Source organism: Salvelinus namaycush, unplaced genomic scaffold (assembly GCF_016432855.1).
Source record: "Salvelinus namaycush isolate Seneca unplaced genomic scaffold, SaNama_1.0 Scaffold241, whole genome shotgun sequence".
Lineage (NCBI taxonomy): Eukaryota > Metazoa > Chordata > Actinopteri > Salmoniformes > Salmonidae > Salvelinus > Salvelinus namaycush.
Window position 1 is genome coordinate 108,768 of NW_024059242.1, and position 144,179 is coordinate 252,946.

General features: G+C 43.6%; 4 protein-coding genes across 4 annotated transcripts in view; 1 reads left to right on the forward strand and 3 right to left on the reverse strand.

Annotated features, from left to right (window-relative positions):
• Nucleotides 1-17,754: 17,754 nt before the first annotated feature.
• On the reverse strand, nt 17,755-30,109 carry LOC120038863 (myosin heavy chain, fast skeletal muscle-like). Its single transcript, XM_038984445.1, has 7 exons — nt 30,023-30,109; nt 24,517-24,730; nt 23,409-23,473; nt 23,225-23,312; nt 21,363-21,396; nt 20,783-20,906; nt 17,755-17,892 (listed from the first exon to the last, which is right to left on the reverse strand). Exons 1-7 carry the CDS (start codon nt 30,107-30,109, stop codon nt 17,755-17,757), a joined length of 750 nt encoding a protein of 249 aa, XP_038840373.1.
• Nucleotides 30,110-42,104: 11,995 nt separating this feature from the next.
• Nucleotides 42,105-61,264, forward strand: LOC120038865 (sphingomyelin synthase-related protein 1-like). Its single transcript, XM_038984448.1, has 6 exons — nt 42,105-42,408; nt 42,514-42,811; nt 42,939-43,034; nt 60,190-60,307; nt 60,678-60,828; nt 60,960-61,264. Exons 1-6 carry the CDS (start codon nt 42,105-42,107, stop codon nt 61,262-61,264), a joined length of 1,272 nt encoding a protein of 423 aa, XP_038840376.1.
• A 40,228-nt stretch (nt 61,265-101,492) lies between these two features.
• Nucleotides 101,493-119,227, reverse strand: npas4l (neuronal PAS domain protein 4 like). The gene is made up of 9 exons (XM_038984449.1): nt 118,586-119,227; nt 118,192-118,324; nt 117,170-117,333; nt 113,970-114,127; nt 109,669-109,768; nt 109,156-109,554; nt 107,315-107,450; nt 105,723-107,151; nt 101,493-102,405 (listed from the first exon to the last, which is right to left on the reverse strand). Exons 2-8 carry the CDS (start codon nt 118,299-118,301, stop codon nt 105,789-105,791), a joined length of 2,430 nt encoding a protein of 809 aa, XP_038840377.1. The 5' UTR covers nt 118,302-118,324; nt 118,586-119,227; the 3' UTR covers nt 101,493-102,405; nt 105,723-105,788.
• A 23,548-nt stretch (nt 119,228-142,775) lies between these two features.
• The window catches only part of LOC120038868 (kelch domain-containing protein 3-like), a 10,578-nt gene continuing 9,174 nt past the window's right edge, over nt 142,776-144,179 (reverse strand). The window contains exon 3 of the mRNA XM_038984450.1: nt 142,776-142,894. Within this exon, the coding sequence (XP_038840378.1) occupies nt 142,828-142,894 (67 nt within the window). The 3' untranslated portion in view covers nt 142,776-142,827. The remainder of the gene's footprint in view (nt 142,895-144,179) is intronic.

Here is a 144,179-nt window from a genome sequence, read left to right on the forward strand (position 1 = left end):
ATGCAGACAGAACAACATAGAACAAGCAAGACATAGCATGCAGACAGAACAACATAGAACAAGCAAGACATAGCATGCAGACAGAACAACATAGAACAAGCAAGACATAGCATGCAGACAGAACAACATAGAACAAGCAAGACATAGCATACAGACAGAACAGCATAGAACAAGCAAGACATAGCATGCAGACTGAACAACATAGAACAAGCTAGACATAGCATGCAGACAGAGCAACATAGAACAAGCAAGACATAGCATGCAGACAGAACAACATAGAACAAGCAAGACATAGCATGCAGACAGAGAAACATAGAACAAGCAAGACATAGCATGCAGACAGAGCAACATAGAACAAGCAAGACATAGCATGCAGACTGAACAACATAGAACAAGCAAGACATAGCATGCAGACAGAGCAACATAGAACAAGCAAGACATAGCATGCAGACAGAGCAACATAGAACAAGCAAGACATAGCATGCAGACAGAGCAACATAGAACAAGCAAGACATAGCATGCAGACAGAGCAACATAGAACAAGCAAGACATAGCATGCAGACAGAGAAACATAGAACAAGCAAGACATAGCATGCAGACAGAACAACATAGAACAAACAAGACATAGCATGCAGACAGAGCAACATAGAACAAGCAAGACATAGCATGCAGACAGAGAAACATAGAACAAGCAAGACATAGCATGCAGACAGAGCAACATAGAACAAGAAAGACATAGCATGCAGACAGAGCAACATAGAACAAGCAAGACATAGCATGCAGACAGAGCAACATAGAACAAGCAAGACATAGCATGCAGACAGAACAACATAGAACAAGCAAGACATAGCATGCAGACTGAACAACATAGAACAAGCAAGACATAGCATGCAGACAGAGCAACATAGAACAAGCAAGACATAGCATGCAGACTGAACAACATAGAACAAGCAAGACATAGCATGCAGACAGAACAACATAGAACAAGCAAGACATAGCATGCAGACAGAACAACATAGAACAAGCAGGACATAGCATGCAGACAGAACAACATAGAACAAGCAGGACATAGCATGCAGACAGAACAACATAGAACAAGCAAGACATAGCATGCAGACAGAACAACATAGAACAAGCAAGACATAGCATGCAGACAGAACAACATAGAACAAGCAAGACATAGCATGCAGACAGAACAACATAGAACAAGCAAGACATAGCATGCAGACAGAACAACATAGAACAAGCAAGACATAGCATGCAGACAGAACAACATAGAACAAGCAAGACATAGCATGCAGACAGAACAACATAGAACAAGCAAGACATAGCATGCAGACAGAACAACATAGAACAAGCAAGACATAGCATGCAGACAGAACAACATAGAACAAGCAAGACATAGCATGTAGACAGAACAACATAGAACAAGCAAGACATAGCATGCAGACAGAACAACATAGAACAAGCAAGACATAGCATGCAGACAGAACAACATAGAACAAGCAAGACATAGCATGCAGACAGAACAACATAGAACAAGCAAGACATAGCATGCAGACAGAAGAACATAGAACAAGCAAGACATAGCATGCAGACAGAACAACATAGAACAAGCAAGACATAGCATGCAGACAGAACAACATAGAACAAGCAAGACATAGCATGCAGACAGAACAACATAGAACAAGCAAGACGTAGCATGCAGACAGAACAACATAGAACAAGCAAGACATAGCATACAGACAGAACAACATAGAACAAGCAAGACGTAGCATGCAGACAGAACAACATAGAACAAGCAAGACATAGCATGCAGACAGAACAACATAGAACAAGCAAGACATAGCATGCAGACAGAACAACATAGAACAAGCAAGACATAGCATGCAGACAGAGCAACATAGAACAAGCAAGACATAGCATGCAGACAGAACAACATAGAACAAGCAAGACATAGCATGCAGACAGAACAACATAGAACAAGCAAGACGTAGCATGCAGACAGAACAACATAGAACAAGCAAGACATAGCATGCAGACAGAGAAACATAGAACAAGCAAGACATAGCATGCAGACAGAGCAACATAGAACAAGCAAGACATAGCATGCAGACAGAGCAACATAGAACAAGCAAGACATAGCATGCAGACAGAACAACATAGAACAAGCAAGACATAGCATGCAGACAGAACAACATAGAACAAGCAAGACATAGCATGCAGACAGAACAACATAGAACAAGCAAGACATAGCATGCAGACAGAACAACATAGAACAAGCAAGACATAGCATGCAGACAGAACAACATAGAACAAGCAAGACATAGCATGCAGACAGAACAACATAGAACAAGCAAGACATAGCATGCAGACAGAACAACATAGAACAAGCAAGACATAGCATGCAGACAGAACAACATAGAACAAGCAAGACATAGCATGCAGACAGAACAACATAGAACAAGCAAGACATAGCATGCAGACAGAACAACATAGAACAAGCAAGACATAGCATGCAGACAGAAGAACATAGAACAAGCAAGACATAGCATGCAGACAGAACAACATAGAACAAGCAAGACATAGCATGCAGACAGAACAACATAGAACAAGCAAGACATAGCATGCAGACAGAACAACATAGAACAAGCAAGACGTAGCATGCAGACAGAACAACATAGAACAAGCAAGACATAGCATACAGACAGAACAACATAGAACAAGCAAGACGTAGCATGCAGACAGAACAACATAGAACAAGCAAGACATAGCATGCAGACAGAACAACATAGAACAAGCAAGACATAGCATGCAGACAGAACAACATAGAACAAGCAAGACATAGCATGCAGACAGAGCAACATAGAACAAGCAAGACATAGCATGCAGACAGAACAACATAGAACAAGCAAGACATAGCATGCAGACAGAACAACATAGAACAAGCAAGACGTAGCATGCAGACAGAACAACATAGAACAAGCAAGACATAGCATGCAGACAGAACAACATAGAACAAGCAAGACGTAGCATGCAGACAGAACAACATAGAACAAGCAAGACATAGCATGCAGACAGAACAACACAGCACAAAAAGCAACAAGACAAAATCCATAAAAGCAACAAAGTGTTTCCAAACCTCACAAGCTACAGACAACAGACAACATGGACAGAGGCAATACACAGCTAGGGATTATGTTCACAAATCTGATTGACCTTTAGCCATGTCTTCATGTTTTTTGTGAAAGTGTGGTGCAGTTATGTGTGTCTGATGGCAGTGTATTACAGACATGGGAAGCTCTCACAGAGAAAGCAGATTGACTAAAGGTGCTTTTCTTTAAGGGAACTATCCAGTCACTTCTCATGGCAGATATGATAATTCATATATGATAATTCTGTTAAACAATGTACTAATATACCATGAGACAAAGAATTTGATTATTTAATGACAAATGTATAATTTATTGCTCATTAATGTAGGTAACAAGAAACTTGAAAGACAATTCTTACTGGACACGTGTTGATTTCTAATATTTGATGAGACAACACTCTTGGTTGTTTCTTTAATTTATCAGAGAGATTTGGTTGTTTTATGGTTGTTTTATGGTTGTTTTATGGTTGAGGTATGTAATTGTGTGGATACGGTCAGTAGTTAAATGTGTGGTCAGAAGTTGTGCGGTTGAGGTCAGAAGTTGTGGTCAGTAGTTAAATGTGTGATCAGAAGTTGTGTAGTTGTGGTATGTAATTGAAAAACACGTGGTAATGCAGTTACAAAAACAGCTGTACCGTAAATTCCTTATTGAATATTTTGATTGCGGGAACAGCTATGAATAGCAGAGAAGTAGACGAATATTCCATACGCTCTAACTTTTTGTCTAACTTTTTGCGGTAGTGGTCAAAACAGACGTTGTTTGCCAAAATGTTACAGAAAATGATGTTGATGCGGTTACTTAAACTGCTGTAACTTTTGATACGAATGTTATTTTTTTGTCCAAACGCCAGATTTGAGTAGCAGAGAAGTAGACAAAGCTTTTTTGTCTAAGTGGTTGAAAGTGGAATCATTAGCTGATGATTATTATTAGCTGCATGATTTCACTTACAGAGAATGTCAGTTTGAAGTGATGATGTCCCAATGGGGCGCTTTAGAATCTTGTCAAATCCCATGTTAACGGATGGAGTGAGAAAAGTGAAATAACGTAAAAAGTTTAGCAGATTTCAAAACGTTGTGTACAAGCAACTCGATCCAGACCATTCCGCACGTTCTGAAGTTGGAACGGCGTTTCTAGCATGAACACTGTAGGAGGAGTAGGCAGTGGAATCAGAAGTATGTCGAATATCTAAGCTGCCCCTCCAAATATACATTTTCATAAAAAAAATTAGGTGTTTATTTTAACTTTTTGAAAATACTAATATTAATGGACCTTAATACAAAAACATCAACACAAAAACAAAAACAAGAGTAGATGCAACATTTTATTTTAGCTTTTGGTGCCTGGCCTTAAATATACTTATTTAGGAAAAATCTACGATGGAGGGGGTCATGATTAATATTTTTTATTTTATTCAAATTGAGTCAAAAATTGAGTCAACACTTCTAGTGTTAAATCAGTCGTCCAACTGTGTGACGGGATGTCAAGTGTTTCACATCTAGATATTGATCATTGGTGTCGGGCCATCTGGGGGATTGGACTGTCACTTGACTGTTCCTAAAGATTGCCTAAGACCAGTCCCCTGCTCCCACAGAGGCTTGTGTTCCAACAGCTGCAGCTGAAGGGAGGGTGTGGGATTCACCGTTTTATTGATGTTCTCTGTTATGGACTAACTTTTCTTGTCCTTGACTGTGTCTTCCTACAATTTGTGTTGTCTTTACATTTGTAATAATAAAGAAGCAGATCAGTTACTGGTCCATTTAATGACCACATCAGGTTTATGTCTGTTTATAGTCATCTGGTGTATGCCTCAAATGGCAGCAGACCTGCCAACAAAGCAAAGCTTGCTGAAATCTGTAAAGATATACAATATATTCTTTTGACCTTATTAGTTGACCACAAGGTTCTCAAAAAAAGATTTGCAAAGCTTGCTGAAAAACGCACCAGCTGCCTATTTGATGCAAGTGTTTCTCCTTGTAAATGTATGACATTAATAGTACATTTCGCCCTCCATTGACTTCACACTGCTGAAAAGATCTCATAATCAATACTGTGGACCACAGAGAGATCTTATGCAGGCCAGCACATTATTTTGACCTTATTAGTCAACCAGGATGTCCTGGCATTGCTGACATTGGCCCCTATAATAGATCTGCAGCCAGATATGTGATCTGGAAAATAAGCAGAGCTCGGCTGTTTAGTGGATCCATGCCAGAGCATGTGACATTAATTAACATTTTCACATTTAGTTTTAGATTTTAACTGGCTGTTAGCTATATTGGTATCGTGTAACAAATCCTGACGTGAGCCAAGGCATTGGGTGTCAGACAAACTCCTGTCTGTGGTGATAAAACTATTTGGCGAGCACAGACGGAGTCATTTAAAGCACTCTTAAATGTATTGGATCAAGTGTTACTGTCCAATCCTCCCAAGGCCCTCCGAAAATACTTCAAATATGTGCAATGACAGTTTTATAGTGACAGTTTACTCAACTGCTTAATGACATCTGGCAGTTATCAGAATATCACCTCCCCCCCAGAATAAGTTTGGAGCTTAGAGAAACATGTCCCTCAAATACAAAAATGCAGATCGTATATCATGCAAGATCTTTAAAATAACTTGTCATAAACTCTTAGTCTGCATGGTGTGAATGTCTCTCCACCCACAAACATGTACATATCTTCCGTATATGATAAATAACTACACATTGAACTGAAATGTAATGAGCTGTTAAACAGTTTAATGACCCTGTTTCACCAGGGTGACAAATCAAACTAAGCAAAGCATGAGGTGAGGGCCAACTCCTTCAGAAGTATGAGGTGGGGGCCAACTCCTTCAGAAGTATGAGGTGAGGGCCAACTCCTTCAGTAGTATGAGGTAAGGGCCAACTCCTTCAGAAGTATGAGGTAAGGGCCAACTTCTGCCCCACCCACTAAAACACCCAGTATACCCATGATGCCCCTCCCACTAAAACACCCAGTATACCCCCGATGCCCCTCCCACTAAAACACCCAGTATACCCCCGATGCCCCTCCCACTAAAACACCCAGTATACCCCCGATGCCCCTCCCACTAAAACACCCAGTATACCCCCGATGCCCCTCCCACTAAAACAATGAGTTTTTAGGTCCTCTGAAGGGAGGGTCCCTTCAATTGAAACTTCGATGTCTAGGAAGCAGCTGATTGCTGAACAGCGTAAAGATGTTTCCCTCTCCCCTCTCTTTGCTGAGATACATCCAGAGGAAGAGTTTGATGAAGTTTGTGTGGGTGACGTTGACATGGATGTTGTTCAAACGAGGATATGGTGTTCCGCGTCACTTCTGGTTCTGGTTTCGTCTTTAGCCAGTGTGTTGCTCACAATTTATTTTGACTGTACTTTTTGCCGTTTTGGAGATTGTTTTGTTTTGTTTGGGCTCGTTTCAAGGGGACGAGATTTATAGAAAAATAGAGTTTTAGTCAATTATATAAAACCAAATATAATTTAAAAAATGTTTTGAAAAGATGATACAATACAACAACATAAAGCATATATATACAGTACCAGTCAAAATCTCCACCGGTCTAATGTCCATTGCTCGTCTTTCTTGGCCCAAGCAAGTCTCTTCTTATTGGTGTCCTTTAGCAGTGGTTTCTTTGCAGCAATTCGACCATGAAGGCCTGATTCAGACGGTCTCCTCTGAACAGTTGATGTTGAGATGTGTCTATTAACTCTGTGAAGCATTTATTTGGGCTGCAATGTCTGAGGCTGGTAACTCTAATGAACTTATCCTCTGCAGCAGAGGTAACTCTGGGTCTTCCTTTCCTGTGGCGGCCCTCATGAGGGCCAGTTTCATCATATCGCTTGATGGTTGTTGCGACTGCACTTGAAGAAACATTTAAAGTTCTTGATATGTTCCGGATTGACTGACCTTAATGTCTTAAAGTAATGATGGACTGTCATTTCTCTTTGCTTATTTGAGCTGTTCTTTCCATAATATGGACTTGGTCTTTTACCAAATAGGGATATCTTCTGTAGGTCTATCTACCGTGTCACAACACAACTGATTGGCTCAAACGCATTAAGGAAAGAAATTCCACAAATTAACAAGGCACACCTGTTAATTGAAATGCTTCCAGGTGACTAACTCATGAAGCTGGTTGAGAGAATACCAAGAGTGTTTAAAGCTGTCATCAAGGCAAAGGGTGTCTATTTTGATTGGTTTAACACTTTTTTGGTTACTACATGATTCCATATGTGTTATTTCATAGTTGTGATGTCTTCACTATTATTCTACAATGTAGAAAATAGTAAAAATAAAGAAAAACCCTTGAATGAGTAGGTGTGTCCAAACGTTTGAATGGGACTGTATGCTGCTGCACTGTTTATTATCTAACTTTTTTCCACTTTATTATATGTATATATATACCTCAATTACCTCATATCTCTGCGCATTGACTCAGTATTGGTACGTCTTGTATGTAGCTATGATATTACCTCGTACCCCTGCGCATTGACTCAGTACTGGTACGTCTTGTATATAGCTATGATATTACCTCGTACCCCTGCGCATTGACTCAGTACTGGTACGTCTTGTATATAGCTATGATATTACCTCGTATCCCTGCACATTGACTCAGTACTGGTACGTCTTGTATATAGCTATGATATTACCTCATATCCCTGCACATTGACTCAGTACTGGTACATTGACTCAGTACTGGTACGTCTTGTATGTAGCTATGATATTACCTCGTACCCCTGCACATTGACTCAGTACTGGTACGTCTTGTATATAGCTATGATATTACCTCATATCCCTGCGCATTGACTCAGTACCGGTACGTCTTGTATATAGCATCTACATTACCTCATATTCCTGCACATTGACTCAGTACTGGTACATCTTGTATATAGCTATGATATTAGCTATTGACTCAGTACCGGTACATCTTGTATATAGCATTTACATTACCTCATATCCCTGCGCATTGACTCAGTACTGGTATGTCTTGTATGTATCTATGATATTACCTCGTACCCCTGCACATTGACTCTGTACTGGTACGTCTTGTATATACAGTGGGGAGAACAAGTATTTGAAACACTGCCGATTTTGCAGGTTTCCCTACTTACAAAGCATGTAGAGGTCTGTAATTTTTATCATAGGTACACTTCAACTGTGAAAGACGGAATCTAAAACAAAAATCTAGAAAATCACATTGTATGATTTTTAAGAAATTAATTTGCATTTTATTGCATGACATAAGTATTTGATACATCAGAAAAGCAGAACTTAATATTTGGTACAGAAACCTTTGTTTGCAATTACAGAGATCATACGTTTCCTGTAGTTCTTGACCAGGTTTGCACACACAGCAGCAGGGATTTTGGCCCACTCCTCCATACAGACCTTCTCCAGATCCTTCAGGTTTCGGGGCTGTCGCTGGGCAATACGGACTTTCAGCTCCCTCCAAAGATTTCTATTGGGTTCAGGTCTGGAGACTGGCTAGGCCACTCCAGGACCTTGAGATGCTTCTTACGGAGCCACTCCTTATTTGCCCTGGCTGTGTGTTTCGGGTCGTTGTCATGCTGGAAAACCCAGCCACGACCCATCTTCAATGCTCTTACTGAGGGAAGGTGGTTATTGTCCAAGATCTCGCGATACATGGCCCCATCCATCCTCCCCTCAATACGGTGCAGTCGTCCTGTCCCCTTCGCAGAAAAGCATCCCCAAAGAATGTTTCCACCTCCATGCTTCACGGTTTGGGATGGTGTTCTTGGGGTTGTACTCATCCTTCTTCTTCCTCCAAACACGGCGAGTGGAGTTTAGACCAAAAAGCTCTATCTTTGTCTCATCAGACCACATGACCTTCTCCCCTTCCTCCACTGGATCATCCAGATGGTCATTGGCAAACTTCAGACGGGCCTGGACATGCGCTGGCTTGAGCAGGGGGACCTTGCGTGCGCTGCAGGATTTTAATCCATGACGGCGTAGTGTGTTACTAATGGTTTTCTTTGAGACTGTGGTCCCAGCTCTCTTCCGGTCATTGACCATGTCCTGCCATGTAGTTCTGGGCTGATCCCTCACCTTCCTCATGATCATTGATGCCCCACGAGGTGAGATCTTGCATGGAGCCCCAGACCGAGGGTGATTGACCGTCATCTTGAACTTCTTCCATTTTCTAATAATTGCGCCAACAGTTGTTGCCTTCTCACCAAGCTGCTTGCCTATTGTCCTGTAGCCCATCCCAGCCTTGTGCAGGTCTACAATTTTAGTCTGTTTGATTAAGTGTGTGGACAGGTGACTTTTATACAGGTAACGAGTTCAAACAAGTGCAGTTAATACAGGTAATGAGTGGAGAACAGGAGGGCTTCTTAAAGAAAAACTAACAGGTCTGTGAGAGCCGGAATTCTTACTGGTTGGTAGGTGATCAAATACTATTGTCATGCAATAAAATGCTAATTAATTACTTAAAAATCATACAATGTGATTTTCTGGATTTTTGTTTTAGATTCCGTCTCTCACAGTTGAAGTGTACCTATGATAAAAAATTACAGACCTCAACATGCTTTGTAAGTAGGAAAACCTGCAAAATCGGCAGTGTATCAAATACTTGTTATCCCCACTGTAGCTATTACATTACCTCATATCTCTGCGCATTGACTCAGTACTGGTACGTCTTGTATGTAGCTATGATATTACCTCGTACCCCTGCGCATTGACTCAGTACTGGTACGTCTTGTATATAGCTATTATATTACCTCGTATCCCTGCACATTGACTCAGTACTGGTACGTCTTGAATATAGCTATGCTATTACCTTGTACCCCTGCACATTGACTCTGTACTGTTAACATGACTCGGTACTGATACCTCTTGTATATAGCTATGTTATTACCTGGTACCCCTGCACATTGACTCTGTACTGGTAACATGACTCGGTACTGATAACTCTTGTATATAGCTATGTTATTACCTGGTACCCCTGTACATTGACTCTGTACTGGTAACATGACTCGGTACTGATACCTCTTGTATATAGCTATGTTATTACCTGGTACCCCTGCACATTTCACGTCTTGCCTGGGTGAGGAAAAAAGGTGGGGGCTAGTGATAAAGCACCTTTTGAGAAATTTCACTGGAATTTCACTGGATTTTATAACTGGAAACCACATATCCTGAGGCTGCATTTGTTTTGTAGGGATTTTAACAGAGCAAATCTGAGGACTAGGATGCCGAAGTTCTATCAACATATTGACTGTACTACTCACGCTACTGTCACGCCCTGACCTTAGAGATCCTTTTGATGTCTCTATTTGGTTTGGTCAGGGTCACGCTACTAAGACTCTCGACCATTGCTAGTCAAACTCCTGGGATGCTTACAAGGCCCGCCCTCCTTTCGGTAAAATCTGACCACGACTCCATCTTGCTCCTCCCGTCCTATAGGCAGAAACTCAAGTTGGTAAAATGGCAGAATATTAACAGTGTAGTTACTCACTCTGCAAGGCAATCAAACAAGCTAAACGTTAGTATAGAGAGAAAGTGGAGTCGCAATTCAACTGCTCAGACATGAGATGTATGTGGCATGGACTATAGACAATCACGGACTTCAAAAGGAAAACCAGCCACGTCGCCGAGACCGTATTGCTTCCGGACTGGCTTAACACATTCTTCGCACAATTAACATTTAAACGTGTTAATCCTCGGTTGGCTGCCGGCCCAGACGGCATCCCTAGCAGCATCCTCAGAGCATGAACAGACTAGCTGGCTGATGTGTTTACGGACATATACAATCAGTCCCTATCCCAGTCTGCTGTCCCCACATGCTTCAAGAGGGCCACCATTGTTCTTGTTCCCAAGAAGGCAAAGGTAACTGAACGACTATCGCCCCGTAGCACTCACCTCTGTCATCATGAAGTGCTTTGAGAGACAAGTCAAGGATCATATCACCTCTACCTTACTTGCCACCCTAGACCCACTTCAATTTGCTTTCCGCCTCAATAGATCCACAGACGATGCAATCGCCATCACACTGCACACTGCCCTATCCCATCTGGACTAGAGGAATACCTATGTAAGAATGCTGTTCATTGACTATAGCTCAGCATTCAATACCATAGTACCCTCCAAGCTCATCATTAAGCTCGAGGCCCTGGGTATGAACCCCGCCCTGTGCAACTGGGTCCTGGACTTCCTGATGGGCCGCCCCCAGGTGGTCAAGATAGGAAACATCACCTCCACCCCACTGATCCTCAACACTGGGGCCCCACAAGGGTGCGTGCTCAGCCCCCTCCTGTACTTCCTGTTCACCCATGACTGCATGGCCAAGCACGCCTCCTACTCAATCATCAAGTTTGCAGACGACACAACACTAGTAGGCTTGATTACCAACGATGACGAGACAGCCTACTGGGAGGAGGTGAGGAGTGTGGTGCCTGGAAAACAACCTCTCACTCAACGTCAACAAAACAAAGGAGATGATCGTGGACTTCAGGAAACAGCAGAGGGTGCACCCCCCTATCTACATCGATGTGACCGCAGTGGAGAAGGTGGAAAGCTTCAAGTTTCTTGGCGTACACATCACTGACAAACTGAAATGGACCACCCACACAGATAGTGTGGTGAAGAAGGCGCAATAGAGCCTCTTCAACCTAAGGAGACTAAAGAAATTTGGCTTGTCACCTAAAACCCTCACAAACTTTTAGATGCACAATTGAAAGTATCCTGTCTGGCTGTATCACCGCCTGATACGGCAACTACACTGCCCGCAAACACAAGGCTCTCCAGACGGTGGTGCGGTCTGCCCAACGCATTACCTGTGCCAAACTATCCGCCCTCCAGGACACCTACAGCACCCAATGTCACAGGAATGCCAAAAAGATCATCAAGGACATCAACCACCTGAGCCACTGCCTGTTCACCCCGCTATCAACCAGAAGGCGAGGTCAGTACAGGTGCATTCCAGCTGGGACCGAGAGACTGAAAAACAGCTTCTATCTCAAGGCCATCAGACTGTTAAACAGCCACCACTAACATTGAGTGGCTGCTTCCAACATACTGACTCAACTCCAGCCACTATAATAATGGAAAAATTGATGTAAAAAATGTATCACTAGCCACTTTAAACAATGCCACTTAATATAATGTTTACATACCCTACATTACTCATCTCATATGTATATACTGTACTCTACACCATCTACTGCATCTTGCCATCTTTATGTAATACATGTATCACTAGCCACTTTAAACAATGCCACTTTTATATGTTTACATACCCTACATTACTCATCTCATATGTATACTATACTGTACTCGATACCATCTACTGCATCTTGCCTATGCCGTTGTGTACCATCACTCATTCATATATCTTTATGTTCATATTCTTCATCCCGTTTACATTTGTGTGTGTATAAGGTAGTTGTTGTGAAATTGTTAGGTTAGATTACTCGTTGGTTATTACTGCATTGTCGGAACTAGAAGCACAAGCATTTCGCTACACTCGCATTAACATCTGCTAACCATGTGTACGTGACAAATAACATTTGATTTGATTTGAAGCAGCTAATGTTAGTATTCACTCCGCCAACCCGGATGTCCTAGTCATGTCTGAATCCTGGCTTAGGAAGAACACCAAAAACCCTGAAATTTCCATCCCTAACTATAATATTTCCCGACAAGATAGAACTGCCAAAGGGGGCGGTGTTGCAACCTACTGCAGAGATAGCCTGCAGAGTTCTGTCTTACTATCCAGGTCTGTACCCAAACAACTTGAACTTCTACTTTTAAAAATCCACCTTTCTAGAAACAAGTCTCTCACCGTTGCAGCTTGCTATAGACCCCCCTCTGCCCCCAGCTGTGCCCTGGACACCATATGTGAACTGATTGCCCCCCATCTATCTTCAGAGCTCGTGCTGCTAGGTGACCTAAACTGGGACATGCTTAAAACCTGTCTAGCCCCAGCGTTCCGCTAGCGGAACTCCTCCCACATTCCACTGAAAAGGCAGAGCGCGAAATTCAAAAAATATTTTTTAGAAATATTTAACTTTCACACATTAACAAGTCCAATACAGCAAATGAAAGATACACATCTTGTGAATCCAGTCAACATGTCCGATTTTTTAAATGTTTTACAGCGAAAACACCACATATATTTATGTTAGCTCACCACCAAATACAAAAAAGGACAGACATTTTTCACAGCACAGGTAGCATGCACGGAACCAACCAAACTAACCAAGAACCAACCAAACTAACCAAGAAACAACTTCATCAGATGACAGTCCTATAACATGTTACACAATAAATCTATGTTTTGTTCGAAAAATGTGCATATTTGAGGTATAAATCAGTTTTACATTGCAGCTACCATCACAGCTACCATGAAAAATAGCACCGAAGCAGCCAGAGTAATTATAGAGACCAACGTGAAATACCTAAATACTCATCATAAAACATTTCTGAAAAATACATGGTGTACAGCAAATTAAAGACAAACATCTTGTGAATCCAGCCAATATTTCCGATTTTTTAAGTGTTTTACAGCGAAAACACAATATAGCATTATATTAGCTTACTACAATAGCCTACCACACAACCGCATTCATTCATCAAGGCACGTTAGCGATAGCAATAGGCACGTTAGCGTAAGCGAATAAACCAGCAAAAGATATTAATTTTCACTAACCTTCATAAACCTTCATCAGATGACAGTCCTATAACATCAGGTTATACATACACTTATGTTTTGTTCGAAAATGTGCATATTTAGAGCTGAAATCAGTGGTTATACATTGTGCTAACGTAGCATCTTTTTCCCAGAATGTGCGGATATTTCTATTAGACTCTCACCTATTCTGACCAAATAACTATTCATAAACATTACAAAAAAATACATGTTGTATAGGAAATGATAGATACACTAGTTCTTAATGCAATCGCAGTGTAAAAATAACTTCTTTACGACATAAGGCTTACGTTATGGCGAGATAGTGACCAAAACCTGGGCGCAAAACTAATAGTACACAGTTCGACAGATATATGAAATAGCATCATAAAATGGGTCCTACTTTTGATGAGCTTCCATCAGAATGTTGTACAAGAGGTCCTTTGTCGGGAACAATCGTTGTTTGGTTTTAGAACGTCCTTTGTCCCTCTTGAATTAGCAAGCACACTCGCCAAGTGGCGCGAAGCTCTCCTTCCTGAACAAAAGCACCCAACGCAACACGCCTAACGTCCCGAATAAATTTCAATAATCTAATAAAACTATATTGAAAAAACATACTTTACGATGATATTGTGACATGTATCAAATAAAATCAAAGCCGGAGATAGTAGTCGCCTATAACGACAGCTTTCCAGAAGGCAATTCCAGGTCCATCTTCGCGCTTTCCAGAAAACAGGAAATGGGTGACACGTCATTCCAAGAGGATTCATTCCACCTCAGACCAAGATAAACACCCCATTTCTTCTCTCACTGCCTCTTGACATCTAGTGGAAGGTGTATGACGTGCATGTATACTAATACGTATCATGCCCATTTATAGGCAGGCCCTAGAACAGAGCATTGTTTTCAGACTTTCCACTTCCTGGTCAGGAAGTTTGCTGCCAAACGAGTTCTGTTTTACTCACAGATATAATTCAAACGGTTTTAGAAACTAGAGAGTGTTTTCTATCCAATAGTAATAATAATATGCATATTGTACGAGCAAGAATTGAGTACGAGGCCGTTTAAATTGGGCACGATTTTCCCCCAAAGTGAAAACAGCGCCCTCTGTCCTCAACAGGTTTTAACACCCCGGCCATCCTACAATCTAAGCTTGATGCCCTCAATCTCACACAAATTATCAATGAACCTACCAGGTACAACCCCAAATCCGTAAACACGGGCACCCTCATAGGTCATCCTAACCAACTTGCCCTCCAAATACACCTCTGCTGTTTTCAACCAAGATCTCAGCGATCACTGCCTCATTACCTGCATCCGTAATGGGCCTGTGATCAAACTACCTCCTCTCATCACTGTCAAACGCTCCCTAAAACACTTCAGCGAGCAGGCCTTTCTAATCGACCTGGCCCGGGTATCCTGGAAGGATATTGACCTCATCCCGTCAGTAGAGGATGCCTGGTTATTCTTTAAAAGTGCCTTCCTCACCATCTTAAATAAGCATGCCCCATTCAAGAAATTTAGAACCAGGAACCGATATAGCCCTTGGTTCTATCCAGACCTGTCTGCCCTTGACCAGCACAAAAACATCATGTGGCGTTCTGCATTAGCATCGAACAGCCCCCGTGATATGCAACTTTTCGGGGAAGTTAGGAACCAATATATACAGGCAGTTAGGAAAGCCAAGGCTAGCTTTTTCAAGTAAAAATGAGCTTCCTGTAACACAAACTCAAAAAAGAGACACTGTAAAGTCCATGGAGAATAAGAGCACCTCCTCCCAGCTGCCCACTGCACTGAGGATAGGAAACTCTGTCACCACCGATAAATCCACTATAATTGAGAATTTCAATAAGCATTTTTCTACGGCTGGCCATGCTTTCCACCTGGCTACCCCTACCCCGGTCAACAGCCCTGCACCCCCCACAGCAACTCGCCCAAGCCTCCCCCATTTCTCCTTCTCCCAAATCCAGTTAGCTGATGTTTTGAAAAAGCTGCAAAATCTGGACCCCTACAAATCATCCGGGCTAGACAATCTGGAACCTTTCTTTCTAAAATGATCTGCAGAAATCTGCAACCCCTATTACTAGCCTGTTCAACAAGTCTTTTGTGTCGTCTGAGATTCCCAAAGACCGGAAAGCAGCTGCGGTCATCCCCCTCTTCAAAGGGGGAGACACTCTTGACCCAAACTGCTATAGACCTATATCTATCCTACCAAGCCTTTCTAAAGTCTTCAAAAAGCCTAGTTAACAAACAGATTACCGACCATTTCGAATCCCACCGTACCTTCTCCGCTATGCAATCTGGTTTCAGAGCTGGTCATGGGTGCACCTCAGCCACGCTCAAGGTTCTAAACGATATCATAACCGCCATCGTTAAGAGACAATACTGTGCAGCCGTATTCATTGACCTGAAAGCTAAGGCTTTCGACTCAATCACCACCTTATCGGCAGACTCAACAGCCTTGGTTTCTGAAATGATTGCCTCGCCTGGTTCACCAACTACTTCTCCCATAGAGTTCAGTGTGTCAATTCGGAGGGCTTGTTGTCCGGGCCTCTGGCAGTCTCTATGGGGGTGCTACAGGGTTCAATTCTTGGGCCGACTCTCTTCTCTGTATACATCAATGATGTTGCTCTTGCTGGTGATTCTCTGATCCACCTCTACGCAGACGGCACCATTCTGTATACTTCTGGCCCTTCTTTGGACACTGTGTTAACTAACCTCCAGATGAGCTTTAATGCCATTACAACTCTCCTTCTGTGGCCTCCAACTGCTCTTAAATGCAAGTAAAACTAAATGCATGCTCTTCAACCGATCGTTGCCCGCACCTGCCCGCCCGTCCAGCATCACTACTCTGGACGGTTCTGACTTAGAATATGTGGACAACTACAAGTACCTAGGTGTCTGGTTAGACTGCAAACTCTCCTTCCAGACTCACATCAAACATCTCCAATCCAAAATTAAATCTAGAATTGGCATCCTATTTTTGCAACAAAGCATCCTTCACTCATGCTGCCAAACATACCCTCGTAAAACTGACCATCCTACCGATCCTCGACTTCGGCAATGTCAATTACAAAATAGCCTCCAACACTCTACTCAACAAATTGGATGCAGTCTATCATATTGCCATCCGTTTTGTCACCAAAGCCCCATATACTACCCACCACTGCGACCTGTACGCTCTCGTTGGTTGGCCCTCGCTTCATACTCATCGCCAGAACCACTGGCTCCAGGTCATCTACAAGTCCCTGCTAGGTAAAGCCCCGCCTTATCTCAGCTCGCTGGTCACCATAGCAGCACCTACCCATAGCACGCTCCCCAGCAGGTATATCTCACTGGTCACCCCAGAGCCATTTCCTCCTTTGGTCGCCTTTCCTTCCAGTTCTCTGCTGCCAATGACTGGAACGAACTACAAAAATCACTGAAACTGGAGACACTTACCTCCCTCACTAGCTTTAAGCACCAGCTGTCAGAGCAGCTTACAGATCACTGCACCTGTACATAGCCCATCTGTAAATAGCCCATCCAACTACCTCATCCCCTACTGTATTTATTTATTTATCTTGCTCCTTTGCACACTAGTATTTCTAATTTGCACATTCATCTACTGCACATCTACCATTCCAGTGTTTAATTGCTATATTGTAATTACTTCGCCACCATGGTCTATTTATTGCCTTAACTCCCTTATCTTATCTCATTTGCACACATTGTATATAGACTTTTTCTACTGTATTATTGACTGTATGTTTGTTTACTCCATGTGTAACTTTGTGTTGTTGTATGTGTCGAACTGCTTTGCTTTATCTTGGCCAGGTCGCAATTGTAAATTAGAACTTGTTCTCAACTTGCCTAGCTGGTTAAATAAAGGTGAAATAAAGAAATAATAATAATAATAATTCCTTACATACAGGTGGTTCATAGGAAGTTGTGCCAAGATGCCTACTATTCCTCACCTCCTCTCCATCATCTTGGTGAACTCTCTCCTCATGAGGAATCCACGGCTGAGAGCCTGGACTATGCCGACCAGAGCCAGCTTCTCATCTCTCATCTCCTCCAGGACCCCCAGCAGACCGGCTTTGAAGAACACCTGAGACACAGGTAAACATGCTCAATGGAACCACAGTCAGATGGAAAGAGATATAAAGAGTTGGATCAACAGAGGGGGAAATCACCACAGACCATGGGATAGTGTGTTCATAAGTTGAAAGGTATTGTGCAGTTGTAGATGATTTAATGTTAACTGATACAGAACTGCAACCACTGTAACACATGTGGTAGGAGAATCAGAATTCGCTAAGTAACATAGATAATCTGCATAATATGCTTATATGATTGAACTCTTATTAGAATGTATCCCTTCAGACGGATGTTGGCAGCTGCACTTCCTCCCTCATATGGGTCTCAGTCACCAGGGGTCCAGACAGGGGAGAAGTCAGGCTTGTCTACCACATGTTGCTATGCAGAATATCAGAAAGAGAATAGGGCAAAGGAGGTCAAAAGGGAACATTGGTCCCATATGTGAATATGTGTCTTTACCTATTGCAAACCATGTGAAGGGATGGCATGAGTAGCGGGGAACCAATCAGTTGTCTCCACAGTGTCTGTGCGTCAGTCACCCTTTTTAAGTAACGAAAGGTGTTCTTAGTACTTTAGTCAATAAGATTTTTTGCAACGTAAGCTTAACTTTCTGAACATTCGAGACGTGTAGTCCACTTGTCATTCCAATCTCCTTTGCATTAGCGTAGCCTCTTCTGTAGCCTGTCAACTATGTGTCTGTCTATCCCTCTTCTCTCCTCTCTGCACAGACCATACAAACGCTTCACACCGCGTGGCCGCTGCCACTCTAACCTGGTGGTCCCAGCGCGCACGACCCACGTGGAGTTCCAGGTCTCCGGCAGCCTCTGGAACTGCCGATCTGCGGCCAACAAGGCAGAGTTCATCTCAGCCTATGCTTCCCTCCAGTCCCTCGACTTCTTGGCACTGACGGAAACATGGATTACCACAGATAACACTGCTACTCCTACTCTCTTCCCTCTGCTCAAACCTTCTCCAACCTATCTCCTGATTCTGCCTCCTCAACCCTCCTCTCCTCCCTTTCTGCATCCTTTGACTCTCTATGTCCCCTATCCTCCAGGCCGGCTCGGTCCTCCCCTCCTGCTCCGTGGCTCGACGACTCATTGCGAGCTCACAGAACAGAGCTCCGGGCAGCCGAGCGGAAATGGAGGAAAACTCGCCTCCCTGCGGACCTGGCATCCTTTCACTCCCTCCTCTCTACATTCTCCTATTCTGTCTCTGCTGCTAAAGCCACTTTCTACCACTCTAAATTCCAAGCATCTGCCTCTAACCCTAGGAAGCTCTTTGCCACCTTCTCCTCCCTCCTGAATCCTCCGCACCACGTGCTCTCACCACTGGTGTCCCCCAGGGCTCTGTTCTAGGCCCTCTCCTATTCTCGCTATACACCAAGTCACTTGGCTCTGTCATATCCTCACATGGTCTCTCCTATCATTGCTATGCAGACGACACACAATTAATCTTCTCCTTTCCCCCTTCTGATAACCAGGTGGCGAATCGCATCTCTGCATGTCTGGCAGACATATCAGTGTGGATGACGGATCACCACCTCAAGCTGAACCTCGGCAAGACGGAGCTGCTCTTCCTCCCGGGGAAGGACTGCCCGTTCCATGATCTCGCCATCACGGTTGACAACTCCATTGTGTCCTCCTCCCAGAGTGCTAAGAACCTTGGCGTGATCCTGGACAACACCCTGTCGTTCTCAACTAACATCAAGGCGGTGACCCGTTCCTGTAGGTTCATGCTCTACAACATTCGCAGAGTACGACCCTGCCTCACACAGGAAGCGGCGCAGGTCCGAATCCAGGCACTTGTCATCTCCCGTCTGGATTACTGCAACTCGCTGTTGGCTGGGCTCCCTGCCTGTGCCATTAAACCCCTACAACTCATCCAGAACGCCGCAGCCCGTCTGGTGTTCAACCTTCCCAAGTTCTCTCACGTCACCCCGCTCCTCCGCTCTCTCCACTGGCTTCCAGTTGAAGCTCGCATCCGCTACAAGACCATGGTGCTTGCCTACGGAGCTGTGAGGGGAACGGCACCTCCGTACCTTCAGGCTCTGATCAGGCCCTACACCCAAACAAGGGCACTGCGTTCATCCACCTCTGGCCTGCTCGCCTCCCTACCTCTGAGGAAGTACAGTTCCCGCTCAGCCCAGTCAAAACTGTTCGCTGCTCTGGCACCCCAATGGTGGAACAAACTCCCTCACGACGCCAGGTCAGCGGAGTCAATCACCACCTTCCGGAGACACCTGAAACCCCACCTCTTTAAGGAATACCTAGGATAGGATAAAGTAATCCTTCTAACCCCCCCCCCCCTTAAAAGAGTTAGATGCACTATTGTAAAGTGGTTGTTCCACTGGATATCATAAGGTGAATGCACCAATTTGTAAGTCGCTCTGGATAAGAGCGTCTGCTAAATGACTTAAATGTAAATGTAAATGTACTGAACAAACAAGTTCTTTGTACTAGAGGCCAAGTGCTGGCTGTGTTTGGAACCACGTCATCTCTGAGGTTGCACCTATCCTGAGATGGTATATAACCCAGAGGCTCACTCAGTGGACGCTCTCTATCCATTTTTGTGTGGGTATTGTGACCAGCTCCCTTATCGGTTAAATTATTTTAATAAAGTTAATATACTGATTGGTGAGTGACCTTGTCTCTCCTCATTATTGGTAATTTAAAATATCCACAATGCACAGGTTAATAAATGTAGTTTCTCTTTTTTACCTGTGGTGTATGACTTTGAAGAAAATAACAGTAGAATGTTTCTCTACCTTTTTATATTAGCTTAATGAAGAAGAAAGTATCACATGATGGGTGATTAACTGGAGAGATGTTGAATGGTAATGGGTTAAAATATAATTCAAGTTGTGTTTTGTCAGCTTTTGCTGGGGGTATTTGACTGACCTTGGTGTGTCCAAACTTGTAATCCTCGTGATTCACATCAATGGACCCCAGCAGCTTCTCAGAAGCCTTCTTGTTGTCCATGAACTGGCCTTCAGGGATGACACTGGCATTCAGTACTTTATACCTGAATGAGGAGACATGCTTAACATATGTCAAGTTGAAATAGGTTGGTTATATTACGTAGCATATTCTGATGCTGGGAAAAACACTTAGAATATATATTTTTTTCAGTTTTGTGTGTGCGTGCGGGAGACCAGCACGGAAAAGTACATTTTTTGGAGATGATTAGGTGGCCATGACAATATAAGTGCCAGATCAGACATTTAGCCAGTAGACGTAGTAGTAATTAGTAGTAATAACACCGTTACATTAATTATTATTATGACCTCAGAGGCAGGACACCTATTTGACTGCCCTGGCACATTGGGCTCACCTTAAAACAGAGGAAAGAGTGCCCCCTACTGGCCATCTAACACCACTTCCCTCAGCATCTGATCTCCCATCCAGGGACCAACCAGGCCTGACCCTGCTTGGTTTTGAGAGAGCAAGACTTCCTTCAGATCCTGATACTCTCCGTTACACCTGTTGAATAACCAGGAAGTTCCCCAGCAGACCTGGAAAAACAAACCAAGTCTCTTTTAATACTCAAAAACAGGTTCAAGATTTGGCTCGTTAATGTTTACTTTACTGAATACATACACTACCGGTCAAAAGAACGCCTCATTTAAGGGTTTTTCTTTATTTTTACTATTTTCTACATTGTAAAATAATAGTGACGATGTCAAAACTATGAAATAACACACATGTAGTAACCAAAAAAGTGTTAAACAAATCAAAATATATTTTATATTCTTCAAATAGCTCATGTTTGCCTTGAACACTCTTGGCATTTTCTCAATTAGTGTCTTATTTATTTACCTTTATTTAACTAGGCAAGTCAGTTAAGAACACATTCTTATTTACTATGACATCCTACCCCAACGACGCTGGGCCAATTGTGCACCGCCCTATGGGACTCGCAATCACAGCCAGATGTGATGCAGGCTGTATTCAAACCAGGTGTTAGACCACTGCGCCACTTGGGAGCTTCATGAGGTAGTTACCTGGAATGCATTTCAATTAACAGGTGTGCCTTCTTAAAAGTTCATTTATGGAATTTCTTTCCTTCGAAAAGCGTTTGAGCCAATCAGTTGTGTTGTGACAAGGTAGGGAGGTATACAGAAGATGGCCCTATTTGGTAAAAGACCAATTATGGCAAGAAAAGCTCAAATAAGCAAAGAGAACATTCTGCAGCGATACGGCATCCCATCTGGTTTGGGCTTAGTGGGAATATAATTTGCTTTTCAACAGGACAATGACTCAACACACCTCCAGGTGATGTAAGAGCTATTTTACCAATTAGGAGAGAGATGGAGTGCTGCTTCAGATGACCTGGCCTCCACAATCACCCAACCTCAACCAAATTGAGATAGTTTGGGATGAGTCGGACCGCAGAGTGAAGGAAAAGCAGCCAACAAGTGCTCAGCATAAGTGGGAACTCCTTCAAGACTGTTGGAAAAGCATTCCAGGTGAAGCTGGTTGAGAGAATACCAAGAGAGTGCAAAGCTGTCATCAAGGCAAAGGGTGGCTATTTGAAGACTCTCAAATATAAAATATATTTTAATTTGTTAAGGATCCGCCCCTTTTTTTTTTTCAATTTTCGCCTAAAATGATATACCTAAATCTAACTGCCTGTAGCTTGTACCATTTGAAAAGAAACCTTTTGAAGTTTGTGGAAATGTGAAAGGAATGTAGGAGAATATAACACATTAGATCTGGTAAAAGATAATACAAAGAAAAAACAATTTCTTTAGTATTTCTTTTTGTACCATCTTTGAAATACAAGAGAAAGGGCATAATTAATTATTCTAGCCCAGACGCAATTTAGACTTTGGCCACTAGATGGAAGCACCGTATGTGCAAAGTTTTAGAGTGATCTTATGAAATCTTGCATATCTATTCAAAATGTTGTATCAAGACTGCCCAAAGGTGCCTAATTGTTTTATTCATACATTTTCAAGTTCATAATTGTGCACTCTCCTCAAACAATAGGATGGTATACTTTCACTCTAATAGCTACTGTAAAATGGACAGTGCAGTTAGATTAACAAGAATTTAAGGTTTCTGCCCAATTTTTTTTGTTTCTTACAACCTCATGCTAATCACATTAGCCTACGTTAGCTCAACTGTCCTGCGGATGGGACACTCACCTTGAATAAGTTGTTAACACTTTTTTTGGTTACTACCTGATTCCATATATGTTATTTCATAGTTTTGATGTCTTCACTATTATTCTACAATGTAGAAAATAGTTTTAAAAAATAAACAAAAACCCTTGAATGAGTAGGTGTTCTAAAACTTTTGACCCGTAGTGTATAATATTTAACTCTATATTTCTTGTACCTGGAGTCTTTGACTCGTTGGGGATCAGGCAGCGCACAAAGTGAGGATGAGTGCTCCTCAAGTTGGTCATCAGCTTGCCCAAGTTCTCCTGTAAGAGGATTACAAACCATTTTTTAAATATAAATCATCGATGATAATCGATGCACCTTTTGAAGGACTGAATATACACATTTCAAAAGATCACCCTGAACTGCGAGGACACAGTCTGCATGGAACCACCCTTCTTCTTGCCTCCTTTCTTGCTTGTATCTGTTAAAAAGGGCAAAAATAAGAGATCATTATAAACAAGACAATCTTGGGTTAACTTCACATTAATCTTAAAGGTTCAATGCAGCTGTTTTTTTTTATTTATCTCAAAATCAAATCCTTTCTGGGTAACAATTAAGTACCTTACTGTAATTGTTTTCAATTAAAATGGAAAAAACTAGCTGTTATTGGCAGAGAAATTTGGAAAGATCTTTCTTATTGGTCTATTAACTTATTTACTGCCTGGTGATGTCACCACAAACTCCATCCCACCAAATCAGCCAATTTTCAAAAAAGCTTTTACACTAAAAGGGCATTGTCATAATTTTTTAGAATTTCACAGTATTATTCAAACCTCATAGTGTGGAAATATATATAAAACGTTTTTTTGACTGCACTAGGCATTGAATGCAAATGCTGCCAATATTAACCCAGTGAATAACCCTGAGAAACATTCCAAGACTTTAAATCATCAGCACTTGAAACAATAACAAAAGCAGCTCCTCACCCGGCTTCGGTAAAAAGCTGAAGGTCTGGAGAAATGGAACTAACCTCGAAATCAAAGATGGAGCTACGGATGGACTGACCATCCATTATATAACAAGTATAGTTTTAACCTGCTGACTGACCATCCATTATATAACAAGTATAGTTTTAACCTGCTGACTGACCATCCATTATATAACAAGTATAGTTTTAACCTGCTGACTGACCATCCATTATATAACAAGTATAGTTTTAACCTGCTGACTGACCATCCATTATATAACAAGTATAGTTTTAACCTGCTGACTGACCATCCATTATATAACAAGTATAGTTTTAACCTGCTGACTGACCATCCATTATATAACAAGTATAGTTTTAACCATCTTTTTAGGCTATATAGGGTCTGTTTATATTTTCCTTTAACACTGTATTAATTTAGCACATGGTTTCCCAATGGGTACAAAAATGTATGTAGCAACTTGGTATTGCCCCTTTAAAGAAATGTGGGTCTGAGTTTTGACTAGAACTTAAATCTGTTGATGTGATGCTAGTCTTACCCTCAGGTGGGGCAGCAACATACAGGGCAGACAACAGTTTGACTGAGGACTTCCCGTACAGCTGAAGAACAGAGTCGTTCAGGGGGTCCTTGTTTTTGTCCAGCCAGCCAGTGATGTTGTAGTCCACAGTGCCGGCGTAGTGAACCAGGGAGAAGTGGGCCTCTGCCTTGCCTTTGGCAGGCTTGGGCTTCTCAAATGCCTGGTTTTTGCCAATTGTTATGCAGATGAATGAGGACCCAAAGGCGACTTAACAAAAACAGAGTCTTTATTCCAAACTTAAACAAAACGGTACCCCTGGATATATCTTAGATGACACCTGCTCACACGCAGCATCTGATGAAGGCAAAAACACGACAGGGCGGAACCAGGACGCCTGCTCACACGCAGCATCTGAAGAAGGCAAAAACACGACAGGGCGGAACCAGGACACGGAACAGCAAACATCAAACAAAGATCCGACAAGGACAGAAGCGGAAAACAGAGGGAGAAATAGGAACTCTAATCAGAGGGCAAAATAGGGGACAGGTGTGAAAGATTAAATGAGGTAGTTAGGAGAATGAGGAACAGCTGGGAGCAGGAACGGAACGATAGAGAGAGAGCGAGAGAGGAAGAGAGGGAGGGGAAGAGAGAGGGAAAGAACCTACTAAGACCAGCAGAGGGAGACAAATGGAAGGGAAGCACAGGGACAAGACATGATAATCAAAAGACAAAACATGACAGTACCCCCCCACTCACCGAGCGCCTCCTGGCGCACTCGAGGAGGAACCCTGGCGGCAACGAAGGAAATCATTAATCAACGAACGGTCCAGCACGTCCCGAGATGGAACCCAACTCCTCTCCTCAGGACCGTAACCCTCCCAATCCACTAAGTACTGGTGACCACGTCCCCGAGAACGCATGTCCATGATCTTCCGTACCCTGTAAATAGGAGCGCCCTCGACAAGGACGGGGGGGGGGGAGGGAAGACGAATGGGGGCGCGAAGAAAAGGCTTGACACAAGAGACATGGAAGACAGGGTGGACGCGACGAAGATGTCGCGGAAGAAGCAGTCGCACAGCGACAGGATTGACGACCTGAGAGACACGGAACGGACCAATGAACCGCGGAGTCAACTTGCGAGAAGCTGTCGTAAGGGGAAGGTTACGAGTGGAAAGCCACACTCTCTGACCGCGACAATACCTAGGACTCTTAATCCTACGTTTATTGGCGGCTCTCACAGTCTGCGCCCTGTAACGGCAAAGTGCAGACCTGACCCTCCTCCAAGTGCGCTCACAACGTTGGACAAAAGCCTGAGCGGAGGGAACGCTGGACTCGGCGAGCTGGGACGAGAACAGAGGAGGCTGGTAACCAAGACTACTCTGAAACGGAGATAGCCCTGTAGCAGACGAAGGAAGCGAGTTGTGAGCGTACTCAGCCCAGGGGAGCTGTTCTGCCCAAGACGCAGGGTTTCGAAACGAAAGGCTGCGTAAAATGCGACCAATCGACTGATTGGCCCTTTCTGCTTGACCGTTAGACTGGGGATGAAACCCGGAAGAGAAACTGACGGAAGCACCGATCAAACGACAGAACTCCCTCCAAAACTGAGACGTGAATTGCGGACCTCTGTCTGAAACGGCGTCTAACGGGAGGCCATGAATTCTGAACACATTCTCAATGATGATTTGTGCCGTCTCCTTAGCGGAAGGAAGCTTAGCGAGGGGAATGAAATGTGCCGCCTTAGAGAACCTATCGATAACCGTAAGAATCACAGTCTTCCCCGCAGACGAAGGCAGACCGGTAATAAAGTCTAAGGCGATGTGAGACCATGGTCGAGAAGGAATGGGAAGCGGTCTGAGACGACCGGCAGGAGGAGAGTTACCTGACTTAGTCTGCGCGCAGTCCGAACAAGCAGCCACGAAACGGCGCGTGTCCCGCTCCTGAGTAGGCCACCAAAACCGCTGGCGAATAGAAGCAAGCGTACCCCGAACACCGGGGTGGCCAGCTAACTTGGCAGAATGAGCCCACTGAAGAACAGCCAGACGAGTAGGGACAGGAACAAACAGAAGGTTACTAGGACAAGCGCGCGGCGACGCAGTGTGAGTGAGCGCTTGCTTTACCTGTCTCTCAATTCCCCAGACAGTCAACCCGACAACACGCCCTTCAGGGAGAATCCCCTCGGGGTCGGTAGAAACCACTGAAGAACTAAAGAGACGGGATAAGGCATCAGGCTTGGTGTTCTTATTCCCCGGGCGATAGGAAATCACGAACTCGAAACGAGCGAAAAACAACGCCCAACGAGCTTGACGTGCATTAAGTCGTTTGGCAGAACGGATGTACTCAAGGTTCTTATGGTCAGTCCAAACGACAAAAGGAACGGTCGCCCCCTCCAACCACTGTCGCCATTCGCCTATGGCTAAGCGGATAGCGAGCAGTTCGCGGTTACCCACATCATAGTTGCGTTCCGATGGCGACAGGCGATGAGAAAAGTAAGCGCAAGGATGAACCTTATCGTCAGACTGGAAGCGCTGGGACAGAATGGCTCCCACGCCCACCTCTGAAGCGTCAACCTCGACAATAAATTGTTTAGTGACGTCAGGAGTAACAAGGATAGGAGCGGATGTAAAACGCTTCTTGAGGAGATCAAAAGCTCCCTGGGCGGAACCGGACCACTGAAAGCAAGTCTTGACAGAAGTCAGAGCTGTGAGAGGGGCAGCCACTTGACCGAAATTACGAATGAAACGCCGATAGAAATTAGCGAAACCGAGAAAGCGCTGCAACTCGACACGTGACTTAGGGACGGGCCAATCGCTGACAGCCTGGACCTTAGCGGGATCCATCTGAATGCCTTCAGCGGAAATAACAGAACCAAGAAAAGTGACAGAGGAGACATGAAAGACGCACTTCTCAGCCTTCACGTAGAGACAATTCTCTAAAAGGCGCTGGAGTACACGTCGAACGTGCTGAACATGAATCTCGAGTGACGGTGAAAAAATCAGGATATCGTCAAGGTAAACGAAAACAAAGATGTTCAGCATGTCTCTCAGTACATCATTGACTAATGCCTGAAAGACCGCTGGAGCATTAGAGAGACCGAACGGCAGAACCCGGTATTCAAAATGCCCTAACGGAGTGTTAAACGCCGTTTTCCACTCGTCCCCCTCTCTGATGCGTACGAGATGGTAAGCGTTACGAAGGTCCAACTTAGTAAAGAACCTGGCTCCCTGCAGCATCTCGAAGGCTGACGACATAAGGGGAAGCGGATAACGATTCTTAACCGTTATGTCATTCAGCCCTCGATAATCCACACAGGGGCGCAGAGTACCGTCCTTCTTCTTAACAAAGAAAAACCCCGCTCCGGCGGGAGAGGAAGAAGGCACCACGGTACCGGCGTTGAGAGAAACAGACAGATAATCCTCGAGAGCCTTACGTTCGGGAGCCGACAGAGAGTAAAGTCTACCCCGAGGGGGAGTGGTCCCCGGAAGGAGATCAATACAACAATCATACGACCGGTGAGGAGGAAGGGAGCTGGCTCTGGACCGACTGAAGACCGTGCGCAGATCATGATATTCCTCCGGCACTCCTGTCAAGTCACCAGGTTCCTCCTGAGTAGAGGGGACAGAAGACACAGGAGGGATAGCAGACATTAAACACTTCACATGACAAGAAACGTTCCAGGATAGGATAGAATTACTAGACCAATTAATAGAAGGATTATGACATACTAGCCAGGGATGACCCAAAACAACAGGTGTAAAAGGTGAACGAAAAATCAAAAAGGAAATGGTCTCACTGTGGTTACCAGATACTGTGAGGGTTAAAGGTAGTGTCTCACATCTGATACTGGGGAGAAGACTACCATCTAAGGCGAACATGGGCGTGGGCTCCCCTAACTGTCTGAGAGGAATGTCATGTTTCCGAGCCCATGCTTCGTCCATAAAACAACCCTCAGCCCCAGAGTCTATCAAGGCACTGCAGGAAGCAGCCGAACCGGTCCAGCGTAGATGGACCGACAAGGTAGTACAGGATCTTGATGGAGAGACCTGAGTAGTAGCGCTCACCAGTAGCCCTCCGCTTACTGATGAGCTCTGGCCTTTTACTGGACATGACATGACAAAATGTCCAGCAGAACCGCAATAGAGACAAAGGCGGTTGGTGATTCTCCGTTCCCTCTCCTTAGTCGAGATGCGAATACCTCCCAGCTGCATGGGCTCAGTCTCTGAGCTGATGGGAGAAGATGGTTGAGATGCGGAGAGGGGAAACACCGTTAACGCGAGCTCTCTTCCACGAGCTCGGTGACGAAGATCTACCCGTCGTTCTATGCGGATGGCGAGTGCAATCAAAGAGTCCACGCTGGAAGGAACCTCCCGGGAGAGAATCTCATCCTTAACCTCAGCGTGAAGTCCCTCCAGAAAACGAGCGAGCAACGCCGGCTCGTTCCAGTCACTGGATGCAGCAAGAGTGCGAAACTCTATAGAGTAATCCGTTATGGATCGATCACCTTGACATAGGGAAGCCAGGACCCTGGAAGCCTCCTTCCCAAAAACTGAACGATCAAAAACCCGTATCATCTCCTCTTTAAAGCTCTGATAATCGTTAGTACAGCTATCTGGGAGCCCTTGCCTCCCAGATAGCTGTGCCCCACTCCCGAGCCCGACCAGTAAGGAGTGATATGACGTAGGCGATCCGAGCTCTCTCTCGTGAGTATGTGTTGGGCTGGAGAGAAAACACAATATCACACTGGGTCAGAAAGGAGCGGCACTCAGTGGGTTGCCCAGAGTAACATGGTGGGTTATTAACCCTAGGTTCCGAAGACTCGGAAGACCAGGAAGTAACAGGTGGCACGAGACGAAGACTCTGAAACTGTCCTGAGAGGTTGGAAACCTGAGCGGCCAGGGTCTCAACGGCATGACGAGCAGCAGACAATTCCTGCTCGTGTCTGCCGAGCATTGCTCCCTGGATCTCGATGGCAGTGTTGCGAGAATCCGTAGTCGCTGGGTCCATACTGGTCGGATCTTTCTGTTATGCAGATGAATGAGGACCCAAAGGCGACTTAACAAAAACAGAGTCTTTATTCCAAACTTAAACAAAACGGTACCCCTGGATATATCTTAGATGACACCTGCTCACACGCAGCATCTGATGAAGGCAAAAACACGACAGGGCGGAACCAGGACGCCTGCTCACACGCAGCATCTGAAGAAGGCAAAAACACGACAGGGCGGAACCAGGACACGGAACAGCAAACATCAAACAAAGATCCGACAAGGACAGAAGCGGAAAACAGAGGGAGAAATAGGAACTCTAATCAGAGGGCAAAATAGGGGACAGGTGTGAAAGATTAAATGAGGTAGTTAGGAGAATGAGGAACAGCTGGGAGCAGGAACGGAACGATAGAGAGAGAGCGAGAGAGGAAGAGAGGGAGGGGAAGAGAGAGGGAAAGAACCTACTAAGACCAGCAGAGGGAGACAAATGGAAGGGAAGCACAGGGACAAGACATGATAATCAAAAGACAAAACATGACACCAATATGCTGGTCATAAAGCTTGTTCTTGAAGGTAGTGTCTGAAGACTTGGGGAACATGCACTCCTCTTCAAGGATGGAGAAGATGCCCATTGGCTTTGGAGCACCTTAAATGAAATTTTGGGCAAAAAGGTGAACTCGACTCCATCATTCCTTGAATCAGATAGCTTATTTGTCACAAAACTCACTGATAATGCCAACTACTTTAATAATTTTTTTTATTGGGAAGATTAGCAAACTTAGGCATGACAACGACAAATTCTGAACCTACACATTCATACGTAATTGACCAAATTATGAAAGGCAACCGTTGCAATTTTGAATTCGGTAAAGTGAGTGTGGAAGAGGTGGAAGTCAAGAATGGAATGGGTGGACAGTAATAAACTGGTCCTGAACATCTCTACAACTAAGAGCATTGTATTTGGTATAAATCTTTCCCTAAATTCTAGATCTCAGCTGAATCTGGTAATGAATTGTGTGGCTGTTGAACAAGTTGAGGAGACTAAATTACTTGGGGTCACCTTAGATTGTAAACTGTCATGGTCAAAACATATAGATTGAATGGTTGTAACGATGGGGGAGGTATGTCTGTATTAAAGAGATGCTCTGCATTTTTTGACACCACACTTCAAAAAGCAAGTTCTGCAGGTTTCTAGTTTTGTCTAATCTTGATTATTGTCCAGTCGTGTGGTCCAGTGCTGCAAGGAAAGTGTCACGTCTCTCCGTTCTACATGAAATGTTTGACTCCCCGTACCTGCGTCGCCTCTTCAGCGTCTATACTGTGACAGAAAGACCTAGTTAAGCTGGCCCAGAACTGCTTTTCATTGTAATCACAGGGCTGATATTAATACTATGCATGCCAGTCTCTTTTGGCTAAGAGTTGAGGAAAGACTGATTACATCACTTATTTTTATAAGAAACATGAATGTGTTGAAAATCCCAAATTGTTTGCATAGTCAACTTACACATGGCTCTGACACACACACTTATCCCACCAGACATGCCACCATGTCCAGAACAAATTCCAGAAAGCGTACAGTATTATATAGAGCCCTTATTGCATGGAACTTCCTTCCATCTCATATTGCTCAAATTAACAGCAAACCTGGTTTCAAAAAACAGATAAAGCAACACCTCACGGCACAACGCCTCTCCTCTATTTGACCTGGATAGTTTGTGTGTATGTGATGATATGTTGGCTACGTGTTCCTTTATTAATGTATGTAGTTCTGTCCTCGAGCTGTTCTTGTCTATTGATGTTCTGTATTATGTCATTCTGTATTATGTTTCATGTTCTGTGTGGACCACAGGAAGAGTAGCTGCTGCTTTTGCAACAGATAATGGGGATCCTAATAAAATACAAGAGGTGACCACCTGTGCTAATTAGCTATCTAGCATGCTCTGAATACGTGTGTAAACATAAACAGTTGACTGTCATACTCAGTAGACACTAGCTAGCTAAGTTAGCTGTTGACAATCAGACCGACTAAGTTACTAGCTAGCTAGCTGAGACTCGGCTAATTAGCTAGCAAACTGAAACGACATTCTGTGCAGTAGCCAGGGCATAAAATTAACATTCGCCACCCGTCAAATGCGGATCAATGTAGGTATTGGCTGGTAAGAATGTCTATTTCACCAGCCACATTGGCGGGTGGTCAATTTGCACGGCTCTATAGTATGAGCATTACATTTGCATACTCAAATAGCCAAAAGTCAAGTATGAGCGTGGGTTAGGGTTAGGGTTAGGGTTAGGGTTAGGGTTAGGGTTAGGGTTAGGGTTAGGGGTAGGGGTAGGGTTAGGGGTAGGGTTAGGGGTAGGGTTAGGGGTAGGGTTAGGGTTAGAGGGTTAGGGTTAGGGGTAGGGTTAGGGTTAGGGGTAGGGTTAGGGGTAGGGTTAGGGTTAGGGTTAGGGTTAGGGTTAGGGTTAGGGTTAGGGTTAGGGTTAGGGTTAGGGTTAGGGTTAGGGGTAGGGTTAGGGGTAGGGTTAGGGTTAGGGGTAGGGGTAGGGTTAGGGGTAGGGGTAGGGGTAGGGGTAGGGTTAGGGTTAGGGTTAGGGGTAGGGGTAGGGTTAGGGTTAGGGTTAGGGGGAAATGCTGCAGTAGCTGTTTTCAAACTATTTCTGCTATATGGTTTCATAGCTGCTAATTGCTCAAAGAAATATAATCTTATATCAAACCGCTGATAGATTCATTTCTGGAGGCGCAGTCATAAAAGTTGGTCTAATTTACTCAAGTCAAAGGTTTTTTTGCTATTTATACTGAACAAAAATATAAACGCAACATGTAAAGTGTTGGTTTCATGAGCTGAAATAAAAGATCCCAGAAATTTTCCATTCGCACAAAAAGCTTATTTCTCTCAAATTTTGTGCAGAACTTAGTTTTTTATTTGTGTTTTTTATTTAACCTCTATTTAACCAGGAAGGGCTCATTGAGATTTGAAATCTCTTTTTCAAGAGCTTCCTGGCCAAGATACGCAGTACCAAGTCATTACACAATTACAGACAGACAACATCAACAACTACAGGTAATCTAGTAAAAAAACATAGAATTCACAGGAGTATAACAAAATCATAAACAGCTAATTAAAAACATTGACAGGTCAATGAATCCTTCATCAATGATTTAAAACCACCAATAGGGACAAGTTCTCCCAGTTTAGTGAACATTTCTCCTTTGCCAAGATAATCCATTCAGCCGACAGGTGTGGCATATCAAGAAGCTCATTAAACACCTTGCTTGTGCTGCGGACAATAAAAGCCCACTCTAAAACATTTTTTTTTATTTTACTAGGAAAGTCAGTTAATAAGAACAAATTCATATTTTACAATGATGTTCGACCCCGGCCAAACCCTCGCCTAACCTGGACGATGCTGGGCCAATTGTGCGCCGCCCTATGGGACTCACTATCACAGCCGGTTGTGATACAGCCCGGGATCAAACCAAGGTTTGTAGTAACGTCGCTAGTGCTGAGATGCAGTGCTTTAGACCGCTGCCCCACTCTGGAGCACCAAAATTTGCACAACTGAAGAATTTCTGCACAAACTGTCAGAAAGCGTCTCAGGGAAGCTCATCTGCGTGCTCGTTGTCCTCACCAGGGTCTTGACCTGACTACAGTTCAGCAACGTAACCAACTTCAGTGAGTAAATGCTCACCTTCCATGGCCACTGGCACGCTGAAGAAGTGTGCTCTTCACGGATTAATCCCGGTTTCAACTGTACCGGGCAGTATGGCGTCATGTGGGGGCAGGCATAAGCTACAGACAATGAACACAATTGCATTTTATCGATGGCAAATTGAATGCACAGAGAAACTGTGAGATCCTGTGGCTCACTGAAGATGAAAATGTTTCAGTTCTTCCATGGCCTGCATACTCACCCGACATGTCACCCATTGAGCATGTTTGGGATGCTCTGGATCGACGTGTACGACAGCGTGTTCCTGGTGCCGCCAATATCCATCCACTTCATACTACCATTGAAGAGGAGTGGGATAAGGCCCCTACCTTTTTTAAGGTATCTGTGACCAACATTCCCAGTCATGTGAAATCCATAGATTAGGGCCTAATGAATTAATTTAAATGGACTGATTTCCTTATATGAACTGTAACTTAGTAAAATCTTTGAAATTATTGCATGTTGCGTTTTATGTTTGTTCAGTGTATATTGTTTTGTTCACAAGCTCTGTCGTTTTTCAATGTTAGTTTGAGTCTGCTGCCTCAATTGAAAGAGAAGAGACGCCCTAGTCAGATCCCACATTTCTTTCACACACACACACACACACACACACACGACAGGACTCGAGTGGCCTCGTTACCACGGTAGCTTCACGCTTTTAAAGGGGCAGCTGAACATTTTGTTTCTGATATTTTGATTAAAAGACCTAGGGTAACCAAAAACGTATTGAAATGTAGCAGTATACCACATTACTTCTTATTGATACATTTCCTGTTTTAGAAACATTACAAAGATCATCTGTTTCAGAAACATTACAAAGGGCATCTGTTTCAGAAACATTACAAAGCAAGGTCATCTGTTTTAGAAACATTACAAAGATCATCTGTTTCAGAAACATTACAAAGGGAGGTCATCTGTTTTAGAAACATTACAAAGGGAGCTCATCTGTTTTAGAAACATTACAAAGGGAGCTCATCTGTTTTTTGACTTGTAAGAAATCTGAGTGGCTGGTAGACTTTTTTTATTTGAATCTTCCTGCCAGTGCCTGGTGGACCAAACAGTTCCATTTAGGCCCTGGCAGTAACCTACAGTATACAATCGTTTGTTTATGAGGGTTTAATATGTATCTAGATATGTCTAGCTACTTTGATAAGTTATCATTGCTAATAATGGACCAAATGGTCTGTCTGCTTGTGATAACATTACCTACCTAGCTAACGTTAGCTAGCTAACTAGCTACTGTGTGCATCTCATAGCTAACAATGTTACGACACTGGCCAGAAAAAGCACCACATAACCCGTAGCGTCTCTGGAACTACAGTATTCATTGCTGAAAGTCATGAGCCACCTGAAGTTATTTCATCCCACAACTCCACTCGATTCTGCTTGCCCTTCAGCTAACACACTAGGTTGCACTATATTGACGTCAGAAGCTTCTTCTTCTGTGGTGTTCATTGAGTGTGTCAACCAACTTTAATGGCTCATTCCCGCCACCTACTTGGCTAGTGTACTCACCAGAGTCAAGGGAGGTCAAAGGCTGAGTTTCTTTTCTAAACACGGATGATAATTTACTGTGTATTTACTCACACACGTTTTTTACTAAACTAATGCTGTTGATCATGTAGTGGTTCTACTGAGTTCTGTTGATCAGTGATCAGGGTAGATCAGTGTGGACAACATTGTTATCAGAGCACATCTCCATGATAGAAAGGTCCTGATATGGAGACAGCAGCCTATCTATCAGTCGGAGAAAGGTCCTGATATGGAGACAGCAGCCTATCTATCAGTAGGAGAAAGGTCCTGATATGGAGAGAGCAGCTTACTCAGCTGTTTAGGTCCAACAGTCCTTTGGATTAGGAGGAAGGGTGTGCTGGAGAGCAAAGGAGTATTGGAGTCACAGAAGACAGAGAGGGACCGATTGGTAATGTACTCTCTAGTTTAACTGACTGGTAATATACTATAGTTTAACTGACTGGTAATGTACTCTCTAGTTTAACTGACTGGTAATGTACTCTCTAGTTTAACTGACTGGTAATATACTATAGTTTAACTGACTGGTAATGTACTCTCTAGTTTAACTGACTGGTAATGTACTCTCTAGTTTAACTGGCTGGTAATGTACTGGTAATGTATTCTCTAGTTTAACTGACTGGTAATATACTGGTAATGTACTCTCTAGTTTAACTGACTGGTAATGTACTGGTAATGTACTCTCTAGTTTAACTGACTGGTAATGTACTCTCTAGTTTAACTGACTGGTAATGTACTCTCTAGTTTAACTGACTGGTAATGTACTGGTAATGTACTCTCTAGTTTAACTGACTGGTAATGTACTCTCTAGTTTAACTGACTGGTAATGTACTCTCTAGTTTAACTGACTGGTAATGTACTCTCCAGTTTAACTGACTGGTAATGTACTGGTGATGTACTATAGTTTAACTGGCTGGTAATGTACTCTCTGGTTTAACTGACTGGTAATGTACTATAGTTTAACTGGCTGGTAATGTACTCTCTGGTTTAACTGACTGGTAATATACTATAGTTTAACTGGCTGGTAATGTACTCTCTGGTTTAACTGACTGGTAATGTACTGGTAATGTACTATAGTTTAACTGGCTGGTAATGTACTCTCTGGTTTAACTGACTGGTAATGTACTATAGTTTAACAGACTGGTAATGTACTGGTAATATACTATAGTTTAACTGACTGGTAATGTACTCTCTGGTTTAACTGACTGGTAATGTACTGGTAATGTACTATAGTTTAACTGGCTGGTAATGTACTCTCTGGTTTAACTGACTGGTAATGTACTGGTAATGTACTATAGTTTAACAGACTGGTAATGTACTCTCTGGTTTAACTGACTGGTAATATACTATAGTTTAACTGACTGGTAATGTACTCTCTGGTTTAACTGACTGGTAATGTACTGGTAATGTACTATAGTTTAACTGACTGGTAATGTACTCTCTGGTTTAACTGACTGGTAATGTACTGGTAATGTACTATAGTTTAACTGACTGGTAATTTACAGGTAATATTAACTGACTGGTAATTTACAGGTAATATTAACTGACTGGTAATGTACTCTCTGGTTTAACTGACTGGTAATGTACTGGTAATGTACTATAGTTTAACTGACTGGTAATGTACTGGTGATGTACTATAGTTTAACTGACTGGTAATGTACTGGTAATGTACTATAGTTTAACTGGCTGGTAATGTACTCTCTGGTTTAACTGACTGGTAATGTACTATAGTTTAACTGACTGGTAATGTACTGGTAATATACTATAGTTTAACTGACTGGTAATGTACTGGTAATATACTATAGTTTAACTGACTGGTAATGTACTCTCTGGTTTAACTGACTGGTAATGTACTATAGTTTAACTGACTGGTAATGTACTGGTAATATACTATAGTTTAACTGGCTGGTAATGTACTCTCTGCTTTAACTGACTGGTAATATACTATAGTTTAACTCACTGGTAATGTACTGGTAATATACTATAGTTTAACTGACTGGTAATGTACTATAGTTTAACTGACTGGTAATGTACTGGTAATATACTATAGTTTAACTGACTGGTAATGTACTCTCTGGTTTAACTGACTGGTAATGTACTATAGTTTAACTGACTGGTAATTTACAGGTAATATTAACTGACTGGTAATTTACAGGTAATATTAACTGACTGGTAATGTACTGGTAATGTACTATAGTTTAACTGGCTGGTAATGTACTCTCTGGTTTAACTGACTGGTAATGTACTATAGTTTAACTGACTGGTAATGTACTGGTAATATACTATAGTTTAACTGGCTGGTAATGTACTCTCTGCTTTAACTGACTGGTAATGTACTATAGTTTAACTGGTAATGTACTGGTAATATACTATAGTTTAACTGACTGGTAATGTACTCTCTGGTTTAACTGACTGGTAATGTACTGGTAATATACTATAGTTTAACTGACTGGTAATGTACTCTCTGGTTTAACTGACTGGTAATGTACTATAGTTTAACTGACTGGTAATGTACTGGTAATATACTATAGTTTAACTGACTGGTAATGTACTGGTAATGTACTATAGTTTAACAGACTGGTAATGTACTGGTAATATACTATAGTTTAACTGACTGGTAATGTACTATGGTTTAACTGACTGGTAATGTACTGGTAATATACTATAGTTTAACTCACTGGTAATGTACTGGTAATATACTCTCTAGTTTAACTGACTGGTAATGTACTCTCTGGTTTAACTGACTGGTAATGTACTGGTAATATACTATAGTTTAACTGACTGGTAATGTACTCTCTGCTTTAACTGACTGGTAATGTACTGGTAATGTACTATAGTTTAACTGGCTGGTAATGTACTCTCTGCTTTAACTGACTGGTAATGTACTGGTAATATACTATAGATTAACTGACTGGTAATATACTATAGATTAACTGACTGGTAATGTACTGGTAATGTACTATAGTTTAACTGGCTGGTAATGTACTCTCTGCTTTAACTGACTGGTAATGTACTGGTAATATACTATAGATTAACTGACTGGTAATATACTATAGATTAACTGACTGGTAATGTACTGGTAATATACTCTCTAGTTTAACTGGCTGGTAATGTACTCTCTAGTTTAACTGGCTGGTAATGTACTCTCTGGTTTAACTGACTGGTAATGTACTCTCTGGTTTAACTGGCTGGTAATGTACTCTCTAGTTTAACTGACTGGTAATGTATTCTCTAGTTTAACTGACTGGTAATATACTGGTAATGTACTTTCTAGTTTAACTGACTGGTAATATATTCTCTAGTTTAACTGACTGGTAATATACTGGTAATGTACTCTCTAGTTTAACTGACTGGTAATGTATTCTCTAGTTTAACTGACTGGTAATATACTGGTAATGTACTTTCTAGTTTAACTGACTGGTAATATACTGGTAATGTGCTCTCTAGTTTACCTGACTGATAATGTACTCTCTAGTTAAACCAGAGAGTACAATTACCAGTACATTACAATGTCTACACTGTATTTCCAGAGAGTACATTACCAGTACATTACCAGTCAGTTAAACTAGAGATTACATTACCAGTATATTACCAGTCAGTTAAACTAGAGATTACATTGCCAGTCAGTTAAACTAGAGAGTACATTACCAGTCAGTTAAACTAGAGATTACATTACCAGTATATTACCAGTCAGTTAAACTAGAGATTACATTACCAGTCAGTTAGACTAGAGAGTACATTACCAGTCAGTTAAACTAGAGAGTACATTACCAGTCAGTTAAACTAGAGAATACATTACCAGTATAATACCAGTCAGTTAAACTAGAGAGTACATTTCCAGTATATTAATAGCCAGTTAAACTAGAGATTACATTGTTTAACTGACTAGTAATGTACTCTCTGTTTTAACTGACTGTTAATATACTGGTAATGTAATCTCTAGTTTAACTGTCTGGTAATGTACTCTCTAGTTTAACTGGCTGGTAATGTACTGGTAATATACTCTCTAGTTTACTCTCTGTACTCTCTGGTTTAACTGACTGGTAATGTACTCTCTGGTTTAACTGACTGGTAATGTACTGGTAATATACTATAGTTTAACTGACTGGTAATGTACTCTCTGGTTTAACTGACTGGTAATGTACTATAGTTTAACTGACTGGTAATGTACTGGTAATATACTATAGTTTAACTGACTGGTAATGTACTCTCTGGTTTAACTGACTGGTAATGTACTGGTAATGTACTATAGTTTAACTGGCTGGTAATGTACTCTCTGGTTTAACTGACTGGTAATGTACTATAGTTTAACTGACTGGTAATGTACTGGTAATATACTATAGTTTAACTGACTGGTAATGTACTCTCTGGTTTAACTGACTGGTAATGTACTGGTAATGTACTATAGTTTAACTGGCTGGTAATGTACTCTCTGGTTTAACTGACTGGTAATGTACTATAGTTTAACTGACTGGTAATGTACTGGTAATATACTATAGATTAACTGACTGGTAATGTACATGGCCAATGTTGAATGTTTATCCGTTTAAGCTTGGAAAAGAGACCCTTAAACCCAGACTTGGGACCAAAGACCCACTCCACTGAATAGCAGGCTAGTGATTACTTTGAAATGCTTGCAGTTGGCCACTGATTCCTTCCAAACCACTCATTGTTGCGATTTCCAACTTGTTGTGTAATGTTTATGTCCAATGGCCGATGAGCACCGATATGTTTTATCTATAATTTCTCTTCATATGACAATGATTGAAAAGGATTTGCTAGTAGATTGTCAACTTGATTCATGATGATGACTGCTAGCTAAGATTTTGAAAGTATGATGTTGACATGATCAGTCCAATCAAAGCTGCTGTAGATATAATGTGATTTGACGTCATTTTATCTGTGGCCAATGATCTTGAGCCTTCTTGGATGGGCACTTCTAATGTAACTCTATGGCAGCACCCAAGGGGGCTTGAATGTTCAAGCTCTACCCTTTCGAATTTGGAGGTGACGTAGTGTCCCCATGAGTGACAGAACACTGAGCCAATCACGGCGCAACTAGAGAACATTACCAACCCCTTTGTTCTGTATTTTCCGCTGGCTGCTCCACCACCACAGAAAGCACTGAGCTAGGCTGAAACACCTGCATTTTGGAGCTTAACCCAACGTCAACAGTGAAGAGGCGACTCCGGGATGCTGGCCTTCTAGGCAGAGTTCCTCTGTCCAGTCTCAACATCAACAGTGAAGAGGCGACTCCGGGATGCTGGCCTTCTAGGCAGAGTTCCTCTGTCCAGTCTCAACATCAACAGTGAAGAGGCGACTCCGGGATGCTGGCCTTCTAGGCAGAGTTCCTCTGTCCAGTCTCAACATCAACAGTGAAGAGGCGACTCCGGGATGCTGGCCTTCTAGGCAGAGTTCCTCTGTCCAGTCTCAACATCAACAGTGAAGAGGCGACTCCGGGATGCTGGCCTTCTAGGCAGAGTTCCTCTGTCCAGTCTCAACATCAACAGTGAAGAGGCGACTCCGGGATGCTGGCCTTCTAGGCAGAGTTCCTCTGTCCAGTCTCAACATCAACAGTGAAGAGGCGACTCCGGGATGCTGGCCTTCTAGGCAGAGTTCCTCTGTCCAGTCTCAACATCAACAGTGAAGAGGCGACTCCGGGATGCTGGCCTTCTAGGCAGAGTTCCTCTGTCCAGTCTCAACATCAACAGTGAAGAGGCGACTCCGGGATGCTGGCCTTCTAGGCAGAGTTCCTCTGTCCAGTCTCAACATCAACAGTGAAGAGGCGACTCCGGGATGCTGGCCTTCTAGGCAGAGTTCCTCTGTCCAGTCTCAACATCAACAGTGAAGAGGCGACTCCGGGATGCTGGCCTTCTAGGCAGAGTTCCTCTGTCCAGTCTCAACATCAACAGTGAAGAGGCGACTCCGGGATGCTGGCCTTCTAGGCAGAGTTCCTCTGTCCAGTGTATGTGTTCTTTTGTTCATCTTCATCTTTTATTTTTATTGTCCAGTCTGATATATGGCTTTTTCTTTGCAACTCTGCCTAGAAGGCCAGCATCCCGGAGTCGCCTCTTCACTGTTGATGTTGAGACTGGTGTTTTGCGGGTACTATTTAATAAAGCTGCCAGCTGAGGACTTATGAGGCGTCTGTTTCTCAAACTAGACACTCTAATGTACTTGTCCTCCTGCACAGTTGTGCACCGGGGCCTCCCACTCCTCTTTCTATTCATTCTGGTTAGAGCCAGTTTGCGCTGCTCTGTGAAGGGAGTAGTACACAGCGTTGTACGATATTTTTAGTTTCTTGGCAATTTCTCGCATGGAATAGCCTTAATTTCTTAGAACAAAAATAGACTGACAAGTTTCAGAAGAAAGTTATTTGTTTCTGGCCATTTTGAGCCTGCAATTGAACCCACAAATACTGATGCTCCAGATACTCAACTAGTCTAAAGAAGGCCAGTTTTATTGCTTCTTTAATCAGGACAAAAGTTTTCAGCTGTGCTAATATAATTGCAAAAGGGTTTTCTAATGATCAATTAGCCTTTTAAAATGATAAACTTGGATTAGCTAACACAACGTGCTGTTGGAACGCAGGAGTGATGGTTGCTGATAATGGGCCTCTGTACGCCTATGTAGATATTCCATAAAACAATCAACCGTTTCCAGCTACAATAGTCATTTACAACATTAACAATGTCTACACTGTATTTCTGATCAATTTGATGCTAATTTTTTTTTTAAACAAGGACATTTCTAAGTGACCCCAAACTATTGAACGGTAGTATATACTGTATATATATATATATATATGTGATGGGATGTATAGACATTATAGACAGTATGTGGATAGAATATGTTGTATATCTGATATAATAGTATATGTACAGCAATAGTTCAATAGAATGGCCTTGACTAGAATACAGTGTATACATATGAAATGAGTACAACAGTATGTAAACATTCTTAAAGTATCTAGTGTTCCATGACTATGTATATAGGGCAGCAGCCTCTAAAGGTGCAGGGTAGAGTAACCAGGTGGTAGCCGGCTAGTGACAGTGACTAAGTTCAGGGCGGAGTACTGGGCAGAGGCTGGCTAGTGGTGACTATTTAACAGTCTGATGGCCTTGAGATAGCAGCTGTTTTTCAGTCTCTCAGTATCATTATTCATGCTTACTGTCTACTTGTACTGTCTAGTTTGAATGGAGCTGGTGGTCTAAGCCAATAATGAGTTTATACTGTATGTGGTCTATCTGTGTTGTGATTGGCCTCTGTGACTTAATGCTGTCTTCCCAGAACAAACTATTCGGTCTGTTATTACATTGCCGTTGTGTTACCACTGTATTAACACTGTCTGTCTCTCTCTCCCTCTCTCTCAGAGGGAGGTATGCTATGGCGGTGTCTCAGAGTAGAGTTAGTACTTGGAGCAGTAAACAGGTGTCTGGCTGGCTGAAGCAGGAGGGGTTTGGGCAGTATGTGGAGCTGCTGTGTTCTAAACACCGTGTGGATGGCCCCAGCCTGCTGACTCTAGGGGAGGCTGACCTGCGTGAACCCCCTCTGGGCCTCACTGTGCTGGGGGACATCAAGAGGCTGGCCCTGGCCCTGCGGAGGCTCCAAAGACAGAACCAGGAGCAACTGGAGGAGCTGGGGATAGGGTTAGGGGGATTAGGGGCTGCTGCTGGGGGACACAGGGCCTGTCACGGGGATGACTGGGGGGATCACAGGGCTGCTGCTGGGGGGGACAGGGCCTGTCACGGGGATGACTGGGGGGATCACCGGGCTGACAGGCGATGTAACGGAGGGGAGCGTGTGTGTAACGGGGCAGGGCGCCGTCAGGTGGACTGTGGGGTCTCAGGGTCATGGTCAGGGTCGCGACCCCGGTCAGGGACGGAGTTAGAAGAAGACCAGTGCCACATTCACTCCACTGGGGACAGGAAGTGCCTTCTAGGGCGTCTGGACCCAGAGCTGTGGAAGACAGTAGTCAGCTCTGTTTACGTCATGCTCGTCTTCGGATTCACCTCCTTCGTCATGGTGATCGTCCACGACCGCGTTCCCGATATGACAACTTACCCGCCACTGCCCGACATCTTCCTGGATAGGTGAGTCTGACCTTTAACCTCTAACCCCTGACCTCTAATCCCACTGCCAAACATAGGTGAGCTTGACCTAGGTGAGCTTGACCTCTAACCCTTGGCCTCACATTATTATTCCCTTTTTCTCTGACAGTGTACCCAGAATCCCTTGGGCTTTTGCGATGGCGGAGGCTTGTGGTCTAATCCTAGTTTACATCTTCCTGTTGGTGCTACTACTACACAAACACAGGTACTACTACTACTACTACTACTACTACTACTACTACTACTACTACACAAACACAGGTACTACTACTACTACTACTACTACTACTACTACTACTACTACTACTACTACTACTACTACTACACAAACACAGGTACTACTACTACTACTACTACTACCACTACTACTACTACTACTACTACTACTACTACTACTACTACTACTACTACTACACAAACACAGGTACTACTACTACTACTACTACTACTACTACTACTACTACTACTACTACACAAACACAGGTACTACTACTATTACTACTACTACTACTACTACTACTACTACTACTACTACTACTACTACTACTACTACTACTACTACTACTACACAAACACAGGTACTACTACTACTACTACTACTACTACTACTACTACTACTACTACTACTACTACTACTACTACTACACAAACACAGGTACTACTACTACTACTACTACTACTACCACTACTACTACTACTACTACTACTACTACTACTACTACTACTACTACTACTACTACTACACAAACACAGGTACTACTACTACTACTACTACTACTACTACTACTACTACTACACAAACACAGGTACTACTACTATTACTACTACTACTACTACTACTACTACTACTACTACTACTACTACTACTACTACTACTACTACACAAACGCAGGTACTACTACTACTACTACTACTACTACTACTACTACTACTACTACTACTACTACACAAACACAGGTACTACTACTACTACTACTACTACTACCACTACTACTACTACTACTACTACTACTACTACTACTACTACTACTACTACTACTACACAAACACAGGTACTACTACTACTACTACTACTACTACTACTACTACTACACAAACACAGGTACTACTACTATTACTACTACTACTACTACTACTACTACTACTACTACTACTACTACTACACAAACACAGGTACTACTACTACTACTACTACTACTACTACTACTACTACTACTACTACTACTACTACTACTACTACTACTACTACACAAACACAGGTACTACTACTACTACTACTACTACTACTACTACTACTACTACTACTACTACTACTACTACTACTACACAAACACAGGTACTACTACTACTACTACTACTACTACTACTACTACTACTACTACTACTACTACTACTACTACTACTACTACTACTACTACGACTAGACAAACACATGTACTACTACTACTACTACTAGACAAACACATGTACTACTGCAATACTACTACTACTACTACTACGACTAGACAACACATGTACTACTGCAATACTACTACTACTACTACTACTACTACTACTACTACTACAACTAGACAAACACATGTACTACTGCAATACTACTACTACTACTACTACTACGACTAGACAAACACATGTACTACTGCAATACTACTACTACTACTATTACTACTACTACTACGACTAGACAAACACGTGTACTACTGCGATACTACCGCAATACTGTTACTACTACTACTGCTACTCCTACTACGACTAGACAAACACATGTACTTCTGCAATATTACTGCAATAATATTACTACTACTACTACTACTATTACACAAACACGTGTACTACTACTACTACTACTACTACAACTACTACTACTAGACAAACACTGGTACACCTGCAATACTACTACGACATTTTTGTACTACTGCACTACTACTGCACTACTACTACTGTAATACTACTGTTAGGAATGTTCAGGAACCTCGTAAGACATCATAATAAAATGAAGGGATATTATTGCAAAAGGAAATAGCAAAATGTCTGTGGACATTGGAGGGATGGAGTTAAAATAAAAATGAATGGTGGATTGGACGCTGTGGGTGAAAATCCAACAAAATCCAAGAAAGAGAAAATTAGGAATATATGAATAATTATTGAACTACAGATACCGTAGATGTGAGCAAAATAGCTTTAATTAAGTAGCAGTAAAAGTATTGTTGCCTGTTAGTTTACTGTAATTAGGGTAGGGATGAAAAAAGAACGAGGATTAGAAATGATGCAAACAATTAATACTACTACTAATAATGCTACTGCTGCTACTATGACTAAAACCACTGCTACCACTACAACCACTACTACTACTACCACTACTACTACTACTACTACTACTACTACTACTCCTACCACTACCACTACGACTACTACGACTACTACTACTACTACTACTACTACTACTACTACTACTACTACTACTACTACTACTACTACTACCACCACTACAACCACTACTACTACTACCACTACTACTACTACTACTACTACTACTACTACTCCTACCACTACCACTACTACCACTACGACTACTACTACTACTACTACTACTACTACTACTACTACTACTACTACTACTACTACTACCACTACTACTACTACTACCACCACTACAACCACTACTACCACTACTACTACTACTACTACTACTACTACTACTACTACTACAACCACTACTACCACTATTACTACTACTACTACTACTACTACTACTACTACTACTACGACTACTACTACTACTACTACTACTACTACTACTACTACTACTACTACTACCACCACTACAACCACTACTACCACTACTACTACTACTACTACTACTACTACTACTCCTACCACTACTACTACTACTACTACTACTACTCCTACCACTACTACTACTACTACTACTACTACGGCTACTACTCCTACCACAACCACTACAACCACTACTACTACCACCACTACAACCACTACTACCACTACTACTACTCCTACCACTACTAATATGACTACAACTACTACTACGACTACAACTACTACTCCTACCACTACTACTACTCCTACTACTACTACTACTCCTCCTACTATTACTACTACTACGTCTACTACTACTACTCCTACCACTACTACTACTACTACTACTACTACTACTACTCCTACTACTACTACTACTACGTCTACTACTACTACTACTACCACTACTACTACTACTACTACTACTACTACTACTACTACCACTACTACCACTACTAATATGACTACAACTACTACTACGTCTACTACTACTACTACTACAACCACTACTACCACTACTACTACTCCTACCACTACTACTACTCCTACCACTACTACTACCACTACAACCACTACTACTACTACTACTACTCCTACCACTACTACTACTCCTACCACTACTACTACTACGGCTACTACTCCTACCACTACTACTACCTCTACTACTACTACCACCACTACAACCACTACTACCACTACTACTACTCCTACCACTACTACTACTACTACTACTACTCCTACCACTACTACTACTACTACTACTACGGCTACTACTCCTACCACTACCACTACTACTACTCCTACCACTACTACTACTACGGCTACTACTCCTACCACTACCACTACCACTACTACTACTACTCCTACCACTACCACTACTACCACTACTACTAGTCCTACCACTACTACTACTACTACTACTACTACAACCACTACTACTACTACTACTACTAATACTACTACTACTACTACTACTACTACTACTACTACTACTACTACTACTACTACTACTACCACTACTACTACTACGACTACTACTACTACTACTACTACTACTACTACTACTACTCCTACCACTACTACTACTACTACTACTACGGCTACTACTCCTACCACTACCACTACTACTACTCCTACCACTACTACTACTACGGCTACTACTCCTACCACTACCACTACCACTACTACTACTACTCCTACCACTACCACTACTACTACTACTACTACTACAACCACTACTACCACTACTACTACTACTACTACTACTACTACTACTACCACTACTACTACTACTACTACTACTACTACTACTACTACTACTACTACGACTACTACTACTACTACTACTACTACTACTACTACTACTACTACCACCACTACAACCACTACTACCACTACTACTACTACTACTACTACTACTACTACTCCTACCACTACTACTACTACTACTACTACTACTACTACTACTACTACTACGGCTACTACTCCTACCACTACCACTACAACCACTACTACTACCACCACTACAACCACTACTACCACTACTACTACTCCTACCACTACTAATATGACTACAACTACTACTACGACTACAACTACTACTCCTACCACTACCACTACAACCACTACTACTACCACCACTACAACCACTACTACCACTACTACTACTCCTACCACTACTAATATGACTACAACTACTACTACGACTACAACTACTACTCCTACCACTACCACTACAACCACTACTACTACCACCACTACAACCACTACTACCACTACTACTACTACTACTACTACTACTACTACTACTCCTCCTACTACTACTACTACTACTATGTCTACTACTACTACTCCTACCACTACTACTACTACTACTACTACTACTACTACTACTCCTACTACTACTACTACTACGTCTACTACTACTACTACTACCACTACTACTACTACTACTACTACTACTACTACTACTACCACTACTACCACTACTAATATGACTACAACTACTACTACGTCTACTACTACTACTACTACAACCACTACTACCACTACTACTACTCCTACCACTACTACTACTCCTACCACTACTACTACCACTACAACCACTACTACTACTACTACTACTCCTACCACTACTACTACTCCTACCACTACTACTACTACGGCTATTACTCCTACCACTACTACTACCTCTACTACTACTACCACCACTACAGGCCCCGTGTGGCTCAGTTGGTAGAGCATGGCGCTTGCAACGCCAGGGTTGTGGGTTCGTTTCCCACGGGGGGCCAGTACAAAAAAAGTATGAATGTATGTACTTGTAAGTCGCTCTGGATAAGAGCGTCTGCTAAATGACTTAAATGTAAAATGTAAATGTACAACCACTACTACTACTACTACTACTACTACTACTACTACTACTACTACTACTACTCCTACCACTACTATTACTACTACTACTACTCCTACCACTACTACTACTACTACTACGGCTACTACTCCTACCACTACTACTACTCCTACCACTACTACTACTACGGCTACTACTCCTACCACTACCACTACCACTACTACTACTACTCCTACCACTACTACTACTACTACTACTACCACTACTACTACTACTACGGCTACTACTCCTACCACTACCACTACTACTACTCTTACTACTACTACTACTACTACTACCACCACTACAACCACTACTACCACTACTACCACTACTACTACTACTCCTACCACTACTACTACTACTACTCCTACCACTACTACTACTACTACCACTACTACTACTACTACTACTACTACTACTACTACCACCACTACAACCACTACTACCACTACTACTACTACTACTACTACTACTCCTACCACTACTACTACTACCACTACTACTACTACTACAACTACTACTACTACTACCACTACTACTACTACTACTACTACTACTACTACTACTACTACCACCACTACAACCACTACTACCACTACTACTACTACTACTACTACTACTACTACTACCACCACTACAACCACTACTACCACTACTCCTACTACTACTACTACTACTACTACTACTACTACTACTACAAACACTACTACCACTACTCCTACTACTACTACTACTACTACTACTACTACTACTACCACCACTACAACCACTACTACCACTACTACTACTACTACTACTCCTACCACTACTACTACTACTACTACTGCCACCACAACTACTACTACCATTACTACCACTACTACTACTACTACTACTACTACTACTACTACTACTACTACTACTACTACTACTACCACTACTACTACTACTACTACTACTACTACTACTACTACTACTACTACTACTACTACTACCACTACTACAACCACTACTACCACTACCACTACTACTACTACTACTACTACTACCACTACTACTACTACTACTACTGCCACCACAACTACTACTACCATTACTACCACTACTACTACTACCTCCACTACTACTACTGTACTTCTCTCTCTCTCTCTAGGTCTATCATACTGAGGGCTCTCTCTCTCTCTCTCTTGGTCTATCACATTAAGGTCTCTCTCTCTCTCTCTCTCTTGGTCTATCACATTAAGGTCTCTCTCTCTCTCTCTCTCTTGGTCTATCACATTAAGGTCTCTCTCTCTCTCTCTCTCTCTCTCTCTTGGTCTAGCACATTAAGGTCTCTCTCTCTCTTGGTCTATCACATTAAGGTCTCTCTCTCTCTCTCTTGGTCTAGCACATTAAGGTCTCTCTCTCTCTTGGTCTATCACATTAAGGTCTCTCTCTCTCTTGGTCTATCACATTAAGGTCTCTCTCTCTCTTGGTCTATCACATTAAGGTCTCTCTCTCTCTTGGTCTATCACATTAAGGTCTCTCTCTCTCTTGGTCTATCACATTAAGGTCTCTCTCTCTCTTGGTCTATCACATTAAGGTCTCTCTCTCTCTTGGTCTATCACATTAAGGTCTCTCTCTCTCTCTCTCTCTTGGTCTATCATATTGAGGTCTCTCTCTCTCTTGGTCTATCATATTGAGGTCTCTCTCTCTCTTGGTCTATCACATTGTGTTGTCTCTCTCTCTCTCTCTCTCTTGGTCTATCATATTGAGGTCTCTCTCTCTCTCTCTTGGTCTATCATATTGAGGTCTCTCTCTCTCTCTTGGTCTATCACATTGTGTTGTCTCTCTCTCTCTCTCTCTCTTGGTCTATCATATTGAGGTCTCTCTCTCTCTCTTTGTCTATCATATTGAGGTCTCTCTCTCTCTCTTGGTCTATCATATTGAGGTCTCTCTCTCTCTCTTGGTCTATCATATTGAGGTCTCTCTCTCTCTCTTGGTCTATCATATTGAGGTCTCTCTCTCTCTCTTGGTCTATCATATTGAGGTCTCTCTCTCTCTTGGTCTATCATATTGAGGTCTCTCTCTCTCTCTTGGTCTATCATATTGTGTTGTCTCTCTCTCTCTCTCTCTCTTGGTCTATCACATTAAGGTCTCTCTCTCTCTTGGTCTATCACATTAAGGTCTCTCTCTCTCTTGGTCTATCACATTGTGTTGTCTCTCTCTCTCTCTCTCTCTTGGTCTATCATATTGAGGTCTCTCTCTCTCTTGGTCTATCACATTGTGTTGTCTCTCTCTCTCTCTCTCTCTCTCTCTCTTGGTCTATCATATTGAGGTCTCTCTCTCTCTCTCTTGGTCTATCATATTGAGGTCTCTCTCTCTCTTGGTCTATCATATTGAGGTCTCTCTCTCTCTCTTGGTCTATCACATTGTGTTGTCTCTCTCTCTCTCTCTCTAGGTCTAGCACATTAAGGTCTCTCTCTCTCTCTTGGTCTTTCACATTGTGTTGTCGCTCTCTCCCTCTCTAGGTCTATCATATTGTGGTCTCTCTCTCTCTCTCTTGGTCTATCACATTAAGGTCTCTCTCTCTAGGTCTATCACATTGTGTTGTCGCTCTCTCTCTCTCTCTTGGTCTATCACATTGTGTTGTCTCTCTCTCTCTCTCTCTCTCTCTTGGTCTATCACATTGTGTTGTCTCTCTCTCTCTCTCTCTCTCTCTCTCTCGGTCTATCACATTAAGGTCTCTCTCTCTAGGTCTATCCCATTGTGTTGTCGCTCTCTCTCTCTCTCTTGGTCTATCATATTGAGGTCTCTCTCTCTCTTGGTCTATCACATTGTGTTGTCTCTCTCTCTCTCTCTCTCTCTCTTGGTCTATCATATTGAGGTCTCTCTCTCTCTTGGTCTATCATATTGAGGTCTCTCTCTCTCTCTTGGTCTATCACATTGTGTTGTCTCTCTCTCTCTCTCTCTCTCTCTCTTGGTCTATCATATTGAGGTCTCTCTCTCTCTTGGTCTATCATATTGAGGTCTCTCTCTCTCTCTTGGTCTATCACATTGATTTGTCTCACTCTCTCTCTCTTAGTCTATCATATTGAGGTCTCTCTCTCTCTCTAGGTCTATCACATTGTGTTGTCGCTCTCTCTCTCTCTTGGTCTATCACATTGTGTTGTCTCTCTCTCTCTCTCTCTCTCTCTTGGTCTATCACATTAAGGTCTCTCTCTCTCTAGGTCTATCACATTGTGTTGTCGCTCTCTCTCTCTCTTGGTCTATCACATTGTGTTGTCTCTCTCTCTCTCTCTCTCTTAGTCTATCACATTAAGGTCTCTCTCTCTAGGTCCATCTCAATGTGTTGTCGCTCTCTCTCTCTCTCTTGGTCTATCATATTGAGGTCTCTCTCTCTCTTGGTCTATCATATTGAGGTCTCTCTCTCTCTCTTGGTCTATCACATTGTGTTGTCTCTCTCTCTCTCTCTCTAGGTCTAGCACATTAAGGTCTCTCTCTCTCTTGGTCTATCACATTGTGTTGTCTCTCTCTCTCTCTCTCTCTCTTGGTCTATCATATTGAGGTCTCTCTCTCTCTCTCTCTCTCTTGGTCTATCATATTGAGGTCTCTCTCTCTCTCTTGGTCTATCATATTGAGGTCTCTCTCTCTCTCTTGGTCTATCATATTGAGGTCTCTCTCTCTCTTGGTCTATCATATTGAGGTCTCTCTCTCTCTCTTGGTCTATTACATTGTGTTGTCACTCTCTCTCTCTTGGTCTAACACATTGTGTTGTCTCTCTCTCTCTCTCTCTCTCTCTCTCTTGGTCTATCATATTGAGGTCTCTCTCTCTCTCTTGGTCTATCATATTGAGGTCTCTCTCTCTCTCTTGGTCTATCACATTGTGTTGTCTCTCTCTCAATTCAATTCAATTCAATTCAAGGGGCTTTATTGGCATGGGAAACATGTGTTAACATTGCCAAAGCAAGTGAGGTAGATATTATACAAAAGTGAAATAAACAATACAAATTAACAGTAAACATTACACATACAGAAGTTTCAAAACAATAAAGACATTACAAATGTTATATTATATATATACAGTGTTGTAACAATGTACAAATGGTTAAAGCACACAAGTTAAAATAAATAAGCATAAATATGGGTTGTATTTACAATGGTGTTTGTTCTTCACTGGTTGCCCTTTTCTTGTGGCAACAGGTCACAAATCTTGCTGCTGTGATGGCACACTGTGGAATTTCTCCCAGTAGATATGGGAGTTTATCAAAATTGGATTTGTTTTCAAATTCTTTGTGGATCTGTGTAATCTGAGGGAAATATGTCTCTCTAATATGGTCATACATTGGGCAGGAGGTTAGGAAGTGCAGCTCAGTTTCCACCTCATTTTGTGGGCAGTGTGCACATAGCCTGTCTTCTCTTGAGAGCCATGTCTGCCTACGGCGGCCTTTCTCAATAGCAAGGCTATGCTCACTGAGTCTGTACATAGTCAAAGCTTTCCTTAAGTTTGGGTCAGTCACAGTGGTCAGGTATTCTGCCACTGTGTACTCTCTGTTTAGGGCCAAATAGCATTCTAGTTTGCTCTGTTTTTTTGTTAATTCTTTCCAATGTGTCAAGTAATTATCTTTTTGTTTTCTCATGATTTGGTTGGGTCTAATTGTGCTGTTGTCCTGGGGCTCTGTGGGGTGTGTTTGTGTTTGTGAACAGAGCCCTAGGACCAGCTTGCTTAGGGGACTCTTCTCCAGGTTCATCTCTCTGTAGGTGATGGCTTTGTTATGGAAGGTTTGGGAATCGCTTCCTTTTAGGTGGTTGTAGAATTTAACGGCTCTTTTCTGGATTTTGATAATTAGTGGGTATCGGCCTAATTCTGCTCTGCATGCATTATTTGGTGTTCTACGTTGTACACGGAGGATATTTTGGCAGAATTCTGCATGCAGAGTCTCAATTTGGTGTTTGTCCCATTTTGTGAAATCTTGGTTGGTGAGCGGACCCCAGACCTCACAACCATAAAGGGCAATGGGCTCTATGACTGATTCAAGTATTTTTAGCCAGATCCTAATTGGTATGTTGAAATTTATGTTCCTTTTGATGGCATAGAAGGCCCTTCTTGCCTTGTCTCTCAGATCGTTCACAGCTTTGTGGAAGTTACCTGTGGTGCTGATGTTTAGGCCGAGGTATGTATAGTTTTTTGTGTGCTCTAGGGCAACGGTGTCTAGATGGAATTTGTGGTCCTGGTGACTGGACCTTTTTTGGAACACCATTATTTTGGTCTTACTGAGATTTACTGTCAGGGCCCAGGTCTGACAGAATCTGTGCAGAAGATCTAGGTGCTGCTGTAGGCCCTCCTTGGTTGGTGACAGAAGCACCAGATCATCAGCAAACAGTAGACATTTGACTTCGGATTCTAGTAGGGTGAGACCGGGTGCTGCAGACTGTTCTAGTGCCCGCGCCAATTCGTTGATATATATGTTGAAGAGGGTGGGGCTTAAGCTGCATCCCTGTCTCACCCCACAACCCTGTGTGAAGAAATGTGTGTGTTTTTTGCCAATTTTAACCGCACACTTGTTGTTTGTGTACATGGATTTTATAATGTCGTATGTTTTACCCCCAACACCACTTTCCATCAATTTGTATAGCAGACCCTCATGCCAAATTGAGTCGAAGGCTTTTTTGAAATCAACAAAGCATGAGAAGACTTTGCCTTTGTTTTGGTTTGTTTGGTTGTCAATTAGGGTGTGTAGGGTGAATACATGGTCTGTTGTACGGTAATTTGGTAAAAAGCCAATTTGACATTTGCTCAGTACATTGTTTTCATTGAGGAAATGTACGAGTCTGCTGTTAATGATAATGCAGAGGATTTTCCCAAGGTTACTGTTGACGCATATTCCACGGTAGTTATTGGGGTCAAATTTGTCTCCACTTTTGTGGATTGGGGTGATCAGTCCTTGGTTCCAAATATTGGGGAAGATGCCAGATCTAAGGACGATGTTATAGAGTTTTAGTATAGCCAATTGGAATTTGTTGTCTGTATATTTGATCATTTCATTAAGGATACCATCAACACCACAGGTCTTTTTGGGTTGGAGGGTTTTTATTTTGTCCTGTAACTCATTCAAGGTAATTGGAGAATCCAGTGGGTTCTGGTAGTCTTTAATAGTTGATTCTAGGATTTGTATTTGATCATGTATATGTTTTTGCTCTTTATTCTTTGTTATAGAGCCAAAAAGATTGGAGAAGTGGTTTACCCATACATCTCCATTTTGGATATATAATTCTTCGTGTTGTTGTTTGTTTAGTGTTTTCCAATTTTCCCAGAATTGGTTAGAGTCTATGGAGTCTTCAATTACATTGAGCTGATTTCTGACGTGCTGTTCCTTCTTTTTACGTAGTGTATTTCTGTATTGTTTTAGTGATTCACCATAGTGAAGGCGTAGACTCAGGTTTTCCGGGTCTCTATGTTTTTGGTTGGACAGGTTTCTCAATTTATTTCTTAGATTTTTGCATTCTTTATCAAACCATTTGTCATTGTTGTTCATTTTCTTCGGTTTTCTATTTGAGATTTTTAGATTTGATAGGGAAGCTGAGAGGTCAAATATACTGTTAAGATTTTCTACTGCCAAGTTTACACCTTCACTATTGCAGTGGAACATTTTACCCAGGAAGTTGTCTAAAAGGGATTGAATTTGCTGTTGCCTAATTGTTTTTTGGTAGGTTTCCAAACTGCATTCCTTCCATCTATAGCATTTCTTAATGTTACTCAGTTCCTTTGGCTTTGATGCCTCATGATTGAGTATTGCTCTGTTCAAGTAGACTGTGATTTTGCTGTGGTCTGATAGGGGTGTCAGTGGGCTGACTGTGAACGCTCTGAGAGACTCTGGGTTGAGGTCAGTGATAAAGTAGTACAGTGCTACTGCCAAGAGATGAGCTATAGGTGAACCTACCATAGGAGTCCCCTCGAAGCCTACCATTGACTATGTACATACCCAGCGTGCGACAGAGCTGCAGGAGTTGTGACCCGTTTTTGTTGGTTATGTTGTCATAGTTGTGCCTAGGGGGGCATATGGGGGAGGGAATGCTGTCACCTGCAGGCAGGTGTTTGTCCCCCTGTGTGCTGAGGGTGTCAGGTTCTTGTCCAGTTCTGGCATTTAGGTCGCCACAGACTAATACATGTCCCTGGGCCTGGAAATGATTGATTTCCCCCTCCAGGATGGAGAAGCTGTCTTTATTAAAGTATGGGGATTCTAGTGGGGGGATATAGGTAGCACACAGGAGGACATTTTTCTCTGTTAAGATCATTTCCTTTTGAATTTCTAGCCAAATGTAAAATGTTCCTGTTTTGATTAATTTAATGGAGTGAGTTAGGTCTGCTCTATACCAAATTAGCATTCCCCCTGAGTCCCTTCCCTGTTTCACACCTGGTAGTTTGGTGGATGGGACTACCAGCTCTCTGTAACCTAGAGGGCAACCAGTGGGTCCGTCTCCGCTATACCATGTTTCTTGCAGGATGACAATGTCTGCATTACCGATTTCTTTGGTGAAGTCCGGGTTCCTGCTCTTTAGGCCAAAGGCAGATGACCTCAGGCCTTGGATATTCCAGGATGATATAGTGAAGGCTTTTTGTTCCATAAAGTGTCCAATGTTGTTGGCCGTGTGGTTTGGCCTCAGGCCAGTAAGTGTGAGCAGAGCCTGCTGAGCATCTGGTACATGCCGTTGGCTTGGGCGAGTGTAAGAGTGGGGGTTGGGCCTGTTTGCCCGCTCACTACCTGGGCGTATGTGTGACTTCCATGTTGATGCCCTCTTTGCGGGGGTGGGGTGCATGGGGTGGGCAGGAGTGGCATAGGTCTGATCTGAGGGGGCCTAAATGGGGTGTGGGCATGGTTGATGTGGGGGGGTGTTGATTGGTTGGGGTGGGGGTGTGGATGTGTCTGGGGGTGCTGTGGTCTGGATGTAAGTCCTCTTGGCGTGGGTCCTCTATGTGTAGGTCCACGGGGGGGTCCTGCAGGCCTTGGAGGGTGTCTCGCTGGTCTGGGTGGGGTGTCTATTGATCTGTTGCTCCTGTGTGAAGTGTTGGGGCTGCGTTTGAGAGCGATGTCCTTTAGAGTCCGGGCAAAGGTGGGCACTGCTGCCTTATAGAGGTGGACCTGGTCATAGAGGCTGTTCAAGTCCAGGGTGGAGTGGTGGGCCAGGAAAACATTTGGTTTTGAGGCACAGTCACGGGAAATGCTTGCGTTTACCCGCTGTATTGTAGCAGGGTGGAAGTCTTTTCGTGGTAGCAGGGTGGAGATAACCACTTGTGCATTGGGGAAAGTAGAAGAAGCTTTTTCAATCACTCCCTTCAGTGCTGTGGCCACCCTTTCCTGCTGTGCTCTCAGGTCGTTTGTGCCTGTGTGTATTATTATGTGGCTAGGTGAGCCTAGTTTGTCCTCAGACAGAAGGTCTAGGGCGCACTGGGTGATTGGACACCAGAGTTTAGACACACTGTGTTTGGGAAAAAGTTTTTTTTCTTCTATATATTTCCCATTTGAGTCCATAAGGAGAACAATCTGTGTCTTGTGTTTGTTCTCAGTGGGTGTGGGGGGGTTGTCAGGAGGGCTATCAGGGTGGCTGACAGGGGGGGTGCTCAGGGGGGGTGAGAGCTGCTGGGCTTGGGGTTTTTCTTTTGTCTGTTCTGCTGTGATGTTGACTCTATGGTCAGGGTCTGGTGTGGACTGTTCTGCTGTGGTGTCGAGACTTTTGTCCGGTGCTGATGTGGGCTGTTCTGCTGGCGTCTCTGTGGGGATGGCCACCTCCCTAGTGGGTTGTTCTCTGTCACATGCCATCCCCCTCAACCTCTCCTCCAGCAGTCTGATCCTCTCCTCCATCCCCCTCTCCCTCTCCTCCAGCAGTCTGATCCTCTCCTCTAGTGCTTTGTTCTGCTCCTGCTTCTGCTCTTTCTCCTGTTGAAGTTGTCTCACCACTGTCCAGAGTGCAGATATGTCTCTCTCCACCTCCAGCTCTCCTGGTCTGGTTAAGGGGTTGTTGTGCTGGACTGTTGTCTGGGTCTGTGCTGACTGGAGTGTAATCACCTGCTGTTCCAGCTCCACCTGCCTTACCTCCAGCTGGGTGAATTTATCCTTCATTTCAATGAGGGAGAAGTGCTCTGTACTGGGAGGTTGACTGTCTGCTGAGGGTTGCTCGTCTGTGGGGTTATATGATGAAGAGGTCTGGTCTGACCCGCTTGGGGTGGGGGTATCTTTATCAAGGGAGAGCTTCTCCTGCTGGCTAATTCTTTGATTAGGTGAAAGTCCAGCTGAAACTGTTTGGGGTTGCCCTGTACCAATACTGTTCCAGACTTATATAGATTTATGTTAGCTGACTCAGAGTCCTCGTTGTCAAGTATCCTGAGTTTCCACCCCTCGTTAACCCCCCCTCTCTTAACAGAGGGGTAGTGTGCTAATATAGCACTGTGCCATGCCAGGGGATGGTTTGTGTGGAAGATAAGGTTGCTGATGTTCCCATTTTTGTAATAGTCAGCAAAAAGTGTCTCTTGATTTTCCATAAAGAGCTTCATTTTGTGCTCTTTTCTTGCCTTATCATTCTTTACACTCACAGGGTACTGTATTTTAATTACCTCTGAACAGCAGGAGGGAGCTTCTAAGGCCTCTCCATTTGGTTGGGGTAGACTATTCGCCATTGTTGGGCTAATGGTCTTTGACACCTCTCACTTGACACGTCAGTGCTAGTTGAAGCTGTATCAAGTCAGTTCCAGGTTGGGTGGTGTTTTCAGGTTTCTGTTGTTTTCCAGAGAATTTGCTGTTTAGCATAATAATCCTTGGTGGTTGTGAATCTTTCAGGTGATTCCGTAATTCCGTCCAAAATCAGGTTGTAGGTTTTGAGTTTTGATTTGAATTTAGGGTTATGTTGTAGAGGGTAGCATCCTGTATGTGTTCCTGACAAAAAATCCAAGTTTAACTAACTCTAAATCTATCTTTTTTAAAGAAAATGCTGAAAAATGCAGGAGCTCATCTGATCATCTGATCATGACCTCTCTCTCTCTCTCTCTCTCTCCTTGTTAGCTAGCTAGCTTCTTTCAGGAGAGTCCCTAGCAACTGCCTAGCAACAGGTAAACAACTTAGCTAGCTAAGAAAACGGTATAATTTTATGAAAAATGTTTACTTTTTCAAAAGCCTTTCTTCTTTGTTTGCTGCTTGTTTGGTCTCCTATTCAGTCTTGCAGTTTTCTTTTGCTTTTTTTCGATGTACTTTACTCTAAAAACCATGTAAAATTCAATATTTGTAGGAGCTCATCTTTTCAGCTGTTGCTGCTTAATTTGGAACTCCGGAATGTCTCTCTCTCTCTCTCTCTCTCTCTCTCTCTCTAGGTCTATAATGTCTCTCTCTCTCTCTCTCTCTCTCTCTCTCTCTCTCTCTCTCTCTCTCTCTCTCTCTCTACGTCTATAATGTCTCTCTCTCTCTCTCTCTCTCTCTCTCTAGGTCTATAATGTCTCTCTCTCTCTCTCTCTCTCTCTAGGTCTATAATGTCTCTCTCTCTCTCTCTCTCTCTCTCTCTCTCTCTCTCTCTCTCTCTAGGTCTATCATATTGAGGTCTCTCTCTCTCTAGGTCTATAATGTCTCTCTCTCTCTCTCTCTAGGTCTATAATATCTCTCTCTCTCTCTCTAGGTCTATAATATCTCTCTCTCTCTCTCTAGGTCTATAATATCTCTCTCTCTCTCTCTAGGTCTATAATATCTCTCTCTCTCTAGGTCTATAATATCTCAATTCAATTCAATTCAATTCAATTTTCAATTTCAATTCAAGGGGCTTTATTGGCATGGGAAACATGTGTTAACATTGCCAAAGCAAGTGAGGTAGATATTATACAAAAGTGAAATAAACAATACAAATTAACAGTAAACATTACACATACAGAAGTTTCAAAACAATAAAGACATTACAAATGTTATATTATATATATACAGTGTTGTAACAATGTACAAATGGTTAAAGCACACAAGTTAAAATAAATAAGCATAAATATGGGTTGTATTTACAATGGTGTTTGTTCTTCACTGGTTGCCCTTTTCTTGTGGCAACAGGTCACAAATCTTGCTGCTGTGATGGCACACTGTGGAATTTCTCCCAGTAGATATGGGAGTTTATCAAAATTGGATTTGTTTTCAAATTCTTTGTGGATCTGTGTAATCTGAGGGAAATATGTCTCTCTAATATGGTCATACATTGGGCAGGAGGTTAGGAAGTGCAGCTCAGTTTCCACCTCATTTTGTGGGCAGTGTGCACATAGCCTGTCTTCTCTTGAGAGCCATGTCTGCCTACGGCGGCCTTTCTCAATAGCAAGGCTATGCTCACTGAGTCTGTACATAGTCAAAGCTTTCCTTAAGTTTGGGTCAGTCTCTATCTCTCTCTCTCTCTAGGTCTATAATATCTCTCTCTCTCTCTCTAGGTCTATAATATCTCTCTCTCTCTCTCTAGGTCTATAATATCTCTCTCTCTCTCTAGGTCTATAATATCTCTCTCTCTCTCTCTCTAGGTCTATAATATCTCTCTCTCTCTCTTGGTCTATAATGTCTCTCTCTCTCTCTCTAGGTCTATAATATCTCTCTCTCTCTCTCTAGGTCTATAATATCTCTCTCTCTCTCTCTAGGTCTATAATGTCTCTCTCTCTCTCTCTAGGTCTATAATATCTCTTTCTCTCTCTCTAGGTCTATAATATCTCTCTCTCTCTCTCTAGGTCTATAATATCTCTCTCTCTCTCTCTAGGTCTATAATATCTCTCTCTCTCTCTCTAGGTCTATAATGTCTCTCTCTCTCTCTCTAGGTCTATAATATCTCTCTCTCTCTAGGTCTATAATATCTCTCTCTCTCTCTAGGTCTATAATGTCTCTCTCTCTCTCTCTATGTCTATAATATCTCTCTCTCTCTCTCTAGGTCTATAATATCTCTCTCTCTCTCTCTCTCTAGGTCTATAATATCTCTCTCTCTCTCTCTTGGTCTATAATATCTCTCTCTCTCTCTAGGTCTATAATATATCTCTCTCTCTAGGTCTATAATGTCTCTCTCTCTCTCTCTCTCTAGGTCTATAATATCTCTCTCTCTCTCTAGGTCTATAATCTCTCTCTCTCTCTCTCTCTCTCTAGGTCTATAATGTCTCTCTCTCTCTCTCTCTCTCTCTCTCTCTCTCTCTCTCTCTCTCTAGGTCTATCATATTGCGGCGTCTGTGTTCTCTGATTGGAACAGTGTTTCTGCTGCGTTGCGTCACCATGTTTGTTACCTCCCTCTCTGTACCTGGACAACACCTACAGTGCTCCAGTAAGGTGGGACACACATACTAACACACCCAGACTACCTGGTGATGGGTGATTAAAGGGCAGTCTGATGACTGGGTGATTACTGGACACACATACTAACACACCCAGACTACCTGGTGACTGGGTGATTAAAGGGCAGAGTCTGATGACTGGGTGATTACTGGACACACATACTAACACACCCAGACTACCTGGTGACTGGGTGATTATAGGGCAGAGTCTGATGACTGGGTTATTAGATCATTGCTAACACCGTGTGTGTGTGTGTGTGTGTGTGTGTGTGTGTGTGTGTGTGTGTGTGTGTGTGTGTGTGTGTGTGTGTGTGTGTGTGTGTGTGTGTGTGTGTGTGTGTTTGCGTGCGTGCGTGCGTGCGTAGATGTATGGTGATACGTGGTCTAAGGTCCAGAGGGTGTTAGCTATATGGAGTGGCTTTGGCATGACGCTGAATGGAGTGGATACCTGTGGAGATTACATGTTCTCTGGTCACACTGTGGTACTCACCATACTCAACTTCTTCATCACAGAGTGTGAGTCGTACTGTGTGTGTGTAACAAAAACATTTGTCACAAGTGCTGATTAACAACATGCCCTACTAGAGATCAGAGAGGGATATTATAATGTCTGATTATCTACTGTATATCATGTATATTTCCTGTAGATACTCCTCGTAGCTGGCACCTGATCCACACCATCTCCTGGGTACTGAATCTGTTTGGTATCTTCTTCATCCTGGCGGCTCATGAGCACTACTCCATAGATGTGTTCATCGCTTTCTACATCACCACCAGGCTGTTCCTGTACTACCACACTCTGGCCAACACCAGGGCCTTCCAACACAGCCGCCGCGCTCGGATCTGGTTTCCCATGTTCTCCTTCTTCGAGTGTAACGTCAACGGCCCTGTTCATAACCAGTACAACTGGCCCTTCAGCGGGCCTGCCTGTATGAAGACACTGATTGGATAACGCAACGCAGCACACACACACACACACACACACAGGTAGGGTTAGGCTTTAGTTAGTGTCAGGGTTCTAGATTCTAGATTCTATGTTCTAGATTCTAAAGAATTGCATATTGTACTTTCAGTATTATACAGATAATGTATGGATAGCAGTAGATATTGAGCTATGTATAATGTATGTTGTTTATTGATGAGTTAAATCAGTTAGCTGTGTGTTTGTAGCTAGCCATATTTAATGTATTGGAATCTGAGCTTCATTAACATCATGTATGTACACTGAATGTACTAGACATTAGGACTCTTTCCACGACACAGACGGACCAGGTGAATCAAGGTGAAAGTTATGATCCCTTATTGATGTCACTTGTTAAATCTACTTCAATCAATGTAGATGATGGGGAGGAGACAGGTTAAAGAAGGATTCTTAAGCCTTGAGACAATTGAGACATGGATTGTGTACGTGTGCCATTGAGGGTGAATGGGCAAGACAAAATATTTAAGTGCCTTTGAACAGGGTATGGTAGTAGGTGCCAGGCGCACTGGTTTGAGTGTGTCAAGAACTGCAATGCTGCTGGGTTTTTCACACTCAACAGTCCTACCACCCAAAGAACATCCAGCCAATGGGTCATTGATGAAAGAGGACAGAGAAAGCTGTGCAGAGCAACAGATGGGCTACAGTTAATCAACCGACAGTCCAGTACAACATTGCTGCCCAAAGACCCATAAAATAATGCACAACTTGTCATACCTTGACACAACCTTACAGAGTTCCACTTCTTTCAGAAAAAAAACTAAAACCTGTGTGTTGCAGTGAGGAACGGAAACGCTGGAAAAACATTTCCTGGTCTGATGAATCCCGGTTCCTGCTGTTTCACTCTGATGGGAATACCATGAGTACATGTATCCATGTCGCGTGCCAACATTGCAGCTTGTTGGTGTGATGGTGTGTTTTCATGGCACACATTGGACCCCTTGATAAAAGTGGAGCAATGTGTGAATGTCACAGGATATCTGAACATCATTGCCAATCAGATGCATCCCTTCATGGCAGCAGTGTATCCATCTGCAAATAGATTTTTTTCAGCCCCATGCCACAAGGCTAGGATTGTCAAGGAATGGTTCCACAAACATGACAGTGAATTCAGCTTACTGCAGTGGCCTGCCCAGTCGCCAGATGTCAATCCAACTGAACATCTGTGGGATGAGATGGAACGAGCTATTAAAGATCCAAACCCACCAACTGGACACAACTATGGGAAGCATTGGAGATAACATGGGCCAGCATCCCTGTGGAACGATTCCGCCACCTTGTAGAGTCCATGCCCAGATTAATTGTGGCTGTTCTGAGGACAAAAGTGAGTGCAACTCAATATTGGGAAGGTATTCCTAATGTTTTGTGTACTCAGCGTATGTTTTAGTTCATTTATTGATTTAAACAATTTTTTATTTAACTAGGCAAGTCAGTTAAGAACAAATTCTTATTTACAATGATGGCCTACCCCGGCCAAACCCGGTGTAACGAGTGCGCTGAGAGTCGGGAAGCATGTTTAGGGAGTGAGTGTTTTACTAAAGAAACAATGAACACGAAACACACACAACGCACCGACATGAAAACAGAGTCAGTAACACCTGAGGAAAGAACCAAGGGGAGGGACAGATACAGGGAAGATAATCAAGGAGGTGGTGGAGTCCAGGTGAGGGACAGATACAGGGAAGATAATCAAGGAGGTGATGGAGTCCAGGTGAGGGACAGATACAGGGAAGATAATCAAGGAGGTGATGGAGTCCAGGGGAGGGACAGATACAGGGAAGATAATCAAGGAGGTGATGGAGTCCAGGGGAGGGACAGATACAGGGAAGATAATCAAGGAGGTGATGGAGTCCAGGTGAGGGACAGATACAGGGAAGATAATCAAGGAGGTGATGGAGTCCAGGTGAGGGACAGATACAGGGAAGATAATCAAGGAGGTGATGGAGTCCAGGGGAGGGACAGATACAGGGAAGATAATCAAGGAGGTGGTGGAGTCCAGGTGAGGGACAGATACAGGGAAGATAATCAAGGAGGTGGTGGAGTCCAGGTGAGGGACAGATACAGGGAAGATAATCAAGGAGGTGATGGAGTCCAGGTGAGGGACAGATACAGGGAAGATAATCAAGGAGGTGATGAAGTCCAGGGGAGGGACAGATACAGGGAAGATAATCAAGGAGGTGATGGAGTCCAGGTGAGGGACAGATACAGGGAAGATAATCAAGGAGGTGATGAAGTCCAGGGGAGGGACAGATACAGGGAAGATAATCAAGGAGGTGATGGAGTCCAGGTGAGGGACAGATACAGGGAAGATAATCAAGGAGGTGATGGAGTCCAGGTGAGAGACAGATAGAGGGAAGATAATCAAGGAGGTGATGGAGTCCAGGTGAGGGACAGATACAGGGAAGATAATCAAGGAGGTGATGGAGTCCAGGTGAGGGACAGATACAGGGAAGATAATCAAGGAGGTGATGGAGTCCAGGTGAGAGACAGATAGAGGGAAGATAATCAAGGAGGTGATGGAGTCCAGGTGAGGGACAGATACAGGGAAGATAATCAAGGAGGTGATGGAGTCCAGGTGAGGGACAGATACAGGGAAGATAATCAAGGAGGTGATGGAGTCCAGGTGAGGGACAGATACAGGGAAGATAATCAAGGAGGTGATGGAGTCCAGGTGAGTGACAGATACAGGGAAGATAATCAAGGAGGTGATGTAGTCCAGGTGAGGGACAGATACAGAGAAGATAATCAAGGAGGTGATGGAGTCCAGGTGAGGGACAGATACAGGGAAGATAATCAAGGAGGTGATGGAGTCCAGGGGAGGGACAGATACAGGGAAGATAATCAAGGAGGTGATGGAGTCCAGGTGAGGGACAGATACAGGGAAGATAATCAAGGAGGTGATGGAGTCCAGGTGAGGGACAGATACAGGGAAGATAATCAAGGAGGTGATGGAGTCCAGGTGAGGGACAGATACAGGGAAGATAATCAAGGAGGTGATGGAGTCCAGGGGAGGGACAGATACAGGGAAGATAATCAAGGAGGTGATGGAGTCCAGGTGAGGGACAGATACAGGGAAGATAATCAAGGAGATAATGGAGTCCAGGTGAGGGACAGATACAGGGAAGATAATCAAGGAGGTGATGGAGTCCAGGTGAGTGTCATGAGGCCCAGGTGAGCGAGACGATGGTGACAGGTGTGCGGGATAATCAGCAGCCTGATGACCTAGAGGACGGAGAGGGAGTGTACGTGACACTGGCATGAATGCTGGGCCAATTATGCACCGCCCTATGGGACTCCCAATCACAGCCGGATGTGATGCAGCCTGGATTCAAACCAGGGACTGCAGTGACACCTCTTGTACTGAGATGCAGGGCCTTAGACCGCTGCGCCACTCAGGAGCTCTGATACTTGTTTTGTTGTTGATGAATAATTTTTTGTAATTCAGAAATGATTTTACTAGTAGCAGGGCACAAGAAGGGTTAGAACCATACTAAGTTTACAACGGAACACAACCTAAGTAATCCATATCCTGTTTACAATGCTGTTCTGTTGTTCTATTGGACACTAGATCCTGTTCTATTGGACACTAGATCCTGTTCTATTGGACACTAGATCCTGTTCTGTTGTTCTATTGGACACTAGGTCCCGTTCTGTTGTTCTATTGGACACTGGATCCTGTTCTATTGGACACTAGGTCCCGTTCTGTAGTTCTATTGGACACTAGATCCTGTTCTGTTGTTCTATCGGACACTAGATCCTATTCTGTTGTTCTATCGGACACTGGATCCTGTTCTATTGGACACTAGGTCCCGTTCTGTAGTTCTATTGGACACTAGATCCTGTTCTATTGGACACTAGATCCTATTCTGTTGTTCTATTGGAAACTAGATCCTGTTCTGTAGTTCTATTGGACACTAGATCCTGTTCTATTGGACACTAGATCCTATTCTGTTGTTCTATTGGAAACTAGATCCTGTTCTGTAGTTCTATTGGACACTAGATCCTGTTCTATTGGACACTAGATCCTATTCTGTTGTTCTATCGGACACTAGATCCTGTTCTGTTGTTCTATTGGACACTAGATCCTATTCTGTTGTTCTATCGGACACTGGATCCTGTTCTATTGGACACTAGGTCCCGTTCTGTAGTTCTATTGGACACTAGATCCTGTTCTATCGGACACTGGATCCTGTTCTATTGGACACTAGGTCCCGTTCTGTTGTTCTATCGGACACTAGATCCTGTTCTGTTGTTCTATTGGACACTAGATCCTATTCTGTTGTTCTATCGGACACTGGATCCTGTTCTATTGGACACTAGGTCCCGTTCTGTAGTTCTATTGGACACTAGATCCTGTTCTATCGGACACTGGATCCTGTTCTATTGGACACTAGGTCCCGTTCTGTAGTTCTATTGGACACTAGATCCTGTTCTATTGGACACTAGATCCTATTCTGTTGTTCTATTGGAAACTAGATCCTGTTCTGTAGTTCTATTGGACACTAGATCCTGTTCTATTGGACACTAGATCCTATTCTGTTGTTCTATCGGACACTAGATCCTGTTCTGTTGTTCTATTGGACACTAGATCCTATTCTGTTGTTCTATCGGACACTGGATCCTGTTCTATTGGACACTAGGTCCCGTTCTGTAGTTCTATTGGACACTAGATCCTGTTCTATCGGACACTGGATCCTGTTCTATTGGACACTAGGTCCCGTTCTGTAGTTCTATTGGACACTAGATCCTGTTCTATCGGACACTAGATCCTGTTCTGTTGTTCTATTGGACACTAGATCCTATTCTGTTGTTCTATCGGACACTGGATCCTGTTCTATTGGACACTAGGTCCCGTTCTGTAGTTCTATTGGACACTAGATCCTGTTCTATTGGACACTAGGTCCCGTTCTGTAGTTCTATTGGACACTAGATCCTGTTCTATCGGACACTAGATCCTGTTCTGTTGTTCTATTGGACACTAGATCCTGTTCTGTTGTTCTATTGGACACTAGATCCTGTTCTGTTGTTCTATTGGACACTAGATCCTGTTCTGTTGTTCTATTCGACACTAGATCCTGTTCTGTTGTTCTATTGGACACTAGATCCTGTTCTGTTGTTCTATTGGACACTAGATCCTGTTCTGTTGTTCTATTGGACACTAGATCCTGTTCTGTTGTTCTATTGGAGAGTAGAATCAGTTGTGTATAAATGTTTTTGAACTAAAATGTGTCTTGCTTGTGAATCAGTAAATGTGTATGTAAAGCTATTTAATTAAACACTTTCTCAGCTGTGCAAAAGTTCATCAGTTAAAGCAGCCTTCCGTATTTGCGTGATATTTACTGTTACAGCTCTGCCTCAGAGATTGATGGAAATAAGAATTATGAGGAAATTCACTATGTATACAGAGACAAGGTGAAATTCACTATGTATACAGAGACAAGGTGAAATTCACTATGTATACAGAGACAAGGTGAAATTCACTATGTATTAGGGGTGAAACGGTTCACAAAACTCATGGTTTGGTACGATACGGTACAGTGGTGTCACAGTTCGGTACGGTTTCGATACATCGACAAAATAAATGGCTGAGAAATATGTAATTTGTATTTAGATTTTCCATTTATTATAATAGTAAACATATGGAAACAAAGGGACAACAAAAAAAAAGCAATGCCTGCCTTATAACATGAAATAAAATAGTCCTTGAAAACCAAACTTCAACAAGAGTGGGTAGTCCAGCAGCATACAGTTGAAGTGGGAAGTTTACATACACTAGGTTGGAGTCATTAAAACTCGTTTTTCAACCACTCCACAAATTTCTTGTTACCAAACTATAGTTTTGGCAAGTCGGTTAGGACATCTACTTTGTGCGTGACACAAGTAATTTTTCCAACAAATGTTTACAGACAGATTATTTCACTTATAATTCACTGTATCACAATTCCAGTGGGTCAGAAGTTTACATACACTAACTTGACTGTGCCTTTAAACAGCTTGGAAAATTCCAGAAAATGTCATGGCTTTAGAAGCTTCTGATAGGCTAATTGACATCATTTTAGTCAATTGGTGGTGTACCTGTGGATATATTTCAAGGCCTACCTTCAAACTCAGTGCCTCTTTGCTTGACATCATGGGAAAATCAAAAGAAATCAGCCAAGACCTCAGAAAAAAATGCAGACCTCCACAAGTCTGGTTCATCCTTGGGAGCAATTTCCAAACGCCTGAAGGTACCACGTTCATCTGTACAAACAATAGTACACAAGTATAAACACCATGGGACCATGCAGCCGTCAAACCGCTCAGGAAGGAGACGCCTTTTGCCTCCTAGAGATGAACGTACTTTGGTACAAAAAGTGCAAATCAATCCCAGAACAACAGCAAAAGTCCTTGTGAAGATGCTGGAGGAAACAGGTACAAAAGTATCTATATCCACAGTAAAACGAGTCCTATATCGACCTAACCTGAAAGGCCGCTCAGCAAGGCAGAAGCCACTGCTCCAAAACCGCCATTAAAAAGCCAGACTACGGTTTGCAACTGCACATGGGGACAAAGGAGAAATGTCCTCTGGTCTGATGAAACAAAAATAGAACTGTTTGGCCATAATGACCATCGTTATGTTTGGAGGAAAAAGGGGGAGGCTTGCAAGCCGAAGTACACCATCCCAACCGTGAAGCACAGGGGTGTCACGTTCGTCGTATAGAGGAGACCAAGGCGCAGCGTGATATGAATACATTCTATTTTAATTAATTAAATAAACACGAAACAAACTAACAACAAAACGAACGTGAAGCTATTTAACAACATGTGCTGACATGCAACTACAGACAATAACTCACAAAACCTAAATGGAAAATGGCAACCTAAACAGGATCCCCAATCAGAGACAACGATAAACAGCTGCCTCTGATTGGGAACCAATCCAGGCCACCATAGACCTACATTACCTAGACATACAAAATCCCATAGATAAACAAAAACCCTAAACAAGACAAAAACACACATACCCACCCTCGTCACACCCTGACCTGACCAAAATAATACAGAAAACATAGAAAACTAAGGTCAGGGCGTGACAACGGAGTGACAGCGTCATGTTGTGGGGGTGCTTTGCTGCAGGAGGGACTGGTGCACTTCACAAAATAGATGGCATCATGAGGTAGGAAAATGATGTGGATATATTGAATCAACATCTCAAGACATCAGGAAAGTGGACAATGACCCCAAGCATAATTAGAAAGTTGTGGCAAAATGGCTTAAGGACAACAAAGTCAAGGTATTGGAGTGGCCATCACAAAGCCCTCACCTCAATCCTATAGAAAATTTGTGGGCAGATCTGAAAAAGTGTGTGCAAGCAAGAGGCCTACAAACCTGACTCAGTTACACCAGCTCTATCAGGAGGAATGGGCCAAAATTCACCCAACTTATTGTGGGAAGCTTGTGGAAGGCTACCTAAAACATTTGACCCAAGTTAAACAATTTAAAGGCAATGCTACCAAATACTAATTGAGTGTATGTAACTTCTGACCCACTGGGAATGTGATGAACGAAATAAAAGCTGAAATAAATAATTCTCTCTACTATTATTCTGACATTTCACATTCTTAAAATAAAGTGGTGATCCTAACTGACCTAAGACAGGGAATTTTTACTAGGATTAAATGTCAGGAATTGTGAAAAACTGAGTTGAAATGTATTTGGCGAAGGTGTATGTAAACTTCCGACTTCAACTGTATGAGAGGTATTGACATGATGAATGCACTGGGCTGTCTGTCTAAACTACTGGCACACAGATCAGACACCCATGCATACCCCACAAGACATGCCACCAGAGGTCTCTTCACAGCCCCCAAGTCCAGAACAGACTATGGGAGGCACACAGTACAACATAGAGCCATGACTACATGGAACTCTATTCCACATCAGGTAACTGATGCAACAGTAGAATCAGATTTAAAAACAGATAAAAATACACCTTATAGAACAGCGGGGACTGTGAAGCAACACAAACATAGGCACAGACACATGCATATACACACACACACACACACACACGCACGCACGCACGCACGCACGCACGCACACACACACACACACACACACACAAACACGCACACACACACACACACACAAACACGCACATACGCTGTGCTGTAGATATGTGGTGGAGTTGCAGTGTGTTGTGAAATCTGTGAATGTACAGTATTGTTTTAAAAATTGTATCAACCTTAATTTTTTATTGTGGAAATCTTATTCAGACTTCTCAGAAAGACAAGCGTAACTCTGTGAAATGTCTACGGAACACTGAGTATCCCCAAGTTTTTTTTTTCAAAGTATTTTACGTTTAATTCAACTTGTGTCATGCTAATTTTGCTGTTCACGACCAATGATATATAAACCCTGGATTGCTGATGTTTTGGCCATGGAGAGGTGTTGAAGGACATATTGGCACTCAGAGAAAGAGAAAAAAGAAAGAAAAAGGTGTCAGCGCACTTTAATAATGGAATAATAATAATAATAACTAATAACCTCAACAAACCGGTGACTCGGTACCGGTATTTATTTACCCTGTATATATAAATATATATATATATTTTATATACCCCCTGTATATATATATATTTATTTTTTTACTGCTGCTCTTTAATTACTTGTTACATTTATCTCTTATTCTTATCCATATTTTTTTGAAACTGCATTGTTGGTTAAGGGCTCATAAATAAGCATTTCACTGTAAGGTCTACACCTGTTGTATTTGGAGCATGTGACTAATAACATTTGATTAGATTTTTAATAATGTTTACACACTGCTTTACTCATCTCAAATAAATCAAATCAAATTTTATTGGTCACATACACATGGTTAGCAGATGTTAATGTGAGTGTAGTGAAATGCTTGTGCTTCTAGTTCCGACCGTGCAGTAATATCTAACAAGTAATAAAACAATTCCACAACTACTACCTTGTACACACAAATCTAAAGGAATGAATAAGAATATGTACATATAAATATATGGACGAGCGATGGCCGAACGGCATTGTCAAGATGCAGTCGATGTTATAGAGTACAGTATATACATATGAGATGAGTAATGTAGGGTATGTAAACATTATATTAAGTGGCATTGTTTAAAGTGGCTAGTGATACATTTATTACATACATTTTCCATTATTAAAGTGGCTGGAGTTGAGTCAGAATGTTGGCAGCAGCCACAATGTAGTGATGGCTGTTTAACAGTCTGATGGCCTTGAGATAGAAGCTGTTTTTCAGTCTCTCGGTCCCCGCTTTGATGCACCTGTGCTGACCTCGCCTTCTGGATGATAGCGGGGTGAACAGGCAGTGTTCGGGTGGTTGTTGTCCTTGATGATCTTTATGGCCTTCCTGTGACATCGGGTGGTGTAGGTGTCCTGGAGGGCAGGCAGTTTGCTCCCGGTGATGCGTTGTGCAGACCTCACTACCCTCTGGACAGCCTTACAGTTGTGGGTGGAGCAGTTGCCGTACCAGGCGGTGATACAGCCCGACAGGATGCTCTCGATTGTGCATCTGTAAAAGTTTGTGAGTGTTTTTGGTGACAAGCCGAACTTCTTCAGCCTCCTGAAGTTGAAGAGGCGCTGCTGTGCCTTCTTTACCATGCTCTCTGTGTGGTTGGACCATTTCAGTTTCTACGTGATGTGTATGCCGAGGAACTTACAACTTTCTACCTTCGCCACTACTGTCCCGTTGATGTGGATAGGGGGCTGCTCCCTCGGCTGTTTCCTGAAGTCCACGATCATCTCCTTTGTTTTGTAGACATTGAGTGTGAGGTTATTTTCCTGACACCACACTCCGAGGGCCCTTACCTCCTCCCTGTAGGCCGTCTCGTCGTTGTTGGTAATCAAGCCCACCACTGTAGTGTCGTCTGCAAACTTGATGATTGAGTTGAAGGCGTGCATGGCCACGCGGTCATGGGTGAACAGGGAGTACAGGAGAGGGCTCAGAACGCACCCTTGTGGGGCCCCAGTGTTGAGGATCAGCGGGGTGGAGATGTTGTTACCTACCCTCACCACCTGGGGGCGGCCCGTCAGGAAGTCCAGTACCCAGTTGCACAGGGCGGGGTCGAGACCCAGGGTCTCGTGCTTAATGACGAGTTTGGTGGGTACTATGGTGTTAAATGTTGAGCTGTAATCTATGAACAGCATTCTTACATAGGTATTCCTCTTGTACAGATGGGTTAGGGCAGTGTGCAGTGGGATTGCGATTGCGTCGTCTGTGGACCTATTGGGGCGGTAAGACAATTGGAGTGGGTCTAGGGTGTCAGGTAGGGTGGAGGTGATATGGTCCTTGACTAGTCTCTCAAAGCACTTCATGATGACGGAAGTGAGTGCTACGGGGCGATGGTCATTTAGCTCAGTTACCTTAGCTTTCTTGGGAACAGGAACAATGGTGGCCCTCTTGAAGCATGTGGGAACAGCATACTGGGATAAGGATTGATTGAATATGTCCGTAAACACACCAGCCAGGTGGGCTGCGCATGCTCTGAGGATGTGGCTGGGGATGCCGTCTGCCGTTAGCTGCAGTGAAGGAGAGCCCGCAGGTTTTGGTAGCGGAACGTGTGAGTGGCACTGTATTGTCCTCAAAGCGAGTAAAGAAGTTGTTTAGTTTGTCTGGGAGCAGGACATCGTGGTCCGCGACGGAGCTGGTTTTCCTTTTGTAGTCCGTGATTGACTGTAGACCCTGCCACATACCTCTCGTGTCTGAGCCGTTGAATTGCGACTCTACTTCGTCTCTATACTGACGCTTAGCTTGTTTGATTGCTTTATGGAGGGAATAGCTACACTGTTTGTATTCGGTCATGTTTCCGGTCACCTTGCCCTTATTAAAAGCAGTGGTTCGCACTTTCAGTTTTGCGCGAATGCTGCCATGAATCCATGGTTTCTGGTTGGGGAATGTTTTAATAGACGCTATGGGTACAACATCACCGATGCACTTGCTAATAAACTCGCTCACCGAATCAGAGTATTCATCAATGTTATTGTCCGACGCGGAAAATATCACAGTCCACGTGATCGAAGCAATCTTGAAGCGTGGGATCCGATTAGTCGGACCAGCGTTGAACAGACCTGAGCATGGGCGCTTCCTGTTTTAGTTTCTGTCTATAGACTGGAAGCAACAAAATGGAGTCGTGGTCAGATTTTCCGAAAGGAGGGCGGGGGAGGGCTTTGTATGCGTCGCGGAAGTTAGAATAACAATGATCCAGGGTTTTGCCAGCCCGGGTCGCGCATTCGAAATGCTGATAAAATTTAGGGAGCCTTGTTTTCAGATTAGCCTTGTTAAAATCCCCAGCTACAATAAATGCAGCCACAGGATATGTGGTTTCCAGTTTACATGAAGTCAAATGAAGTTCCGTCGATGTGGCCGTCGATGTGTCTGATTGGGGGGATATACATGGCTGTGATTATGATCGAAGAGAATTCTCTTGGTAAATAATGTGGTCGTCATTTGATTGTAAGGAATTCTAGGTCAGGTGAACAAAAGGACTTGAGTTCCTGTATGTTGTTATGATCACACCACGTCTCGTTAATCATAAGGCATACACCCCCGCCCTTCTTCTTACCAGAGAGATGTTTGTTTCTGTCGGCGCGATGCGTGAAGAAACCAGGTGGCTGTACCGACTCTGATAATGTATCCCGAGTCAGCCATGTTTCCGTGAAACAAAGAACCTTACAATCTCTGATGTCTTTCTGGAAGGCAACCCTTGCTCGGATTTCGTCTACCTTGTTGTCAAGAGACTGGACATTGGCGAGTAGTATGCTCAGGAGCGGTGCGCGATGTGCCCGTCTACGGAGCCTGATCAGAAGACCGCTCCGTCTGCCCCTTCTGCGGCGCTGTCGTTTTGGGTCGCCGGCTGGGATCCGATCCATTGTCCTGGGTGGTGGACCAAACAGAGGATCCGCTTTGGGAAAGTCGTATTCCTGGTCGAAATGTTGGTGAGTTAACGTTGCTCTTATATCCAATAGTTCTTCCCGACTGTATGTAATAAAACCTAAACAACAACACAGAATTACACATGGAATTAACAAACGTACAGTCAATAACACAATAGGAAAAATCTATATACAGTGTGTGCAAATGAGGTAAGATTAGGGAGGTGAGGCAATAAATAGGCCGTAGTGGCAAAGTAATTACAATTTAGCATTAACACTGGAGTGACAGATGTGCAAGTAAAGATACCAGGGTGCAAAGGAGCAAAAAATAAATAACAATATGGGGATGAGGTAGTTGGATGGGATATTTACAGATGGGCTATGTACAGGTGCAATGATCTGTGAGCTGCTCTGACAGCTGATGCTTAACGTTAGTGATGGAGATATAAGTCTCCAGCTTCAGTGATTGTTGCAATTCGTTCCAGTCATTGGCACCAGAGAACTGCAAGGAAAGGCGGCCAAAAGAGGAATTGGCTTTGGGTGTGACCAGTGAAATATACCTGCTGGAGCACGTGCTACGGGTGGGTGCTGCTATGGTGACCAGTGAGCAGAGATAAGGCGGGGCTTTCCCTAGCAAACACATAGATGACCTGGAGCCAGTCGGTTTGGCTACGAGTATGAAGCGAGGGCCAGCCAACGAGAGCGTACAGGTCGCAGTGGTGGGTAGTATATGGGCCTTTGGTGACAAAACGGATGGCAATATGATAGACTGCATCCAATTTGTTGAGTAGAGTGTTGGAGGCTATTTTGTAATTGACATCACCGAAATCGAGGATCGGTAGGATGGTCAGTTTTACGAGGGTATATTGGGCAGCATGAGTGAAGGATGCTTTGTTGCGAAATAGGAAGCCGATTCTAGATTTAATTTTGGATTGGAGATGCTTAATGTGAGTTGTGTGTTGTTTTACTTGCATTTAAGAGCAGTTGGAGGCCACGGAAGGAGAGTTGTAATGGCATTGAAGCTTGTCTGGAGGTTAGTTAACACAGTGTCCAAAGAAGGGCCAGAAATATACAGAATGATGTCTACCATGATGCTAATTAGCATTTCCGAATATATTGATGAGTCAGTCACCTTGTCTGAGAGAGATTTACATGGTTATCCATCAAGCCAGGGTAAGCCTACATGAAACACAGCTCTTATTTTAAGTGTTTCTAAAATTCCCTATGGGAAAAATGAATGGTGGAAAAAGCGATTGGAACCATTTCCCTGTTTGCCCGCTAGGTTTTATGGGTATTATAACGCCTCCATTCTATTGCAATGAATGGAATTCTACAGCATTTCATTTAAATGTTTCAATGCCAAAATTACATGTTTTTAAGTAGTTTTTTGTAGTAGGTGTCTGTAATATAATGAGCGTGGCGAAAACAATTGTAGACATTAGTAAATGCATTTCTTTATCTCCCAATGGTGGGGGAACGCAAAGATGGAGGCGCGGTGGCTATAAAAAAGCGCCCTCTGCCCATCATCTAGTGTATATAATAATCATTGTTTGCTACCCGTGGAAACAGCTTGGAAGACGATGACCACAAATGTAAAATCATCAAAAGTTTCAGCGATAAAGCCTCACTGCTCTGTCAACAGAACTCGGTGCTTATTATCGTATGTATTAGGGTATGAAATCCGACTTTTTGTATATAATGTTAATATGTTTGAGAAAGACAAACGATTCAGAACATGAATAATTCTATTTGTATTGATAAAATGTATTTTATAACATAAGGATGTGAAATGTCATCACCAACGCGCGTTTTCACCCGGCAGAGTAGGTGGACACCCTGAGTACTGTAGGACCAGTATATTGTATTTCCGTTTGGTTTCACTCATCTACTTCAAAGTGTTTGTGTCGCCTACTGAAATAACAAACTAATTATGTTGATTTGAAACTTCGCCTTACTTCCTTGGCCAAAAAAGGAGGGATTGATACACAAGTCGTGTAGAAATGTTTGTTGGGCTGGCATAGAGTAGTTTATTAAACTCACAACAGATTTGTTTCAACACGTTAGCCAGGGACACAGCCTGTGATTGACTCTTTCTATTAATGCTGTTTTGAAGAGTGTTGCTTTGCAGTAACATGCCTATAGGTCACCCAGAGCTAATCGCAGTAAGACACCTACAGTTTGGACCAGAGAGCTATAGACTTGATTCAAACAGAGAACCCTTGAACCCAGTATGGCGCTCCGAGTTTGAACTCTGACGCCATCTAGCGGTTAACCATAGGACTAAACGCTGTTACGTTCAGACCGCTGCCAAGTTAGGACAGAGAATAGAGTTAGTGGTTAGCTCTGACTGTGGTCCAAACAAACTCTTTGTCCTCTCAAAAAGCTGTCAATAGAAACCAAAGTGACACAGTGAGCAGCTACAGTGACAAGGTAAGGGAGAGCTGCAGTACAGTGAGCAGCTACAGTGACAAGGTAAGGGAGAGCTGCAGTACAGTGAGCAGCTACAGTGACAAGGTGAGGGAGAGCTGCAGTACAGTGAGCAGCTACAGTGACAAGGTGAGGGAGAGCTGCAGTACAGTGAGCAGCTACAGTGACAAGGTGAGGGAGAGCTGCAGTACAGTGAGCAGCTACAGTGACAAGGTGAGGGAGAGCTGCAGTACAGTGAGCAGCTACAGTGACAAGGTGAGGGAGAGCTGCAGTACAGTGAGCAGCTACAGTGACAAGGTGAGGGAGAGCTTGTAATACCCATAGCTACCCATGGCTCCATAGTCAACGCTATGGCTTGTGATACCCATGGCTCCATAGTCAGCTCAATATTAGTAGGCATCTCTGCTGGAGGCAACAAGATATTAATAGTAGACATCTCTACTACAACACAGATAATATGTCAAATCTCATGTCAGCAGCTTTCAGTCCGTCCGTCGCCTCGTCACGGGACTAACAACTTCCCCTAGCGGTGACAATATTTGGTATGAATTACAGTTTCTCTGGCATTAGCACGACATTAGTCCAAGTGAATTAGTGGAGGTGCGTGTCAGGACCCGGTTACGAACTCGGGTCTCCGGTGAGAGAAACAGTCACTTATCAAACTGAGCCACTAATAGTCGGCAGAACCCAGAAGATGAGGCAGACACAGTAGTACTTGAGACGGTGTTTTAATAAAGTAAAAAGGAAAGTACTTCAGGCAAAAAATATAAATCCACAACGTCAAAAGTAATTCCAAGAGAAAAAAGGTATATCCTCCAAGTCATAAGGTAAATCCACAAATGTGGTAAGCACAGCAGGGAAAAAACCTAAAAAAAAAAGTCCAATGGGGGCATCTAGTGACCAAAACCGGAATAATCCTGGCCAAATCCTGACAGTGCGGCCTTTTGATGTACGTACAAGTCTGGTCATGTAGATTAGGCTACTAGACAGCCTCTCAGTAAACGGATTAAATAAATGTTGATGGCGCAACTCTACTGTGTTCAAATTGTCACTATCAGCAACAACCTTTATGTACACGGACCTTCCTCAGGCAAAAACCAGAGAACCTTTTTCTTCTTCTTTCCTGTAGAACGAGACAAACACAGGTGTCCCTCATTAGCGTTTGGCAATCAAAGATCCTTAATTAGCGTTGTTTACATTAACTTGTCCAATCATTTCTTTTGTCGACATTTAGAACATTTGCATAGAAAATAGATGCAACGATTGCCTGCTTCTTCTTCTTCTATGGTATAATAGCGTTTAAACCCGTTATGTGCATTCTGCCACCTCCTGTGGGGTGGATAATAAAGATCCCCAAAATGAAGTAATGCGGGGGAATATTTGTTTTGTGTATATCCATACAAACTATCAATAACAACATTTGAATGAAACTAAATCAGCCTAACAACATTCTAATCAGGTCCCTACACAGGCTCAGACGGATCCTGCGAGAGCAGGACATTTCCTGGCGACAGTCGTCCTGGCGACAGTCGTCCTTGCAGTGTTTCTGCCGCTAAGTCTTGGCGGCCCGAAAACTTCTCGGCTGCAGATATAATGATGTCCAGCTTCTTGGACTTCCTGGACACTTGTGCTGTACAATTAATCAATGTGGCTATAAATGCTACAAATTCCACCTTCACAAGAAGTGTATCCAGGTCACTTGATTGACGTACAACATTTGCAACTGGTTGCGGTGCACCCACCTCCATATCTTCTTCAGCACTGTGCCCTCATGCCCCTTCAACTCTCTTCACCGCCTCCACATACAATTGTCTGCTAGGGTGCGTTACCATTTAACTATCTTGTGTTGATTAAAAACAGCTGAATGTAAAACCTACAGCGTTGAATAAACAAGTAGGGGTTGAAGTTTTTCCATTACCCATTTAGACAAGTTGCGTATTAATAAATTGGTGACCGCCTGCATGCCCTCCCGCCTATCTGTTTCATGTCTCAGGTAGCCCGTGAAAGTCGGCATGGATAGAATTCAATAATTAACTAATATACTTGCCATATTTCTAATAATTCTCGTGCCAACGTATCGCCAAGTTCCGTGCCATGCTGAAATGTGCACTCCTGTAGGCGTAGATCTGATTGGACGGTGAAAGCAAGGCGAAGCCATTGAGGCATTCTTGAAAGACAATCTTTGTCCTGTAAAGAAATATTATTTTTATAGTTGAAAAAAACAACATTTAGCAAGCAGTGGAGTGGATGACATCATGTGCCCCGAGTACCTTCAAAACTATTCGGCAATCATCATTTATTCGAAAAACACAGTATCCATCAATATTTGTCACAATAAAGTTAGACAAAAGGAAAACCCATCCCCGTCGAACGGATATAAATGTTTTTGATCTTTAGAAATGTCTCTATCTACCGTTTCCATTACATATGTCTCCTCTATCTGCCGTTTCCATTACATATGTCTCCTCTATCTACCGTTTCCATTACATATGTCTCCTCTATCTGCCGTTTCCATTACATGTCTTCTCTATCTACCGTTTCCATTACATATGTCTCCTCTATCTGGCGTTTCCATTACATATGACTCCTCTATCTGGCGTTTCCATTACATATGTCTCCTCTATCTGGCGTTTCATGACATATGTCTCCTCTATCTGCCGTTTCCATTACATATGTCTCCTCTATCTGCCGTTTCCATTACATGTCTCCTCTATCTGGCGTTTCCATTACATATGTCTCCTCTATCTGCCGTTTCCATTACATATGTCTTCTCTATCTGCCGGTTCCATTACATATGTCTCCTCTATCTGCCGTTTCCATTACATATGTCTCCTCTATCTGCCGTTTCCATTACATATGACTCCTCTATCTGCCGTTTCCATTACATATGACTCCTCTATCTGCCGTTTCATGACATATGTCTCCTCTATCTGCCGTTTCCATTACATATGTCTTCTCTATCTGCCGTTTCCATTACATGTCTCCTCTATCTGCCGTTTCCATTACATGTCTCCTCTATCTGCCGTTTCCATTACATGTCTCCTCTATCTGCCGTTTCCATTACATATGTCTCCTCTATCTGCCGTTTCATGAGATATGTCTCCTCTATCTGGCGTTTCCATTACATATGACTTCTCTATCTGCCGTTTCCATTACATATGTCTTCTCTATCTGCCGTTTCCATTACATATGTCTCCTCTATCTACCGTTTCCATTACATATGACTCCTCTATCTGCCGTTTCCATTACATGTCTTCTCTATCTACCGTTTCCATTACATATGTCTCCTCTATCTGGCGTTTCCATTACATATGTCTCCTCTATCTGGCGTTTCCATTACATATGTCTCCTCTATCTGCCGTTTCATGACATATGTCTCCTCTATCTGCCGTTTCCATTACATATGTCTCCTCTATCTGCCGTTTCCATTACATATGTCTCCTCTATCTGGCGTTTCCATTACATATGTCTCCTCTATCTGCCGTTTCCATTACATATGTCTTCTCTATCTGCCGTTTCCATTACATATGTCTCCTCTATCTGCCGTTTCCATTACATATGTCTCCTCTATCTGCCGTTTCCATTACATATGTCTCCTCTATCTGCCGTTTCCATTACATATGACTCCTCTATCTGCCGTTTCCATTACATATGACTCCTCTATCTGCCGTTTCATGACATATGTCTCCTCTATCTGCCGTTTCCATTACATGTCTCCTCTATCTGCCGTTTCCATTACATATGTCTCCTCTATCTGCCGTTTCCATTACATGTCTCCTCTATCTGCCGTTTCCATTACATATGTCTCCTCTATCTGCCGTTTCCATTACATATGTCTCCTCTATCTGCCGTTTACATTACATATGTCTCCTCTATCTGCCGTTTCCATTACATGTCTCCTCTATCTGCCGTTTCCATTACATGTCTCCTCTATCTACCGTTTCCATGACATATGTCTCCTCTATCTGCCGTTTCCATTACATATGTCTTCTCTATCTGCCGTTTCCATTACATATGACTCCTCTATCTGCTGTTTCATTACATATGTCTCCTCTATCTGCCGTTTCCATTACATGTCTTCTCTATCTGCCGTTTCCATTACATATGTCTCCTCTATCTGCCGTTTCCATTACATGTCTCCTCTATCTGCCGTTTCCATTACATGTCTTCTCTATCTGCCGTTTCCATGACATATGTCTCCTCTATCTGGCGTTTCCATTACATATGTCTCCTCTATCTGCCGTTTCCATTACATGTCTCCTCTATCTACCGTTTCCATTACATATGTCTCCTCTATCTGGCGTTTCCATTACATATGTCTTCTCTATCTGCCGTTTCCATTACATATGTCTCCTCTATCTGGCGTTTCCATTACATGTCTCCTCTATCTACCGTTTCCATTACATATGTCTCCTCTATCTGCCGTTTCCATTACATATGACTCCTCTATCTGCCGTTTCATGACATATGACTCCTCTATCTGCCGTTTCCATTGTATGGCTTCTCTATCTGCCGTTTCCATTACATGTCTTCTCTATCTGCCGTTTCCATTACATATGTCTCCTCTATCTGCCGTTTCCATTACATGTCTCCTCTATCTGCCGTTTCCATTACATATGACTCCTCTATCTGCCGTTTCCATTACATATGACTCCTCTATCTGCCGTTTCCATTACATACATTAAGGGACATCTGAGACGGGAGCCGTATGGTTAGTGAAGAAAGTCCCATTGCAAATGTACGGTCCCTTACCTGACGTCTTGCGACGTCGCAGAAAATTGCGGACGGCGTCGGGCCGTGGGCGGCGGAGAGCTCTTTCAGGAAGTCACCCAAAAAAACGTCTCGGACTTTCGGTTTCCGTTTTATAAAAATGACAAATTTTTGACTTTTTTCTGCATTCTCGAAAATTCCCACAAGAGGGAAAATAAATCGTATTGCAAGCGCACGAGCACGTGGCAAACGAGCGCGGCCTTTTCTCCTAAACTGAAAATATTTCGAAGACGAAACTCGGCGAGCGTAGGTTTGGAGTAATGGGCAGTTGGCCCCGAACGAGATGGCGTCGAGACCTCGGCGCTTTTTGAGTTATGGCCATTTTTCTGGGATTAAAGGGTTAAAAAGCAAGTAGGGTGCTAATTTGACCGCTTCATGTCAAAGTACATAAGCATACGGTGTCAGGAAAAAAAGAACCAGCCATTTATCTATCGTAATTTAAGAGAAAATGTACATTGACCGTTTGGTGATGTTCACAAAGAGGAATTTTTTTTTCAAAAAAATCACAGATCCAGTTGCAGTGTGTTCAGACGTACATTTTTAAAGTGGGTCTCGATGCTCTGCGAGAATCCTGTGATTTTATATGATTTTATGAAATAACACACACTCATTTAACCCTCTTTAAATAAGTCAGTTCTTAACATAAAGACTTAAAACTCAATATTATATAAGAGCCTACCCCAAGGAGGGTATGTGTTCACTTTCAGCTTCCTATGTCAACTGGAAGTACCTTAAAATGGTGCCATAGGGTCAGGTTTGAAGGGTAATAAGGTCAGATCTTTTCAAAACTTCACTTGTGTGATTAGACAACCCTCATGAACTGTAATCAGTCATTTCTCCAAACAGATGTCAAAGAAAAGCTCTCTCACACAAACACACACACACACAAAAAGCTATGATGGAGTGAAAAAGTACGGTGCTTAAAGACACACAAAGCCTGCAATGGCATTACTATTATCTCCAGGCCGTGCCGAGTTCAACGAGATGCCCCGCTTGACCGTAGCTCGCTCGGTCTGAGCGCAGCGACCGTTACAAGACGACGGACACGAATGACCCTTTGACCTCAATGTCAATTTTATTTGCTTTTGGGAGACAGAGAGAGAACCGTTAAGGTTAGAAGCACAATTTCACCACAGGAACAATCCTAAGGTCCTCCCGATCTGTGCAAGCCTAACCTTGACCTTGTGGCATTAACCCTTAACAGTTAAAAGAAGGTGTTTACATCAAATAGTTTACAATGAAATGTCTCCCCATTGGAATACATTGACTGCACCTCTAAATTCAACCTAAAGCCTATGTGGGTTATGAATGTCTTATGAACCTGTCTTTGATGTCAGTCCATCAGGCCACCATGAGGTCTACCTGTGTCGATTCTAAGCTTCCTGGAGCAACCGGAAGTGGTTAAATCACCCTAAAAGTGTTTGCCATAGCCAACCTGCAGTTTGAGAGAAATAGTGCATTCAGCCCTATGTAAATCAGTCAATTTTTAACATACAGACTTAAAACTCAGGATTCTGTAACAGCCTACTCCAGTGATGATATGTGTTTATTTATAGCTTCCTGTGACAACCGGAAGTGCCATAACTGGTGTCAAATGGGCTGTTTCGAAGGGTTAAAAATGTCAAATCTTTCCAAAACTTCATATATGTGAATAGACAACCCTCATGAACTGTAAATCAGTCCTTCATCCCATCAGATTAAAAAAAATAAAAATACACACCGACACAGAAATGATGGAGGGACACACTGAGGGGCTAAGAGGCAGACAGTGCCTGCAGTAGTTACTTTTGTTCCAACTTTTAAAGAACCGTCAGACCTAGAGTTCTGAAAATTTACAAACCTGTTCTAGACCTCAGGTCGATTGTGCACGGTGAATTATATGGCTCTAGAAGGTTCTCGGATCGATAAAAAGCATTGTGTATTTGCCATGTTTTCAATTCATTTTGACCTCAACGAAACGGACGACATTTAGAAAAGTCCCAGAGTCTCAAGACTAGGTGCGTTGAAACCGGCTCGGCCCATAGAGACAGACCCCAACAAGCCTGTTTGATTGCTCATTCAAGGACCCCGTAGCAAGGCAATGAAAAAAGTGGAATTTCAGCACCAATTAGGGTTTTGCTCGGGCACCGAATGACCTATCGAGCCGAAACTTGGGATTCGAGGTCGCTTCACATAGGGCTAAACATAATGTGTGAACTGGACCCGCAGCTAGAACATAACTACGTATTATTTGTTTTATTATGGTTTAAATGGAAGGCGCTGTGAATTTTGGGCCTGCTCTGAAATATGTTATAGTTGGCATCTAAAGGAGTTGGAAAAAGTGAGTTTGGAGTCAGATGGTATCAGTTTGGTGTCTGAAAATATCTATTTGACTGATGGACACTGACTTGCTCGTTGACTTTTGTACATTTGCAATATGTTTCAACGGGGAGGTACCATGAGGAAAAAGCGACATGATGAAATTTCACGAAACGAGTGATGGAGAGGAACCACTATCACTGCCCGGCCATCCTGAGGTCATCAGACCGTTGACTTTTGCATTTCTAAAGTATTTAAGAGAATGTACGTTACATTTGCAATATGATTCAACATCACATCATATTGCAAATGCACGTTACATTTGCAATATGATGTGATGTTGAATCATATTGCAAATGTAACGTGCATTCTTTAAATACTTTAGAAATACAAAAGTCAACGTCCTGATGACCTCAGGATGGCCGGGCAGTGATAGTGGTTCCTCTCCAACGCTCGTTGCGTGAAATTTCATCATGTCGATTTTGGTGATGGTACCCCCGCGTTGAAACATATTGCAAATGTACAAAAGTCGACTAGCAAGTCAACTAGCAAGTGTCAACAAAAGTCAACTAGCAAGTGTCCATCAGTCAATTGGATATTTTCAGACACCAAACTGATACCATCTGACTCCAAACTCACTTTTTACAACTCCTTTAGAAGCCAACTATCACATATTTCAGAGCAGGCCCAAAATTCACAGCGCCTTCCATGAATGCACCAAAATAGCATTCTGAAATCACCACTAAAATGACATCACCATATTCTCCAGGCCGTGCCGAGTTCAACGGGATGCCCCGCTTGACCGTAGCTCGCTCGGTCTGAGCGCAGCGACCGTTACAAGAGAACGGACACAAATGACCTTTTGACCTCAATGTCAATTTCATTTGCTTTTGGGAGACAGAGAGAGAACCGTTAAGGTTAGAAGCACAATTTCACCTCAGGAACAATCCTAAGGTCCTCCCGATTTGTGCAAGCCTAACCTTGACCTTGTGGCATTAACCCTTCACAGTTAAAAGAAGGCGTTTACATCAAACATTTTACAATGACATTTCGCCCCATAGGAATACATTGACTGCTCCTCTAAATTCAACCTGAAGCCTATGTGGGTTATGAATGTCTTATGAACCTGTCTTTGATGACAGTCCATCAGGCCACCATGAGGTCTACCTGTGTCGATTCTAAGCTTCCTGGAGCAACCGGAAGTGGTTAAAATCACCCTAAAAGTGTTTGCAATATCCAACCTGCAGTTTGAGAGAAATAGTGCATTCAGCCCTATGTAAATCAGTCAATTTTTAACATATAGACTTAAAACTCAGGATTCTCTAACAGCATACTCCAGTGAGTATATGTGTTTACTTACAGCTTCCTGTGCCAACCGGAAGTGCCATAATTGGTGTCAAATGGGCTGTTTTGAAGAATTAAAAATGTCAAATCTTTCCAAAACTTCATATTTGTGATTAGGCAACCCTCCTGAACTGTAAATCAGTCATTAGTCCCATCAGATTTCAAAGAAAAATTTACACACCCAAACAGAAATGATGGAGGGACACACTGAGGGGCTAAGAGGCAGACAGTGCCTGTGGTAGTTACTTTTGTTCCAACTTTTAAAGAACCGTCAGACCTAGAGTTCTGAAACTTTGGAAACCTGTTCTAGACCTCAGGTTGATTGTGCATGGTGAGTTATGTGGCTCTAGAAGGTTCTCAGACCGATAAACAGCCTCGTGTATTTGCTATGTTTTCAATTCATTTTCAGCTCAACGAAACTGACAACATTTAGAAAAGTCCCAGAGTCTCAAGACTAGGTGCATTGAAACCGGCTCGGCCCATAGAGTCAGACCCCAACGAGCCTGTTTGATTGCTCATTCAAGGACCCCGTAGCAAGGCAATGAAAAAAGTGGATTTTCAGCACCAATTAAGGTATTGCTCGGGCACCGAATGACCTATCGAGCCGAAACTTGGGATTCGAGGTCGCCTCACATAGGGCTAAACATAATGTGAGAACTGGACCCGCAGCTAGAACATAACTACGTATTATTTGTTTTATTATGGTTTAAATGGAAGGCGCTGTGAATTTTGGGCCTGCTCTGAAATATGTTATAGTTGGCTTCTAAAGGAGTTGGAAAAAGTGAGTTTAGTGTCAGATGGTATCAGTTTGGTGTCTGACAATATCCAATTGACTGATGGACACTGACTTGCTAGTTGACTTTTGTGCATTTGCAATATGTTTCAACGGGGGGGTACCATCACCAAAATCGACATGATGAAATTTCCACGCAACGAGCGATGGAGAGGAACCACTAACACTGCCCGGCCATCCTGAGGTCATCAGGACGTTCAATTTTGTATTTCTAAAGTATTTAAAGAATGCACGTTACATTTGCAATATGATTCAACACATCATATTGCAAATGTAACACTGTGTGTTATGTTTGCAATATGATTCAACACATCATATTGCAAATGTAACACTGTGTGTTATGTTTGCAATATGATTCAACACATCATATTGCAAATGTAACACTGTGTGTTATGTTTGCAATATGATTCAACACATCATATTGCAAATATAACAGTGTGTGTTTGCAATATGATTCAACAGTGTGTTATGTTTGCAATATGATGTGATGTTTTTCACTGTTGAATCATATGCAAATGTAACGTGCATTCTTTAAATAAACCCTATGTGGGTTATGAATGTCTTATGAACCTGTCTTCAATGACAATCCATCAAGCCACTATGAGGTCTACCTGTGTTGATTCTAAGCTTCCTGGAGCAACCGGAAGTGATAAAATCACCCTAAAAGTGTTTTGCCATACCCAACCAGCAGTTTGTGATATATAGTGCATTCAACCCTGTGTAAATCAGTCAGTTCTTAACGTATAGACTTAAAACTCAGGATTCTGTAAAAGCATACCCCGATCAGGATAGGTATTTACTTATAGTTTCCTGTGCCAACCGGAAGTGCCTTAAAATGGGGTCATAGGTGCTGTTTCAAAGGGTTAAAAAAGTCAGATCTTTCCAAAACTTTAAGTGTGTGATTAGGCAACCCTCATGAAGTGTAAATCAGTCATTTCTCTAAACAGATGTCAAAGAAAAGCTCACACACACACACACACAGACACACACAGCAAGGATGGAGTCAGAAAAAAAAAAGTCAGAAAATATTCTGTTTTTTTTCCTGGAAAATATTTTATGTTTTATCTTCTCGAGTCAATGGCCTGAGTATTTATGGAGTTTTTCCAAAAAACTCAAAAAGTCCAAACTTTTCGTGCACCTGGTATTTTTGGGGGGTTACCAGGTGCCATGGTTGAAATTGCTTTTAGGGGGCATCCAGACTTCCATACCCGCTCTGGGAGCACTATTCTTCGGCCAAAAATCAATGTATGCTGGCCTGAGTGATTTATGGAGGTTTTCAAAAAAAGTCAGAAAATATTCTATGTTTTTTCTTCTGGAATTTTTGTTTTGTTTTTTCTTCTCGAGTCACTGGGGGTCCGGCCTGAGTGATTTAAGGAGGTTTCCAAAAAAAGTCAAAAAATATTCTATGTTTCATGTTTTGGGTTACCAGGCGTCATTTTTCAAAACGGTTTTAAATGCTTCATTTTGGCCTTTTAAAAACAAAATGTTATTTTCGACTATGAAATCCAAAAAGCACTTTTTTAAAGGGGTTGATAAGTTTTTTCTAATTTATTCACATTTTTGACTTCATATTAAATCAGATTGCAAATGCACAAAACATATTCCTTAAGTACAAGTAAACATTTCAAAAAAATTATGATAATAAAATGTGACTAAAGTATCTTCATACAGTTCTTATACATGTGTAATTGACCTAAAAATCGAAAGAATTTCAAAAAACGGTCCAGAAAGCACTTTTTTAAAGGAGGTTATACGTTTTTTCCAAATTTTTGACATTTTTGACTTTTGACTTTTGACTTCCTATGAAATCACATTCCAAATGCACAAAACAAATTCCTTAAGTCCAAATAAAAATGTCCTAAAAATTATGTTAATAAAATTTGACAAAAGTATTTTCATACAGTTCTTACACATGTGTAATTGACATAAAAATTGAAAGAATTTCGAAAAACGGTCCAGAAAGCACTTTTTTAAAGGGGGTGATACGTTTTTTCCAAATTTTTGACATTTTTGACTTTTGACTTTTGACTTCCTATGAAATCACATTCCAAATGCACAAAACAAATTCCTTAAGTCCAAATAAAAATGTCCAAAAAATTATGTTAATAAAATTTGACAAAAGTATTTTCATACAGTTCTTACACATGTGTAATTGACATAAAAATCGAAAATATTTCGAAAAACGGTCCAGAAAGCACTTTTTTAAGGGGGTGATAAGTTTTTGCCAAAACTTTCAAAATTTCAAAATTTGGCTCTGGGGTCTTGACTTGCGTTACAGTAAGCCTATGAAAAATTAAGATGGAACTCACTCGCCCACTATAGGATTTTTGGAGTGTTACACAGCTCATTTACAATATGGCATTTGCCATCAACTTTGGACGAAACAGCGCCGGATGTAATGTGAAATCCCACACAATCCCATTGTGTATATGGTCCGCTCGGTGCCAATAAGTTGCCATGTTATTTTGTACAATTGAGGGGGGAGTTCCCTTACATATGACTCCTCTATCTGGCGTTTCCATGATGTCTCCTCTATCTGGCGTTTCCATTACATATCTCTCCTCTATCTGGCGTTTCCATTACATACGTCTCCTCTATCTGCCGTTTCCATTACATATGTCTCCTCTATCTGCCGTTTCCATTACATATGTCTCCTCTATCTGGCGTTTCCATAACATGTCTTCTCTATCTACCGTTTCCATTACATATGTCTCCTCTATCTGCCGTTTCCATTACATATGTCTCCTCTATCTGCCGTTTCCATTACATATGTCTTCTCTATCTGCCGTTTCCATTACATATGACTCCTCTATCTGCCGTTTCATGACATATGTCTCCTCTATCTGCCGTTTCCATTACATGTCTTCTCTATCTGCCGTTTCCATTACATATGTCTCCTCTATCTGCCGTTTCCATTACATGTCTCTTCTATCTGCCGTTTCCATTACATGTCTCCTCTATCTGCCGTTTCCATTACATGTCTCCTCTATCTGCCGTTTCCATTACATGTCTCCTCTATCTGCCGTTTCCATTACATATGTCTCCTCTATCTGCCGTTTCATGAGATATGTCTCCTCTATCTGGCGTTTCCATTACATATGTCTTCTCTATCTGCCGTTTCCATTACATATGTCTTCTCTATCTGCCGTTTCCATTACATATGTCTCCTCTATCTACCGTTTCCATTACATATGTCTCCTCTATCTGCCGTTTCCATTACATGTCTTCTCTATCTACCGTTTCCATTACATATGTCTCCTCTATCTGGCGTTTCCATTACATATGTCTCCTCTATCTGGCGTTTCCATTACATGTCTCCTCTATCTGCCGTTTCATGACATATGTCTCCTCTATCTGCCGTTTCCATTACATATGTCTCCTCTATCTGCCGTTTCCATTACATGTCTCCTCTATCTGGCGTTTCCATTACATGTCTCCTCTATCTGCCGTTTCCATTACATATGTCTCCTCTATCTGGCGTTTCCATTACATATGTCTCCTCTATCTGCCGTTTCCATTACATATGTCTCCTCTATCTGCCGTTTCCATTACATATGACTCCTCTATCTGCCGTTTCCATTACATATGACTCCTCTATCTGCCGTTTCATGACATATGTCTCCTCTATCTGCTGTTTCCATTACATGTCTTCTCTATCTGCCGTTTCCATTACATATGTCTCCTCTATCTGCCGTTTCCATTACATATGTCTCCTCTATCTGCCGTTTCCATTACATATGTCTCCTCTATCTGCCGTTTCCATTACATACGTCTCCTCTATCTGCCGTTTCCATTACATGTCTTCTCTATCTGCCGTTTCCATTACATGTCTCCTCTATCTACCGTTTCCATTACATATGTCTCCTCTATCTGCCGTTTCCATTACATATGTCTCCTCTATCTGCCGTTTCCATTACATACGTCTCCTCTATCTGCCGTTTCATGAGATATGTCTCCTCTATCTGCCGTTTCCATTACATATGTCTTCTCTATCTGCCGTTTCCATTACATATGTCTCCTCTATCTGCCGTTTCATGACATATGTCTCCTCTATCTGCCGTTTCCATTACATATGTCTTCTCTATCTGCCGTTTCCATTACATATGTCTTCTCTATCTGCCGTTTCCATTACATATGTCTCCTCTATCTACCGTTTCCATTACATATGCCTTCTCTATCTGCCGTTTCCATGACATATGTCTCCTCTATCTGGCGTTTCCATTACATATGTCTCCTCTATCTGCCGTTTCCATTACATGTCTCCTCTATCTACCGTTTCCATTACATATGTCTCCTCTATCTGGCGTTTCCATTACATATGACTTCTCTATCTGCCGTTTCCATTACATATGTCTCCTCTATCTGGCGTTTCCATTACATGTCTCCTCTATCTACCGTTTCCATTACATATGTCTCCTCTATCTGCCGTTTCCATTACATATGACTCCTCTATCTGCCGTTTCATGACATATGTCTCCTCTATCTGCCGTTTCCATTACATGGCTTCTCTATCTGCCGTTTCCATTACATGTCTTCTCTATCTGCCGTTTCCATTACATATGTCTCCTCTATCTGCCGTTTCCATTACATATGTCTCCTCTATCTGCCGTTTCCATTACATATGACTCCTCTATCTGCCGTTTCCATTACATATGACTCCTCTATCTGCCGTTTCCATTACATATGACTCCTCTATCTGGCGTTTCCATTATGTCTCTTCTATCTGCCGTTTCCATTACATATGACTCCTCTATCTGGCGTTTCCATTACATACGTCTCCTCTATCTGCCGTTTCCATTACATATGTCTCCTCTATCTGCCGTTTCCATTACATATGACTCCTCTATCTGCCATTTCATGACATATGTCTCCTCTATCTGCCGTTTCCATTACATGTCTCCTCTATCTGCCGTTTCCATTACATGTCTCCTCTATCTGCCGTTTCCATTACATGTCTCCTCTATCTGCCGTTTCCATTACATGTCTCCTCTATCTGCCGTTTCCATTACATACGTCTCCTCTATCTGCCGTTTCCATTACATGTCTCCTCTATCTGCCGTTTCCATTACATATGTCTCCTCTATCTGCCGTTTCATGAGATATGTCTCCTCTATCTGGCGATTCCATTACATATGTCTTCTCTATCTGCCGTTTCCATTACATATGTCTTCTCTATCTGCCGTTTCCATTACATATGTCTCCTCTATCTACCGTTTCCATTACATATGTCTCCTCTATCTGCCGTTTCCATTACATGTCTTCTCTATCTACCGTTTCCATTACATATGTCTCCTCTATCTGGCGTTTCCATTACATATGTCTCCTCTATCTGGCGTTTCCATTACATATGTCTCCTCTATCTGCCGTTTCATGACATATGTCTCCTCTATCTGCCGTTTCCATTACATATGTCTCCTCTATCTGCCGTTTCCATTACATATGTCTCCTCTATCTGCCGTTTCATGACATATGTCTCCTCTATCTGCCGTTTCCATTACATGTCTTCTCTATCTGCCGTTTCCATTACATATGTCTCCTCTATCTGCCGTTTCCATTACATATGTCTCCTCTATCTGCCGTTTCCATTACATGTCTCCTCTATCTGCCGTTTCCATTACATGTCTTCTCTATCTGCTGTTTCCATTACATATGTCTCCTCTATCTGGCGTTTCCATTACATATGTCTTCTCTATCTGCCGTTTCCATTACATATGACTCCTCTATCTGCCGTTTCCATGACATATGTCTCCTCTATCTGCCGTTTCCATTACATATGTCTCCTCTATCTGCCGTTTCCATGACATATGCCTCCTCTATCTGCCGTTTCCATTACATGTCTCCTCTATCTGCCGTTTCCATTACATGTCTTCTCTATCTGCCGTTTCCATGACATATGTCTCCTCTATCTGGCGTTTCCATTACATATGTCTCCTCTATCTGCCGTTTCCATTACATGTCTCCTCTATCTACCGTTTCCATTACATATGACTCCTCTATCTGGCGTTTCCATTACATATGTCTTCTCTATCTGCCGTTTCCATTACATATGTCTCCTCTATCTGGCGTTTCCATTACATGTCTCCTCTATCTACCGTTTCCATTACATATGTCTCCTCTATCTGCCGTTTCCATTACATATGACTCCTCTATCTGCCGTTTCCATTACATGTCTTCTCTATCTGCCGTTTCCATTACATATGACTCCTCTATCTGCCGTTTCCATTACATATGACTCCTCTATCTGCCGTTTCCATTACATATGACTCCTCTATCTGCCATTTCCATTACATATGACTCCTCTATCTGCCGTTTCCATTACATATGACTCCTCTATCTGCCGTTTCCATTACATATCACTCCTCTATCTGCCGTTTCATGACATATGTCTCCTCTATCTGCCGTTTCCATTACATATCTCTCCTCTATCTGGCGTTTCCATTACATACGTCTCCTCTATCTGCCGTTTCCATTACATATCTCTCCTCTATCTGGCGTTTCCATTACATATCTGTCCTCTATCTGGCGCTTCCATTTCATATGTCTCCTCTATCTGGTGTTTCCATTACATGTCTCCTCTATCTGCCGTTTCCATTACATATGTCTCCTCTATCTGGCGTTTCCATTACATATGTCTCCTCTATCTGGCGTTTCCATTACATATGACTCCTCTATCTGGCGTTTCCATTACATATGTCTCCTCTATCTGGCGTTTCCATTACATATGTCTCCTCTATCTGCCGTTTCCATTACATATGTCTCCTCTATCTGCCGTTTCATGAGATATGTCTCCTCTATCTGCCGTTTCCATTACATATGTCTTCTCTATCTGCCGTTTCCATTACATATGACTCCTCTATCTGCCATTTCATGACATATGTCTCTATCTGCCGTTTCCATTACATATGTCTCCTCTATCTGCCGTTTCCATTACATGTCTCCTCTATCTGCCGTTTCCATTACATGTCTACTCTATCTGCCGTTTCCATTACATGTCTCCTCTATCTGCCGTTTCCATTACATGTCTCCTCTATCTGCCGTTTCCATTACATGTCTCCTCTATCTGCCGTTTCCATGACATATGTCTCCTCTATCTGCCGTTTCATGAGATATGTCTCCTCTATCTGGCGTTTCCATTACATATGTCTTCTCTATCTGCCGTTTCCATTACATATGTCTTCTCTATCTGCCGTTTCCATTACATATGTCTCCTCTATCTACCGTTTCCATTACATATGTCTCCTCTATCTGCCGTTTCCATTACATGTCTTCTCTATCTACCGTTTCCATTACATATGTCTCCTCTATCTGGCGTTTCCATTACATATGTCTCCTCTATCTGGCGTTTCCATTACATATGACTCCTCTATCTGCCGTTTCATGACATATGTCTCCTCTATCTGCCGTTTCCATTACATATGTCTCCTCTATCTGCCGTTTCCATTACATGTCTCCTCTATCTGGCGTTTCCATTACATATGCCTCCTCTATCTGCCGTTTCCATTACATATGTCTTCTCTATCTGCCGGTTCCATGACATATGTCTCCTCTATCTGCCGTTTCCATTACATATGACTCCTCTATCTGCCGTTTCCATTACATATGACTCCTCTATCTGCCGTTTCCATTACATATGACTCCTCTATCTGCCGTTTCATGACATATGTCTCCTCTATCTGCCGTTTCCATTACATGTCTTCTCTATCTGCCGTTTCCATTACATATGTCTCCTCTATCTGCCGTTTCCATTACATGTCTCCTCTATCTGCCGTTTCCATTACATATGACTCCTCTATCTGCCGTTTCCATTACATATGTCTCCTCTATCTGCCGTTTCCATTACATACGTCTCCTCTATCTGCCGTTTCCATTACATGTCTTCTCTATCTGCCGTTTCCATTACATGTCTCCTCTATCTACCGTTTCCATTACATATGTCTCCTCTATCTGCCGTTTCCATTACATATGACTCCTCTATCTGCCGTTTCCATTACATATGTCTCCTCTATCTGCCGTTTCATGAGATATGTCTCCTCTATCTGCCGTTTCCATTACATATGTCTTCTCTATCTGCCGTTTCCATTACATATGACTCCTCTATCTGCCGTTTCATGACATATGTCTCCTCTATCTGCCGTTTCCATTACATGTCTTCTCTATCTGCCGTTTCCATGACATATGACTCCTCTATCTGCCGTTTCCATTACATGTCTCCTCTATCTGCCGTTTCCATTACATGTCCTCTCTATCTGCCGTTTCCATGACATATGTCTTCTCTATCTGGCGTTTCCATTACATATGTCTCCTCTATCTGCCGTTTCCATTACATGTCTCCTCTATCTACCGTTTCCATTACATATGTCTCCTCTATCTGGCGTTTCCATAACATGTCTTCTCTATCTGCCGTTTCCATTACATATGTCTCCTCTATCTGGCGTTTCCATTACATGTCTCCTCTATCTATTGTTTCCATTACATATGTCTCCTCTATCTGCCGTTTCCATTACATATGACTCCTCTATCTGCCGTTTCATGACATATGTCTCCTCTATCTGCCGTTTCCATTACATGGCTTCTCTATCTGCCGTTTCCATTACATGTCTTCTCTATCTGCCGTTTCCATTACATATGTCTCCTCTATCTGCCGTTTCCATTACATGTCTCCTCTATCTGCCGTTTCCATTACATATGACTCCTCTATCTGCCGCTTCCATTACATATGACTCCTCTATCTGCCGTTTCCATTACATATGACTCCTCTATCTGGCGTTTCCATTATGTCTCCTCTATCTGCCGTTTCCATTACATACGTCTCCTCTATCTGGCGTTTCCATTACATATGTCTCCTCTATCTGCCGTTTCCATTACATATGTCGCCTCTATCTGCCGTTTCCATTACATATGACTCCTCTATCTGCCATTTCATGACATATGTCTCCTCTATCTGCCGTTTCCATTACATGTCTCCTCTATCTGCCGTTTCCATTACATATGTCTTCTCTATCTGCCGTTTCCATTACATGTCTCCTCTATCTGCCGTTTCCATTACATGTCTCCTCTATCTGCCGTTTCCATTACATGTCTCCTCTATCTGCCGTTTCCATTACATGTCTCCTCTATCTGCCGTTTCCATTACATGTCTCCTCTATCTACCGTTTACATTACATATGTCTCCTCTATCTGCCGTTTCCATTACATATGTCTCCTCTATCTGCCGTTTCCATTACATATGTCTCCTCTATCTGCCGTTTCATGAGATATGTCTCCTCTATCTGCCGTTTCCATTACATATGACTTCTCTATCTGCCGTTTCCATTACATATGGCTCCTCTATCTGCCGTTTCATGACATATGTCTCCTCTATCTGCCGTTTCCATTACATATGTCTCCTCTATCTGGCGTTTCCATTAAATATGTCTCCTCTATCTGCCGTTTCATGACATATGTCTCCTCTATCTGCCGTTTCCATTACATATGTCTCCTCTATCTGCCGTTTCCATTACATGTCTCCTCTATCTGGCGTTTCCATTACATATGTCTCCTCTATCTGCCGTTTCCATTACATGTCTCCTCTATCTGCCGTTTCCATTACATATGACTCCTCTATCTGCTGTTTCCATTACATATGTCTCCTCTATCTGCCGTTTACATTACATATGACTCCTCTATCTGCTGTTTCCATTACATATGACTCCTCTATCTGCCGTTTCATGACATATGTCTCCTCTATCTGCCGTTTCCATTACATATGTCTCCTCTATCTGCCGTTTCCATTACATATGACTCCTCTATCTGCCGTTTCCATTACATATGTCTCCTCTATCTGCCGTTTCCATTACCTATGTCTCCTCTATCTGCCGTTTCCATTACATGTCTCCTCTATCTGCCGTTTCCATTACATATGTCTCCTCTATCTGCCGTTTCCATTACATATGTCTCCTCTATCTGCCGTTTCCATTACATATGTCTCCTCTATCTGCCGTTTCCATTACATATGTCTCCTCTATCTGCCGTTTCCATGACATATGACTCCTCTATCTGCCGTTTCCATTACATGTCTCCTCTATCTGCCGTTTCCATTACATGTCCTCTCTATCTGCCGTTTCCATGACATATGTCTCCTCTATCTGGCGTTTCCATTACATATGTCTCCTCTATCTGCCGTTTCCATTACATATGTCTCCTCTATCTACCGTTTCCATTACATATGTCTCCTCTATCTGGCGTTTCCATTACATATGTCTCCTCTATCTGCCGTTTCCATTACATATGTCTCCTCTATCTGGCGTTTCCATTACATGTCTCCTCTATCTACCGTTTCCATTACATATGTCTCCTCTATCTGCCGTTTCCATTACATGGCTTCTCTATCTGCCGTTTCCATTACATGTCTTCTCTATCTGCCGTTTCCATTACATATGTCTCCTCTATCTGCCGTTTCCATTACATATGACTCCTCTATCTGCCGTTTCCATTACATATGACTCCTCTATCTGCCGTTTCCATTACATATGACTCCTCTATCTGCCGTTTCCATTACATATGACTCCTCTATCTGGCGTTTCCATTATGTCTCCTCTATCTGCCGTTTCCATTACATATCTCTCCTCTATCTGGCGTTTCCATTACATACGTCTCCTCTATCTGCCGTTTCCATTACATATGTCTCCTCTATCTGGCGTTTCCATTACATATGTCTCCTCTATCTGGCGTTTCCATTACATATGTCTCCTCTATCTGGTGTTTCCATTACATGTCTCCTCTATCTGCCGTTTCCATTACATGTCTCCTCTATCTGGCGTTTCCATTACATATGTCTCCTCTATCTGGCGTTTCCATTACATATGACTCCTCTATCTGGCGTTTCCATTACATATGTCTCCTCTATCTGGCGTTTCCATTACATATGTCTCCTCTATCTGGCGTTTCCATTACATGTCTCCTCTATCTACCGTTTCCATTACATATGTCTCCTCTATCTGCCGTTTCCATTACATATGTCTCCTCTATCTACCGTTTCCATTACATATGACTCTATCTGGCGTTTCCATTACATATGTCTCCTCTATCTGGCGTTTCCATTACATATGTCTCCTCTATCTGGTGTTTCCATTACATGTCTCCTCTATCTGGCGTTTCCATTACATATGTCTCCTCTATCTGGCGTTTCCATTACATATGTCTCCTCTATCTGGCGTTTCCATTACATATGTCTCCTCTATCTGGCGTTTCCATTACATATGTCTCCTCTATCTGGCGTTTCCATTACATATGTCTCCTCTATCTGCCGTTCCCATTACATATGTCTCCTCTATCTGGCGTTTCCATTACACGTCTCCTCTATCTACCGTTTCCATTACATATGTCTCCTCTATCTGCCGTTTCCATTACATGTCTTCTCTATCTGCCGTTTCCATTACATATGTCTCCTCTATCTGCCGTTTCCATTACATATGTCTCCTCTATCTGCCGTTTCCATTAAATGTCTCCTCTATCTGCCGTTTCCATTACATGTCTTCTCTATCTGCTGTTTCCATTACATATGTCTCCTCTATCTGGCGTTTCCATTACATATGTCTTCTCTATCTGCCGTTTCCATTACATACGTCTCCTCTATCTGCCGTTCCATGAGATATGTCTCCTCTATCTGCCGTTTCCATTACATATGTCTTCTCTATCTGCCGTTTCCATTACATATGACTCCTCTATCTGCCATTTCATGACATATGTCTCCTCTATCTGCCGTTTCCATTACATGTCTTCTCTATCTGCCGTTTCCATTACATATGCCTCCTCTATCTGCCGTTTTCCATTACATGTCTCCTCATCTGCCGTTTCCATGACATATGTCTCCTCTATCTGCCGTTTCCATGAGATATGTCTCCTCTATCTGTCAATTACATATGTCTCCTCTATCTGGCGTTTCCATACATATGACTCCTCTATTCGTTTCCATTACATATGTCTCTCTATCTGCCGTTTCCATTACATATGACTCCTCTATCTGCCTTTATTACATTCTTCTCATCTGCCGTTTCATTACATATGACTCCTCTATCTGCCGTTTCCATTACATATGACTCTCTACTCGCCGTTTCCATTACATATGACTCCTCTATCGCCTTTCCCTTAATATGCTCCTCTATCTGCGTTTCCATTACATATGACTCCTCTATCTGCGTTTCCATTACATATCACTCCTCTATCTGCGTTTCATGACATATGTCTCTCTATCTGCCGTTTCCATTACATATCTCTCCTCTATCTGGCTGTTCCATTACATACGTCTCCTCTATCTGCCGTTTCCATTACATATCTCTCCTCTATCTGCGTTTCCATACATGATCTGTCCTCTATCTGGCGCTTCCATTTCATATGTCCCTCTATCTGGTGTTTCCATTACATGTCCCTTATCTGCGTTTCCATACATATGTCTCCTCTATCTGGCGTTTCCATTACATATGTCTCCTCTATCTGGCGTTTCCATTACATATGACTCCTCTATCTGGCGTTTCCATTACATATGTCTCCTCTATCTGGCGTTTCCATTACACGTCTCCTCTATCTGCCGTTCCCATTACATATGTCTCCTCTATCTGGCGTTTCATGAATATGTCTCCTCTATCGCGTTTCATTACATATGTCTTCTATCTGCCGTTTCCATTACATAGATCTCCTCTATCTGCCATTTCATGACATATGTCTCCTTATCTGCCGTTTCCATTACATGTCTTCTCTATCTGCCGTTCCATACATATGTCTCCTCTATCTGCCGTTTCCATTACATGTCTCTTCTATCTGCCGTTTCCATTACATGTCTCTCTATCTGCCGTTTCATTACATGTCTCCTCTATCTGCGTTTCCATTACATGTCTCCTCTATCTGCCGTTTCCATGACATATGTCTCCTCTATCTGCCGTTTTCATGAGATATGTCTCCTCTATCTGGCGTTTCCATTACATAGTTCTCTCTATCTGCCGTTTCCATTACATATGTCTCTCTATCTGCCGTTTCCATTACATATGACTCCTCTATCTACCGTTTCCATTACATATGTCTCCTCTATCTGCCGTTTCCATCATGGTTCTCTATCTACCGTTTCCATTACATGTCTCCTCTATCTGGCGTTTCCATTACATATGTCTCCTCTATTGCGTTCCATTACATATGACTCCTCTATCTGCCGTTTCATGACATATGTCTCCTCTATCTGCGCTTCCATTTCATATGTCTCCTTATCTGCGTTTCCATTACATGTCTCCTCTATCTGGCGTTTCCATTACATATAGACTCCTCTATCTGCGTTTCCATTACATATGTCTTCTCTATCTGCCGGTTCCATTACATATGTCTCCTCTATCTGCGTTTCCATACATATGACTCCTCTATCTGCCGTTTCCATTACATATGACTCCTCTATCGCCGTTTCCATACATTGACTCCTCTATCTGCCGTTTCATGACATGTCTCCTCTATCTGCCGTTTCCATTCATGTCTTCTCTATCTGCCGTTTCCATACATATGTCTCCTCTATCTGCCGTTTCCATTACATGTCTCCTCTATCTGCCGTTTCCATTACATATGATCCTCTATCTGCCGTTCCATAATATGACTCCTCTATCTGCCGTTTCCATTACATACGTCTCCTCTATCTGCCGTTTCCATTACATGTCTCTCTATCTGCCGTTTCCATTACATGTCTCCTCTATCTACCGTTTTCATTACATATGTCTCCTCTATCTGCCGTTTCCATTACATATGACTCCTCTATCTGCCGTTTCCATTACATATGTCTCTCATCTGCCGTTTCATGAGATATGTCTCCTCTATCTGCCGTTTCCATTACATATGTCTTCTCTATCTGCCGTTTCCATTACATATGACTCCTATATGCCGTTTCATGACATATGTCTCCTCTATCTGCCGTTCATTACATGTCTTCTCTATCTGCCGTTCCATGACATATGACTCCTCTATCTGCCGTTCCATTACATGTCTCCTCTATCTGCCGTTTCCATTACATGTCTTCTCTATCTGCCGTTTCCATGACATATGTCTCCTTATCTGGCGTTTCCATTACATATGTCCCTCTATCTGCCGTTTCCATTACATGTCTCCTCTATCTACCGTTTCATTACATATGTCTCTCTATCTGGCGTTTCCATACATGTCTTTTATCTGCCGTTTCACATATGTCTCCTCTATCTGGCGTTTCCATTACATGTCTCCTCTATCTATTGTTTCCATTACATAGTCTCCTCTATCTGCCGTTTCCATTACATATGACTCTCTATCTGCGTTTCATGACATATGTCTCCTCTATCTGCCGTTTCCATTACATGGCTTCTCTATCTGCCGTTTCCATTACATGTCTTCTTATCTGCCGTTTCCATTACCTATGACTCCTCTATCTGCCGTTTCCATTACATGTCTCCTCTATCTGCCGTTTCCATTACATATGACTCCTCTATCTGCCGCTTCCATTACATATGACTCCTCTATCTGCCGTTTCCATTACATATGACTCCTCTATCTGGCGTTTCCATTATGTCTCCTCTATCTGCCGTTTCCATTACATACGTTCTCCTATCTGGCGTTTCATTACATACGTCTCCTCTATCTGCCGTTTCCATACATATGTCGCCTCTATCTGCCGTTTCCATTACATAGACTCCTCTATCTGCCATTTCATGACATATGTCTCTCTCTCTGCCGTTTCCATTACATGTCTTCTCTATCTGGCGTTTCCATTACATATGTCTCCTCTATCTGCCGTTTCAATTACATGTTTCCTCTATCTGCCGTTTCCATTACATGTCTCCTCTATCTGCCGTTTCATACATGTTCCTCTATCTGCCGTTTCCATTACATGTCTCCTCTATCTGCCGTTTCCATTACATGTCTCCTCTATCTACCGTTGACATTACATATGGCTCCTCTATCTGCCGTTTCCATTACATGTTCCTCTATCTGCCGTTTCCATTACATACGTCTCCTCTATCTGCCGTTTCATGAGATATGTCTCCTCTATCTGCCGTTTCCATTACATATGTCTTCTCTATCTGCCGTTTCCATTACATATGTCTCCTCTATCTGCCGTTTCATGACATATGTCTCCTCTATCTGCCGTTTCCATTACATATGTCTCCTCTATCTGCGTTTCCATTAAATATGTCTCCTCTATCTGCCGTTTCATGACATATGTCTCTCTCTATCTGCCGTTTCCATTACATATGTCTCCTCATCTGCGTCCTTACATGTCCTCCTCTATCTGGCGTTGCCCTATCTGCCGTTTCCATTACATGGCTTCTCTATCTGCCGGTTCCATTACATGTCTTCTCTATCTGCCGTTTCCATTACATATGTCTCCTCTATCTGCCGTTTCCATTACATGTCTCCTCTATCTGCCGTTTCCATTACATATGACTCCTCTATCTGCCGCTTCCATTACATATGACTCCTCTATCTGCCGTTTCCATTACATATGACTCCTCTATCTGGCGTTTCCATTATGTCTCCTCTATCTGCCGTTTCCATTACATATGTCTCCTCTATCTGGCGTTTCCATTACATACGTCTCCTCTATATGCCGTTTCCATTACATATGTCTCCTCTATCTGGCGTTTCCATTACATATGTCTCCTCTATCTGGCGTTTCCATTACACGTCTCCTCTATCTACCGTTTCCATTACATATGTCTCCTCTATCTGGCGTTTCCATTACATATGTCTTCTCTATCTGCCGTTTCCATTACACATGTCTCCTCTATCTACCGTTTCCATTACATATGTCTCCTCTATCTGCCGTTTCCATTACATACTTCTCCTCTATCTGCCGTTTCATGAGATATGTCTCCTCTATCTGCCGTTTCATGACATATGTCTCCTCTATCTGCCGTTTCCATTACATGTCTTCTCTATCTGCCGTTTCCATTACATATGACTCCTCTATCTGCCGTTTCCATTACATATGTCTCCTCTATCTGCCGTTTCCATTACATGTCTCCTCTATCTGCCGTTTCCATTACATGTCTTCTCTATCTGCTGTTTCCATTACATATGTCTCCTCTATCTGGCGTTTCCATTACATATGTCTTCTCTATCTGCCGTTTCCATTACACATGTCTCCTCTATCTACCGTTTCCATTACATATGTCTCCTCTATCTGCCGTTTCCATTACATGTCTTCTCTATCTGCCGTTTCCATTACATATGTCTCCTCTATCTGCCGTTTCCATTACATATGTCTCCTCTATCTGCCGTTTCCATTACATGTCTTCTCTATCTGCCGTTTCCATTACATATGTCTCCTCTATCTGGCGTTTCCATTACATATGTCTCCTCTATCTGCCGTTTCCATTACGTCTCCTCTGCCGTTTCCATTACATATGTCTCAATGTGTTTTTTTTTGCGACACTGATTTTGTGGAATAAACCTGGGCCAATGGAAACCTGCCTCCTGATGGGCCAATGGAAACCTGCCTCCTGATAGGCCCAGGCAAGCACATTCATAGGGCTTTGTCAGGACAAGATCAGCTTTAAAACACATCTCTGCCTGTTCTTCTCATTCATGAGATACAGCTAGTTATTGTGATCATATCTTGTCTTGTAGCTTTTTTATTTTCTCATAACTAAGATATCACATCACAATCATATTTTATGAGTTTTAATAACTTGCATTGCAAAATTAGAAAACCAATTGCAAAAATACTTTGCTTTTGTACAATTACATCCAACCAAGCAGCATTTAATCAACACAACATATGTATTCAAGACAAATGTGCTGAATAATGGTTACCAATGGTTACAAAGAGTTTTCAGTAGCACAGCTAGTAGACAAACACGGGAATGAAACAATACGTAAAACAGTCATCTCTACCAATAAATACACGCACTTACTAAACAGTAGTTTCAGGCTGGGAATGAATGTAGTGGCATTATTGAGGTAGTTACTTCATTATCTTTTTAGCACCTATGGATGTTTCTTAAATGGCACCCTATATCCCCATAGAGCTCTGGGCAAGTAGTGCACTACACAGGGAACAGTGTGTGACTTGGGTCTGCTTCAACCTCCTCTGGAGGATCACGTCCCTGTGTGTGACATTAACTCAAAACAGCTCAAACACATCCAGAAAGTGCTCAGTAGTAAATCATCATGGTCCCTCAACATTCACATAAACATCAATTCTACATATGTGATCATCAGTTTTCTAGATGTAAAGAGTACAGTACCATGCTACCAGAATCATCACCAACACATGGTGAATTACAGCAGTCAACAGGTATCAATGTAGTTAACACAACCACAAAATAGTAACAATCTCCTCAGCAGTTTGGTCCACAAGGTTCACTTCCTCATCACAATTTCATTTACAAAAATAAGAGATATTCGGGAAACATGTTCCCTTGAAAAGTACCAACTACTAAATATTGTAGAAGTCTTTAAAAAGTATGTATTCTTTAAAAAAGTCTTCATTTTGGACTCTGGCTGGAAGGTTGGTTGTCATGACAATATGCCATACGAGGGTTAGTACTGTAAGTCTATTTAGACTCGTATCAGTACATGGATTCTTCAACAAGCCCATCTGAAATAGAATGGTAAAGTCGTTTTAGTGTCATTTCAACAATCATTTCAAGGATTTACTCAAATAAGAGTCAGTCAGACAACACACTGGAATGACCCATCCCCCCCTACCACAACTACCATGTTAAAATCATTCCTGTCATTATTGGTATTAATAAATGTATGTTATTATATATGTGTATAATGTGTTATAATCCCCTTGCAGGAGGTTGAGCTGTGTATAATGTGTTATAATCCCCTTGCAGGAGGTTGAGCTGTGTATAATGTGTTATAATCACCTTGCAGGAGGTTGAGCTGTGTATAATGTGTTATAATCCCCTTGCAGGAGGTTGAGCTGTGTATAATGTGTTATAATCCCCTTGCAGGAGGTTGAGCTGTGTATAATGTGTTATAATCACCTTGCAGGAGGTTGAGCTGTGTATAATGTGTTATAATCACCTTGCAGGAGGTTGAGCTGTGTATAATGTGTTATAATCACCTTGCAGGAGGTTGAGCTGTGTATAATGTGTTATAATCACCTTGCAGGAGGTTGAGCTGTGTATAATGTGTTATAATCACCTTGCAGGAGGTTGAGCTGTGTATAATGTGTTATAATCACCTTGCAGGAGGTTGAGCTGTGTATAATGTGTTATAATCACCTTGCTGGAGGTTGAGCTGTGTATAATGTGTTATAATCACCTTGCAGGAGGTTGAGCTGTGTATAATGTGTTATAATCACCTTGCAGGAGGTTGAGCTGTGTATAATGTGTTATAATCACCTTGCAGGAGGTTGAGCTGTGTATAATGTGTTATAATCACCTTGCAGGAGGTTGAGCTGTGTATAATGTGTTATAATCACCTTGCAGGAGGTTGAGCTGTGTATAATGTGTTATAATCCCCTTGCTGGAGGTTGAGCTGTGTATAATGTGTTATAATCCCCTTGCAGGAGGTTGAGCTGTGTATAATGTGTTATAATCACCTTGCAGGAGGTTGAGCTGTGTATAATGTGTTATAATCCCCTTGCAGGAGGTTGAGCTGTGTATAATGTGTTATAATCCCCTTGCAGGAGGTTGAGCTGTGTATAATGTGTTATAATTCCCTTGCAGGAGGTTGAGCTGTGTATAATGTGTTATAATCCCCTTGCAGGAGGTTGAGCTGTGTATAATGTGTTATAATCACCTTGCAGGAGGTTGAGCTGTGTATAATGTGTTATAATCCCCTTGCTGGAGGTTGAGCTGTGTATAATGTGTTATAATCCCCTTGCAGGAGGTTGAGCTGTGTATAATGTGTTATAATCACCTTGCAGGAGGTTGAGCTGTGTATAATGTGTTATAATCCCCTTGCAGGAGGTTGAGCTGTGTATAATGTGTTATAATCCCCTTGCAGGAGGTTGAGCTGTGTATAATGTGTTATAATTCCCTTGCAGGAGGTTGAGCTGTGTATAATGTGTTATAATCCCCTTGCAGGAGGTTGAGCTGTGTATAATGTGTTATAATTCCCTTGCAGGAGGTTGAGCTGTGTATAATGTGTTATAATCCCCTTGCAGGAGGTTGAGCTGTGTATAATGTGTTATAATCACCTTGCAGGAGGTTGAGCTGTGTATAATGTGTTATAATCACCTTGCAGGAGGTTGAGCTGTGTATAATGTGTTATAATCCCCTTGCAGGAGGTTGAGCTGTGTATAATGTGTTATAATCCCCTTGCAGGAGGTTGAGCTGTGTATAATGTGTTATAATCACCTTGCAGGAGGTTGAGCTGTGTATAATGTGTTATAATCCCCTTGCAGGAGGTTGAGCTGTGTATAATGTGTTATAATCCCCTTGCAGGAGGCTGAGCTGTGTATAATGTGTTATAATCCCCTTGCAGGAGGTTGAGCTGTGTATAATGTGTTATAATCCCCTTGCAGGAGGTTGAGCTGTGTATAATGTGTTATAATCCCCTTGCAGGAGGTTGAGCTGTGTATAATGTGTTATAATCCCCTTGCAGGAGGTTGAGCTGTGTATAATGTGTTATAATCCCCTTGCAGGAGGTTGAGCTGTGTATAATGTGTTATAATCCCCTTGCAGGAGGCTAAGCTGTGTATAATGTGTTATAATCCCCTTGCAGGAGGTTGAGCTGTGTATAATGTGTTATAATCCCCTTGCAGGAGGTTGAGCTGTGTATAATGTGTTATAATCCCCTTGCAGGAGGTTGAGCTGTGTATAATGTGTTATAATTCCCTTGCAGGAGGTTGAGCTGTGTATAATGTGTTATAATCCCCTTGCAGGAGGTTGAGCTGTGTATAATGTGTTATAATCACCTTGCAGGAGGTTGAGCTGTGTATAATGTGTTATAATCACCTTGCAGGAGGCTAAGCTGTGTATAATGTGTTATAATCCCCTTGCAGGAGGTTGAGCTGTGTATAATGTGTTATAATCCCCTTGCAGGAGGTTGAGCTGTGTATAATGTGTTATAATCACCTTGCAGGAGGTTGAGCTGTGTATAATGTGTTATAATCCCCTTGCAGGAGGTTGAGCTGTGTATAATGTGTTATAATCACCTTGCAGGAGGCTGAGCTGTGTATAATGTGTTATAATCCCCTTGCAGGAGGTTGAGCTGTGTATAATGTGTTATAATCCCCTTGCAGGAGGTTGAGCTGTGTATAATGTGTTATAATCCCCTTGCAGGAGGTTGAGCTGTGTATAATGTGTTATAATCCCCTTGCAGGAGGTTGAGCTGTGTATAATGTGTTATAATCCCCTTGCAGGAGGTTGAGCTGTGTATAATGTGTTATAATCCCCTTGCAGGAGGCTAAGCTGTGTATAATGTGTTATAATCCCCTTGCAGGAGGTTGAGCTGTGTATAATGTGTTATAATCCCCTTGCAGGAGGTTGAGCTGTGTATAATGTGTTATAATCCCCTTGCAGGAGGTTGAGCTGTGTATAATGTGTTATAATCCCCTTGCAGGAGGTTGAGCTGTGTATAATGTGTTATAATCACCTTGCAGGAGGCTGAGCTGTGTATAATGTGTTATAATCCCCTTGCAGGAGGTTGAGCTGTGTATAATGTGTTATAATCCCCTTGCAGGAGGTTGAGCTGTGTATAATGTGTTATAATCACCTTGCAGGAGGTTGAGCTGTGTATAATGTGTTATAATCCCCTTGCAGGAGGTTGAGCTGTGTATAATGTGTTATAATCCCCTTGCAGGAGGTTGAGCTGTGTATAATGTGTTATAATCACCTTGCTGGAGGTTGAGCTGTGTATAATGTGTTATAATCACCTTGCAGGAGGTTGAGCTGTGTATAATGTGTTATAATCACCTTGCTGGAGGTTGAGCTGTGTATAATGTGTTATAATCACCTTGATGGAGACTGTGGGGCAGGTTGAGTTGATGCAACTCAGAGGTCTGATTATGACAGCTTGTCCTCAGAGAGAAGGGATCCAGGTTAGCTGGGTGGAATGGGTCCAGGGGGAAGGAGAGAGAGAGGGATGAGGACTGTTCCAGGGAGAGAGCGAGGGAGGAGGAGTGTTCCAGGGGGAGGGAGAGAGAGAGGGATGAGGGGTGTGGCAGGGGGAGGGAGAGAGAGAGAGGGATGACTGCTCCATGGGTAGAGGGTCCACTAGAGAAGACAGAGCCAGGGTGGAAGGGTCCTGAGGTTGGTAGCAGTGAGACAGACTCCCAGGTCCCTGAACCATGCTCAGATCCTTCAGGAGACGATCAAACACTCCCTCATCCAGGACCAGCTCCGGCTTGATGTGGAGGGGGACAGGGGAGGGACCTGGGAGCTGTGCCCAGGGAAGGGGTTCTGAGCTGGGCTGAGGTGGGGTCTGGATGGGGCTCAGGGTGTTGAACAGGTCGAAGCTGGAGGCCAGAGAGGAGATCTGCTGGGCTAGGATACTGATCTCTACCTTGTCTCTGTCACTGTAGAGGAAGGAGAGGTCGGAGGTCGGGGAGGGGTTAGGGGTCAGCAGGCCTCCAATAGGAGGAGAGACAGTCTGAGGTATATGGTGGCTCTGGTATGGACTGGTAGCACCACCTAGAAGCTGAACTGAGAGGCTGTATGGACTGGTGGCACCACCTTGTGGCTGAACCGAGAGGCTGTAGTCTTCAGTATGGATGGTGATAGGGCAGTCTGCTGAACTCTCTAACAGGTCTGATACAGATAGACAGTCAGGGACCAGCCGGGCATCAGCAGGGCATGCTGAGCAATCATACTGGGGAGAAGAAGGGCAGGACTGAGGAGAGAATGCGTCAGTCTGGCTGAAGATACCCTGGTGGAAGGACTGCTCCGAGCCGGGCTGGAAGGACCTAGAGGGGGAGAGGAGGCAGGAAGGCCCAGTCCCTACCTCAGTCCCTCCTTCAGGGCAATGGTAGTAGGAGGTTAAGTTCTCTGTGTTGCCATACACATCCAACAGGGAGTCAGAGCTGGTGTTGTCCTGCTGTGTTGGAGAGTGGGAGGAGTTGGAGGAGGAGCTGTAGTGGGAGGAGGTGGGGCTGTAGGGAGGGGTGGAGAAGGCGGCGACAGGTGAGGCCTGGGAGGAGGAGCTACATGATGTCACGTAGAACATAGTATTAGATTCTGCTGTCTGTCTCCTGCTGGTCTTAGACCTGTTCTCAGTCTCAGATATACTACTGTACTGACTGAACGCTCTGGGTCTCTTTAGGTCCCTGGTGGGGCAATAGCTCTGGGTCAGCTGGGGGGTGGGAGAGGGGCAGTAGGGCTGAAGAGGAGAGGCTCTGAAAGCATCGCTGTTGATCTTTTTTCTCAGATACATGGCTTCTGTTTCACTGTGAAGGAAAGAATACAAGTTACTCCAGTCTCTAAGAGCAAAGTTACTCAATACAGGCAGCTACAATTATTACTACATATCTCTTTTTATTATTTCATTTTTCAAGACAAAACAATAATCAAACTGTAAGCATTCATGAAAGCATTCAGAGCATCTAGTACCTGATAATGTAGTTACAGCAGCTCACTTCCTGGTTCCCAGAATGCTTAGCGGCTCTAGTGTAGATCCAGGACCACGAGAGGTCGCTGTGTTGGAGCCTCAGAACCATCTCCATCTGCCCACCCTCGTCTGCCTGCACTGGGTGAGGAGAGGACAGAAATGCATTACTATCATGTCCACTATATTTCTCTAGCATCTTACACTAAGGAAGACTACTGTTCATATATAACAACGTGAGATGCTTCCATTTGGGTTCGTCATTGTTATTTCTTATAATATGTTAGAATATAGTATAACAGGTATAATGTAGTATTATATAAACTCAGCAAAAATAGAAACATCCCTTTTTCAGGACCCTGTCTTTCAAAGATAATTCATAAAAATCCAAATAACTTCACAGATCTTCATTGTAAAGGGTTTAAACACTGTTTCCCATGCTTGTTCAATGAACCATAAATAATTAATGAACATGCACCTGTGGAACGGTCGTTAAGACACTAACAGCTTACAGACGGTAGGCAATTAAGGTCACAGTTATGAAAACGTAGGACACTAAAGAGGCCTTTCTACTGACTCTGAAAAACACCAAAAGAAAGATGCCTAGGGTCCCTGCTCATCTGCGTGAACGTGCTACAGGCATGCTGCAAGGAGGCATGAGGACTGCAGATGTGGTCAGGGCAATACATTGCCATGTCCATACTGTGAGACGCCTAAGACAGCGCTACAGGGAGACAGGATGGACAGCTGATCGTCCTCGCAGTGGCAGACCACGTGTAACAACACCTGCACAGGATCGGTACATCCGAACGTCACACCTGCGGGACAAGTACAGGATGGCAACAACAACTGCCCGAGTTACACCAGGAACGCACAATCCCTCCATCAGTGCTCAGACTGTCCGCAATAGGCTGAGAGAGGCTGGACTGAGGGCTTGTAGGCCTGTTGTAAAGCAGGTCCTCACCAGACATCACCGGCAACAACGTCTCCTATGGGCACAAACCCACCGTCGCTGGACCAGACAGGACTGGCAAAAAGTGCTGACGAGTCACGGTTTTGTCTCACCAGGGGTGATGGTTAGATTTGGGTTTATCGTCAAAGGAATGAGCGTTACACTGAGGCCTGTAACTCTGGAGCGGGATTGATTTGGAGGTGGAGGGTCCATCGTGGTTTGGGGCGGTGTGTCACAGCATCATCAGACTGAGCTTATTGTCATTGCAGGCAACCTCATCGCTGTGCGTTACAGGGAAGACATCCTCCTCCCTCATGTGGTACCCTTCCTGCAGGCTCATCCTGACATGACCCTCCAGCATGACAATGCCACCAGCCATACTACTTGTTCTGTGCGTGATTTCCTGCAAGACGGAATGTCAGAGTTCTGCCATGGCCAGCGAAGAGCCCAGATCTCAATCCCATTGAGCACGTCTGGGACCTGTTGGATCGGAGGGTGAGGGCTATGGCCATTCCCCCCAGAAATGTCCGGGATCTTGCAGGTGCCTTGGTGGAAGATTGGAGTAACATCTCACAGCAAAAATTGGCAAACCTGGTGCAGTCCATGAGGAGGAGATGCACTGCAGTACTTAATGCAGCTGGTGGCCACACCAGATACTGACTGTTACTTTTGATTTTGACTCCCCCTTTGATCAGGGACACATTATTCCATTTCTGTTTGTCACATGTCTGTGGAACTTGTTCAGTTTATGTCTCAGTTGTTGAATCTTGTTTCGTTCATACAAATATTTACACATGTTAAGTTTGCTGAAAATAAACGCAGTTGACAGTGAGAGGACGTTTCTTTTTTTGCTGAGTTTAGTATCAAGGGTAGTTTTAATGTTTTTCTACTTACTCAGACTCTTATGTGAGTAGGCACTCAAGGAGAGGTCTTCAGGGTGGAGGAGGCTGTACCACGATCGACCAATCAGCTCCTCCGATGAGTAGCCCAAGTAAAACACAACACTTTCGTCCAGGTGACTGAAGCTCATGTCTGGTCTGTGGAGGCTGGTGAAGGAGGAGGAGCAGGAGGAGAAGGTGCTGTTGCCTAGGTGGTTCACTGTGGGTGTGCAGAGAGCCAAGAACACCCTCTCCACAGGAGGGCCAGATCGGCTACGGTCTGGGGAGGATGTGGGGGTGGACTGGGGGGATTGTGGGACGGTCTGGTAGTGTCCCCGGACCATTATAGAACAGCAGCTACCATACTCTAGTCTGAAGGCCTTGGAGGTGTGCATTCGACACACAAAACTCCTCTCTACAGGGGAACAGAACAATAATATGAGATCAGTCTCGTCCTCCACCTCCGTTTCACGAGCTCTTAAATCTGTTCATTTGATTTGATTTTTCTTTAGATAGTATAGTCTCTTACCAGTTGACGTTGTGTTGTCTGTCTCCAGGTTAGATCTAACTGTCTCCACGTCCTGACTCTCCACCAGGTCATAGAAGGTGTCTCCCTGAAGAACATCAACCTATAAGAGAGAAGAAGAAAGGATAAACTTTAGTGACTAACATCTTGCCCTACACAGCATTCAGTAACACAGCAGATGTGATGTTACAGAATAACATCTTGCCCTACACAGCATTCAGTAACACAGCAGATGTGATGTTACAGAATAACATCTTGCCCTACACAGCATTCAGTAACACAGCAGATGTGATGTTACAGAATAACATCTTGCCCTACACAGCATTCAGTAACACAGCAGATGTGATGTTACAGAATAACATCCTGCCCTACACAGCATTCAGTAACACAGCAGATGTGATGTTACAGAATAACATCCTGCCCTACACAGCATTCAGTAACACAGCAGATGTGATGTTACAGAATAACATCCTGCCCTACACAGCATTCAGTAACACAGCAGATGTGATGTTACAGAACCACATCTTGCCCTACACAGCATTCAGTAACACAGCAGATGTGATGTTACAGAACCAGAGAATAACATCTTGCCCTACACAGCATTCAGTAACACAGCAGATGTGATGTTACAGAACCAGAGAATAACATCTTGCCCTACACAGCATTCAGTAACACAGCAGATGTGATGTTACAGAATAACATCTTGCCCTACACAGCATTCAGTAACACAGCAGATGTGATGTTACAGAATAACATCCTGCCCTACACAGCATTCAGTAACACAGCAGATGTGATGTTACAGAATAACATCCTGCCCTACACAGCATTCAGTAACACAGCAGATGTGATGTTACAGAACCAGAGAATAACATCTTGCCCTACACAGCATTCAGTAACACAGCAGATGTGATGTTACAGAATAACATCTTGCCCTACACAGCATTCAGTAACACAGCAGATGCGATGTTACAGAATAACATCCTGCCCTACACAGCATTCAGTAACACAGCAGATGTGATGTTACAGAACCACAGAATAACATCTTGCCCTACACAGCATTCAGTAACACAGCAGATGTGATGTTACAGAATAACATCCTGCCCTACACAGCATTCAGTAACACAGCAGATGTGATGTTACAGAATAACATCCTGCCCTACACAGCATTCAGTAACACAGCAGATGTGATGTTACAGAATAACATCCTGCCCTACACAGCATTCAGTAACACAGCAGATGCGATGTTACAGAACCAGAGAATAACATCTTGCCCTACACAGCATTCAGTAACACAGCAGATGTGATGTTACAGAATAACATCCTGCCCTACACAGCATTCAGTAACACAGCAGATGTGATGTTACAGAATAACATCCTGCCCTACACAGCATTCAGTAACACAGCAGATGCGATGTTACAGAACCAGAGAATAACATCTTGCCCTACACAGCATTCAGTAACACAGCAGATGTGATGTTACAGAACCAGAGAATAACATCTTGCCCTACACAGCATTCAGTAACACAGCAGATGCGATGTTACAGAATAACATCTTGCCCTACACAGCATTCAGTAACACAGCAGATGTGATGTTACAGAACCACAGAATAACATCTTGCCCTACACAGCATTCAGTAACACAGCAGATGTGATGTTACAGAACCACAGAATAACATCTTGCCCTACACAGCATTCAGTAACACAGCAGATGTGATGTTACAGAATAACATCCTGCCCTACACAGCATTCAGTAACACAGCAGATGTGATGTTACAGAATAACATCCTGCCCTACACAGCATTCAGTAACACAGCAGATGTGATGTTACAGAATAACATCTTGCCCTACACAGCATTCAGTAACACAGCAGATGTGATGTTACAGAACCACAGAATAACATCCTGCCCTACAGGGCATTCAGTAACACAGCAGATGTGATGTTACAGAATAACATCTTGCCCTACACAGCATTCAGTAACACAGCAGATGTGATGTTACAGAATAACATCTTGCCCTACACAGCATTCAGTAACACAGCAGATGTGATGTTACAGAATAACATCCTGCCCTACACAGCATTCAGTAACACAGCAGATGTGATGTTACAGAACCACATCTTGCCCTACACAGCATTCAGTAACACAGCAGATGTGATGTTACAGAACCAGAGAATAACATCTTGCCCTACACAGCATTCAGTAACACAGCAGATGTGATGTTACAGAATAACATCCTGCCCTACACAGCATTCAGTAACACAGCAGATGTGATGTTACAGAACCAGAGAATAACATCTTGCCCTACACAGCATTCAGTAACACAGCAGATGTGATGTTACAGAATAACATCCTGCCCTACACAGCATTCAGTAACACAGCAGATGTGATGTTACAGAATAACATCCTGCCCTACACAGCATTCAGTAACACAGCAGATGTGATGTTACAGAACCACAGAATAACATCTTGCCCTACACAGCATTCAGTAACACAGCAGATGTGATGTTACAGAACCAGAGAATAACATCTTGCCCTACACAGCATTCAGTAACACAGCAGATGTGATGTTACAGAATAACATCTTGCCCTACACAGCATTCAGTAACACAGCAGATGTGATGTTACAGAATAACATCCTGCCCTACACAGCATTCAGTAACACAGCAGATGTGATGTTACAGAACCAGAGAATAACATCTTGCCCTACACAGCATTCAGTAACACAGCAGATGTGATGTTACAGAATAACATCCTGCCCTACACAGCATTCAGTAACACAGCAGATGTGATGTTACAGAACCACAGAATAACATCTTGCCCTACACAGCATTCAGTAACACAGCAGATGTGATGTTACAGAACCAGTGAATAACATCTTGCCCTACACAGCATTCAGTAACACAGCAGATGTGATGTTACAGAATAACATCCTGCCCTACACAGCATTCAGTAACACAGCAGATGTGATGTTACAGAATAACATCTTGCCCTACACAGCATTCAGTAACACAGCAGATGTGATGTTACAGAATAACATCCTGCCCTACACAGCATTCAGTAACACAGCAGATGTGATGTTACAGAACCACAGAATAACATCTTGCCCTACACAGCATTCAGTAACACAGCAGATGTGATGTTACAGAATAACATCCTGCCCTACACAGCATTCAGTAACACAGCAGATGTGATGTTACAGAACCAGAGAATAACATCTTGCCCTACACAGCATTCAGTAACACAGCAGATGTGATGTTACAGAATAACATCCTGCCCTACACAGCATTCAGTAACACAGCAGATGTGATGTTACAGAATAACATCCTGCCCTACACAGCATTCAGTAACACAGCAGATGTGATGTTACAGAACCAGAGAATAACATCTTGCCCTACACAGCATTCAGTAACACAGCAGATGTGATGTTACAGAATAACATCTTGCCCTACACAGCATTCAGTAACACAGCAGATGTGATGTTACAGAATAACATCCTGCCCTACACAGCATTCAGTAACACAGCAGATGTGATGTTACAGAATAACATCCTGCCCTACACAGCATTCAGTAACACAGCAGATGTGATGTTACAGAATAACATCCTGCCCTACACAGCATTCAGTAACACAGCAGATGTGATGTTACAGAACCAGAGAATAACATCTTGCCCTACACAGCATTCAGTAACACAGCAGATGTGATGTTACAGAATAACATCTTGCCCTACACAGCATTCAGTAACACAGCAGATGTGATGTTACAGAATAACATCCTGCCCTACACAGCATTCAGTAACACAGCAGATGTGATGTTACAGAACCACAGAATAACATCTTGCCCTACACAGCATTCAGTAACACAGCAGATGTGATGTTACAGAACCAGAGAATAACATCTTGCCCTACACAGCATTCAGTAACACAGCAGATGTGATGTTACAGAACCAGAGAATAACATCTTGCCCTACACAGCATTCAGTAACACAGCAGATGTGATGTTACAGAATAACATCCTGCCCTACACAGCATTCAGTAACACAGCAGATGTGATGTTACAGAACCAGAGAATAACATCTTGCCCTACACAGCATTCAGTAACACAGCAGATGTGATGTTACAGAACCAGAGAATAACATCTTGCCCTACACAGCATTCAGTAACACAGCAGATGTGATGTTACAGAATAACATCCTGCCCTACACAGCATTCAGTAACACAGCAGATGTGATGTTACAGAATAACAATGTTCTATTACAATTCCATATATTTTGGAGTCAGTCCAGGTCTTCATCAGGTTGGTACTCACCATGGAGAGCCCCAGGTAATCAGAGACGTTCTCGGAGACATAGACCAGCTTGCCCTGGGAGGAGAGGATCAGAATGAAACCATGCAAGGCTGGGAGGAAGGTCTCGTACAGAGGACAGGAGGAGGAAGAGGAGAGACAACTCTGATCAGCTGATAATCCTGGAAGAGGAAGAAATACAACTCAGGATTAGCTTCATCTCAACATCACAGAGAACTCAGTAGGTATGGGTCCATGTCTCAACAGGTATGGGTCCATGTCTCAACAGGTATGGGTCCATGTCTCAACAGGTATGGGTCCATGTCTCAACAGGTATGGGTCCATGTCTCAACAGGTATGGGTCCATGTCTCAACAGGTATGGATCCATGTCTCAACAGGTATGGATCCATGTCTCAACAGGTATGGATCCATGTCTCAACAGGTATGGATCCATGTCTCAACAGGTATGGGTCCATGTCTCAACAGGTATGGGTCCATGTCTCAACAGGTATGGATCCATGTCTCAACAGGTATGGATCCATGTCTCAACAGGTATGGATCCATGTCTCAACAGGTATGGATCCAGCACAAGACCTTGGAAGATATACTGTTAAAAAGACATGTTTAAATTGACAGGACGTTTCAATCATCCGTTCTAAGACGCCTTAGCATCCATTCTTCAAGTTGAAAATGTCCTACAGTTCTAACTGGGTTTGGGTAGGTTACTTTTTAAATGCAGTTCCGTTACAGTTACCTGTCCAAAATTGTCATCAGTAACTTTTGGATTATCCAAACTCAGAAATGTAATCTGACTACATTCAGTTACTTTTAGATTACATTTCTCTTTAGAGACATTAGAAGAAGACAAAAATGTGTGTTACCAATTAAACGACATCTATTGCAGGATAAATCAATGTTAAAGTTTACATAGCTGGACATATATGGATGTTACATTTTACTTTATGGGTTGGTAATGTAGGCTTCTTCTAATGCTTTCTACTACATATAATAATACGATTAAATTATATCTTTACATTCATATATATCATTTATAAGTCCAAACATGGCCGGGACCCACACTATGCAGCTGTTGCAAGAGTGCATTTGTCACTGGCTGTCCACTGGTTTCAAAAACACTGATTGATAGGCAGCTTAAACTTCTTGAATTCAACCATTATTGGGTTCAAATACACATTTAGATTTGTGAACAGCTGTCCACAACAACCACAATCCGTAAGGCACAAATAGCTAAATGAGGGAGCAGCAGTGTGATTCCCATCTGTGGATCTGTAGATATCAATAATAAGTGATATCCGTATCGTTGTCGACTACACCACTGCTGTCATCATTACCTCCAAGCGTTTATTCAAGTTGGATAATCTTTGGATGCCGACAGCAGTCGCACCATTGAAAGACATAGCTTGGACTGTAGCCTACAAAAAGCTTATTCCTGCTCTTTCCCTGCGATCCATCAAACACATTTGGTGTGTCATCATAGTGGTCTCTGACTTGTGGTCAGACTCGCTCAGGTGGAACAAACTTACATTTGTGCCTTTTTTCAATGTTGATTTGAATGTCATGGAAAAACAGAGAAGTGTCAAAGATTTTTTTTTAATCGCAAACATCCTTTCTGAATTTAAAAGTAATCCTAAAAATTAGTGTTTCAAAAGTATCTGTAATCTGATCCTAATGGGGATCCATAATAAACCCCAGGAAGAGTAGCTGTTGCCTTGGCAGGAACTAATGGGGATCCATAATAAACCCCAGGAAGAGTAGCTGCTGCCTTGGCAGGAACTAATGGGGATCCATAATAAACCCCAGGAAGAGTAGCTGCTGTCTTGACAGGAACTAATGGGGATCCATAATAAACCCCAGGAAGAGTAGCTGCTGTCTTGGCAGGAACTAATGGGGATCCATAATAAACCCCAGGAAGAGTAGCTGCTGCCTTGGCAGGAACTAATGGGGATCCATAATAAACCCCAGGAAGAGTAGCTGCTACCTTGGCAGGAACTAATGGGGATCCATAATAAACCCCAGGAAGAGTAGCTGCTGCCTTGGCAGGAACTAATGGGGATCCATAATAAACCCCAGGAAGAGTAGCTGCTGTCTTGGCAGGAACTAATGGGGATCCATAATAAACCCCAGGAAGAGTAGCTGCTGCCTTGGCAGGAACTAATGGGGATCCATAATAAACCCCAGGAAGAGTAGCTGCTGCCTTGGCAGGAACTAATGGGGATCCATAATAAACCCCAGGAAGAGTAGCTGCTACCTTGGCAGGAACTAATGGGGATCCATAATAAACCCCAGGAAGAGTAGCTGCTGCCTTGGCAGGAACTAATGGGGATCCATAATAAACCCCAGGAAGAGTAGCTGCTGCCTTGGCAGGAACTAATGGGGATCCATAATAAACCCCAGGAAGAGTAGCTGCTACCTTGGCAGGAACTAATGGGGATCCATAATAAACCCCAGGAAGAGTAGCTGCTGTCTTGGCAGGAACTAATGGGGATCCATAATAAACCCCAGGAAGAGTAGCCGCTGCCTTGGCATGAACTAATGGGGATCCATAATAAACCCCAGGAAGAGTAGCTGCTGCCTTGGCAGGAACTAATGGGGATCCATAATAAACCCCAGGAAGAGTTGCTGCTGCCTTGGCAGGAACTAATGGGGATCCATAATAAACCCCAGGAAGAGTAGCTGCTGCCTTGGCAGGAACTAATGGGGATCCATAATAAACCCCAGGAAGAGTAGCCGCTGCCTTGGCATGAACTAATGGGGATCCATAATAAACCCCAGGAAGAGTAGCTGCTGCCTTGGCAGGAACTAATGGGGATCCATAATAAACCCCAGGAAGAGTTGCTGCTGCCTTGGCAGGAACTAATGGGGATCCATAATAAACCCCAGGAAGAGTAGCTGCTGCCTTGGCAGGAACTAATGGGGATCCATAATAAACCCCAGGAAGAGTAGCTGCTGCCTTGGCAGGAACTAATGGGGATCCATAATAAACCCCAGGAAGAGTAGCTGCTGCCTTGGCAGGAACTAATGGGGATCCATAATAAACCCCAGGAAGAGTAGCTGCTGCCTTGGCAGGAACTAATGGGGACCCATAATAAAAACACATACAAATACACCCATTCTTAAAGATGAGAATGTCCTACTGGTTCCGTACTTTCAACTGTTCTAGTGGTTCCGTACATGACAGTTCCTCTCCTGGTTTTGTACTCACCCTTATACAGAAAGCTCTTCCTGATGTATGCTGTGATAACTGCCATGCTGTGGAGGTATGACAGTCTGTCCTGGTCCTCCTGAGGGATGGGGAGCAGAGTTCTCATGTTCCTGATCTCAGAGTTGATCTGGTCCCTCCTGGCTTTAGACGCTCCCTTAGTAGACCTGCGTAGCAACACCATGTTCACAGGTCAGGATATGACGGACCAGAGAGGGCAGAGGTAGAACTGAGCACAGGGTATGCTACTACGTCCAAACTCTTCCTAGTCTCTCTCAATCTAGTGAAAAGCTGCTCTTTGTTACATGGCAAAAATAATCCAAAGTCAAAACTGAGAAAATGTGTTACTTTCCGGCTTCTCACTGTGCCTTAGTAAAGGAAAAGCCGAACTCTAGCCGGTTTTTGTCGGTAGAGAAGAGAGCTCTCTAGCCGGTTTTTGTCGGTAGAGAAGAGAGCTCTCTAGCCGGTTTTTGTCGGTAGAGAAGAGAGCTCTCTAGCCGGTTTTTGTCGGTAGAGAAGAGAGCTCTCTAGCCGGTTTTTGTCGGTAGAGAAGAGAGCTCTCTAGCCGGTTTTTGTCGGTAGAGAAGAGAGCTCTCTAGCCGGTTTTTGTCGGTAGAGAAGAGAGCTCTCTAGCCGGTTTTTGTCGGTAGAGAAGAGAGCTCTCTAGCCGGTTTTTGTCGGTAGAGCCAGAGGCAGCATCAGAGAGCGTCAGACAGAAAGCAGGAGGCTGGACTACATACACTCCTCTATCCCTAGCTAACATTAGCCACAACAAATTGGAAGTCGTAATTTATAAGTATTGCAAATTCGTAACATATTGTATGAATCGTAATTCATATTATATCACACGAATTGTAATTAGAAACATAGCATACAAACTGGATGAATGACATCCACAAGTTAATATATACCAACGTATGGTATGTAGAGTTCCTATGCTATGTCCGCCCCTGAGTCCAGGTCCCAGCAGTTTGACTCTGCCACTAGAAGCCGCGCACGGACGGAGCCAGTCAGGCTGCACTAACCTGAATCTCTTGCAGAGTCCCCGGTGGCTTTCTGTCTCCCGGGTGAAGAGATGAGAGGAGCAGCGCTCACTGCTCCATGGACGTTCACACGACTCACAACAAACCGTCATTCTGACACTCGTTGTTTCAACACCTAAAAGTACAGATATGATCAAATCAGACATTTATCTATCTTCGTGATAAATACAGTCGACTTTGCAACGCAACATAGAAAAGAAATGAACTATTTCCAATTAACAGAAATGAACAAGGGAAAACCGCTAATTCCCATATATGAACTATTGGTTGACCATTTAAATACATATTAAAGAGAACATCATTTGGAAACACAACGCACCGCTGGGAATAAAAGATTGAGATGTGTTTAGCCTAAAAATTCCGATATTCTCCTTACTTTCAGACGGTCTATCTATTTGGTTGTGTCCAGCCTGTCTGCCCCTCTCCTTTATAGTCGTGCCAGCCTTAACCCGACACCTTGTTTAAACTCTGCGGAAGAAAGAGAAGAAAACCGTGTAACGTTACATGTTGTGACGTATGACAAGTGGAGGATATATTTAGTTACGCGCTCTGTAAAAAAGAACTGCAGCGTCGGACTGCCCCCCCGCCAGAGCGGAGCGGTGGGATAACAGATACACAAACACACGATGCTTTTAAATGACCATTATTCCCAAGTCTTAGAATATATATTAGGAAATGGGAAATTATCAGAATAACAAGTGGCTTTCACAGAAAATCTAGAGAAACCCATCGTTGTAGGATAATTGGAACAAGTGGTCAAAGCGATACACAAACTACTAAGAGAAATAACAAGGACTATCTAACGATATCGGGAACTCCCATTTGATCAAACTGAATACTCTGTTCAATCCAATCCAACACCTAGAACTGGACTGTACATAAGGGGCTATGCTACAGGGCTTAAAATGTTCGTCTCGAACTGCTGCTAATAATGATCATAGGTGTACACACTGTGAAATACAAAGAAGCTCAACTTCCTGTCATTTAAAAGTTGGTCACATGACTACACTGTGAAGAAGTGGCCCACAAGTCAATTATATTCTACCTTGCAATGTCATTTAATTTCAATGACAAGGATACAATGTTGATTCAACCAGTGTGCCCAGTGGGGGGGGGGGGGGGGGGGGGGGTCAAGGACAGGCAATCTTCCAGTTCCATGTTATAGGCTAATAAGTAGTTGTTCAGTAACACACCATGGATGCAATAAAAACATACAATAGACCTGGTAGGAGAAACAGATCAGTAGGAGAAACAGATCAGTGGGAGAATCAGATCAGTGGGAGAAATCAGATCAGTAGGAGAAACAGATCAGTAGGAGAAACAGATCAATAGGAGAAACAGATCAGTAGGAGAAACAGATCAATAGGAGAAACAGATCAGTAGGAGAAACAGATCAGTGGGAGAAACAGATCAGTGGGAGAAACAGATCAGTAGGAGAAACAGATCAGTAGGAGAAACAGATCAGTAGGAGAAACAGATCAGTAGGAGAAACAGATCAATAGGAGAAACAGATCAGTAGGAGAAACAGATCAGTAGGAGAAACAGATCAGTAGGAGAAACAAATCAGTAGGAGAAACAGATCAGTAGGAGAAACAGATCAGTAGGAGAAACAGATCAGTAGGAGACAGGTAACCTATATCTCTCCATGGTTGGAGCATAACTAGCAATGGTAGTGTTGAGGATAACCTCATATAGATACTCTGAATGGTAATGTTGAGGATAACCTCATATAGATACTATGAATGGCAATGTTGAGGATAACCTCATATAGATACTATGAATGGTAATGTTGAGGATAACCTCATATAGATACTATGAATGGTAATGTTGAGGATAACCTCATATAGATACTATGAATGGTAATGTTGAGGATAACCTCATATAGATACTATGAATGGCAATGTTGAGGATAACCTCATATAGATACTATGAATGGTAATGTTGAGGATAACCTCATATAGATACTATGAATGGTAATGTTGAGGATAACCTCATATAGATACTATGAATGGCAATGTTGAGGATAACCTCATATAGATACTATGAATGGCAATGTTGAGGATATGACACACGATGGCTAAATACAATCTATGTCCGTGTAGGGCTCCAGTAGGGTCTGAGAGAGGGACAGTGATTAAGGTCTGAGAGAGGGACAGTGATTAAGGGACAGTGATTAAGGTCTGAGAGAGGGACAGTGATTAAGGTCTGAGAGAGGGACAGTGATTAAGGTCTGAGAGAGGGACAGTGATTAAGGGACAGTGATTAAGGTCTGAGAGAGGGACAGTGATTAAGGGACAGTGATTAAGGTCTGAGAGAGGGACAGTGATTAAGGTCTGAGAGAGGGACAGTGATTAAGGGACAGTGATTAAGGTCTGAGAGAGGGACAGTGATTAAGGGACAGTGATTAAGGTCTGAGAGAGGGACATTGATTAAGGTCTGAGAGAGGGACAGTGATTAAGGGACAGTGATCAAGGTCTGAGAGAGGGACAGTGATTAAGGTCTGAGAGAGGGACAGTGTTTAAGGGACAGTGATTAAGGTCTGAGAGAGGGACATTGATTAAGGTCTGAGAGAGGGACAGTGATTAAGGGACAGTGATTAAGGTCTGAGAGAGGGACAGTGATTAAGGTCTGAGAGAGGGACAGTGTTTAAGGTCTGAGAGAGGGACAGTGATTAAGGGACATTGATTAATGTCTGAGAGAGGGATAGTGATTAAGGGACAGTGATTAAGGTCTGAGAGAGGGACAGTGATTAAGGTCTGAGAGAGGGACAGTGTTTAAGGTCTGAGAGAGGGACAGTGATTAAGGGACATTGATTAATGTCTGAGAGAGGGACAGTGATTAAGGTCTGAGAGAGGGACAGTGATTAAGGTCTGAGAGAGGGACAGTGATTAAGGAACAGTGATTAAGGTCTGAGAGAGGGACAGTGATTAAGATCTGAGAGAGGGACAGTGATTAAGGTCTGAGAGAGGGATAGTGATTAAGGTTTGAGAGAGGGACAGTGATTAAGGTCTGAGAGAGGGACAGTGATTAAGGGACAGTGATTAAGGTTTGAGAGAGGGACAGTGATTAAGGTCTGAGAGAGGGATAGTGATTAAGGTCTGAGAGAGGGACATTGATTAAGGGACAGTGATTAAGGTCTGAGAGAGGGACAGTGATTAAGGTCTGAGAGAGGGACAGTGATTAAGGTCTGAGAGAGGGACAGTGATTCAGGTCTGAGAGAGGGACAGTGATTCAGGTCTGAGAGAGGGACAGTGATTAAGGGACAGTGATTAAGGTTTGAGAGAGGGACAGTGATTAAGGTCTGAGAGAGGGATAGTGATTAAGGTCTGAGAGAGGGACATTGATTAAGGGACAGTGATTAAGGTCTGAGAGAGGGACAGTGATTAAGGTCTGAGAGAGGGACAGTGATTAAGGTCTGAGAGAGGGACAGTGATTCAGGTCTGAGAGAGGGACAGTGATTCAGGTCTGAGAGAGGGACAGTGATTAAGGGACAGTGATTAAGGTTTGAGAGAGGGACAGTGATTAAGGTCTGAGAGAGGGACATTGATTAAGGTCTGAGAGAGGGACAGTGATTAAGGGACAGTGATTAAGGTCTGACAGGGACAGTGATTAAGGGATAGTGATTAAGGTCTGAGAGAGGGATAGTGATTAAGGGATAGTGATTAAGGTCTGAGAGAGGGACAGTGATTAAGGGATAGTGATTAAGGTCTGAGAGAGGGACAGTGATTAAGGGATAGTGATTAAGGTCTGAGAGAGGGACAGTGATTAAGGGATAGTGATTAAGGTCTGAGAGAGGGACAGTGATTAAGGGCTAGTGATTAAGGTCTGAGAGAGGGACAGTGATTAAGGGATAGTGATTAAGGTCTGAGAGAGGGACAGTGATTAAGGGATAGTGATTAAGGTCTGAGAGAGGGACAGTGATTAAGGGATAGTGATTAAGGTCTGAGAGAGGGACAGTGATTAAGGGCTAGTGATTAAGGTCTGAGAGAGGGAGAGTGATTAAGGGATAGTGATTAAGGTCTGAGAGAGGGACAGTGATTAAGGGATAGTGATTAAGGTATGAGAGAGGGATAGTGATTAAGGTATGAGAGAGGGACAGTGATTAAGGGAGAGTGATTAAGGTCTGAGAGAGGGACAGTGATTAAGGGACAGTGATTAAGGTCTGAGAGAGGGACAGTGATTAAGGTCTGAGAGAGGGACAGTGATTAAGGGACAGTGATTAAGGTCTGAGAGAGGGACAGTGATTAAGGGACAGTGATTAAGGGATAGTGATTAAGGTCTGAGAGAGGGACAGTGATTAAGGGATAGTGATTAAGGTCTGAGGGACAGTGATTAAGGGACAGTGATTAAGGTCTGAGAGAGGGACAGTGATTAAGGTCTGAGAGAGGGACAGTGATTAAGGGACAGTGATTAAGGTCTGAGAGAGGGACAGTGATTAAGGTCTGAGAGAGGGATAGTGATTAAGGTTTGAGAGAGGGGTAATGATGATGAGATAGAGAAGCAGGTAACACACAGAGAGAGAGAGAGAGAGAGAGAGAGAGAGAGAGAGAGAGAGAGAGAGAGAGAGAGAGAGAGAGAAGCAGGTAGCCTAGAGAGAGATAAAGTATGAATCAGTGTACAGAATCAGTGAGCAAAGCCTTGCTATTGAGAGAGGCCGCCATAGCCTGTCTTCTCTTGAGAGCCAGGACCTCAGACTGAGTGGCTTCGGGACAAGTCTCTGAATGTCATTGAGAGGCCTATCCAGAGCCCGGGCTTGAACCCGATCGAACACCTCTGGAGAGACCTGAAAATAGCTGTTGCAGCGACACTCCCCATCCAACCTGACAGAGCTTGAGAGGATCTGCAGATCCCCAAATACAGGTGTGTCAAGCTTGTAGCATCATACCCAAGAAGTCTAGAGGCTGAGTAAAGGGTCTGAATACAAAATATGAAAAAAGAGAACTGTATATATCTGTTTCTTTATTTTCATACTTCAAATACTTGCACATAATTACAACCCTGTCCATATGTTTCCCATGCCAATAAATCACTTTGAACTGAATTGAGAGAGAGGCAGGTAGTCTAGAGAGAGAGAGAGAGAGACTTCCTAACCTCCTGCCAAATGTATAACCATATTAGACACATATTTACCTCAGATTACACAGATCCACAAAGAATTCGAAAACAAATCCAATTTTGATAAACTCCCATATCTACTGGGTGAAATACCACAGTGTGCCATCACAGCAGCAAGATTTGTGACCTGTTGCCACAAGAAAAGGACAACCAGTGAAGAACAAACACCATTGTAAATACAACCCATATTTATGTATATTTATTTTCCCGTTTGTACATTAACTATTTGCACATAATATGACATGTGTAATGTGTTTATATTTACTGTACATTTCACTTCTGTTTATTATTTATTATCACTTGCTTTGGCAATGAAAACATATGTTTCCCATGCCAATAAAGCCCCTTAGATTGAATGAGAGAGAGAGAGAGAGAGAGAGAGACAGAAATTATGAGAGAGCAAAAAGATCACTATTTGACACACTGAAAATAATTAACAAAAAAACAGAGCAAACTAGAATGCTATTTGGCCCTAAACAGAGAGTACACATTGGCAGAATACCTGACCACTGTGACTGACCCAAACTTAAGGAAAGTTTTGACTATGTACAGACTCAGTGAGCATAGACTTTCCATTGAGAGAGGCCGCCATAGGCAGTCATCTCTCGAGAGCCAGGCCTGCCTATGTGCCCACGCGTTGCATGAGTGCTAAGGGACTGGGTGAGAGGGAGTGAAAGAGTGAGAGACAGGGTGAGAGGGAGCCGTGTCTCGGGTTGGCGACAGGGCCTTACTCAGACACAATGTCAAGTTTGTCTGAGTCTGTATGAGCTGCCATGTCCCAGTAACGTCCTCTTTAGGCTGTCAGTGGTCTGAAGTTAGGGTTTTGATACCAGTGGTCTGCATAGTGTTTTGGAGAGAGGATGGGTCAGAGGACCTAAGGGGGTGAAGAGGGGAGGAAGAGAGGGACTCTGGACTGGCTTCACTACTAACTGACTGGCTAAAGACGTGTGGACAACATAAGCAAGACAAATTGCTAATCTGTTGCTATAAAGTTTGTTGGTTTGAATTACTTAAAGTTCTTCTTTAGTGGATAGAACAGGTTATTAATCAATTACAACAGGTTATTAATCAATTACAACAGGTTATTAATCAATTACAACAGGTTATTAACCAATTACAACAGGTTATTAATCAATTACAACAGGTTATTAATCAATTACAACAGGTTATTAACCAGTTACAACAGGTTATTAATCAATTACAACAGGTTATTCATCAATTACAACAGGTTATTAATCAATTACAACAGGTTATTAATCAATTACAACAGGTTATTAATCAATTACAACAGGTTATTAATCAATTACAACAGGTTATTAATCAATTACAACAGGTTATTAATAATGGTCTAATAGCAATTTATGAGGGGGAGGAAAAAGAGAAACTAGAAGATTTAAACGATGGATCAGGTCAGTCATTCTCAAGGCCACTTGGAGTTAATATGCTTTGTCTCCCTGCATGAACGTCTGGACTGAAGGGCCCTGGGGTCTGGGTTTAGGGGTCTGGACTGGGTCGAGGGGTCTGGACTGAAGGGCCCTGGGGTCTGGGTTTAGGGGTCTGGACTGGGTCGAGGGGTCTGGGCTGGGTCGAGGGGTCTGGACTGGGTCGAGGGGTCTGGACTGAAGGGCCCTGGGGTCTGGGTTTAGGGGTCTGGACTGGGTCGAGGGGTCTGGACTGGGTCGAGGGGTCTGGACTGGGTCGAGGGGTCTGGACTGAAGGGCCCTGGGGTCTGGGTTTAGGGGTCTGGACTGGGTCGAGGGGTCTGGACTGAAGGGCCCTGGGGTCTGGGTTTAGGGGTCTGGACTGGGTCGAGGGGTCTGGACTGGGTCGAGGGGTCTGGACTGGGTCGAGGGGTCTGGGCTGGGTCGAGGGGTCTGGGCTGGGTCGAGGGGTCTGGACTGGGTCGAGGGGTCTGGACTGAAGGGCCCTGGGGTCTGGGTTTAGGGGTCTGGACTGGGTCGAGGGGTCTGGACTGGGTCGAGGGGTCTGGACTGAAGGGCCCTGGGGTCTGGGTTTAGGGGTCTGGACTGGGTCGAGGGGTCTGGACTGAAGGGCCCTGGGGTCTGGGTTTAGGGGTCTGGACTGAAGGGCCCTGGGGTCTGGGTTTAGGGGTCTGGACTAAAGGGCCCTGGGGTCTGGGTTTAGGGGTCTGGACTAAAGGGCCCTGGGGTCTGGGTTTAGGGGTCTGGACTGGGTCGAGGGGTCTGGACTAAAGGGCCCTGGGGTCTGGGTTTAGGGGTCTGGACTGGGTTTAGGGGTCTGGACTGGGTCGAGGGGTCTGGACTGGGTCGAGGGGTCTGGACTGGGTTGAGGGGTCTGGACTGGGTCGAGGGGTCTGGACTGGGTCGAGGGGTCTGGACTGGGTCGAGGGGTCTGGGCTGGGTAGAGGGGTCTGGACTGGGTTGAGGGGTCTGGACTGAAGGGCCCTGGGGTCTGGGTCGAGGGGTCTGGGCTGGGTCGAGGGGTCTGGGTCGAGGGGTCTGGGCTGGGTTGAGGGGTCTGGGCTGGGTCGAGGGGTCTGGACTGGGTTTAGGGGTCTGGGCTGAGTTTAGGGGTCTGGACTGGGTCGAGGGGTCTGGACTGGGTTTAGGGGTCTGGACTGGGTCGAGGGGTCTGGACTGGGTCGAGGGGTCTGGACTGGGTCGAGGGGTCTGGACTGGGTCGAGGGGTCTGGACTGGGTTTAGGGGTCTGGACTGGGTTTAGGGGTCTGGGCTGGGTCGAGGGGTCTGGACTGGGTTTAGGGGTCTGCACTGGGTCGAGGGGTCTGGACTGGGTTTAGGGGTCTGGACTGGGTCGAGGGGTCTGGACTGGGTCGAGGGGTCTGGACTGGGTCGAGGGGTCTGGACTGGGTTTAGGGGTCTGGGCTGAGTTTAGGGGTCTGGGCTGGGTCGAGGGGTCTGGACTGGGTTTAGGGGTCTGCACTGGGTCGAGGGGTCTGGACTGGGTCGAGGGGTCTGGGCTGGGTCGAGGGGTCTGGGCTGGGTCGAGGGGTCTGGGCTGGGTCGAGGGGTCTGGGCTGGGTCGAGGGGTCTGGGCTGGGTCGAGGGGTCTGGGCTGGGTCGAGGGGTCTGGACTGGGTCGAGGGGTCTGGACTGGGTTTAGGGGTCTGGGCTGAGTTTAGGGGTCTGGACTGGGTCGAGGGGTCTGGACTGGGTTTAGGGGTCTGGACTGGGTCGAGGGGTCTGGACTGGGTCGAGGGGTCTGGACTGGAGGCACCTGGAGGTCTGGGTCTAGACTGGGGCCAGACAGGGAGTCTGGGGGGCTCTGGATCTGCAAGGGACCCACTTCCTGTGTGCAACCAAAGGCAGGCCCAGAGTAGGGTGTCTCTGCCGCTCCGCTCCTGCCGTCTGTCTGTGGCGTTTGTGAGCTGCACTTAAAACTACAGATAACACTGGCTTTATAGGCGGAGGCTACTGACAGCAGGAATAAACTGCCCGGGCGGAGAAAGCAGAGAGAGAGGGGCAGAGAGAGAGCAGGCAGAGGGACAGAGAGAGAGCAGGCAGAGAGAGAGCAGGGAGAGAGAGAGAGAGCAGGCAGAGAGAGAGCAGGGAGAGCAGGGAGAGAGGGGCAGAGAGAGAGCAGGGAGAGAGGGGCAGAGAGAGAGCAGGGAGAGAGGGGCAGAGAGAGAGCAGGGAGAGAGGGGCAGAGAGAGAGCAGGGAGAGAGGGGCAGAAAGAGAGCAGGGAGAGAGGGGCAGAGAGAGAGCAGGGAGAGAGGGCCAGAGAGAGAGCAGGGAGAGAGGGCCAGAGAGAGAGCAGGGAGAGAGGGGCAGAGAGAGAGCAGGGAGAGAGGGGCAGGGAGAGAGGGGCAGAGAGAGAGCAGGGAGAGAGGGGCAGAGAGAGAGCAGGGAGAGAGGGGCAGGGAGAGAGGGGCAGAGAGAGAGCAGGGAGAGAGGGGCAGAGAGAGAGCAGGGAGAGAGGGGCAGAGAGAGAGCAGGGAGAGAGGGGCAGAGAGAGAGCAGGGAGAGAGGGGCAGAGAGAGAGCAGGGATTCTACAACCACCTAAAAGAAAGCAATTCCCAAACCTTCCATAATAAAGCCATCACCTACAGAGAGATGAACGTGGAGAAGAGTCCACTAAGCAAGCTGGTTCTGGGGCTCTGTTCACAAACTCAAACAGACCCCACAGAGCCCCAGGACAGCAGCACAATTAGACCCAACCAAATCATGAGAAAACAAATAGATAATTACTTGACACATTGGAAAGTAAAACTAGATTGAGCAAACTAGAATGCTATTTGGCCCTAAACAGAGATTACACAGTGTCAGAATACCTGACCACTGTGACTGACCCAAACTTAAGTTAAGGAAAGCTTTGACTATGTACAGACTCAGTGAGCATTGCCTTGCTATTGAGAAAGGCCGCCGTAGGCAGACCTGGCTCTCAAGAGAAGACAGGCTATGTGCACACTGCCCACAACATGAGGTGGAAACTGAGCTACACTTCCTAACCTCCTGCCCAATGTACGACCATATTAGAGACATATTTCCCTCAGATTACACAGATCCACAAAGAATTCGAAAGAAAAACTAATTTTGATAAACTCTCATATTTACTGTGTCAAAAACCACAGTGTTCCATCACAGCAGCAATATTTGCGACCTGTTGCCACAAGAAAAGGGCAACCAGTGAAGAACAAACACCATTTTAGATACAACCCATATTTATGCTTATTTATTTTCCCTTTTGAACATTAACACTTTTCACATCATTACAACACTGTATATAGACATATTAAAATATATATATATATTTTACCTTCATTTACAGTTGAAGTCGGAGGTTTACATGCACTTACGTTGGAGTCATTAAAATGAGTTTTTCAACCACTAACAAACTATAGTTTTGGCAAGTCGGTTAGGACATCTACTTTGTGCATAACACAAGTAATTTTTCCAACAATTGTTTACAGACAGATTATTTCACTTATAATTCACTGTGTCACAATTCCAGAGGGTCAGAAGATTACATACACTAAGTTGACTGTGCCTTTAAACAGCTTGGGAAATGCCAGAAAATGATGTCATGGCTTTAAAAGCTTCTGATAGGCTAATTGACATCACTTGGAGGTGTACCTGTGGATGTATCTCAAGGCCTACCTTCAAACTCAGTGCCTCTTTGCTTGACATCATGGGAAAATCAAAAGAAATCAGCCAAGACCTCATAAAAAAATTGTAGACCTCCACAAGTCTGGTTCATCCTTGGTAGCAATTTCCAAACGCCTGAAGGTACCACGTTCATCTGTACAAACAATAGTAAGCAAGTATAAACACCATGGGACCACACAGCCGTCATACCGCTCAGGAAGGAGAAGCGTTCTGTCTCCTAGAGATGAATGTACTTTGGTGCGAAAAGTGCAAATCAATCCCAGAACAACAGCAAAGGACCTTGTGAAGATGCTGGAGGAAACCGGTACAAAAGTATCTATATCCACAGTAAAACGAGTCCTATATCGACATAACCTGAAAGGCCGCTCAGCAAGGCAGAAGCCACTGCTCCAAAACCGCCATTAAAAAGCCAGACTACGGTTTGCAACTGCACATGGGGACAAAGATCATACTTTTGGAGAAATGTCCTCTGGTCTGATGAAACAAAAATAGAACTGTTTGGCCATAATGACCATCGTTATGTTTGGAGGAAAAAGGGGGAGGCTTGCAAGCCAAATATCACTATCCCAACCGTGAAGCACGGGGGTGGCAGCATCATGTTGTGGGGGTGCTTTGCTGCAGGAGGGACTGGTGCACTTCACAAAATAGATGGCATCATGAGGGAGGAAAATGATGTGGATATATTGAAGCAACATCTGAAGACATCAGTCAGGAAGTTAAAGCTTGGTCGCAAATGGGTCTTCCATATGGACAATGACCCCAAGCATACTTCCAAAGTTGTGAAAAAATGGCTTAAGGACAACAAAGTCAAGGTATTGGAGTGGCCATCACAAAGCCCTGATCTCAATCCTATAGAAAATTTGTGGGCAGAACTGAAAAAGCGTGTGCAAGCAAGGAGGCCTACAAACCTGACTCAGTTACACCAGCTCTGTCAGGAGGAAATTCAAAATTCACCCAACTTATTGTGGGAAGCTTGTGGAAGGCTACCCGAAATGTTTGACCCAAGTTAAACAATTTAAAGGCAATGCTACCAAATACTAATTGAGTGTATGTAAACTTCTGACCCACTGGGAATGTAATGAAAGAAATAAAAGCTGAAATAAATCAGTCTCTCTACTATTATTCTGACTTTTCACATAAAATAAAGTGGTGATCCTAACTGACCTAAGACAGGGATTTTTTTTTTTTTTAAGGATTAAATGTCAGCAATTGTGGAAAATGTAGTTTTAATGTATTTGGCTAAGGTGTATGTAAACTTCCAACTTCAACTGTAACTAGGCAAGTCAGTTAAGAACACATTCTCATTTACAATGACGGCCAAGCTGCCGCCTCAAAATAGGACATTTGAAATGTCTTTATTCTTTTGGAACTTCTGTCAGTGTAATGTTAACTGTTACTTTTTTTTATTGTTTAGTTCCCTTTTGTTTATCTATTTCACTTGCTTTAGCAATGTTAACATATGTTTCCCATGCCAATAAAGCTCCTTAAATTGAAATTGAAATTGAGAGAGCGGGGCAGGCAGGGTTGGCTATGAGACACTCCCCTTATGATGAGACATACGGCCTATAGCAGCACTCGTGTCCCAATTTAAGCAGCCTAGTGTTGGCCAAGGGCAGAAAGGGGGTAGGGTGGGGCGCCACAAGACAGGACGTCCCAAAATTGCCATTTGAGTGGTCTGTCCGGGGCCAGGCAGACGTGACGACTGGAGCAGAGGGCATTCATACACTGGCTTTTAGCAGGACACCACCAGGGGCCAGGGGGCCTCCGCCAGGGAGCCTCAGAGGCCACATGGCAGTAGTCTGGGGACCATGAAGCGCCACAAGACGGGACTCACAACAGAGTGACGACAGACTGTTTAATGGGCATTTGGCCCCCAAGAACTTAGACCCTAAGAAAGATCCTAAGATATTTGTGAGTGCTAAACTCTAACGGATTTTTTACGAAAGAAAACAGGACAATACCAATCTTGATTTACTGTGATCTCATTAAACACATATTGACTAGAGTTGACTTGTGATTGATGTGTTGTTAAAATATCTCAGATGATTGACAGATGAAATGTCTTTACCTGATAATCAAATCACAATGGTGAACTAATTTAAGATCCATCTAGAATGGTTGTGACTTGCAGCAGACCGCCATGGGAATACCAAGTCATAACAACCCTTAGCCTCATTCACACAAAACTCATTTAGATCCAGGGTCTGCCTTAAGTAGCTCTCCCCGAGGACACACACACACACACACACACACACACACACACACACACACACACACACACACACACACGTCATCACCCAGGCCATTAGGAGCTACACACAGGGAAACCAGACACCCAAGAGAAAGCGTCCATTAGGACTGACCAACTCTGATACTTAACCTCTGACCCTGACAACCTTGACAACAAGCTGCAGCTAGGAGATTAACAACAGTGGTTAATATGGTTAGTAAACTTGACCACAACCAAGCAGAGCTACCACAGCGGTTTACAACCTTGGTCAATAACACAAGTTAAATAGTGTGTAAAGTATGACCCAGGCATACTGGAGAATGTCCTTGTAGTTCATGACCCAGGCATACTGGAGAATGTCCTTGTAGTTCATGACCCTGGCATACTGGAGAATGCCCTTGTAGTTCATGACCCTGGCATACTGGATAATGTCCTTGTAGTTCATGACCCTGGCATACTGGAGAATGTCCTTGTAGTTCATGACCCTGGCATACTGGAGAATGTCCTTGTAGTTCATGACCCTGGCATACTGGAGAATGTCCTTGTAGTTCATGACCCTGGCATACTGGATAATGTCCTTGTAGTTCATGACCCTGGCATACTGGAGAATGCCCTTGTAGTTCATGACCCAGGCATACTGGAGAATGTCCTTGTAGTTCATGACCCAGGCATACTGGATAATGTCCTTGTAGTTCATGACCCTGGCATACTGGAGAATGTCCTTGTAGTTCATGACCCTGGCATACTGGAGAATGCCCTTGTAGTTCATGACCCAGGCATACTGGAGAATGTCCTTGTAGTTCATGACCCAGGCATACTGGAGAATGTCCTTGTAGTTCATGACCCTGGCATACTGGAGAATGCCCTTGTAGTTCATGACCCAGGCATACTGGAGAATGCCCTTGTAGTTCATGACCCAGGCATACTGGAGAATGTCCTTGTAGTTCATGACCCAGGCATACTGGATAATGTCCTTGTAGTTCATGACCCTGGCATACTGGAGAATGTCCTTGTAGTTCATGACCCTGGCATACTGGAGAATGCCCTTGTAGTTCATGACCCAGGCATACTGGAGAATGTCCTTGTAGTTCATGACCCAGGCATACTGGATAATGTCCTTGTAGTTCATGACCCTGGCATACTGGAGAATGTCCTTGTAGTTCATGACCCTGGCATACTGGAGAATGTCCTTGTAGTTCATGACCCTGGCATACTGGAGAATGCCCTTGTAGTTCATGACCCTGGCATACTGGAGAATGCCCTTGTAGTTCATGACCCTGGCATACTGGAGAATGTCCTTGTAGTTCATGACCCAGGCATACTGGAGAATGCCCTTGTAGTTCATGACCCTGGCATACTGGATAATGTCCTTGTAGTTCATGACCCTGGCATACTGGAGAATGTCCTTGTAGTTCATGACCCTGGCATACTGGAGAATGTCCTTGTAGTTCATGACCCAGGCATACTGGAGAATGCCCTTGTAGTTCATGACCCTGGCATACTGGAGAATGCCCTTGTAGTTCATGACCCAGGCATACTGGAGAATGCCCTTGTAGTTCATGACCCTGGCATACTGGAGAATGCCCTTGTAGTTCATGACCCTGGCATACTGGAGAATGCCCTTGTAGTTCATGACCCTGGCATACTGGAGAATGTCCTTGTAGTTCATGACCCAGGCATACTGGAGAATGTCCTTGTAGTTCATGACCCAGGCATACTGGAGAATGTCCTTGTAGTTCATGACCCAGGCATACTGGAGAATGTCCTTGTAGTTCATGACCCAGGCATACTGGATAATGCCCTTGTAGTTCATGACCCAGGCATACTGGAGAATGTCCTTGTAGTTCATGACCCAGGCATACTGGATAATGCCCTTGTAGTTCATGACCCAGGCATACTGGAGAATGCCCTTGTAGTTCATGACCCAGGCATACTGGAGAATGTCCTTGTAGTTCATGACCCAGGCATACTGGAGAATGTCCTTGTAGTTCATGACCCTGGCATACTGGAGAATGTCCTTGTAGTTCATGACCCTGGCATACTGGAGAATGCCCTTGTAGTTCATGACCCTGGCATACTGGAGAATGTCCTTGTAGTTCATGACCCTGGCATACTGGAGAATGTCCTTGTAGTTCATGACCCAGGCATACTGGAGAATGCCCTTGTAGTTCATGACCCTGGCATACTGGAGAATGTCCTTGTAGTTCATGACCCTGGCATACTGGAGAATGCCCTTGTAGTTCATGACCCTGGCATACTGGAGAATGTCCTTGTAGTTCATGACCCAGGCATACTGGAGAATGTCCTTGTAGTTCATGACCCAGGCATACTGGAGAATGCCCTTGTAGTTCATGACCCTGGCATACTGGAGAATGTCCTTGTAGTTCATGACCCTGGCATACTGGAGAATGTCCTTGTAGTTCATGACCCTGGCATACTGGAGAATGTCCTTGTAGTTCATGACCCAGGCATACTGGAGAATGCCCTTGTAGTTCATGACCCTGGCATACTGGAGAATGTCCTTGTAGTTCATGACCCTGGCATACTGGAGAATGTCCTTGTAGTTCATGACCCAGGCATACTGGAGAATGCCCTTGTAGTTCATGACCCTGGCATACTGGAGAATGTCCTTGTAGTTCATGACCCAGGCATACTGGAGAATGCCCTTGTAGTTCATGACCCAGGCATACTGGAGAATGTCCTTGTAGTTCATGACCCAGGCATACTGGAGAATGCCCTTGTAGTTCATGACCCAGGCATACTGGAGAATGTCCTTGTAGTTCATGACCCTGGCATACTGGATAATGCCCTTGTAGTTCATGACCCAGGCATACTGGAGAATGTCCTTGTAGTTCATGACCCAGGCATACTGGAGAATGTCCTTGTAGTTCATGACCCAGGCATACTGGAGAATGTCCTTGTAGTTCATGACCCAGGCATACTGGAGAATGCCCTTGTAGTTCATGACCCTGGCATACTGGAGAATGTCCTTGTAGTTCATGACCCTGGCATACTGGAGAATGTCCTTGTAGTTCATGACCCTGGCATACTGGAGAATGTCCTTGTAGTTCATGACCCAGGCATACTGGAGAATGTCCTTGTAGTTCATGACCCTGGCATACTGGAGAATGTCCTTGTAGTTCATGACCCTGGCATACTGGAGAATGTCCTTGTAGTTCATGACCCTGGCATACTGGAGAATGCCCTTGTAGTTCATGACCCAGGCATACTGGATAATGTCCTTGTAGTTCATGACCCAGGCATACTGGAGAATGTCCTTGTAGTTCATGACCCAGGCATACTGGAGAATGTCCTTGTAGTTCATGACCCAGGCATACTGGAGAATGTCCTTGTAGTTCATGACCCAGGCATACTGGAGAATGTCCTTGTAGTTCATGACCCTGGCATACTGGAGAATGCCCTTGTAGTTCATGACCCTGGCATACTGGAGAATGTCCTTGTAGTTCATGACCCTGGCATACTGGAGAATGTCCTTGTAGTTCATGACCCAGGCATACTTCTCTACTTTAGACACAGTCTCTGCTGTAACCTAGACTTACTGTTTGGGATTCTCTACTTTAGACGGTCTCTGCTGTAACCTAGACTTACTGTTTGGGATTCTCTACTTTAGACAGTCTCTGCTGTAACCTAGACTTACTGTTTGGGATTCTCTACTTTAGACAGTCTCTGCTGTAACCTAGACTTACTGTTTGGGATTCTCTACTTTAGACAGTCTCTGCTGTAACCTAGACTTACTGTTTGGGATTCTCTACTTTAGACAGTCTCTGCTGTAACCTAGACTTACTGTTTGGGATTCTCTACTTTAGACAGTCTCTGCTGTAACCTAGACTTACTGTTTGGGATTCTCTACTTTAGACAGTCTCTGCTGTAACCTAGACTTACTGTTTGGGATTCTCTACTTTAGACAGTCTCTGCTGTAACCTAGACTTACTGTTTGGGATTCTCTACTTTAGACAGTCTCTGCTGTAACCTAGACTTACTGTTTGGGATTCTCTACTTTAGACAGTCTCTGCTGTAACCTAGACTTACTGTTTGGGATTCTCTACTTTAGACAGTCTCTGCTGTAACCTAGACTTACTGTTTGGGATTCTCTACTTTAGACAGTCTCTGCTGTAACCTAGACTTACTGTTTGGGATTCTCTACTTTAGACACAGTCTCTGCTGTAACCTAGACTTACTGTTTGGGATTCTCTACTTTAGACGGTCTCTGCTGTAACCTAGACTTACTGTTTGGGATTACTCGTTCGGCTTCCCAGAGAAAGGTGCCTAATATATAAACATTGTGTATGCACAAAATATGCCGGCGCCAGTTTTCACTCAAAAGTTGCTCTTTCTAAAAACTGAACGTGGTGTGAGATTGTGCTTATCCTCCACTACATTAGCCTGTGTGCACACAGTTTATACACTTTGAGTAGAAAAGGTTCCTTAAAGAACCTTGATTGCGTCATATCCACCTTTTATAGGGTCCTTTGGTCAGAAACCTGGAGGTTCTTCTTCACTGAACCAGAACCATGCAAGCTGCCATTTATGAATTATGGCTACTACTATTAAAGTCACATTGAGCTAAGAATATAATTTAATAAACAATTCAATAAATCGACAAAAGAATACCAGCATAGTTTTTTGAATTTATTGTCATTATATGCAAACATACACGGAACAAAAACATTAACGCAACATGTAAAGTGTTGGTCTAATGTTTCATGAGCTGAAATAAAAAATACCAGACATGTTCCATACGCACAAAAAACGTATTTCTCTCAAATATTTCTCTCTCATTTTGTGCACAAATTTGTTTACATCCCTATTAGTGAGCATTTCTCCTTTACCCAGATAATCCATCCACCTGACAGGTGTGGCATATCAAGAAGCTGATTAAACAGCATGGTCATTACACAGGTGCACCTTGTGCTGGGGACAATAAAAGGCCACTCTAAAATGTTCAGTTTTGTCACAACACACTGACACAGCTTCAAGTGTTTTGTCCAAATACTGGTGGATTCAACTAACAAAAGATTGGACGACCTGAAGACCAGTTTGCAGTTCTCCCAGGGTCAGCTCGATGAGTTGAAACAGGAGAACGGCAAGATGACAGCAATCTGTAAGTCATTGAGAGAGGACATCAGTTCTGTGTGTGAATCGATGATAACAATGACGGATAAATCAGATTATCTCGAGGGACAATCAAGGCAGAACAACATGGTAATGGACGGAATTGCAGAATCTCCACATGAGACCTGGACAGAGTCTGAGGACAAAGTGAGGGAAATCATCTCTGAGAAATTGAAGATGGACCACAGGAAGATTGAGGTGGACCGAGCCCGCAGAATTGTAAAACCCACCACCGGCCCAGGTGACAGGCCCAGGCCAATAGTGGTCAAGTTCCTGAGGTTCAAGGACAAGGTAGCTGTTCTGGAAAGAGCCAAGAACTTGAGAGGGACGTATATCTTCCTCAACAAGGACTATCCTGAAGCTGTGCCCCAGAAGAGGAAAGAACTGATTCCAGCCATGAAAGCTGCCAGAGCACATGGAAACATCCACTATGACAGGCTCATTGTCCACCCTCCCTCCCAGAAGCCTGGAAGGGATGAGAGAGCCAAGTCATGGGTTCGTAGCTTCAACCCCGCAGCACAACATACACCAAGTGATTAACGGACACACACACCACACACACACACACACACACACACACACACACACACACACACACACACACACACACACACACACACACACACACACACACACACACACACACACACACACACACACACACACACACACACACACACACCAACTGATTAATGGACTGCTGAATGTGATGATCTTTTATCTTGCTTTGTTTGCTCATTTCCATATGATGTCCATCTCTGATCAGCTACACAGGAAAGGGCTGAAAATATCCCATATTAATATACAGGGCATTCTGAAAGTATTCAGACCCCTTGACTTATTCCACATTTTGTTACGTTACAGCTTTATTCTGAAATGGATTAAATAAAAATCCTCAGCAATCTACACACAATACCCCATAGTGAAATGTTTCCAGAAATACCTTATTTACAAAAGTATTCAGACCCTTTGCTATGAGACTTGAAATTGAGCTCAGGTGCATCCTGTTTCCATTGATCATCTTTGAGATGTTTGTACAACTTGATTGGAGTCCACCTGTGGTACATTCAATTGATTGGACATGATTTAGAAAGGCACACACCTGTCTATATAAGGTCCCACAGTTGACAATGCAAGTCAGCGCAAAAACCAAGCCATGAGGTCGAAGGAATTGTCCGTAGAGCTTCGAGACAGGATTGTGTTGAGGCACAGATCTGGGAAAGGGTACCAAAATAAAGGTCAAAGAACACAGTGGCCTCCATCACTCTTAAATGGAAGAAGTTTGGAACCACCAAGACTCTTCCTAGAGATGGCCGCCCGGCCAAACTGAGCAATCAGGGAAGAAGGGCCTTGGTCAGGGAGGTGACCAAGAACCCGATGGTCACTCTGACAGAGCTCCAGAGTTCCTCTGTGGAGATCTGAGAACCTTCCAGAAGGAAAACCATCTCTGCAGCACTCCACCAATCAGGTATTTATGGTAGTGGCCAGACGGAAGCCACTCCTCAGTAAAAAGTCACATGACAGCCCGCTTGGAGTTTGCCAAAAGGCACCTAAAGACTCTCAGACCATGAGAAACAAGATTCTCTGGTCTGATGAAACCAATATTGAACTCTTTGGCTTGAATGCAAAGCGTCACGTCTGGAGGAAACCTGGCAACATCTCTCCGGTGAAACATGGTGGTGGCAGCTTCATGCTGTGGGGATGTTTTCCAGCAGCAGGGACTGGGACACTAGTCAGGATCGAGGGAAAGATGAACAAAGCAAAGTACAGAGATCCTTGATGAAAACCTTCTCCAGAGCGCTTAGGACCTCAGACTGGGGTGAAGGTTCACCTTCCAACAGGACAACGACCCTAAGCACACAGCCAAGACAATGCAGGAGTGGCTTCGAGACAAGTCTCAATGTCCTTGAGTGGCCCAGCCAGAGCCCAGACTTGAACCCGATTGAACATCTCTGGAGAGACCTGAAAATAGCTGTGCAGCGACACTCCCCATCCAACCTGACAGCTTGAGAGGATCTGCAGAGAAGAATGGGAGAAACTCCCCACATACAGGTGTGCCAAGCTTGTATCGTCATACCCAAGAAGACTTGAGGCTGTAATCGTTGCCAAAAGTGCTTCAACAAAGTACTGAGTAAAGGGTCTGAATACTTATGTAGTGTGATAGTTTTGTTTTGCTTTGTCATTATGGGGTATTGTGTGTAGATTGATGAGGGAAAAAACAACTTAAACCATTTTATAATAAGGCTGTAATGTAGCAACATGTGAAAAAAGTCAAGGGGTCTGAATACTTTCAGAATGTACTGACAGGGTACAGAACAGGTAGACTGTACATTAGACAGACAGGACACAGCCATCTGGCTGGCATCACCTGCTAACGGTTGGCTAGGTTACGGGAGTGGCTGGCATCACCTGCTAACGGTTGGCTAGGTTACGGGAGTGGCTGGCATCACCTGCTAACGGTTGGCTAGGTTACGGGAGTGGCTGGCATCACCTGCTAACGGTTGGCTAGGTTACGGGAGTGGCTGGCATCACCTGCTAACGGTTGGCTAGGTTACGGGAGTGGCTGGCATCACCTGCTAACGGTTGGCTAGGTTACGGGAGTGGTATAGGTAATCTGTCCACTCTGCTGTGCCAGTATAGGTAATCTGTCCACTCTGCTGTGCCAGTATAGGTAATCTGTCCACTCTGCTGTGCCAGTATAGGTAATCTGTACACTCTGCTGTGCCAGTATAGGTAATCTGTCCACTCTGCTGTGCCAGTATAGGTAATCTGTCCACTCTGCTGTGCCAGTATAGGTAATCTGTCCACTCTGCTGTGCCAGTATAGGTAATCTGTCCACTCTGCTGTGCCAGTATAGGTAATCTGTCCACTCTGCTGTGCCAGTATAGGTAATCTGTCCACTCTGCTGTGCCAGTGTAGGTAATCTGTACACTCTGCTGTGCCAGTATAGGTAATCTGTCCACTCTGCTGTGCCAGTATAGGTAATCTGTCCACTCTGCTGTGCCAGTATAGGTAATCTGTCCACTCTGCTGTGCCAGTATAGGTAATCTGTCCACTCTGCTGTGCCAGTATAGGTAATCTGTCCACTCTGCTGTGCCAGTATAGGTAATCTGTCCACTCTGCTGTGCCAGTATAGGTAATCTGTCCACTCTGCTGTGCCAGTATAGGTAATCTGTCCACTCTGCTGTGCCAGTATAGGTAATCTGTCCACTCTGCTGTGCCAGTATAGGTAATCTGTCCACTCTGCTGTGCCAGTATAGGTAATCTGTCCACTCTGCTGTGCCAGTATAGGTAATCTGTCCACTCTCCTGTGCCAGTATAGGTAATCTGTCCACTCTGCTGTGCCAGTATAGGTAATCTGTACACTCTCCTGTGCCAGTATAGGTAATCTGTCCACTCTGCTGTGCCAGTATAGGTAATCTGTCCACTCTGCTGTGCCAGTATAGGTAATCTGTCCACTCTGCTGTGCCAGTATAGGTAATCTGTCCACTCTGCTGTGCCAGTATAGGTAATCTGTCCACTCTCCTGTGCCAGTATAGGTAATCTGTCCACTCTGCTGTGCCAGTATAGGTAATCTGTACACTCTCCTGTGCCAGTATAGGTAATCTGTCCACTCTGCTGTGCCAGTATAGGTAATCTGTACACTCTCCTGTGCCAGTATAGGTAATCTGTACACTCTCCTGTGCCAGTATAGGTAAAATCAGAGCAAGAAAAGCAAGGTAACTGGTATTTTTGTATAAATAACTAACCAGGAGATGGATAAAATCTTTGTTAACTTGTTCTAGGTGGCATCATCTCAGTAAACTATAGGGGTTAGTTGGAGGCATTCTGTCAGGTAGAATACATTTTAGTGGCGTCCAGTTGTTCCACAGAGAGAAGAGATGACAGAACTCCTGATGAATAACAAAACATTCCCAATGTGAGCTGTGTAACCACTGAGATACTTTTCTAATGGTGGATTTCCCTTTTAAAAACATGATAATCACTACAGACTGATCTGATCAGTCAGAGAAGAGAAAACAAGAACATGTCAGCATTATCTTTGCAAATAAAAAAAGATAAATCAGTGTTGAGTGAAGAATATGTTCTGCTCATTATAACACTGGTAAAACAATCAGGGAGAATATCCTCTGCTCATTATAACACTGGTAAAACAATCAGGGAGAATATCCTCTGCTCATTATAACACTGGTAAAACAATCAGGGAGAATATCCTCTGCTCATTATAACACTGGTAAAACAATCAGGGAGAATATCCTCTGCTCATTATAACACTGGTAAAACAATCAGGGAGAATATCCTCTGCTCATTATAACACTGGTAAAACAATCAGGGAGAATATCCTCTGCTCATTATAACACTGGTAAAACAATCAGGGAGAATATCCTCTGCTCATTATAACACTGGTAAAACAATCAGGGAGAATATCCTCTGCTCATTATAACACTGGTAAAACAATCAGGGAGAATATCCTCTGCTCATTATAACACTGGTAAAACAATCAGGGAGAATATCCTCTGCTCATTATAACACTGGTAAAACAATCAAAGTGATTCTCATTGAGTTGTGAGTAACACAAACCCAGATACTAAAGCACCATTCAGCACCAATAGAACCCCTCCTGTCAGTGTCCAGGGGCTAAAATAGAGAAGATGTGGTGAACTGGGAGAACAATGATTTTAATTAGCCAACAGCAAGAGAGAGCCAACAGGAAGAGAGAGCCAACAGGAAGAGAGAGCCAACAGCAAGAGAGAGCCAACAGGAAGAGAGAGCCAACAGGAAGAGAGAGCCAACAGCAAGAGAGAGCCAACAGGAAGAGAGAGCCAACAGGAAGAGAGAGCCAACAGCAAGAGAGAGCCAACAGCAAGAGAGAGCCAACAGGAAGAGAGAGCCAACAGGAAGAGAGAGCCAACAGGAAGAGAGAGCCAACAGGAAGAGAGAGCCAACAGCAAGAGAGAGCCAACAGCAAGAGAGAGCCAACAGCAAGAGAGAGCCAACAGCAAGAGAGAGACAACAGCAAGAGAGAGCCAACAGCAAGAGAGAGCCAACAGCAAGAGAGAGCCAACAGCAAGAGAGAGACAACAGGAAGAGAGAGACAACAGCAAGAGAGAGCCAACAGCAAGAGAGAGTCAACAGCAAGAGAGAGTCAACAGCAAGAGAGAGACAACAGGAAGAGAGAGACAACAGCAAGAGAGAGCCAACAGCAAGAGAGAGCCAACAGCAAGAGAGAGACAACAGCAAGAGAGAGACAACAGCAAGAGAGAGCCAACAGCAAGAGAGAGACAACAGCAAGAGAGAGCCAACAGCAAGAGAGAGCCAACAGCAAGAGAGAGCCAACAGCAAGAGAGAGACAACAGCAAGAGAGAGCCAACAGCAAGAGAGAGCCAACAGCAAGAGAGAGACAACAGCAAGAGAGAGACAACAGCAAGAGAGAGACAACAGCAAGAGAGAGACAACAGCAAGAGAGAGCCAACAGCAAGAGAGAGACAACAGCAAGAGAGAGACAACAGCAAGAGAGAGCCAACAGCAAGAGAGAGCCAACAGCAAGAGAGAGACAACAGCAAGAGAGAGCCAACAGCAAGAGAGAGACAACAGCAAGAGAGAGACAACAGCAAGAGAGAGACAACAGGAAGAGAGAGTCAACAGCAAGAGAGAGACAACAGCAAGAGAGAGACAACAGCAAGAGAGAGACAACAGCAAGAGAGAGACAACAGCAAGAGAGAGCCAACAGCAAGAGAGAGCCAACAGCAAGAGAGAGCCAACAGCAAGAGAGAGACAACAGCAAGAGAGAGTCAACAGCAAGAGAGAGACAGAGTAGAGTTCTGGTACTGTGGTATCTCTGAGTCAGTTCAGCCCTGGTGTTCTGGTACTGTGGTATCTCTGGGTCAGTTCAGCCCTGGTACTGTGGTATCTCTGGGTCAGTTCAGCCCTGGTGTTCTGGTACTGTAGTATCTCTGGGTCAGTTCAGCCCTGGTGTTCTGGTACAGTGGTATCTCTGGGTCAGTTCAGCCCTGGTGTTCTGGTACTGTGGTATCTCTGGGTCAGTTCAGCCCTGGTACTGTGGTATCTCTGGGACAGTTCAGCCCTGGTGTTCTGGTACTGTGGTATCTCTGGGTCAGTTCAGCCCTGGTACTGTGGTATCTCTGGGACAGTTCAGCCCTGGTGTTCTGGTACTGTGGTATCTCTGGGTCAGTTCAGCCCTGGTACTGTGGTATCTCTGGGACAGTTCAGCCCTGGTGTTCTGGTACTGTGGTATCTCTGGGTCAGTTCAGCCCTGGTACTGTGGTATCTCTGGGTCAGTTCAGCCCTGGTGTTCTGGTACTGTGGTATCTCTGGGTCAGTTCAGCCCTGGTACTGTGGTATCTCTGGGACAGTTCAGCCCTGGTGTTCTGGTACTGTGGTATCTCTGGGTCAGTTCAGCCCTGGTACTGTGGTATCTCTGGGACAGTTCAGCCCTGGTGTTCTGGTACTGTGGTATCTCTGGGTCAGTTCAGCCCTGGTACTGTGGTATCTCTGGGTCAGTTCAGCCCTGGTGTTCTGGTACTGTGGTATCTCTGGGTCAGTTCAGCCCTGGTGTTCTGGTACTGTGGTATCTCTGGGTCAGTTCAGCCCTGGTACTGTGGTATCTCTGGGTCAGTTCAGCCCTGGTGTTCTGGTACTGTGGTATCTCTGGGTCAGTTCAGCCCTGGTGTTCTGGTACTGTGGTATCTCTGGGTCAGTTCAGCCCTGGTGTTCTGGTACTGTGGGTATCTCTGGGTCAGTTCAGCCCTGGTGCCCTGGTACTGTGGTATCTCTGGGTCAGTTCAGCCCTGGTACTGTGGTATCTCTGGGTCAGTTCAGCCCTGGTGTTCTGGTACTGTGGTATCTCTGGGTCAGTTCAGCCCTGGTGTTCTGGTACTGTGGTATCTCTGGGTCAGTTCAGCCCTGGTACTGTGGTATCTCTGGGTCAGTTCAGCCCTGGTGTCTGCGTATGTGTATCTCTGGGTCAGTTCAGCCCTGGTGTTCTGGTACTGGGGAGGGTACCAGTCCAGATTAGCCGTGAGAGGAGAAGATGGGTCTACTGATGTTACTGTTGGTCGTCATGGCGTTCAGCTCCCACCTACATGGAACACAGAGACCCAGACAGGAGACAGAGACAGGAGACAGAGACAGGAGACCCAGACAGGAGACCCAGACAGGAGACAGAGACAGGAGACCCAGACAGGAGACCCAGACAAGAGACCCAGACAGGAGAGAGACCCAGACAGGAGAGAGACCCAGACAGGAGAGAGACCCAGACAGGAGAGAGACCCAGACAGGAGAGAGACCCAGACAGGAGAGAGACCCAGACAGGAGAGAGACCCAGACAGGAGAGAGACCCAGACAGGAGAGAGACCCAGACAGGAGAGAGACCCAGACAGAGCCAGACAGAGAGACCCAGACCAGGAGCAGAGACCCAGACAGGGAGAGACCCAGACAGGAGAGAGACCAGACAGGAGAGAGACCCAGACAGGAGAGAGACCAGACAGGAGAGAGACCCAGACAGGAGAGAGACCAGACAGGAGAGAGACCCAGACAGGAGAGAGACCCAGACAGGAGAGAGACCCAGACAGGAGAGAGACCCAGACAGGAGAGAGACCCAGACAGGAGAGAGACCCAGACAGGAGAGAGACCCAGACAGGAGACAGAGACAAGAGACAGGAGACAGAGACAGGAGACAGAGACAGGAGACCCAGACAGGAGACCCAGACAGGAGACAGAGACAGGAGACAGAGACAGGAGACAGAGACAGGAGACACAGAAAGAGAAAGAGTCAGTGGGTAACAATTGGCTAAATCAACATACTTTGTCATTCATTGAGGAACTCTGGTTGTTTGTCCTCTCAGTGATTCTGTAGGCCAGGCTGAGAGCAGGGAAGCCTCACTGAGGGTCTTGTTGGAACGCTGGTGAGGCTTTGAGTAGGCTGTAACATGACAATCAGGGAGCAGCAGACAACTAGTGGTGAGGGTTACAGAGGGAGACTGATGGAGACTAGAGGGGCTGAGGGTTACAGAGGGAGTCTGATGGAGACAAGAGGGGCTGAGGGTTACAGAGGGAGACTGATGGAGACTAGAGGGGCTGAGGGTTACAGAGGGAGACTGATGGAGACAAGAGGGCTGAGGGTTCGAGGAGATGATGGAGACTAGAGGTGAGGGTTACAGAGGGAGACTGATGGAGACTAGAGGGCTGAGGGTTACAGAGGGAGACTGATGGAGACTAGAGGGGCTGAGGGTTACAGAGGGAGACTGATGGAGACTAGAGGGCTGAGGGTTACAGAGGGAGACTGATGGAGACTAGAGGGGCTGAGGGTTACAGAGGGAGACTGATGGAGACAAGAGGGCTGAGGTTACAGAGGAGGACTGATG

Excerpts from the sequence above, each read along its gene's own strand:
- LOC120038863 (XM_038984445.1), bottom strand. The coding sequence starts at position 30,109 with ATGGGCATCTTCTCCATCCTTGAAGAGGAGTGCATGTTCCCCAAGTCT. Across the intron at positions 23,474-24,516 it reads TGTTGCTGCCCCACCTGAGG|ATACAAGCAAGAAAGGAGGC; the intron begins GTAAGACTAGCA and ends CCTTTTTAACAG. Across the intron at positions 21,397-23,224 it reads CAACGAGTCAAAGACTCCAG|GTCTGCTGGGGAACTTCCTG; the intron begins GTACAAGAAATA and ends TTGTTTTTCCAG.
- LOC120038865 (XM_038984448.1), top strand. The coding sequence starts at position 42,105 with ATGGCGGTGTCTCAGAGTAGAGTTAGTACTTGGAGCAGTAAACAGGTG. Across the intron at positions 43,035-60,189 it reads CTACTACTACACAAACACAG|GTCTATCATATTGCGGCGTC; the intron begins GTACTACTACTA and ends CTCTCTCTCTAG. Across the intron at positions 60,308-60,677 it reads ACCTACAGTGCTCCAGTAAG|ATGTATGGTGATACGTGGTC; the intron begins GTGGGACACACA and ends GTGCGTGCGTAG.
- npas4l (XM_038984449.1), bottom strand. The coding sequence starts at position 118,301 with ATGACGGTTTGTTGTGAGTCGTGTGAACGTCCATGGAGCAGTGAGCGC. Across the intron at positions 117,334-118,191 it reads GGACTCTGCAAGAGATTCAG|GTCTACTAAGGGAGCGTCTA; the intron begins GTTAGTGCAGCC and ends GTTGCTACGCAG. Across the intron at positions 107,152-107,314 it reads TGCTGTAACTACATTATCAG|TGAAACAGAAGCCATGTATC; the intron begins GTACTAGATGCT and ends TTTCCTTCACAG.